This window comes from Thamnophis sirtalis, unplaced genomic scaffold (genome assembly GCF_051295495.1).
Source record: "Thamnophis sirtalis isolate CommonGarterSnake01/CBP01778 unplaced genomic scaffold, rThaSir2_p1.2 scaffold_4, whole genome shotgun sequence".
NCBI lineage: Eukaryota > Metazoa > Chordata > Lepidosauria > Squamata > Natricidae > Thamnophis > Thamnophis sirtalis.
Genome location: NW_028261384.1, coordinates 39,981,852 through 40,126,030, shown reverse-complemented (window position 1 = coordinate 40,126,030; position 144,179 = coordinate 39,981,852). Strand labels below are relative to the sequence as shown.

Sequence of the window (144,179 nt, the reverse complement as noted above, 5' to 3'; positions counted from 1 at the left end):
AAAATCATATTTGAACCAAGATTCAAAAATGAAACAACAATTTTAATTGTAATTAGACTACTTAAGGTATGTTATGCTATTCCAGAAAAACAACCTCAACTTTGTGATGCTTTAAACCAATGGTTCCCAAAGTAGGCAGTACCATCCCCTGGGGAGTGGTGGGATGACTTAGGGGAGCGCTAAGAGGCAAGGGGGTGCTAAGAGGCATGGGGGGTGGCAGAGGAGGGCTGGGGATGTTCTGTACTGTACTCCCGACTTGTCTAGCTTAGCACGCAGGCGTGGAAGGGAATGCGATGGGACCGAAAGCGAGAGTCCTTCCCTGCGCGGCATGTGTGGAGGTGGCGACTCAGTCTCACCTCACCAGGAACCGGCAACGCCACATCTTTGGGAAGGCTCGGGTCTCGCGCGCGCCTTCAACGGGTGGAAGGGCTGGGTTGTTCGATCCGCGAGACTGGCGGTTAAATCTGCTTCTCCAGCTGTGGGGGGGGGGGTCACCATGAACCCCTAAACATAGCGATGGAGTTGTCTTCCCCGCTTCTTGTTGGCTTTGCCCCTTCTCCACGGCCCGCTGTTATTTAACAAATAGGCCCGTGTGTGAACAGCTTCACAAGAGCCGAAGGTCCTGTCCCGCACGGAGACCCTCGGCTGGTCTGTCATGCTGTGTAGAAACTGAGCTGCTGCCTCCATAAAAAATTGCAGGGGAAGCTGAAATTTTGGAATGTGATTCTAAGGAAGACCATCTACTCCGCTTGAGCTACTTTCTTATGTAAATAAGGATTGAACAGCATACAAAAGAGGTTGTGGATTGTAATCCTTTCATGCTGGGGCAGGGCGTGATTTTGCAGCTACTTCATAGATGCACGTTTTTTTCTACAATATTAGTATTGTTAATAGGATTCTTTTTAAAATCATCTGGATTAATAAACAATCTTAATCTTGCCCACTTCTGGAAATACTCCAGAAAATGTGTTCTAAATTAGTAATAATTTTTGTAGCATTAGTTGGCTGGCTGATCTGAGGCACATTTTGTTCAGAATAGTTTGTGGAAATGAGATAAGTGGTTCTCAAGCATTGACACACCTATCAAAAGTAGTTTACAGTGCAGTTTAACATCATGTCCTGACTACATCCTTGTGTTTCCCCCCAAAATGAATTGTCATTGCCCTGATCTCATTCCCAGTAATGAGTGAAATATCTTGAATCATTAGTTGTACTAGCTATAAAGTGGATTTTTTCCTCCTTTCTTATTGACTTTGCTTGTCAGAAGGTCACAAAAGTAACCAACATAATCCTGGGACACTGCAACCATCATAAATATGAGTAAGTTGCCAAGTATCTAAATTTTTATCACATGGGAATGGTGCAATGGTCATGTGTGAAAAACAGTCATAACTCATTTCTTTCAGTGCCATTGTAACTTCATACTAATAGTTGTAAGATAAGGACCACCTATATTTCATAAATTGCTAGGGAAGATACAAACTTGATCTCTTCCTGCCTACATTCCAAACTCTGCTATCTCTTTGCCCTCTGAAAAGCCTTTTTCCTCCTGCTGCAGACTACAGATAATCCTCAGATTACGACTATAATTGAGTCCAAAATTTCTGTTAAGGGAAAAGTTGTTACGTGAATTTTGCCCCATTTTATTATCTTTCTTGCCACTTGTTAAATGAATCAGTGCACTTGTTACTATTGTTGTTAAGTGAATCTGGCTTCTCCATTGACTTTGCCTTGTCAGAAGGTTGCAAAAGATGATCATATGACCTCGGGGCACTGCAACCATTGTAAATACAGTATGAGTCAGTTGCTAAGCATCCAAATTTTGATCTTATGACCATGGTGATGCTACAATGGTCATAACTGTCAAAAATGGTCATAAGTCACTTTTTCAATACCTTTTCAATGATGAAGATTTTGATCATTTGCTGCTTCATACAGAAGTCCATTGGCTATCAAAAGGCAACTGTGTGATGCTTTTACAATCTTTTTGATACTGTTGTGGAGTTTTTTTGTAGACAAATGCTTTGCTCAGTGGTGAACTCAAAGAGATCAGGCATGATATTGCTTATTTATCTGAATTATTTGCAAAATTCAATGAATTTGCAATTGCAAGGAAATGAGGTCAATTTTATTAAGGCCAAATCTGTCACCTCTTACATTTATTTCAAAGTTAACTCTATTCAAGTGCAATATAGGCCGTCGCAAGCTATATCAATTTCTGAGCTTGTCTGAGCTAGAAGAGAAAGGTGGGATACAAGGTGATGATCTTCAACATTTTTTGACCTTTTGGACATGCTGCATAAAGATATGTCTGAGCGATATCAGGATCTTCTTTCGATGGAAATTCCACATTGGGTGATAAATCCATTTTCAGATACAGAGGAAAATGGGGTAGTGGAGGTACAACTCATAGTGCTGCAAAATGACATTGAGCTGAAGCCAAAGTTTAAGAAATCATACCAAGAGTTTTGGTTACAGAAAGAAATTTCTGATCGCTTTCCTGCACATGGACAGTAGTTAAGAAGCTCCTTGCTGCATTTCCAACATCATATTTGGTGGAACGTGGCTTCAGTGTGGTCATCCAACTTCTCTCCAAGCAAATAAATCAACTCCTGATTACTGAACGTGGTGATTTAAGACTCCTGCTAAGTGACTTAAAACCAGACATTGGGAAACTGGTATCACTTCATCAAGCCCATCCAACAACTATGGCAAAAAAAGTCATAAATTGATCATAATTTACTTAACCACTATATCATTTAGTGATGGAAATTCTAGTTGAACTGTGGTTGTAAATCAAGGATTACATGTATCATAATAATTTTATCACCAATTTACTGAATTGAGATAAATAGGATATAATGAATTTTCTATATGTTAGTTCTTTTTAAAGTCTTTCTGCTCACAGTAGAATACAGGTATTCCTTGACTGAAGTTAAGAATGCTGGGATTTACAATCCATGTCCAAATTTACAGCCATTGTGGTGCCATTTGTAGTCATACAACCAAAATTCTGCATTTAGAACCCACTTGCAAAAAGGACATCAACTTCTGCCACCTGCCTATCCTCTCCCCATCTGTTCTCTTTTGATCACCTTTCATCCTGGCTGTGCCACCCAGCAGACACGTGCTGTCTTCTCGTTCCTATTGCAAAGTGTGGATGGCCTGGTTGCTGGACCAGACTCTGGCTAGGCTTCATGGGGGGATGCGAGGGGAAGCCAAAAGCAGCCTCTTTGCAAAGACCTTCTGGGCACAGCATAGCAACAGTGAATAACAGAATTGAATTCACAAAAGAATCGGGTCACATATTGTCTCATTTTACAACTGCACCTATTATTGACTGAAATTCCTGTCCCTTATGGCCATAAGGACTACCTGTATATAGCATTTGCTCTAGAAAAGAAGACTAAAGCAGACATATATGAAATATTTCAGCATTAATATTTCTTTGCAGAGGACTGAACTATTTGTCCCAGTAGAGTTTACCGTGAAATATTTTGGGTGCCCATGTAAAATCTTACATTAACTTGAGGGGAGAAAGAGCTTCCATTATTATTTTATTCTGACCAAAAAGAAAAACCAGCATTAAAGACAAAAAAGCTTAATCCAAGAAATATTCCAGCTAACAGCAAATGCACAAGCTCTATCATGTTAAAAATGCTCATATGAAGCTCTGCATGTAGCTTTCTGCTAATAAGAATTCTTAGTTGTAACAACTCTAGTGATTGGTTCTACTCATCGGAATTATACTTCCAGGGAATAGAATCAATCACTTCGTACTGTAAAATTCAGGAAATAAACTCTACTTTAAAATTGTTTTGTTGCAGCTCCTGTAATCTTAAACTTGTAAACCAGCACAATATTACTGATGATGTTACTGCTTCACAAACTAAAAGCAAAACTACTCGGTTACAGTTGTATCAAAAACAGCAAATTTGAATAATCTTTTAGAAGAAGCATGTTCCCATGTAAAAGTTCAAAATGGCAATGTAAGCCTCATTAGATAGATCAGGCCAGGAAATCAATTCCATTAGAAGCCTACAACTACTTTTATTGAAATTAGGTATTATAGCAGAATCTTGTAAGTTTGATTATGCTGTACTTCCTGAACCTCCCTTTATACTTTAATGAATTAAGGAGGCATCTGTCTGAGCTATTTCTGAACGTTACCTGTCTGTTTTAGACTTCAAAAACACTCCAGTCCTTTGGGTAAAGAGGGCTCATAGCACTTCTTACATGGTCCTACTTGACTAGGATATCCTTTTGGATACGCTGAGAAGATTGGGCGCAGATGGCACAGTATGGTTCATCTCCTTTCCGTAGGATTGATTCCAATCTGTGTTAATCGAGGAGGAAAGATTCCATCCTTGGCATCTATCATGTGGGCTGCTGCAGGGTTCAGTGCTCTCTCCTCTACCTCATATAGATGTTAAAAAGGAGAGAGCACTGAAATCTACATATGAGGTATCAGTATCCTGATGATATCCTACTTTTAAGTCTCTTCCCTGGTGAATTAAGAAATCCCACGAATGTCTTAAACCATTGCTTGGGGACTGTTAGGGATTGGGTGGGAAACATCAGGTTTCAGCTGAACTCTTGACAATCAGAGAGGCTCTGGGTTTGGGGATTGAGTGATTCCAGGATTATGCTACCTTTGGTTTTCAATCAGGTTGCAATGTTCTAGTGGACGTTCTGGAATCTTCTTAGACTCATGACTTCTTGAAGAACAAGTGGTAGTTGCAGCTGGGAAGACTATTCCTGGATCAGGAGACTCTGCCCATAATGATACATTCCCTAGATAGCACCATATTGGATTACTGTAACACTTTCTACAAAGAGCCGCCCTTGAAGATATTTAGAAGCTTCAACTGATGCAGAATGCTGTGGTTTGGGCAGTTATGTATGCTTCTAGAACATCCCATGTCAAACTGGCTTTGATTGCCAGTTTGTTTTCAGGCTGAATTCAAATTTCTGGTTTTAAAGCCTTTCATGATCTGAGGGATTTCTATCTTTGCCAACTTGTGTAACATTCTCTCCTCAAAGGTTTGGTTAACGTCATTGATTTTGGTGTTCTCTAGTTTCTTAGGTCATCAGGTTTGGGATCCCAGGGAACGAGGAATATGGTCAGATGGTTACACTACTGTGAGAGAGATATTCTCTTTCTCCATACCTTGAGTTTAGATATCTTAATCAAGTAACATTATTTTTAGTCCTGATTTTTATATATTTATATGATTGTTTTTATGTATGTTGCTTCATTAGATTATTGTACTCTGCTCAGTCCCTTTAATGAGATAGGCATCCACGTAAATTTAATAAATATAAAATAAACACCAGAAGAGAGAATTGCAGGAAGGAATTTGAAAGCCCACCCCTTTGTACTTTTTATATACTTTATTGCCAAATCATAGTTCATCTTTGCGTCAGAATTATCTTACTAGGTATCCGTTGTCTTCTAGTCATTTCGAATGCGTAGTTTGTCTATTGCTATGGATTTGGGTTATTTGCTGACCTTTTTTTAGCACTGTTTTCTCATTGACTCACAGAGAGCTTTGGAGGAAGATGAAATTAAAAATTACTCATCTTACAATGAGAAAAGAGAATTAATAATGTTCTTTTCTAGTGTTCCAAATTACAGACTTTATGATTAGAAAAGCACTTCTGGATCAGAAAATGGATACCATTTTTCTATCTGGGACTAAAAAGTGCTTGTTTTCAGGAATCCATTACAACTATTCCTTTTATGTTGATATTTTCTCAGCATTGTATTTTATTTATATTCAAAGATTGCATTGATTAGAGTCATGATAAATATTTTCTAAAGATAACATTAGGCCTAGAGAGAAAGATGGTTGAAAATGATCCTTGGGAAATGAAGTTGATAATTTGTATTAATGTCATTTTCAGTTACCTTAAATACAATGCTCAGGATAATCCTTGCTTGAAACAGATGTAGCCATATGTTTCACTTGTCACAGTCATTTGAACCTTCATTTGGGCATTTCCTACTGATTTTCCTAAAGATCCTGTGATATAAAACCATACTGAAAAATTAGCACTTTTGTTTTAATGATTACAACTCTTGCAGGGCTTGGGTATGCAAACTATATGCTAAAACAGCCTATATATTTTAAGGACCAAATAAACCAAAGATAAAAACATAAATATCGTGTAATAATATATTTGGTTAGGGATCATAATTACTAAATAGATATTAGATCAGATTTTCTTCTTATTGCAAAGGGGTCCTGTGGATTATATAGGTAGAAGATGGATGATAGTTTTTCAATATTTATTTTAAAAATACTTGTGGTTTATGTGAGATTTATGCTGTGAGGAAGAGATGGAAAGCTCTCATCAACATATGAAATGAGGGCAAATCCCACTCCCTTACAGCATTAAATTACCTAGATTGGTAATGAAGCGTCTGCAAAAAAACAACCAGGCTCAGAGGATACCAAGGACCTACACAATATATATGTAGTTTTTAATAGTGATAAGTGTGAGCACTATTTTGAAGTCCTGGTACAATTGTGCTTCAATGCACATGGTTATTAAATGTTTAAAAAAATGGCAGGAGATCATTGTGAATAAAAATGGAGAAGTTAACAAATTCTGAAGTTTCCCTTCTTATGCTTTTTTTCTATTCCTTCTGCCTTTTTCATCTTTAATTTTCATGACAGAAATTTTTAGTTACTTCAGTATAGAAAATGTGATTGGTAGATTTAGATGTAAGTCCCTGTCAGTAGATTTCAAAGGCAGCATAATTAATTCCGATGTATTTGCCTAAGAGGAACTGGGGCTTCTGTTTCTCTAATAGAACTCCACTATGAAGACTGGAAATCATTTTTGAAATTGAATCAAAAGCATCTGTGTTACACCACAGTGAGAATACAAAAAAAATAAGTGTGTGCCTTGGGCATGTCTAAAGGAGCTATTTGGATTCTATCCAAATTGTACTAGCCATAATTAAGCAAACAAAAAGACTTGCATGTTCCTACTATGATGTTTTATTTTTTTTGAACATAGTAAGAAACACTGGGACCAGATTATTTAGGATGTGGTACTTATTGATAAATGCTTTGAATTGTGTTCAGAATACATAAGCAGTCAGTGCAGCTGTTTCAGAAACACAGATGATTCCATGTACAGAAAAATATAATATAACCCCATTGTTACTGTCACATTCTGGACCAGTTGAAGTTTCACACAATAGTTCAGTACTTGCTCAGTGTCACTCACATTATCCATCTAAGTGTAACCTATGATCTCTTCTCCTCCCAAGTCCTAAAACTAGAAAAAGATAATGCAGTTAAACAAATAAATCAAAACCAGTGTATTTGTTCATTGATTTATTGAGGAAAATGATCCAAAACTATGTATTTGTTGTGTGTTGCAAAAGTATGTGACCCTGCAGGAATGCAGGGAGTCCTTGATTTACAACAGTTCATTTAGTGACCATTCAAAGTTACAACAACATAGAAAACTATTGCTTTTGCACTTAACGACCGTTGCAGCATCCACATAGTCACATGATCAAAATTCAGACACTTGGCAACTGATATGACGGATACAGTGTCCTGGTATCATGTGATCACTTTTTATGACCTTCAGTGGGGAAGCCTGATTCACTTAACAACCATGTTACTAATTTAACAACAGCAGTGATTCAGTTAATTGTGGCTTGTAAACTGGGGCAAAGCTCACTTAACTATCTTGCTTAACAACGTAAATTTTGACTCAATTGTGCCTGTAAGTCAAAAATTACCTGTATCAGGTCATTTAAAGGTGAAATTAGAGACAATTAGAGAATGATTAAAGACAAAGAAAGTTTGGAATGATAGGTTAAAATCCTGATATTAATCATATGGAAATGTTTTATGGAAGGACCTGAAGCCCATAATTGAGTTGAAGCTGTTTTTCATAATACTGCTTCCCAAGAGGTCACACTGCTTATAATACTGAAAGCAAAGGTTCACATATCTTTACTATACAGAAATATAAAGCTTTGGAGCATTTTCCTCAGAAAATCAATAAACAAGCATGTTTTTAATTTATTCATTTAATTTGTTTAGTTTTAAGACTTGTGTAGAGAATAGATTATGCTTTACATAATTTTTATGCAGACATATTGATGTAAAAGGTTCACAAATTTTTAAAAACCATGATAGATTCAGTTGGTACAACAGCCTAGAACGTCAAAAGTATACCTGCATTGAGTTATGCCTGAGCAATCTGATGCGATCACTAGCCAACAGATATAAACTGCTAATTTCTTCCTTTTAATAAAGATAGTATCTTATCACAAGAATCTTGAACTCCTATAACCGTGATAGCAAACCTATGGCACACATTCCAGAGGTGGCACACAGAGCCCTCTCTGTGGGCACATCCAGCATCGCCAGCTGCTCTTCTGGTTTCCGGTGTGCACATGTGCCAGCCAGTTGGTCTTCATGAGCGCTGGAGCGCCTGAAAATAGCCCAGAAAAAAATGGTCCAAAAGGCCATTTTGGGGGCATTTTTCAGACCATTTTTGGGGCCAAAAAACAGGCATTCGCACGCTGGCCAGCTGGTTTTGGGTTTTTTGGTGCTCCGGCAAATGCGTGCACACATGTTCCGGTTTGGGCACTTGGTGCCAAAAAGGTTTGCCATCAATGTCCTATAACTTCATTTCCCTTCTGATGCTGGCAATGACATCAGGGTGCAAAAATACAGCCAGAGCAACCAAAAAATTTTTTGATCCAAATGTTTGGACTGATTTAGTCCTTCTATGGCCTGTTTTGAATACAATACAAAATAAATATCTACTGATTATAACCCACAGATTAATGAAAAGCAATTCCTAGATGAAGTCTCCTAGAAATATTACAAGAGTTTTGGAGGGAAAAAAGAAAGAAGCAAAGCAGATTTATCTGACATCCTGTGTACTAGGGCTCCCCAACTTCCGGTCCGTGGACTGGCAGCAACCCACAGCATGCCAGAGACAAAAAAAAATAAAAAAAAATTGAAGCCCCATCTGTGGGACACAGGCAGCACATGAAACCACACCCCCTCTGGTCCACAGAAAAATCTCTCCACCGAACTAGTCCCTGGTGCCCAAAAGGTTGGGGGCCACTGCTGTATACCAAATCCCAAGAAAACATGCAGAAGTTTTACAGTGACACCTTTTCAATCCTATTCACAAAGAAGGGCTTGGCTAAATTACCTCTCATAGAACAACTAATAAAATTTGCAGTGTACATTATGATTGACTATATACCTGCTGTCCTTTTAGAATTGTTATTGGGTATAGTTTTGTTTAAATATATCAACATTGGGATAATTTTTGATTTCTGTACTTAATTTGGTACAAACATTTAGGAGTGGTATAATTTCTGCTTTCGAAAAATCCTCATCACACAACTGCGTGCATAAGATCCCCCCCCCAAGTTATACATCTTTAAGACATTGTGCATTTAGAGAAGAAAGGGTTTATTGCAATTATGAATTAATATTGCAATGTATAAAATCAAGCCTAAAACATTTATATGAAACTGCTGATTAACGTAATTAAAAGTGCATTATTGTAACAAAACAACTATTGAATGTTTATCAATTACACACACACACACACAAACATGCAAAATTGATAAATTTATTAACGGAGATAGTGAAACATTGTATGAAAAATTCTTCACTTCTCAAATTACAATGATTGTAACTCATTTAGCATTAATTATTTTGGTGTCCTTAAGTTTGATCTGACTACTGGTGTCTGTATGGACAAATGCCTTCCATCTTGACTGTTCCTTGTGATGATCCACAGCTCTTTTAGGATATTTCCACTGATATAATTGATCCCATTTGTTTATCTTCTATGTTGTCTTTGTTCTTTACTTCCCTTAGTAGCTTACCAAGCATAGTTCTTTTTTGTACTCCATGCATTCACATTATGTGGCCAAAAGAATGTGAGTTTCTGCTTGCTAATAATTTTTCTCAAGGGAGCAGTCAGTCTTTTATTTCCCTCAGGACTGAAACATTGGCTGTCCTTGTTGTGTTCCTGTTCCGTGGTACTCTTAGTAACCATCTCCAAACAATAATTGAAAGTTCTGTCTCTCCTTTCTATTTCTCAATGTCCAGTTTTCATAGCCATACATGACTGCAGGAAAGACTGTTGTACAAACAATTCTGTCATAGGAGAATCTTTATGCTTTGTCATCTCATCTAAGATTGTCACATCTTCCCTTATATACAAATCTCTTATTTTACTTCAGCATATTATTTAGCTAGTTGTTGTTCTTAAACACAAGAAAACAAGTGCCTAGCCCTAAATTTCTTTATCACCAACTTAGTCCACTAAATAAGCATACTTTATACCAGTGGTCCCCAACCTTTGTGATAGCAGAGATGGGTTTCATGGAAGACAGTAATTCCACCGACCAGGTGGGTAGGATTTTGCACCTAGATTCTGCGGATGTGTAGATTAAGCTTTGCTTAGTCATGCGCCGCTTGTGCTGCCTTGTTCCTAACCTTGTCTGTGGTCTGGAGGTTGTGGAGCCCTGGTTTATACTATTTATAGAATAATATTTATCCTTCAGTTCTATGAAGAAAAAAAATGTCATACACACACACACACACACACACACACACACACACACACACACATAGAGAGAATGAATCAAACTCACAAATAATAAATCACTCAAACTATACCAGGCTGCAGATTGCAGTAGTGCTGTTTCAGAAATGCATAGTTCTTTAATGACAAAGCCTGTCTAGATAGACGGAGCCACTTTGGAGATCATATAAGCCTTTTAAATGGCAATAGACTAATGAAGCTGATCTAGAAATTAATGTGAACGTTGCAAGTACTTAACATCAAGGAGCTTTCCAGAGATTAATGAAGTTCTCTGAAGTGGTTTTTCTGCTTTAAAAATGACCATCAAGGAAAATAACACTTTATTTTCAAGCTATACATTGTATTTAAGTTAAATGAGAATTGACAGTTCCCCAGGGCTGAACCTGTAGCAGATATTTTATTTTTCCTTCTAGACTGTCTGCCATCAGCTAACTTATAGGAAGAAATTTAGACGAGAGGGAGCAGCCAAGAAAATATTATATTTTTATAAGTATAAATATAAGTAAAAATAAACATTTTTATCAGTATATTAACCCGTATTGTATAGCTGTAGTATATAAGGGATGTGATGGCTCAGTGGCTAAGATGCTGAGCTTGTTGATCAGAAAGTTCGGCAGTTTGGTGGTTCGAATCCTTAGCGCCGTGTAACGGGATGAGCTCCCGTTATTGTCCTAGCTTTTGCCAATCCAGCAGTTCGAAAGCATGTAAAAATACAAGTAACAAAATAGGGATCACTTTGGTGGAAAGGTAACAGCGTTCCGTGAGCCTTCGGTGTTTAGTCATGCCAGCCACATGACCACGGAAACGTCTTCGGACAGTGCTGGCCCTTTGGCTTTGAAACGGAGATGAGCACCGCCCCATAGAATCAGGAACAACTAACACATATGTGCAAGGGGAACCTTTACTTAGTATTATTATACTTCCCATCTTCTCTATTGGTATCATTATTATGGTTATTACTCTATTGCTTTACATGTACACAGGACTTTTGCAGGGGAGACAAATTCCCTTTGTGTCTAATCACACTTGGCCAATAAATTCTCTACTCTATTCTACTCTACCCTTCACTCTATTCTACTCTATTCTACATTATTATGATGTTGTATTGCATCTAGAAAGATGTACATAAATTTAATTGTTTTTTAGGATAGATAGATCAGAAATTCAAATAAATACTGGGTGGGTTGGTTGTTATTTTCAGAACTCTTAATATAAGCTTTTGTAAAAACTTAAGTTTCATGTAATTAATGCTAGCTAGAATTTCTTAATTTATTTTTGTCTTGAAATGTTGATGCTTTTTCATACATTTATGTAAAAGAGCAGGCTGTCCAGAAAATAGCAAGCACCTGTGCTGCTGTTGTCCTATCTCTTTAAATTCCCTCCCAGGCCAGCACTGCAACCTTGACTATAAAAGCTGTGCTCAGAGACAGCTGGTCGTGGTGTGTAGGAGACACTGAGAAGAAGGTATGTTTAAGTAAAATGGTCTGAAGCAGCTAGGAGGAGAGAATTTTCTCTAGAATATTCACTGAAATAGTAGAACTCACAAGGGGTAATACCTGGAGTTGTTGAGTAGTAATAGTGAGGAAAAATGGAGTAGTAGTGAGTAGTGATCAATAAATGTGAATAGATTTGTGTGTGTTTGTTAGAAACTTGGTTTTTGGTCTGGTTTTGTGTTTGGAGACCAGTAAATTGGATATAGTTAAAATGTGACAAATTAGGAATATTCAGCATGTATGTATGTGTATATGTGTGTCTATGTATGTATGTATGTACGTACGTACGTATGTATGTATATATATAAAGATTAGATTAATAAAGATAACTACTGATAGTACAGAATTTAGTACTGGCTATATCTTCTAAAACTTACTGAGGGTTGTTTCTTACTGAATTTTATGTAGTAGATGTAATATGTAATAGAATGTACATTTCAAAATATTTTTTCAAGGATTTTGTTTTGTTTCAAAACATTGATATCTATTATATGCAGTGTGTTCTACTTTTATGTGTATTTATGTATGACTTAAAATGCATTTATTTTTTAGATGGTGCTATATAGCATGATTACATGTTTTAGCAGGTCCTGGAAGTTACATGGTACATGAGTTTGTTTGAGTGTAGATAATTTCATTTTTGGCAAAAGCAGCTATGAGATGAGTAAAAAAACAATGATGAGAATTGTAAGATCTTGCTGTATTGTTGGAGATAAAAAGCTTTCATTATCTAGATGTGTGTTTAAAAACAGATAAGAATGTAATAGCCAATCAAAATATGAGAGACATGTAATCTTAGAAATTTAAGTGCTAATTAAATGGATGCCATTTTGGGAACTTATACGTGGCAATGACTTACAAATTATTGTTTGCAAGTTCCCAGAATCATCGAAAGTTAGTGGGCAACCATATAAACCCTTTAAATAAATAAATAAACTTTCATAAGAAGCAGTTAATTGCATATTTAAACAATATGCATGGGGAAGTTATATTAAAAGAAATGCATTTTTAGAAATCAATATTAGTACGGCAATAAAACATTATGAAAAGCAGTATCTTAGAATACAGTCCATTCTGTTGGATATTTTTAAAGAAGCTTGAGATAAGACATATTATTTTCTGTCATAATATTTTCCCCATATATTTAGAAATAACCAGTAGTGCTTTAACTTTACAAATTGTCTTAAATAACAATCTTTCTCTCCCCCCCCCAACTTCTATCACTAGGAGTCGAAAACTTCAAATCCGAAATATTCCACCACACTTGCAGTGGGAGGTAGGCATTCATCTTTAAATTTTACATTTTCAACATGTTTATAAGAGGATAAATTGGTAGTATGTCTTTTGCCTACCAATTTGTCTCTTGTTCTCTCACTTCTTTTTCTTCTAACTCTTAGCATATGCAAAATTTAACAAGAACTGTTTTTTGTTCTTGAGATGTTAATTTACAACTTTGAACCATAAAAACATCCAAATATTTATTTCAATTTTAATTTAATTTAATTTAATTTATTAGATTTATAGGCCGCCCAATCCCGGAGGACTCATTTGGACAGTTGAAATTAAATGGAGGGCAATTGGAGTTAAAATGTTTTCAGAGTTTTATAATGCAACCCTAGGTGAATGGTAACCTTCTTATTTATTCCCACTTTAGTGCTTTCCTAATCTTTAGAAACATGAACATTGTGATGGAATTCGTATAATTAGTTTTCTGTCTCTAAATATTTTCAAAGTACCGTGCTGGCTGGAGATTTTATAAAATCAGGATGGCAATTATCACAAGAATATGAGGATACTTTTCTATTTGGGCCTCTTTTTCATGCTGTAGTTCTCCCAGATATAATTTGTAAAATTTATATTCATTTGCCTAAATAATTTATTTGATAGGTTTTGGATGCTAAAGAGCTGTTGAAGTCTTTGAATATTTTTATATATCAAAAATATCTCTATTATTCCCCACTTTTCCCCATTTTTAGTGGGGCTATACAGTATAATAATAGTAGGATGATATTTTAGCTGTGTAAGTAAAAGTAAAATATTTAAAATGACTGGAGGGGAAAATAGATTTTTTCATATAATAGAGAAAATACATTGGAGCAGTTGCCATTAAAAATTCTTACAGAAAAAAAGGTAAAAGTATTGTGACATAGTGGGAAAGGAATTAAATTTTAGATGAAAGAAAATTCATAAAATAAAGTTAGTGTACATACAGTTTCATTGAATATAGGCAAGGAAGTACCCACAGGTGGTGCTTTAGCTATATTTATATGCTAAAGCTTTAATAGAGAAATGTGATTTGTTACTGACAGATTACTTTTAGAATTCATGGAATTATAAGAGATTGTGTATATACATTCCATATACAAACACACCATTTAAATAACTGATTTTAATGCTGTGAATTAAAATCTCTACTAAATCTTAGAGATTTGAAATAAATACACCATATATTATTACTTCTACATAATATAGGTTAAATATGGTGTGTTCAACAAATCAGGAATCATAAAATCACTTTGATTTGTTTACTGAACAACATTTCAACATTCCTCAGTTTGATCATGAGTACCCAATGTCAATGTTCCCTTTAATTATTTTTCAGTGCAAGCAGAAAAGTATAGTGTTTGAGCGGCACATTTTCATGCCTGAGCACCTGAATTTTTTTCACAGATGTCACCTAAGACAACAACGAAATCAGTATTATTTGAAACTCAAAGTTATGTTTATTCAAGGTACCCGCTTAATTAAGTGTTATATAATATCAGTATCACTTAACAACACTCCTGCTTAGCAACCGAAATGTTGGCTCAGAAACTGGCATTTGAAGCATGCAGTCTTAAAGCTGTCAAGTTACAAGACCCTTGCACCCCTAATCCTTTAGAAAAAAAAACCTGACAGCTTTAAGACTTGTGGACTTCAACTCCTCCAGTCATGTTGTTCTTTCGCCTCGGCGCTGCTCTGGCTACCTCCGTCTGGACCTGGCAGCTGCAGCAATGTCATCAGCCTGGATCTGCTCCATCTTTGGTTTTTTCACCAGGGGCAGGGCCGTCGCTGAAGATGCCAGTGAGCCCCCCCCACCAGAATAACTACTGCCCCCTCCTCCTCCTCCAACCAGCACCACCACATTTGCTACCGGGCGCTGTAGCTGAGGTAAAGCCACCAAAGCTCCCGCTGGTGCCCATGGAAGTGGTGGCGGTGCCTCCCCCTCTGCTTGGAGCACCTGAGCTGGGCACCGTGTTACCCCTGCCCCCTCCTCCTCTGCCATGCTTTTGAGAAGCCATGGGGCCTTTTTTCCCTGTTCCCACCCCCTTCACTGCCTTCCTACTGGCTCCCGTGATGGCACCGCCATCGGGTTCCTCCTTGCCACCTCACCTTTGCCAGCACTCAGGCGCCCTTTTCCCCTCCGCGGTCGGTTCGCACCTGCCGTCCAGCTCCTGCCCTGCAGGAAAAAAAGGCATCATGGCTCCTCAAAAGCATGGTGGAGGAGGAGGGGGCAGGGGTAATGCAGGAACCAGGTCAGGTGCTCCCAGCGGAGAGGGAGGCGCCACTGCCATATGTGGGGGCACTGGCAAGAGCTTTGGTGGCTTCACCTCAGCCACAGTGCCAGATGCAAGCAGCTAGGAGTGGCCGCCCACAAAGGAACACCCCAGGCTTGCTTTGCTGAACATGGGGCGACTGGCGGTAGTTTGAGCGGGTGTGGCCGGTGCAAACTACCATCAGTCACCCCATGCTCATCAAAACAAGTCCTGGGAGGTCCTTTGTGGGCGGGCAGTTATAGCCACCTGCAGAGGACTTCCCTGCGCTTGCTTTGCTGAACACGGGGCGACTGATGGTAGTTTGAGTGGCGCAGCTGGCACCTAGGAGGTCCCAGGAGACCGGCCGTGCCACATAAGCTCCTGCCGCCATCACTACCCCTCCACCACGCCCGTGCTAACCCTAACCAGGACAGAAAATCTGAGGCCCCTCAGCTTCCAGAGCCTGTGACATTAGAAATCACTGCGCGGCAGTTGGAAACTGCTGCGTGGTGTTTTCGTGTCACGTACGCGGCCGCGCAGCTTAGAGGGAACATTGCCCAATATCTATATTGGGCATATACAATTAGCAGGAATACTTCCTGATTCATGATGCTTTATTTCACCCGCCTGTGTCCACGGCAGCCCGCCAGCAGAGCCAGGTCTTTCGCCCGCCTCTGCTGGTGGGCTGCCGCTTTCTTTTGCCGGCCTGTGCCCGCGGCAGGCCGCCCGCACAGGCCGGCGAAAGTCACTTTCTTTTGCCCGCTTGTGTCTGCGGCAGCCTGCCAGCAGAGGTGGGTCTTTTGCCCACCTCTGCTGGTGGGCTGCCGTGGACACAGAGGCGGGCAAAAGAAAGTGGCAGCCCGCCGGCACAGGCCGTCAGGCTGTCAGAGCTCAGGCAGGCGAAAGAAAGAAAGCACTTTAGCCAGTTGGGTGTCAAGGAAGAGGAGAGAATGCTCAGGCATTCTCTCCTCTTCCCCGACATCCCACTGTCTAAAGCGCTTTCTTTCTTTCGCCCACCTGTCAGCTCAGGCAGGCGAAAGAAAGAAAGTGCTTTAGACAGTGGGATGTTGGGGGACAGGACTGCCTCACCAGCCATAAACCTCACCACACATCACTGTTATAGTCTAATTCATATATATGATGCTAGTAATCAGTATAGACAAATTTTGAGCCGAGGTGGTGCAGGGGTTAGGGTGCAGTACTGCAGGCCACTTCAGCTGACTGTTATCTGCAGTTCAGCGGTTCTAATCTCACCGGCTCAAGGTTGACTCAGCCTTCCATCCTTCTGAGGTGGGTGAAATGAGGACCCAGACTGTGGGGGCGATATGCTGACTCTGTAAACCGCTTAGAGAGGGCTGAAAGCCCTATGAAGCGGTGTATAAGTCTAACTGCTATTTTGTACAATGCTGCTTAAAGGTTCGTGAATTCTTTGGAATTTTCAATATTTTTGCATAAATGTGACCTCAAACATCTATTCTCAACATAAGTTCTGAAAGTAGATAAATAGAACACATTTAAACAAATTTGAGATGCAAATTCTAAACCGCTACTTGAGAAACTAGTCTGTGACTACAGAAGCATTTAAGTGCAATTACTGAGCAAAAAGCTAGAGATGGTGCAACTAGTTCCTGAATCCGAAGGGTGGTTTTTTAAAAATGTGGGCAGTAATTTAACAAGCATGTTAAATTACATAATAACATGCTTTTATAAACAAGCATGTTAAATTACTTGTTTATAAAATAAATGGAACATGCATAAAACATTGGTATTATTTGTTCATTCATTTTCTTTATGTAGAACTCACATGAAGAACACACAGTGGCAAAGATGCTCAAAAACTGAGGAAATCCAAAAGGGCTGTTACATTTTCATTTTCATAGAACTATATGTTTGATTTTAGTGCTCTTTCCCCCTCCCTCCCTTTCTTTCCTTCCTTCCTTCCTTCTTTCTTTCTTTCCCTCCCTCCCTCTCTCTTTCCCCCTTCTCTTCCCTCCCTCCCTCACTTCCCTCTCCTTCCCTCCCCCTTTCTCTTTCCCTCCTTCTCTATCCCTCCCCTTTAACTCTTCCTCCCTCTCTTCCCCCCTTTATTTCTCTTCCTCCCTCTCCTTCCCCTCTCTCTTCCCCTCCCCCTTCTACCTCTCTCCTCTGCGGGGGGGGGGGGGAAAGAACCCCTGAACGGGTGCTGGGAATTTGACATCTAGAGGCTAGGAGTAGCGTACCCATGCTCAGCTGGTCGACGGAATATCAAAGACCAGCTGGCCAGCAGGGAGGCAGAACATCTCAATACATGCAGCTCTGCAGGAAAAGCAACTAACATCCAGGAGGCAAGAACAAGTAGGGTTGCATTGTGGCTCCATGAAACGGGCTCCAGGAGGAGAAGGGGATCCTGTCTCCCTCATTGTGAAGCACACTACATTTCACTATGCTGTGCAAGGGGCAGGCTATGGAAGGCCTGCCTCTTGCAAATGCACCAGCACAAAAGCAGAATAATGTATTCCTTTTTTATGTAGGAACTCTAGCATTTGTCTAATTGGGGTTTCCTCCTCTTGTTATAACACAGATGTCTTTCTTGCAAACAAAAAGCTGCAGTTTTTATACTATAGGCTTTCATTCATCAGATACTAAAAGTTAAGTTATACAGTATTATTAACAGTGTTTCCCTATACTGGTGGTAACCCTGTGACATGTGTTCCAGAAGTGACATGCACCATTGCCCCAGCTCAGCTCCATCATGTTCCTCTGTGACATTTCTCGCAGTCATTTGCAGGACTAAAAATAGATATGCAAAAAGCAGCATTTTCTAGCTAGAGTAAATATTCACACAAACAAACTTTTCTGTTAAGTTGCTCATCAAGATTACTCTCTTACTACAAGCTTGGCTATAAATTATTTTATTGCCCAACAAGAGTGCATGTGAAGATTGAGAGGCAGATGAACAATTTAGGCTAAATGGGTTTGTTTTTAGAGGAAAGTTAGAGGACCTGGCTTTTTAGGAATAAAATTAAAATGTATTGCACTTGATAAAATCAAATAGGAATTGGGAGTAGTTATAAAAATGAAAGAAAGGCCTAGTAAGTAAGGAAGCTAGAATACCAATGCAAATGTTTCTCATGCTTTTCTTGGATTCATTCATGTATATTGATTTAAGATGTGAATTTATTTTTAGAATGTGAGGCGAGTATTACTAAGATTATGGTTTAAGATTTAGAATATAAATTCCTTGGTTATTTTTCATTATTTTGTTTTTGCATTCAGTCTTTAGTTATTTTGCCTTTATAGAATGCTGCTTATATTAGAAATCATTTTCACATTTACTGATGAAAAGTATGCCTATTTTTAAACTAATTGCATTCAGTTTCTCCCCTCCACAAAAGATAAAATATGAGAATCATGTTGGATTAAGCCAATATTAAACAAAGATTAGTACTAAAAGGAAGATGTATTTTGTTGGGTTATACTGATTTAAAAATAATGGCTGGATACAGGTTTAAATTTGTATCCCATTGACTTTGGGTGTTTATTCTAGACATGAATTAAGTGTTCATCTAACCAACTGTTTTCTTCCTTTGAAGGAGTGAGTTACAATACTAACCAAATGGCATGATTTTTCATTTTCTCTGCTCAAAAAACAACTTAGCTTAAAAGTATGTTTATTATATTTCATGTTTTAGTTATCGGGTTCCAGGCACCAGGAAATATGTTTTTGATGGGTTAAAAAAAAGATTGTGAGGAATAAATATATCCAACAAAATCCCATCAAGAGGTTTCCTTCTACATAAACCTCATTTGTTGCTTGATGAGACTAGGTTGCATTTGTAAAAAGGAGTGAAGTGAATTCTTATTTAAAATGAATAATGTTGCCTCAGAGGATTGTTCTTTCTCTGTCTCTCTCTGTGAAGTATTTAAGTCATAGTAAAATTGCCAGTTATTGTAAAATTTAAAAATTATTATAACTACTGATTAAGTGCTGCCTGACTTGAAAGGTTACATTCCTGAATATGCAAGGAATTTTTCAGTCTAATGAAGTTAAAAAAATAACTTGCTTGTTACTTCCCCCCTCCCCTTTTAAGCACACTAACTGAATTCAGCTTACTTTACAATAAATATTCCTCTAAAATTGTAATTAATTGTAAACTCCTCTATATTTATTTCTAAAAAATCTATTAATCTATTATTAAAAATCTATTATCTATTAAATTCTTCACCATAATAGGAACAGTTAAATTATTTTTAATATTGCATTTATTTGAGTCAACCATTTTTCTTAATAAGCATGGTTTTATTTTGATTTTGAAGAAAATTATAGTAATTAGCCTGTTTTAATATATGCTGATTTAAGTCTCAAGCCTTTTTTGCAATGAAGAAAAGTAACTATAATAACTGTAACATATTACAGTTTATTCTGACATCTTTGCAGTCCCTTTAATTTCATTTAAATCTTGAATAAGATAAAGTTTTATTCAGTATGCATTTAAAACAAAATGAAGTAAGATAAACTATTATGGATATTATCTATCTACCTATCTAATCTGTCCTCAGAAGTAACTCCATACAATTTGCTATTAACAAATTCATTTAATTCCTGGGGAATCAAATTGAATGTGGAGGTTTCACATTCAGCAATAAAGATTATCAAATTAAGAAAAATCTGTTACTAACTTTGTAAGACATAAACGTAATTGGGATTTATATATATTATGCTGGAAGTTTATTATATACATTTGTATAACTTGTGTAAAGTTTACATTGCACTTTGTTTCTCTTTATTAGGTCCTAGATGGTTTGCTGGCACAGTATGGAACTGTGGAAACGTGTGAGCAAGGTGGTGTAATATTCAAATAGTTTGTTTAAAGGAAATAATCAAAGGAAGTTTTAATTTATTTTTTCCGATACATCCTTTTTTGTTCTAGTGAATACTGACACAGAGACTGCAGTAGTAAATGTAACATACGCCAATAAGGACCAGGCCAGGCAGTAAGTCCTCATTTATTCATTTTTAGTTTTTTTCCTATCTTTAAAATTGTTTTTCTCTTATGTATTAACGTTTGATACAGTCTCTTATTTGTCATTTATTTTATATTTGCTTTTTAAAATCAAAATACTAAGGTTACACTCTTCACCCAACTGCTTATATGTAACCCTGCATGTTGAGTTTAGTTGGATTACCTTTTGAATAGGAACATATCTAGTTGCACTGGGGAATTGCACTTGTAAACTTTTATGACGGAGTAAGGTGATTTAACATCAAACAGTTCCCTGTTAATTGGTGTATTTAGTTTCTTGATGTGTCTGACCAGATGTCTTCTTGAGAAGAGTTGACCCGTGTAAGTGAAAAATGCCCAGATTGAAGATAACTATAGAAGGATTTGAGTCTAGATGAACACTCATAGAATTTCTTTTTAATAGTAAGAAAATCAAACTTTGGAAAACTTATAATGTCTTAAAGCAATTGAAAGCTGTTGGCATTTGTCGGAAACGGGTATTTCTTCTTGTTTATATAATATACACCCCCACACATTCCAATTTGACACCTATTTAATCCTGGGTTTACTTTATTATTATTATTATTATTATTATTATTATTATTATTATTATTATTATTATTATTATTATATGCAAGTCTTTTTCAGTTTCTTGTTAAATATTTCAAGACTGCAGAATTGGAAGCAATGAAATCTTCATCTGAATATTTGCTGACACTTTATTAGAATTATAAGGCCACCTAATCAAAAAAAGATTCAACGTGGCATGTAAAATTAAAAACATTGTAAAACCAAATCATGAAAGTAAATGCAGAAATGCCAATATATCAGATCGGTGTAGAAGTTAAAAAAACCCATTCATCCTTTATCAGTGTATTTGCTATTTTATGTTTGCAATGGTTTATTTAAAATTTGCTGGAATTTATATTTTAAAATCTTCTCTGCCACAGATGCACACATTAATAGAGGAAACTGGACTTCTACTAGGTAGAGCTCTTTGTGTACAATCTGGTATAAAATGGCCACAGTTCAGAATTGGCTATCACTCTAGTAGAAGCAAATTCTACAGCAGTAGGCAACAATAAAAGTTATATCTGTCTACATGCCCTGCCCTATTTTTGCAAAGTCAAAAATACTTTCTTAAAGTCATAGTGAGGAGACACTATTTTACAGTATACAGGTAGTCCTCAGCTTACAAATGTTTCTTCAGTGATCATTTGAAATTATGAATGGTACTGAACAAAGGGACTTATGACCCCTGCCTGAAGTTATGGCTGAAATAAAACACGATCACATGACTCTGGAATGCTGCAGATGGACATAAATGCAGCCATGTTGCTGAGTATCATGACTCTGGTCATGTGAACACTGTGAGGGAAAGAACTGTTGTAACTTTAGATCCAGGTCATAAGTCCCCCAAATTTCTGAATTGAAAAACTTCAGTGAGGCATGAAAATTTTTAAAGAAAACACCAAGACTGCCCAGTTACCTTTTGGAAAAAAACTCCTTTGGGACAACCACAGCCTAGATGATTGAGCATATCCATAGACAAGTGCCCTTTTTCTTAAGCACTAAGTGACTGGTTGTAAATCAAGGGCTACCTATTTGGGTGATAATTATAGAAAGGATACATTAATTTTTCAAAAAAAATGATATTGACCCAATGCTGCATCAAAGAATACCATACAATTACAAATGTAGATATGTAGAGATAGCTATATAAAGTATTTGGGTATATTTTTTTCACAGTTTTTATGTCTTGTAGTATTTTGATGTCTACATTTGTTTGGCAAATCTGGTGTCAATTCCACTACAAAATGAAAATATTAAAATGGAATTCTGTGCCACCTAGTGGCTAACTGAAATTAATAATTTAGTTCTGAAATTAATAATTTAGTTCCTTTTTTTCTGTATGATTCTCTACACATTTACACTTGGTTTTGCTCAATCATTTAGTGCTATTGACAATTTACAAAGAGCCGTTATAGAAATAAGGCTCTTAGAATTGTGTGTTGTAAGAGTTAGATGAACAATGTAGTACCAGAACAGTTTACCTGTTAAAAATTCTTTACTAGACCTTGCTTTCAGTACACATACCTCTCATAAGGGTGCAATTTTGAAGTAAGCTGCAGTTCAGATTGGGTTCTATCTTTTGTCTCTGGGAAATACTTATGTAGGTGCATGCACATGAATATGGATTAAAGCTTTAATACTGAACCACAGATATTTAATTATTTTTTTGGTAGTGTACTATGATTTTAAAGTCACACCATTATTTTAAATCCACTTTTCATGTAAGAAAGGTGAACTAGTTGTTTGGTTAGTTGGGTTTCAAATGTACCATGACTTTTTAAATGTTAACAAATTGGTCAATACTAACTGATTGATAATTTCAATTAATTTATACATTATTGTAATTAGATATTTGCCTAAATGAGTAACACTTGCCTCCAGGCTGCCAGGTGTAGTTCATGAACAGCTGCATGTAAGTAGAAAAAGGGGGAAAGACCAAATTTGCCAAGACAGTTTGCCCTTGTATTAGTCCTCTCGTTTGAAATGAGTTTGATATGAGTGAAGTATTGTTATAATACATTGCCACACTGATTCAAAAATGAGTTATGGAGGAAGCAGGAATTATTCTGTTAGGAAGACAAATGGTTTAAATAGACCCATGATAATATAAACCAGGAACTCTGTTAGAAACTCATGTTTGAGTTGAGAGATGTCGTATTGGATATTTTAATTGTATATAGGTTTTTCTAAAACTTGGTGATTTGGAGAAGGGGACAAGGGGAAAAAATCTCTTCCCGTTCCTGTTCATGCAGGATTTGTAGTTAGGATTAAAATGCAAAGGCTTTTCTTAAGAGAATGCAATAAAACCTTACCTTCAGGTTGGTTGTCTAAACAGTCATATAATATGAAGGAAAAAGCAGAAAGGAAGGTGAAAGAATGACGATTCAAATTTAGGCAACTAACTTACAGATAATTTATCTTTTAATGATCACAGCTGATTGGCAACTCTTCTTTGTTGTTGTTCCTAAGTGAAACGTGACCTTGTCCAACTTACAACATGAGTTCTGTGGTCATTAAGTAAATCACCCATAGTTGTTAAGCATGGTTACATAACCACAACTTGTGACTAACTGCTGGCTTCCCCATTGACTTGCCTTGTTGCAAGCCACCTGTGAAAGTCACAAATGGTGTGATCATATAACTGCGGGACACTTCAAAGGTCAGAAATGTGCACCAATTGCCAAGTGCCTGAATCATGACCAGGGGGAAGTTTCAACCATTGTAAGTTCAAGTACCAGTTGTAAACCTGCTTTTTAAGCTCTGTTGTAAATTCAAATAATCGTTAAACAGGATAGTCATTAACTGAGGACTACCTATATTTGGAATTTGAATTTCTTGATGGAGAATAGGATCCAGCCCAAAATCCAGTTCTTTTCCTTTTATTTATAATGTCATGAATTAGGGTCAAAGTCCTTTCCTCTTATCATGTTGCCTATCTGCCAATGATAAGCAGTTTTAAGATTCCAGCCAATCACATCTTCCTTTCTAAGGGGTTCTTTTTTGCCAACTTATGCCTATTTGTAAAGAGAAAGAAGTTAAATGTGGCTCTTCAAAAGCCAGCACTCAAAATACTTTAGAATTGGGAACACTTTCAGATGCTGGCTCCCAAAGTACGTTTTGCTTTAGAGAAATAGGAAAAAGGCAGAACTTCAGAGCAATTCTGCTTTATGTTGCTATTAATACTTCTTTTGAGTCATCTTAAGGCATTTCCCCATGAGGAAGGAAGGAGCTAGTTTTTAGGCATAAAGAAAAGGGTTAATTATGGTTTTGTGAGCCAGATGGGACAGCTTACCATTCCCAATGAAATGCTATACCATAATTGATTGGATTTCTGTTCTGCTGCTTCATCTGCAACAACTTACTTTCTTCGTAAACTTATACAGAGCAATAGAAAAGTTGAACGGATTCCAGCTTGAAAACTATTCATTAAAAGTTGCATATATTCCTGATGAAATGGCAGCCCAACCACCTCCTCAGCAGCACTCTCAAGGTAGACGTGGATTTGGGCAGAGAGGTCCTCCTAGACAAGGTTCTCCAGGTGCAGCAACAAGACAGAAACCACAGTCTGATGTTCCATTACGGATACTTGTTCCAACCCAGTTTGTAGGAGCTATTATTGGAAAAGAAGGGGCCACAATCAGAAACATCACAAAGCAGACACAGTCAAAGTAAGTCACTATATGAAGTTTTTGTTACCAATTGTTATTAATTTTTATTATTATTTAAAGCATTACATTGTTATATTTAGTATACTTATAATTTTTAATTGGAAAAGAAGACTGACTTCATATGATCTTGCTTCATGAGTATTTGGTTCAACAGAGATGGTGCTAACTGGGTTGTAGTGCTATTAAGAGTTCTTACATTTATGAATCCAGATAAACATTAGAATGTGTCACATCTCAATATATTCTCTTGCATCTATATTTCCCCAGTCTAGATATTAAGGAGTCAGGTACTCAAGAGGATGGAAAGGAAGAAAACATTTGGGTCATTCACAGCTCAGTCTTCGATCAGACATCATGTTTAGAAAGACTGTGTTATTACTGATTTGGCTACATTTGACATTTTTGCCCATTTCTGTTATTTAAATTTAATAATATTTAACTTAATTGTTTGGTAGATGTCTGTGAGATGTTTCCAATTATCAAAACTATAATCTGGCAGAATGGAATCTGAATAAAGCCAATATAGAGATGTAGTATTTTTGCATTGAAGAATGTCCAATGAAGACTTGCATTTCATTGTACTACTTGTTGAAACAAATAAAACAGCAGTCTGTTTTTTTAGCTGTATTCACAGATTACAGATATTTGTAATTTATTACTTATTTTGACATCCATTTTTGAGTGAATTTTGGGGTTGTTTGAAAGCCAGGCATAATGTCTTGTACTTCGCTGAACCGAAATATGTTAAATCACAGAGTTGTAGGTCTGAAAATGGCATTGAATTAATGTAGTAGTTCTGGTAATCAGATCTTATATAACAATAGGTGAATATGAGTTATTGTGGCTGATCTTTAAAAGGGTGAATATAATAGGTCCTTTGTAAATTACAGGGGGGAAAAAAATCCCAAAATAAAATACTGGCAAATCATTTCCATGGAACCAAGCTCAATTTCAGAAGGACTTTGTCTAAAATTTGATTGGATAAAAATATGTATAAATTACTCTCTTGGGGACTTGGTTTAATCCCTCAAAGGAAACATCTTCTGTATGCATATTCAGCATGGCAGATGCAAGCTAAATGAGGTTAAACAACAAGACCAAATGGATTGAACTGAATGTGTTATGATAATTAATGAAAATGCATTAATCTGACAGTCATCACATTTGAATTTGGTTCTATTGGTTTATTTTCAATAGACTCAGATTTTGAAAATCACAAATATTTTTACATTTCCCCCCTTCTTTTTAGGATTGATATTCATCGTAAAGAAAATGCAGGAGCTGCTGAAAAACCGATCACAATCCATTCTACTCCAGAAGGATGCTCAACTGCTTGTAAAATTATCATGGAAATAATGCAAAAGGAAGCTCAAGACACTAAATTGTGAGTAAAGGTGTTTTAGTAAGTCTGCCTGCCTGCCAGCCTGTCTCAAATATAAGTAATCCTTGAGTTATGACCACAGTTTTTATGTTTTATGTTGCTAAGTGAGAATTTGTTAAATGACTTTGGCCTATTTTGAAACTTTCCTTGACACAATTGGTAAATGAAGCACTTCAGTTGTTAAATTAGTCACACGGTGACTAATAAATTAATTAAATTAAATAAATCTGGCTTCCCCATTGACATTACTGGTCAGAAAGTCACAAAAGAGGATCACATGACCCCGGGACACTGCAACTGTCATAAATGTGAGCCACTTTCCAACTGCCTGAATTTTGATCATGTGGATGCTGAAACAATTGTTAAGTGTGAAAAAAGATTAAGTCCCTTTTTTCAGTATCTAAATCAGTAGTAGTCAACCTGGTCCCCCCCACCCACTAGTGGGCATTCCAGCTTTCATGGTGGGCAGTAGGGGTTTGCTGTAACTCTGCTTTATAAATTTTATAAAGTAAAGTTACTTCCCTACTTTATAAATACCATTACTGTGGAACCAGTAGAGGGTTAGAAAATTTTACTACTAACAGAGATACAAAAGTAGGTATTAAAAGTTTGACTACTCCTGGTCTAAATGAACTGTTGTGAGTTCATTTACTTACTAGAGCTCACTTTAGTCACTAAATGAACTGTTGTAAGTTGAGGACCACCAGTACTTAACTATGGCAAACCTATTATGTACAAACGAATATTAGGTCTTAATCCTGTCTATATATGTTGAAGAAAAGAGTTAGACAAAAGAGGGATATATTAGCTATTTCTTAAGCATATTTTACACAGTTAAAATACATCTATAGAGATATATGTAAATACTGATGTGGGAAAATGAAACCAGAATTTCAAATAAATTTCTAACATTTCAAACTAGCAATTGAAATACATATAAGCAAAGAGTGCTTCTCAATATAGCAATCGCAAATAGTATCCAAAAATAATCTTTTTTTTTCAAAGGTTTTATTTCTTTTAAAACACAAATATTTCATCGTTCGTCAATCATTAAAACATCGAAGTACATTTTTGTGTGTGTGTGTGCCCCTCCCTCCCTCCACCCCCCTACCCCCCCTCCTCCCCCCAGAACCCGTACACGGTATGGATTTTTAACAAACACAGTCTAAAATCTATTGGGGGAAAAAAAGAAATAAAGAAATTAATGACCTTAGCTTCTTCTTGCTGAACTAACTTTAAACAATTTAAATCATTTCTGATCTTAAGCATAGGCTAACTGGAATTTCTTGGTCCCGTATTTATTTTGTATATAGTCAATCCATTTTTTCCAGTCTCGTTTATATCTCTCATTTGAGTGATCTTTAAGATATGCCGATATTTTAGCCATCTCGGCTAAGTTTGTGACTTTCAATGTCCATTCTTGGATTGTAGGCAAGTCTTCCTTCTTCCAGTATTGCGCCACCAACAGTCTTGCTGCCGTTATTAGGTGCAGAATCAAGTTAGTCTCTACCACTGTAAAGTCAGTACATATACCTAGTAAAAATAACTGAGGAGTAAACTTTATCCTTCTTTTAAAGATATTTTGCATAACCCACCATATTTTTATCCAGAATGCCTTAACCTTTTGGCAGGTCCACCATATATGATAATATGTAGCATCGAGAGAACCACACCTCCAACATTTAGGCTGTACATTCGGATACATAGAAGCCAACTTTTTAGGATCTAAATGCCATCTATAGAACATCTTGTAAAAATTTTCTCTCAGATTTTGAGCTTGTGTAAATTTCACATTTCTTACCCAGATTCTTTCCCATGTATCCAACATTATTGGTTCTTCAATATTTTGAGCCCATTTATCATACAATCTTTAACTAATTCTGTTTCTGAATCCATCTGTATTAATACATTATATATCCTCTTTATATGCATTTAGCTTTGATCTCTTATTTGTTTAAACAAATTATCCTCAACTTGGATAAAACCAATTTTTTGATCTATTTTCCACCTAGCCTGTAATTGCCCATACTGGAACCATATTTTAACTGTTGTATAAATTTAACAGTAAGAATTGAAACATGGTAGAAGTGTTAGTAATAGTTGAAGTTACTGCAAATTTTAAAAAAGAAAGCAATTTTAAATGGTCTAGTTTTATTATGTCACTGACTATTTCATTGAAGATTTAAAGTCACATTGGCCTAGGAAATAACCTTGCTTTCACCAATCTTTCAGCTGTAAAATAACCACAGTATAATGCTTTCATTTTTAACTTCATGTTAATACAGTAGTAAAGGAGATAATTCATAATCAAACAGCTCATCTAGTTATTGTGGGACAGTACTAAATGCATTCTCTTTTTCCCTCAACTGTGATAAGATGGTGTCCTAGACAGATTATAATTAGTGAATATAAAAGAAGTCAGAACTTATTATTAGAGATAGGAAATAATATGAAGAACAACTGATAAAGCTTGTCCCCATAGAAACACAAGAAATCTGATTAAACGAAGAATAAATTTGCTTTGGAGTCAAAGTATGAAAAAACCCAGTCTAATTAAAATAGAAAAATTGTAGTATATTTCCAGCAGACACATGGTATTTTTAAAACTAAATCTTATTTCAAACGTGTCCCTAGATTAAAAATCAGCAATTGTGTCCTCAATGATCATATATAAAGGTAAATATACTCAAAGCTCTTTGGAAATGATAGGCTTAAAGCTTCAACTTTTATTCTTGAGGAAATTTAATTTTCCAGGATAGTTTGAGAATTTCTTGATTATATAATAAACTATATGAACTTGATCATGGAAAAATGACTCTGCTTCTTAATTTGTGATTGATAAATTATATGACCTTCATTTATACATCTGTCTGAAATGTTTACAGCACAGACGACATTCCTTTGAAGATACTGGCACATAATAATTTTGTTGGCCGACTCATTGGTAAAGAGGGACGAAATTTGAAAAAAATTGAACAGGATACTGACACTAAAATAACAATATCTCCGTAAGTATTTGGTCTTTTAAGGAAGTATGCAACAAGTCAATCTTAAAATGCTATATTTGTTAGAATTACTAACTGCCATAAGGGTTTTAAAAAAAAGTATTAACTGCATTCACAGAATTGCTAATTCCATTAGGTTATGTCTATGTGATAATATATTTTCTTTGCATAGAAATGTCATGTTACACCATAAACCTTTTATGCATATAAATGCCAATATAGATTAATATATTTCTATATATGTTTCTAAGATATGCAGTTCAATATATTACATTTGAAAAATGTTACAGAATTCCCAAGAGATATTAATGTTTCCAATGCATTGCATTCTATTGTCTCTAAATTTGAGTAGAATTTCATGACATTCTCATTTGTATATTATCAAATTTCATATTTATCAATACTACTTCTATTAATATGGAAGTTCTTTGCACTAGTTTAGAGTTCCTGAAGCTTTTAATCTTGGGTTACTTCAACTTCCATGTTCTGAGGAAGGCTCTTGTGAATTCATAGCCTCCATGGCGATCGTGGGGTTTATTGCAAGTAATTGCATCCCTTGAACACATGGCAAGGCACAGTGGAGCTGGTCTTCACTTCGGAGCAGATGAGATATTATCTGAAGATGAAGGACACTGACATCCATGTTTATTGTGGTCCGATCACTTCCTTATCAAATTACAGATGAAAAGATCAGGACTTCTGCATGGAAGTCAGGCTCTTTAGAATAGTCTACTGCAAATGGATTCAGAAGGATTCCAGAAACCACTTGGAGATTTTCCTGGTCTCTGGCAGAAAGTTCCATTGGTTACCTAAGCCAGTTTCTGTAATCTATGGCAGAAGAAAAAAATGTGCTGATGAAGTTGTTTCAGTAAGGCCTCTTCCTAGTTTCTGATACCAAGCAGTTCCTGGGTTTCCGTAGAATTGAGGAAAATGAAATGAGTGAAAAGGTATCTAGTGTGATGGTGGTAGTAAAATCAGAAGTGAATGTGATAGAGTACTGAACAGAGCTTACTTCTAAGATTTCATGGTAGTTATAAAAAGGACAAAATATTAGTAATCCTGTTGCACCTGCATATTCTTCACCCTGTTGCTTGTAATTTGGACCTTTTGAAAGAAAGTAAAACAGGCAAAACACATACAGGTTCAAAGAAGAATTTGACAATTGACTGTTATTCATACCTGCTCTTAGTTGGTTATCAGAGATAAAGATAGGTTGCTTCATTTAGCAACTATAGTTGGAACTGGCAACCCAGTCACTGTGAAACAGTTGCCAAGTGACAGACCACATCACCACATTTTGCTTTCTGTCTTGAAAATGATACACCTTAGCTTTTGTTTGCCTCCTAATTATTCTCCTGTCCTTTAGAATGATTACTCCCACAGATAATTTACAAGAAGGGAATTAAGGTTTGTATTTATATTCTTTGGAGAGAAATGGATTAGAAGAGAGTAAGCAGGCAAAAATACAGTGGAAAATGCATATCGAAATCAATCTGTCAGTAGCCTTAAATACACTTAACATACAGCATATTCAGAAAATAGCGGGGGTTGCCCAAAGAAATTGTTTGATAGCTTTTCTTTTTCAGGTGGACAAGTGGAGAATAGGAGTGGTAGTTGGTATGTGAAAGGGGGAAAAGGCCGGGCAAGCACTGAAGGGACTTTGGGGCAGGAGAGAATGAGGCAATTGAAGGTTTGCTTTTTGGCAGACAGCAGGTAGAGATAGTGCATTTGAATAGGAGAGAAACAGTGAAAGAACATGGGGGGAGGGCATCCCAAGCGCTTTATGGATGCTGAAAGATGAGCTTCACAAGAGCTCTGTGGTACAAAGTGCCTTGCTACTCTGTTCTACTTGGGAGCTGCATAGTGCCCTTAGCGAAGCCATGTCCTTCACTGCTTTCCCAAAAAGCTTGTGACATTGGGACTGAGATTGTCAGCTGCTCCTTAAGCATTAGGTTTTTCTTAGGGCAAAGAAAGGTCAGGTTTCAAACAGCTTTTTAATTTAAGCTTTGCAAAACATTTGAGCCATGGAACACCAGTTTAGATGCCCAGAAATAAGAGGGCTGAAAAAGCAACTTCAGGAGTGGTCCATATTGGTAGTTAAGGAGAAAGAAGGAAAAATAAGAAAGGAGCAAATAAGCCTGTTAGGTAAACCACATTTTAATTAAAGCATGTTGGTGGCTAGGAAAAAGGAAGGAGCTAGCAAAATTAGAGGGTGGGCTGGTGCACTGACTATGTTGAGGAAGATTAAGTGGAAAGCGGGACAAGGCCTTACAATACTAGAATTTGTCTTAGCTGAAGCGCAAAACCAAATAGTGCAAATGAACTGGCCAAATGTCTAAGCCAAAAACTCTTCATTCACAAAACGTTTTTTCAATGTCATGTGCATCTATATTTGTAATTGTTTACTATTTTAACAATTTATTGTCTCTTAAATATTTTTATTTCAGTGCTGTATGTGGTTTTTTGTTGTTGTTTTTTTTATCAGCCACAATGAAATTAACAGTAATTGGTGATATTCTCTTACATAAATCTCAGGGAAAATAACAGCTGCTGTTTTTCTTCAGTGTTAGTGAACTTTGACTCAGTTTGACTATGATTCAAATTTCATAATCACCTTTAAGGCCTTGTAATTTCTGAGTCATATTAGAATGGAGCTGATGAATGAGATTTCACCTTTATTTTCCAGATTTATATCGTTTTTTTAAGAAGTAGTCTTATTCCCTCAATGTAGCATATTTCCAGGGTCTTAGCAACCTCAGTAGAGAAGTATTTAGTACCAGTTTGAAAGACCATAATGTAGCTTTCTCAGCTATAATCCCATGTGTAGTGAAATGCCTGCAATGTTATCATAATTTCACAATATGAAACTATCAATAGGGGTATTGTATCTCTTATGCATTTTACTCATTCATGAAGAGAGATCTCATTCCACTTAAGAGTTCTGCATCTGATTTTGAAAGGATCATTCCCCATTTCGGATATGCTTACCATGCAATTAAAAGATTTTTTCTATATCAGAAAAATAATAGTTTGTGGAACAGTTTTTCTCAGTATTGGGAATAGGCAGAGAAGGAATGCTGCATTTCTTGTTTGGGTTAAGTAGAGTATTTCCCTCTGAGAAAATAGAAAGCTAGGCAACAAAAATCTACTTGAATGCCTCCAATTCAAATGTGAAAAGGATCAAGGAGGGTCAAACGCTTCTCTAGTCACTTCTCTAGTCACTCTGTTTCATTGGGTATTCATGGTTTAATTCCAAGGAAAGGAATGTCAGAGGTTGCTGGTAGCCCACAGGGAACAGTACTTTATGTTTGCCAGTAGGGATTTTTCAGATTTCCCAGTGTAATTGTGTTTCAGAGAAATGGCTGTTGCCTGAATGCATACTATGCATATGTTACTAGGGTTTATGGTATTGAGATTTCACATCGACTGTAGAGTCCTCCTTCACTTTGTTCTTAAGTTGCTTGGGGGTTGGTGTCTTGACATAGTTGCATTGGCTCATAGAATTGGAGATGGAATCTGCTTTTTTTTTTACAGATGCAAAAAGATACACTGTTTTACAAGTGTAAGTAATTTAAAAATAAAATAGTTGTTCGGAAACATCTGTTCATATTTTATGCTAAAATAACGTGCTTCTGGGTATTAACTGTCTATCTTGCTTCTGTCTTGATATTCGAAGAAGAAAAGATTGGATGCTTATATAAGTATCCAAACTATTGGGATTGGGTGGACATATATTTCGCTTTACATAATTGTTGGCTTCATTGTGTTGTGGGTCAGGAATGACATTGTACTTACCAGTGAAGAATAACTTGAGCTAAAGGTATCTGCAAACATCCATGTCTTAAGGGGTGGATGTCTGAGACATCAGTGCATCATCCTTTAGGAATACATGTACGGCCATACTGTGTTCAGATGTTTCTGAAATCATTTTCACATCGTTGTGCATAATTCTGTAGCAAGTTGTAGCAGTAGATACTGATGATACATCAGTTAAGGAGCAGTGTTTGCCAACATTTTTGAAAGAAAGGAGATCAACTTATTGGCACCGATCTCAGTTTTGGGGGCTACTGAAAATTATTAAGAGATCATCTTTCTTTATCACAGCTCCCTATGCCCCTCAGAATCCCCCCCACCCAATCTTTTGTTTTGTTCTCCATTTCTCTGCATTGTTCCTCTTATGTTTCTTTGTTGGAGTTGTCGGATAATAAAAGAAAACACTTCAGTGCAGTTTTCTTAATTTTTTTTATGGCACCCAATGGACTACAGCTCTCAAACTGGGTGGGAACTCCCTCCCACCTCCTGAGGCAGGAAATCTAGTAAGATCAGCTTTGCTTCCAAGTACATGGGAGGAGGAACTCTCCATGAAACATTCTGCAGTAAGTCCAGTATTCGGTGGTAAACTCCACAGGGATGCTGAAATGATTTAAACTATACATTTTAAAGGTCTGCATCTGGAAAGACAGGGGTGTCACAAGTTTTCTCCCCTCTTGTAAGTCCATAGCACAGAGAACTGTTGATCCTCACTTTTGTGAGGGAGGGTTTTTAAAAAAATAGAAAAGCTGTAACAGGTAGCATCATTTGAATTGGCTAGTATGTTGTAGTTAAGATACATTTTGTGTCCAGTCTGTTTTAATAATTGTTATGTGTATGTCTGTCTGTGTTTGCATGCTAGATGGAACATGATTAGGATCCATATATTTGTGAAGGAGAAAAAGTAATTTTATTCTAGTGCGTTTTATAGTCAAAAGACTCAGGTTTTGATTATTTTTTAATTGTATACATTTCTGGATTTGTTCAATTTTGCAATAAATTGCTTATATCAATAACATGAATTGAACAGTGAAGCCCTTTGTCCCTGAAACAGCTGTAATAGTACATATAGCTTAAAATGTTAAAAACTGAACAATATGGCGAGAAATTAAATATGAGGTTTTTAATACATATGAATACAACATTTTCACTGAAATAATCAGATTTAGAAGAATATGAATAGAAACAATTGTTGAACATTATCTTCTGAAGGTAGAAGTTAAAAGGGAGGCTACATCCTACTGGCTTCTTGCATACTACTATATGCTTGTCTTCTCAACCAATCCATATCTCCACAAGACTCCTAACCATATTTTGCTAAATGACCGGCAAGCTAGTTGACTATATCACTCATAAAAATGGATTGGCTGATGGTCAGGCATTCTTGAATCTGAGTTGCTAATGATACATTTAGGATTTGAATATTCTGAAGCTTTGTCTACTGTTTATCTGAAGAACTATAAGTTTAAGTTTATTTGAAGAATAATTATTTTCATTTTCAGCTTCGTATATTAGCTATTATATGCATATCTGTTCACTTCTTTTTGATGTGAAGATTGCAGGACTTGACACTATATAATCCAGAACGAACCATTACAGTTAAAGGCAGTATTGATACATGTGCCAAGGCTGAGGAGGAAATAATGAAGAAAATCAGGGAGTCATATGAAAATGATATTGCTGCTATGAATGTAAGTACATTTCTTATCAGTGTAAATTTGCTAATTTTTAAAGTATTTGTCCAAAGTATTACAGTAGAACTAAATTAGTTTCAGGGGGGAAAAGTTTATATTTTGTCCTTTCTACTGGAAAAATCCAATAAGAGAAATCAAAATAGCTACCAGCCAGCTATTCCTATTCACAGTTGGAGAGTCCAACTGATCATCTTAGAAAAGCCTTGCCTGCCTATTTCTATTTTAATGTCAAAAGTAAAATTTTATATATTCTTGATTACATTACTGAGGTAGACTTACAATCTTTGAAAATAATTTGAAAGAGGTTATTTGAAAATGTGTGCATATGAGTGCAGCTTTTCTTTAAAGGCATGTCTTTTCAGGCTAATACCTGAATCAGAAAAAAAGACATAGCTGTATGAATGGGTCACATTAATACATTGATTATGGAGAGGCGGGGTTAGCTGCCAGCACGAATGGCTGCTTGAACGGAGAGCTCCATGAAGAGCAGAAACCGATGATTTCCTGTAGGGAAATCCGAAGAGAAGGTTGGTTTGGCAGGACCATAGGATGGCAGTTCATGGACTGCGCTTAAAATTTCCTTCATAACCCCAGGCGTGGAAGAGGGCGATCTGTAAAGGCCGTCCCAGAGTGCTGATAGCAGTTCAAAGTAAGCGAGGATTTATTACAGAGAAGCTGCAGGAGTCGCAAGTGGATTATCAGATTCTTGATCTTGGTGGAAGGTATTTTTATTCCAAAACAGCTCAAGAAACTAAGGGGCTCAAAGAAGGAGTGGGGTGGTTTTTTTCCCCTTCCATCCTCCTCTTTGTAGCAGTGATAGGAATACTGGAGACAGGCTGGAGACATTTTTCTTTTCTTCTCTGAACTGTCTGAGGAGCCGAATCTAAACTTAATTAGTTAACACAACAAAGGCCAGCTGTAAATAACTCTGATAACATGGATACCTTCAGGGGGAAATGAGCTAACAATATTGAAGGCCTGAAGAAGGAAAAAAGCTTACTCATAGCACCTGTATCTTGTTAGTCTGTATCTGGTTAGCTTGTGGAAGAATGACTTCAATGACGAAATCTGGAAAAAAAAAACATTATGGTATACCTTAAGAGAAAACAAAACTTTTGGTGACTATACCCCATAGATAACAGGAGACCTATTGGAGAACATTGATGTTAATATTTGGACATTATTAAAAGAAACAATCAGAGAGAGAGAAAGAAGATTTACCGGACCAAGGGGACTCAGAATATTTATATAATCACTTAATTCAGGAGGGTCATATGTAAGATTGGACTTAAAGGTTAGGAATTAATGTTATAAGACTACTATCAAAGGAACATATTGTTATTGTCATTGGTATTGTTATTGCTATAAGATTATTATTGAGAGAGAGAGAGATTTGTGTTTTTTTATTTGTGCTGATAAATAAATAAAGGGAGACTAGTATAGATCTATTTCAAGCTATTTAGTTCTCATCAGCTAGCCATACCCTTACTGGGAATCGAGCCTGTGCTGTATTGTCTCTAAGGCAGATGTGTTAACCATTGAGCCACAGAGCTCGACTCCTTATCAGCCAGCCAGTCAGGGTGAAAGGTATCTATTTAGATTTTACAACCCCCGGTATGCCCAAATATGGGAGGAAGATCACTACTTCCATTCTCTGTCCTTCGGCTCGTCACAAGAGACCATCCAGACAGCATATATACACCCAAATTTAATTAATATGGAAAATATTGTTACATATAAAGAATTATTGAACAGACAGGGGGAGATTAAAACTAGATTAGAATTGGCATCACAAGGGGTACAAGTAGAATGGTGGTCTTATTTACAGATACAATCAAGGTTTGCACACGACAGAAAGAAGGAAGGTATTGCTAAAGATTACACAGTATTAGATAAACTTTTGATAGAGACAGAAAACAAGTTGATCAAAGTGCTGTATAGATTTTTATTGGAATATAAACTAGGGAGAACATGTCAAAGAAACTATGGTCACCTGGGTGAAAAATTTTGGTTATAATGTGGAATTGGCTAAGTGGGAAAAACTTTGGATACTTAATTAGAAACTAACATTGGCTACGGCATATAAAGAAAATCTTTATAAGATGTTCTATAGATGGCATCTGCCCCCCAGCATGGCTCTCCAAAATGTTTAAAAATCTGGCCCCAAATTGTTGGAAGTGTAAAACAAAAACACCCGGCACTTTTTATCATATGTGGTGGATGTGCAGTAAGGCCAAAATATATTGGAAAATGATTCAATCATGGTTGGAACAAATGGTGGGAGACCAAATTTTGTTTAAATCAGAAATTTTTCTCCTAGGCATAATACCAAAGTAGTTTAAGAAAAATGTACTCTATCTAATTATACATGTACTAACTGTGGTGCGCATAACTTTTGTGCAGTATTGGAAAAAAGAAAATACACCATCAGAGCTAGATATAATCAGAAAAATGTTGGCCTGTGTGGAAGCACATAGGTTCACTCTTGAACTTAAAAATAAAGGGGACTCAGAATATTTTGAAGTCTGGAACAGATTTTATGATTGGTATAAAACAAGGTGACAAGACTGGAACAAACTGTATATATTGTGATTGGACAGAAGGATAGATAATGCACTAAGTAGGCTAATAGTTAATGGCTGTGACTAATTGTGTATAATGTGAATATATGGTCACTTCGACTCTGCGGTACTGCATTGTTTTAAATGTAAAAATAATAAAAAAATATTTTTTTTAAAAAAATGCATTGATTATAATGCTTTACTGATGGTCCAGAGTAGTTTGTTAGCCACTCCAGTTGCAAGTGCATTCATTCTCTCTTGGTCATTGTGATTGAAAAGTGCTGTAAGCCATTATATTGAAAGACATAATAAGCAGAAAATTTCAGCCAAAGGTGATTTCATGATAATTTTAACGCTTTTAAGAGGACAGTTCTTATTTCTCCTTAGTGAATGTTGTAATAATCTTTCTTTGTCTATTTAATTATCTGTGAAGGCTAAACTTGTAGAACATCCAGATCTAGCCTTCCATCCTACCAAGGTGGGTAAAATGAGGACCCAAATTATTGGGGGCAATATGCTGACTCTGTAAATCGCTTAGAGAGAGTTGTAAAGCATGATAAAGCAGTATATCAAGTGCTATTGCTATTAATATGTTACATTATTTCATAGAATCAATCAACAGTTGCTTCTGACAGAATAGTGTTTATATTGTTATATAAGTTGATAAAAGATTATATTAATAGCTACATGAAATTTCACTTCATTTAAATTACATTTTGACTGGCAAGCAAGAAAGAATCCTTTATTTCAGATAATTATTTTTAATTATGTTGCTGAACTAATGATCTTCCATATTATTTCAGCTTCAAGCACATTTAATCCCAGGGCTAAATCTGAATGCCTTGGGTTTATTCCCACCTTCTTCTTCTGGGATACCACCTCCCACAGTGGGTGTTGCTCCAGCCACTGCGTCCTCTTCATATCCTCCATTTGGGGTAATTCTATCTCTTTGTACATTTTGGACAGTTGGTTGTAACTGTTCCCATTTATATATTGCATCATAGATATGTTGGTTTTTCAATTTAATGGAAATAACTTTTCAATAATATTAAAATTTTGAATTAGAATAGCACAACATGTGAAGAAAATGACAATTCACAGAATATTTAGAAAAGAGTATATATCTCAAAAGAAAGTATAACCAGCTATGTTTCAGAGAACCAGAAATGGAGAATATATATTGCACATTGAAGTTGTTTATTTAAAACAGTATGTTGAAGGCCTTTTCCTTTAATTGTGATGTGTATGTATGTGTTTGTGTGCGTGAAATCCAGCAAAGAGTTCCTGGAAAGTAGTATAAGGGGTGACATGTCATTATGGCAAGAATGTTATGGTTCATTGTATCTTGTAGAACAGGAGTTGTCAAACTCAAGGCCCGTGGGCTGGATCTGGCCCATGGGGCCGCCTTGGAAACAGCAAAGGACTGACACGCAGTGCTCTGCCAGCCAAAATGGAGCTTAGGAGGTCATCATGAGGCCCTCCTGAACTCCATTTTCAGTTGCAGGAGGCCGTCACAGCCAAAAATGGAGCTCAGGAGCCTGTTGCCACAGGCATCCCCGACACAAGTGACATAAAGTTGGCCATGCCCATCCTAGCCACACCCCCTCTCCTCCAGCTCAAACCTAACCCTGATGGGAGCCCCCAATGAAATCGAGTTTGACATCCCTATTGTAGAAGGTATTTTTGTTTGGGATTTTCAATAAACATGATTTGTGTTAAAGAAAATACAAGAAGTGTCTTATGCTGAAAAAGATGAGTTATCTAGTTCATGTGGTCATCTATAGTCTTCCCGAATCTGATTCAAGATTCATAAACTTTAGTTTCCAGAATTTTCTAGTCAGGACAGCCATTACTTAAAATGACTAACTTACTTGATCTCTGGCTGCCCTAAATGTCATGCATGAAATACCAAGCCCACATGTGATTTATTGCTTAAACCAATGCATAGGAATCTTCTCAACCAACAATCAGTAGTGGTTAATGTTAGATAATGGTTAATCACTATCAAGGGAAGTTGGACTTTGTAGTTACATAATAACTCAAAACTTTTTATTCCTTCTCCTAGTTCTGCCATTTTCTCTCCTACGGTTACAGAGGCCAGGTACTGATCTAATGTAAAGATTAAATCATTGAAGTATTTGTTAGAGACAAAAAGTGTATTTGTGACACTTTCTTTTCATTTTCATTTGTTTATATAAATTGTGTTTCAGTGAAGTATTTTTAAGGATAGTTAATTCTATTGTTAGTCTTTCAATAGTTTTTCTAAAACAGTTTTGTTGATTGCAAAGGTTGACTATTTGTTCCTCTTTGACATAAAGAAATGCAACATACGTATTAAAAAGATAATAATTAAGTGTGATGTATTTAATCTTAATAGTGGTAGAAAATTTGCAGCTGTTTATTTTAATATAGATGAACAAGTTCATCCATTTGAAAAACTTGTAAAATGATAAAACAAACATTTAAGTATACAAAAATGACTTAATTAAATTTTATAATAAAAATAAAACTAGACTTGATTATAAAGTAAAACCCTTACACCTGAATATATTTCCTTGCAAAAAGAATTACAGTTGGTTTTAAATAAACCAAATTAAGATGTTCTTTAGGTTTTCTTATATCCATTAATAATATTTGAAAAATGGGGTATATGGGCTTTTTAAAAAGGAATGTGCTAGCATTATGTAAACAATAATATTACATGCAGCAAGATCTCTTGAAAATGTTAAAATTCAATATGGAATTTGCAATCTGTATCATTGAAATTCTTAGTGGCTTTTAATTCCTTTAAAAAGTGTTCTTATAAATTACATAGAATTAATAGAGAGTTTAATGTGGCTCTGCTGCTGATCGAATTATGTGTGTGTGAGTATGTATGTATTTATGTGTTTTAATATTATTGTGTTTAGCATGTTTACTATATTTATGCCTTTTAAAAAAAACCTGTTTCTGCCCAGAGTGACATCTTGTGAAATGGACAGCCATATAAATATATTAATCAATTACAACTGTTCTGTCCTTTATAAAAATTGTATTTAAAAAACATGAAACATGTGAAAGACATTAGCAAAAACTGATAAAAATTCTCTATTGAAAAGGCTGCAGCTATTTTAAATATTTTTACTGCATATATTCTGAATTTACTGCTTACCCTTCATTTTAAACCACTGCTTTTTTGAAGTTAATGATTTGTATGTTTATCTATGTAATTATCTTTCTCCGTTATGTCTTTTATTTAAATTGTATGTTTAATTACATTTTTAAACCTCATATTTATAGGTATAATCTTGGCTTAACAGTAATTTAGCCTTGTGGTTGTTCATAGCCCGCCTGTGTTTTCTTTGCTTTTGCATTCCAGCAACAACCAGAATCTGAGACAGTTCATCTGTTCATACCAGCCTTAGCAGTGGGGGCCATTATTGGCAAGCAAGGGCAGCACATCAAGCAACTTTCTCGCTTTGCAGGTGCTTCTATTAAGGTAACATAAGTTATTTATACCACAGTCTTCTTGGCTCTTCAGAGCAAGTTTTTACAGGCCCTGTTCTGTGGCTACCTTAGACTCCATGCCTTGCATATCAAGCAGTAACTGGTACTTCCTGTTTCTAGAATGGGTATTCCTGGCTCATACAGAGACAAGATAATTACCAAGAATATTTTTAAAAGTTATTTGAGAGGTGAAATAGAAGTTGTAAAAAAAAACAACACCAAATCCTCTTGGTGGTCGAGACTTTTAGATAATTGTTCTTAGCATGAAACCTTTAGGCCATGTTTTTGAAGTGCAGCTTAATTGTTCCCACACAACTTTTAATGTTTAATTCAAAACAAGAGAAGCAAATGGTTTACAATTTGAGAGGTCCACTTGCCTAGACTTCAGTTCATTTCACAGAGTTCAAGTTCAGGCATGTCCGCTGAATAAAGAAGAGCTAGTACACCAACAACATAGCAGAAAGTTTTCAGGAGATAGAAGGTACTCTAATATTACTATTTTTCTGCACAATCAGCTAATCAAATAATTCCAGTAATTTTTAGTTACCAAAATGGTAGGTCTGATAGCAGGATGTATATATAAATAAAAATATGTTTGATTCAAATGAAAGAAGTACCTTAGAAAGACTTACTAACAGCTGTACTGTAAAAATCCGTAAACAGATTTTAAAAATAATTTTTATTAAAGAAATTTTATGAATAAAAACAATGCAGATTTTGAAAGACAAAAGTAAAGAGGAAGTATGTGAAAAAATACAAAGAAATATAAAAAAGAAAGAAAAGAAATAGCTTCTGGTCTTCTTAACAACAGTTGTAAGTAGATTTATATTTTATCCCCCCTCTCTTAACAGTACAACATAATTTCCTTTTATCCCATAGTCAGTCCTTTCTAACCAAACTTATAAATCTTTTTTTTTCTTTGTCCAGCAAAACAGTTAGTAAGGCATTTCCAATCATTAATAAATGTATTTATTGACCTTTCTCTAATCCGGTTGTTGGCAACCTACAGTTCTGGAGCCGCACATGGCACTTTCATCCCTCTGCTGCAGCTACCTGTTGCTGCAGAAGGATGAAAAATCTGTTGCCTTGTCACGGCAGTGTCCATGGCTGGAGCCTTGGTGCAGGAGTGAAGAACCCCTGTATTTGCCTTTGCACAGCAATAGGATTCTGCCTTCGTCGTGGTACATTTGCTTTGCTGACAGCAAAGCAATAGCAGTAGACTTATATACCGCTTCATAGGCCTTTCAGGCCTCTCTAAGCGGTTTACAGAGAGTCAGCATATTGCCCCCAACAATCTGGGTCCTCATTTTACCCACCTCGGAAGGATGGAAGGCTGAGTCAACCCTGAGCCGGTGAGATTTGAACCGCTGACCTGCTGATCTAGCAGTAGCCTGCAGTGCTGCATTTAACCACTGTGCCACCTTGGCTCTAAGGGAGTTAGTAGAGAATGGCAGGGGCAGATTTGCGGGGTAGGGATCATCCCCCAAGCTTGGCCTTCCTCCCCCCTCATCGGGGCCAAGAAAAAGAAGGTGGCAGCATGGGGAAACACTCCCATCCCCCTGGCCCAGCACCTTGCACAAAAGCCTGAGAGGGAGGGGAATGGCCTGGAAGAAGTGCCCCTATTGGTGAGTTGGATGATGAAGAGGCCTGGCCTCGCTCTCACAGCAGGACACTGGCACCTCCAGACATGAGCTGTTGTCTTTGAAGCTTAGCAGCGATTGCTGGGGCCATGGGGGAGGGGGGGAGCAGAGGCATCAGAGCTGCTCAACATGCCAGGCTTGGAGGAGCACAGAGAGTTGCGGGCTGAGTACCAGAGGGTGAAAAGGCGCACTCCAACATCAGCCCAACAGTGTTTCCAGCACGTGCTCCTCTGTCCTGAAGTGGAATTGAGTGAGGTGTAGGGGGAACAGAGCAGGAGGAAGGGTAGGGGGCTTCTTTGAGGAGAAGCCTGGCTGGCTTTCCTTTTAGCATGCGGCAGGGACAAGACCCAATAAAAATCCAATTTTCCCCATAAATGGTGAAAATAAAGGCCCGTCAGCCACAAACAGCACCTGCTGTTATTTTTGAGGAAGGAAGGAAGGTGAAATCAGAAGAGGGGAGAAGGAAGGAAGTTGAAATCAGGAGGAGGGAAGGATGATGTGATGATCCTCCAGCGGCTACTGCGCTACATTCCCATCATTCCTGAGTTGTGCTGTTAAAGAAATCCAGTGCCACCAGGGAGAAATCAAGTTGTGAAAGAGTGATTGAAATTCCTCACATTGAAACTAACAATAGGTCATAATGGAAGTATGGATTCTCCCTGATGCAGTTTCTTGTTATGTGTCCTATGATTTAAATTTCAGATAAATGTATTTCTCTGTTGTCCTCTTAATTCAGCAAGGTATCCCAGCGCACTGCCAGGGTTGAAGGGGAACCTGCAGAAAATGCCCCAGGAGCTAGTCTTATCTCTGTACCCATCAAGCATTCCATGTCCTGCTTTCCCTTCCCCTTCCCCATGCCCATTTGTTCTTTTATCACACTTTTCTTTCCTTTGATATAACAGATAAATGTCTTTGAACTATCTGAGAGTTAAACTTTAGCTGTACTTGAAATCTTAATTTCTTCAGAGGGGCTCAAATAGTGGAAAGGAGAGAGAGAGAGAAAGAGACAGATAGAGAAAGATAGAAAGGCGGGGCCGGGCGGGGTAAATAATTTCACATCCGATTCTCTGTCCTAATGACCAGCTGGGTAGGCATGGCTGCGGGGGGGGGGGGGTATCAAGTGATGGGATGGAAGTGAGTGATTTCAAGTTGGCCATGCCCACCCAGGTTTTGTGACTCCTGGTGTTTTCTGGAGAAAATGGATCCGAATGGTCCTTTGAGTCCTTTAAGGTTGCTGACACTTGCTCTAATCAAACAAGTCAGTTTTGACATTTCTGCTAATTCTGTCATCCTCACCAGCCATTCTTCTGTTATTTCAGAATCTTTCAATATTTGTGAATAATCTTGCAGCAGATCATATTAAAAAAGCAATCTTCCACAACTCTTTTCTAGCTATTTGTTAGTCTCAGCAAGTGGAGTTCTGACTTCAACTGAATATTTGTTTTTAAAATTCTTTGCATCGCAATATCTATTTTAACCTATTTTTTTGGATTTTTTGCAAGTCATAATAGGCATGATAAAAGTGGAGAGCACTTCTTCCAAGCCTATCAAAATGGTATCTTTTTCCATTTGAGCTTGTTAGTATAAAAATATTATTTTTGTTTGTTCATTTTTCTGATCAGGATTTCTTTAAGCACAATCACATGTGCATTATTAATCTTGAGTTTGATAGTAAAATGCTGCTGCTACTACTAGTCTTCTTTCTGACAAAGTACACAATAATACCCCTTGGTACATTTCTTAATTTTGAAAATCACATATTGATTTTATATACTTGTCATTTCTGCCTCCTTATATCATCTTCATCCCATCCCCAAAAGCTGGGATCAAAGATCAAACAATGTTTTCTCTGGTGCAGTGTTTTTCAACCACTGTGCCGTGGCACACTAGTGTGCCGTGACATAATGTAAGGTGTGCCGTGGGAAAAACACCCGCCGGGTGTTTTCAGCGGAGCTCTTCAAAACAAGACTTGTTGAATTCCGCAGGTTTTGAGGCCATTCACTTCCAAAAAAACCCACTGCTTCCCCCAATAAGCCCGCCGTTTCGGGAGCGCTGCAGATTGGTCTGCTTGACAACCCCAGCCGGGGATTCCGGGATCGCGTTCGCAGCACCACGCAAATGCCCGCTGACTTGCACCTGGCTCCTCCGGGCTTATTTCCCGGCAGAGAAATCAGGACAAGGAGATTGAATGCAAAGCAAGAGGAACGAAGCCAGCACCCCCGCTTTCCTAGCAATGTCTCCTCCTCCTCATCGTTCCCGTCACCCTCCCACAGGCAGATTTTGGCCCAGACAAGCTGACGGGGCTCTTCTCATCCCGGGAAGGGAGGAAGGGAGGAAGGGGCAAGGTTCAAGGCAAACTCGGGAAGGGGGAAATCGCAAAGCTGGAACGGGAGACCTTCCGCGATGAACACGAGCCCAAAGGGGCAACTCCGCGCACGAGCCTCGCCCTGAACCCTGAAAGGCAGAAGACCGCAGGACTCCCATGCGCTCCCCCACCTCCAGCAAAAGCAGTGCAGACGCTGCTCTTTTCCCTGCACTGCCTCGGAAAGGGAGCCCAAGCCCCGCTGCCCCAAGCGCAGTTTCTCCCGCGATCACCCACCTCTGCCGGCTCTTCCCTGTGGTGCCTCGGGGAGCAGCTTTGCTCCCCCCCGTCAAATTCACTGGACTCGCTCCTGTAGGATGGCTCCGAAGCTAAAGCACAGGCTATACTCATGCAAAACAGTTCCAAGATTTTGAATGCCCTCAATTGGTGCTCTCCCAATACTGTTCCTATACTTCAATGATGCTGTTGTTAGCTTTCAGTTTTGGAATAATGAGTGAGGAACTAGGTAATACCTACCTCATACCCTTGGATGGATGCTAGCATTCTAGGAAGTATAATCTCAAGAGAGTGGATTTTAAATTGATAAATTGATTTATACTTCACAAAAGACAATTGCAAATTGAGATAATTGTAAATTGAGAAGATATAGTCAATATAGGCACAGAGTTAAATATTTTTAACATTTTCTAATGGTGGTGTGCCTCGTGATTTTTTTCGTGAAAAAAGTGTGCCTTTGCACAAAAAAGGTTGAAAAACACTGCTCTGGTGTATTTTCCAGGATCTTCTGGAACTGCTCTTAAGTCTGAAGCAATTTTTCCCCCAAACCTGTTTAGGATTTCTATTTTACTTACTAAAATGTCTACTTTCTCATCAACTTAATATATTCTATAAATTCTTTCATATTTTTATAACTTCTATTTTCAGCCTTTTTTTCATCTTTATAAACATTTCTGTTCTATCTTCAAAAGCCAGTTCATTTTAATACTTGTTACAGATTCAGATATCTATTTCCTTATCTCTTCAAACATCTTTTCTAATATTTCTGCAGTAATTCCTTTTCTACAAATGCCTCATCAAGTCTTGCAGCTTTTCTGATGGTTGCTATTATTTTAATTATACTATAAATACTATATTTATAATATAAAAGTAAATAAGAGTATAAAGATAAAACAAAATGTCTGCTTTTTTCCTGCTTTCACCTTTTCTATACTCATAAGACTTTAATCCAATCTGTCTTTCCATAGATTTAATGACATAGTTGATCTCAGGTTATACACATTGCCTTGTTTTATAAATTCTGACTATTGTCTTTTTCCTTTGATGTTGAAGAATCAACATTCCCATGAAGGTTTGTTTGTTTCTTTAATTCCAAGTAGCACCAAAAGTACTTTTTCCAAAATATCAATCTTTCAAATTTGTGCAGTCCTGTTTATCTTTTATAACTTTCTTAGTCAAAATCTTGTTCTTTTTTGCTGTTGTTTTAAAGTCTTTTCAAAGTATTATTTCATTTTTGTTTTCTATAATTCAAAAAGTTCTGAGAGTCTTTGTCTGACTGTATTCAAAGGCTTCAATTGATTGTATTCAAAACTGAAGGTTTCATAGTTTGCTATCCCCTAAAAGGCTGTGGCTTGTGTATAGGGAAGAACACTGTTTCTTCCTTGAACTTCTGCCACTCTACTCTCAAGGAAACCTTCCATTTCCTCATGAGAAGCAGCAGTTCAGGGGGCAGGTGGATATTTTTTCTTTATCTGGAAAGACTACCAGCCATAAATCACTGCTGGCTACTGCTTGCTGCCACAACCACCTCTCTGCTTTTTGGAAACATCTAGTCTGCCATTGAATCTTACCTGGATGCCCACCCTCATGAAAAGCTTTTTAACCAATGTTTTTAGAATTAAAATAAGTGTGTTTTTTAAAAAGTGATTTCATTCCCCTTTAAAGCAACAAGATAATAAAACTTTAGCAGGATACAATGCACTTTCCACAACAGTTTTGAATGCCTAAAAAAAATACCATATTAGCTGAGATTGTGCCCCCATGGACAAAGGGCCATTGAAACTATACCTCATGTCCTGCCATATTGCATCTCCTATAAGGACTCATGGATTCAATTTATAACACCTCACATAATAAAATATTCGGGAACTACTGATCTCCCTTACATACAACTACAGTTGTCAAATCAATACAAATGTCTGTATTTTTTTTTGTTTTTAGTATTGTTGTTAATACTTTCATTTGTAGTGCTGATCAGTGACCATAATAAACATTGATTGAATGTTTTCATTAGAGCCCAGGGAACAGAGAAGGGTCTAATAATCTCTTATATATCACATTCCAGATAGCACCTCCTGAAGGACCAGATGCCAAACTGAGAATGGTGATAATTACTGGACCACCCGAGGCACAATTCAAGGTAACATTTTAAAGTTTCCAATGTTCTTTGTTTGTAGAGCAAAGATGTGCAAATAATAGGTCACCTTCTTTTACAGTCCTCAGTACCCTCTCAATTATCAACCTAACATTTGTGACAAATCACCAAGAATGTGATTTCATTTCATTTCTAGGTCATGGAAAGGAAAAGTTTCTGGCCATGAGTATGGCTCTCAACTGCTGAGAAGTTTTCCTATATTTGGGATAGAGAACAATGGGTGCCTATAACTATAGCATTTTGGATACCCAAAAAAGTTGTGCACTGCTACATTTCTGAATACAGTTTCAACATTCTGTTTGAATTAGATAATCAGACACTACTAAGCTGCTTATAAGTTCAAAAGTGCTGCACAGTAAACTAAAATTTCCATTGTGATTTTTAAAGGTATAAATGTTAAGGATAATTGGAGTACTTAATTCTGTTCAAAGATGACACCAGTGACAAAATTGCACAATTTGACTATTAAATAAAGATGATCTAAAGTCTTTAATACAATAGTAAAATACGAAGGAGTTTTCTATATTTCAAACACTTGCCTTAGGCAAACCATGGTTAGGAATTAATTAAAGTGTTGGATATGTTATGCATGAAGCAAAATGTTCCCATTTCTTCACTTATAGCCAACTTGTAGTAATATTTATTATTGGACATTCTTTTGTTGCAACATTCAAATCGGAGATTATATCTTCCAAAAAGGTGATTTAAAAAAATCTTGAGAGGCATATTCTATTCATCATTTGTTCCCTTCCCCACTGTCCCTTTAATGAGGGGTGGCAGGTGGGAGGGGAGAAGCGAGGCGTGCCTCTTACCTTTCTAGCTCCATCGCATTCCTTGCCCTTTTGCCCATTGAATCCCCTTGTAAAAAAAACCCTCATGAGTTCAACTTGTGAGGTTTTTTTTTTTACAAGGGGATTTAATGGGTGAAAGGGCGAGGAACGCGACAGAGCTGGAAAGGTAAGTGGTGCACCTTGTGGCCCTACACCACCCACCTCGCCCCAATGCTAAAGGCAGCCTTCCCGGTTCCTTTCCCCGCCGTCCCTTTAATGAGGGATGGCAGATGGAGGGGGGAGAAGCGAGGCGCAGCTCTTAACCTTTCCAGCTCCGTTACGTTCCTTGCCCCTTCGCCCATTGAATCCCCTTGTAAAAAAACCTCATGAGTTCAAATCGCAAGGTTTTTTTTACAAGGGGATTCAATGGGTGAAAGGGCGAGGAATGCAGCGGAGCTGTCAGTTTCTGGTAGCACTAGGATGCGTGCCTCCCTTCTCCCCTCCCCACCTGCCACCCCTCGCTAAAGGGACGGCAGGGAAGGGAACCAGGTAGGCTGCCTTTATCATTGGGGCGAGGTGGGCAGTGTTGGGCATGAGGCGCGCATCTTACCTTTTCAGCTCTGTCGTGTTCTTCGCCCTTTCGCCCATTGAATCCCCTTGTAAAAAAAACCTTGCAAGTTGAACTCGTGAGGTTTTTTTTACAAGGTGATTCAATGGACGAAAGGACAAGGAACTCGATGGAGTTGGAAAGGTAAGATGCACGCCTCGCTTCTCCCCTCCCCACCTGCTACCCCTTGCTAAAGGGACGGCGGGGAAGGGAACCAAGCAAACTGCCTTTACCATTGGGGTGGGCGGTATTTTTTTGCGTGAGAAGGAACAGGCGGGAGGGCGTGATCGCATTGCTGGCCTGCCGCTGCTTTTGCAGCGGGCTCTTTTTTGAGTGGGAGGGAAGGGCGGGGGCTGGAAGCACTTTGCTTCGCCTGCTGCTGTTTTTGCGGCAAGCCCTCTTTTTGCCCCTCAAGCTGTACCAGTAGGTAGTACAGTGGTAACGGCAGGGACCGGTTGCGCATGCGCTTAAATAGTTGGGGGCAGTCTTATTTTCAGGGGAGAGCTTATTATGGCACATGCTCTGAAAAGCCCGATTGGGCTTATTAGCAGGGCATGTCTTATTTTCGGGAAAACACGGTAGTATTTAGTAATATTGACTTAATTTTATTTAATTTTTTTACTTAAAAGGCCCAAGGGAGAATCTATGGGAAACTTAAGGAAGAAAATTTCTTTGGACCTAAAGAAGAAGTTAAACTTGAAGCTCATATAAAAGTGCCATCTCATGCTGCTGGTAGAGTTATTGGCAAAGGTGGCAAAACGGCAAGTATTAGAATGAAAAAAAATATTTTGCCAGATTATTTTATAAAATAAAATTTGATTTGAGGCCAAGGAACAGACTTCCTCTTCCAAAGCTAGCTAGCAAGGCTGCTTGCGTGTTTGTGAACTTATTATTTTCTAGCTTGCCATGTATTTCCTGTTCAACTTTATAGATTCTGGATGAAAATTTCAATTAAAATACCATAATAGTAGTAGTAGTCGTAGTAGTAATATAAATATTATATTGATAATGATTAATAATAATGTATTTGTGACACATTTTTAAATGTTCAGTTGACTGAGTTTCACGTTTAATGAATAAAAGAATAATAATATAAAAAGAAATAATAATACAGAAACCTATATGAAGATTAAAAAGAATCCACACCATAAATTATAATGTACAAATGTTCTCTTAAACTGCCAGATTGTTGTGGTTCTGTGGAAAAGTAGGATTGTGTGGAGTACAGGTAGTACTCAACTTACAACAATTCATTTAGTGACAGTTCAAGATTACGCCACTGAAAAATATGATGGCCGCTTTCACACTTAAGACATTTGTAGCATTCCCATGATCTTATCAAAATTCAGATGCTTGACAACTGGTTTGTATTTATGATCATTGTAGCATCCTGGGATCATGTGATCCCCTTTTGCAATCTTCTGACAAACAAAGTCAATGGGGGAAGCCATATTCACTTAACAACTGTGTTATTAATTTAACAATGGCAGTGATTCACTTAGCAAATTTGGGAAGAAAAGTTGTAAAATGGGTTAAAACTCACTTAACAAATTTCTCACTTAGCAACATAAATTCTGGGCTCTGTTGTGGTTGTAAGTTGAGAACTACCTCTATAATTATTTCAGAGGTTAATATATTTTACTGGGATATGAGAAAGAAATTCAGAAAATGTTTCTTGGTCTACACCACACATCCACCTCTCCTTTTGAACTCTCGAGGAAAACACCTATGAATGCATTGCATAGAAAGTAATGATTGCCTCTATAGTAGGTGGTCCCATAAGCAGTCTGAACAAAAGCAATATAGGCATTCAGAAATAATAGTAATCAACTTCAATTGTAGCCAGAAGCAAACTGGTAGGTAGTGCAGTTCCTATAATACTGGTGTAGCAATATTCTGCCTATCTACAAACTGCTGCAATTGTACAGTGATTGTTAGAAATTACAATAGCACTGAGTGAGTAGTGATTACAACTGGTCCTTGAAGTTCCAGGTATCCCAGCAACCCTGTAGATTATGATCTGGGCACTTGACAATTGTCTCCCACTTAAAAGAAAAAATGCATTATCCCATGTCACGTGATTGTGATTTGCAATTTTTCCTGCTGGCATTCTGCAAACAGAATCAAGAGGAAAGCTAGCAGAGAAGGTCATAAATTGCTTGGATAAGCCCCTCTCATCTGCACATCCATCCCAAGTCGCATTTCCACTTCTACCTGGCCACTTGAACACCCTCTCTCTCTGGGCAGCAGTCATTGCAAACCTGCTACAGCTGCACTTACACCATGCCTACCTGGCCATTTCCTTGCTTTCTCTCACCCAGCAGCCACCATTCCAAGCTCCACTATGCTGATGCCACTCTGCCACACCTTCTCTGCCACTCATAAAATCTCTCTCACCCCGCAGCAGCTAGCACAAGCTCTTCTGCACTCTCATCATGTCTTTCCAACCACATCCACATACTCCGTTGCCTCCTCTTTCTCACCTAGCAGGAGCCACTTTCCTTCCTGCTTGCAAGCCATCTCGGACTTCAAACTTCCTGATGGCTTTTGCACTGACTTTGGTTGTTGGAAGCTGGGAGGAAGTTGTGAGGAGTGTTTACTTCACAATGGCAACAAAGACTGTAAGGATTGCTGTTGCTAAGCAGAGACATGTGATGTCATGCTTCATGACCACAATTGTCAGATCTGGCCCAGCTTGGTCCTTTAGGAAAGAAACATTCTCGACTCCATTTATAGCAAAAAGATTACTTTTACTAAAAGCCAAGTGATTAAATTAAGCAAAGCCAGAACGTGAGTTTGCGCAGGAAGATTCCCTAGTTAACTTTCCCTTTTTCATCCCGCCCCCACCCTCCCTTATCTTCCATTCACATTCCAAGATGCTTTGGTTACTGCCCCTGCAACAGATTGATAGATGGGGAGGTGTTAGATTCCATTCCCAGGTCCATGGCCTTGAGATGTCTTTGGATGTATGAAGATTGCTTTTGGTTTCCCCATCTCCCTTTCTGTTTTCCTTTCGTCCCATAGCTTATAACAGGTTGGTATAATTATTGACCAAAATTTTGGAATTAATGACCAAAATTCTGGTCTCAATTGCCGCTGTAATCAAGGGGCTGCCTGTAATCCCCTACTGCAGCAGCTGATAAAGTACCGTAGGTTGAAGTAATCCCAACTTCAAAATAATAAAGAAGTGAATGGCTGTGACTAAAGCTTCCTGCTCTGAAAAGAGCTACTACAGGAATACCAGCCAAAGTTCCACGTACTGAAGGAGGGACAGTCCAGAAAGACCACATAAGTTACAGACGACCTCCTTCATATGGAATGTGGCCCCATCCAGAATGAGTGTAAAGTCATTTTTGGGATCTTCAGATGGACTAGGCCAGGGGTGTCAAACTGGCGGCCCATGGGCCGGATCTATCATGCACAGGCCACACCTACCCAGCTCCTCGAATGGGAAAAACTGTGAATGGTCACGTGACAGCAACATGATGCCGTGAATTTAACACCCATGGACTAGGCAGATCTTCTCTGTTGCTATCTCTATTTGTGAACATCCTATACTGTAGTGGGATTTAATAAGCTTGTTCCCTTCTGACAATTCATAAAAGTGTTACAACAACACAATTGTTTTTACTTGATTTTTCATTCTTCTGGGAACCATTTATGGAATTTCAGTGATGGTATTATTCTGGTTTGTTTGTATGGTTCTTTTACTTTATTGTATGCTATCCAGAACGGACTCCAGAGGATGGTAGAGGACAGAAAGGCCTTGTCCATTGGGCTATGATGGGTCGGACACGACTTCCCAACTAACAACAACAAAATACTATCCAGAGTTTATATTGACTCACCTTTCTTGCAAACCTTTTTACTTAACATATTTTTACATATATTTTCTTGACTACACCCACATGTAGGTTTCAGTTACAAGATTTGAAAACCAATACAATAATTTATTTATTTTTTTAAATAGGTAAATGAGCTTCAGAATTTAACAAGTGCAGAAGTTGTTGTTCCTCGTGATCAGACACCAGATGAAAATGATCAGGTGGTTGTGAAAATTACTGGTCATTTCTATGCATGCCAGGTTGGTGGAAGTTTCTGTCTGAAATAGAATTCTTGGATTTTTTCATTGTTTAATAATTGCAATCTCAAAGGCACATAGCATTTCCCACTGAATTTATCTGTTACAGGTAGTTCTTGACTTACAACCGCAATTGGGACCAGAATTTTGATCACTAAGTGATACAGTCATTATCCAAGTCATTACATCACTGGCCCCATATGACTGCACTCTAAAGTGCCCAAATTGCAATTACATGACTGGGGATCAATAATGCAATGGTTATAAGGATGGCTCATCATTTTTCCAAAGTCATGATAACTTCAAATTTTGGTTAAATAAATGGTCGTAAATTGAGGATTACCTATATACTAATCTTTGTATCTCCTTTTGAAGTACCTTTGAGAAAAGAGGTTTTATTTTAAGTTTTTTAAAGTAGTCACTTGTGTGTAAATGCCAATGGCTTACTATTTGGGTTATTTTAAATCACAAAAATCTTTCTTACTCTCCCATTTTGTCTAGCACAGCTCACTTTGGCAATGTGGTGTTTTTAACTTGTCCCAAAAATGGGTTAAAGAATTGTAAACACAGATGTACAATGGGTTGTGCACTTAAAATTTACACAGTTCCAAACATATTTGAGAAATGGGATAGCAGTTAGAGGAAAAAGGCATTAAATTTTCTAATGACAATTCCTCTCTGTCACATAGCTTGCCCAACGAAAAATTCAGGAAATACTGGCTCAGGTAAGAAGACAACAACAACAACAACAGAAAACAGCACCAAGTGGACAGCCTCAGCAGAGACGAAAATAAAGGTTTAGTAAAAGACCCTTCAGAGACAGATGCCAAACCAAAGAGAGAGAGAGAGACAGAGAGAAGACAGAGGAGAGAGAGAGAGAGAGACTAAATTGTAATGGACAGGTTATGGGCACCTGTTGGAATGATATACAAAAGTTTCACCAAGCCAGTTTGTTTCAGGACCAGGCGCAGTTGGCATACTGTCTCTTGAGAATGTATTCTTTAGGCGCTCTTTATTTTTGAAACCCAGCTTTAAACTAAGGAACCCTTTCACTTCCCTTTTGTTCTATTCTCACAGTTTAACATAAACTTGCTAGTTTTCTTTCATGGTTCTTACTATTCCCCAGCAATATTAGACATTGATTTAATGAAGCTTTCTCTTTCGAGTTCATTGATATAAAAAAGTAAAGGCATTGCTATTCTATTCCACTTGTAAAAGAAGCAAAGATAAGGAGAAGGTTTGATTTGGGGATGGGACTGGAGTTTAGACAAGGGCATTAACAAAGAGGTTAAGTGTTATTCCCAACGTTAACTAAGTGGCTTTTTTTAAAAAACCCCTTTGGCTGCATTTATACACAATACTGCCATGTATAAACTAAGAGGTTTCAGTGATGTTGGCCAAGCATAAAAAGACAAATATGCATTTTACTAAACTACCTCAGGCATTTAATACCTCAAATAAGAAATTATTCCTTTTTTGCTTTTTTTTTTTTTTTTTTTTTTGCTTTTTTTGTATTTTGTATACTTTATAAAGCTAATAGTTTTTGAGCATTTTATTTTTTTAAAAAATGATAAATTTGATCAGCCAACAAGGTAGGAGTGCTACAAAATTTATTGAGATGGAACAAATGTTGTGAGTGACTTCTGTTGGCTGACAGGAGTGAGATGGAAAAAAATTAGTTTCAGATTATATATGAGGGTGTCAACACAATCATTTTTTGGGGGGTGGGTAGGGAATCCATGAATGTTCTGATTAACCTAAACAAATGCCAATATACTCATTGCAGCAATGCCATTATTTTTCTGTTAAGATGGGATGAAAAAAATTGATGGTACGTTATTGGGAACAGAACAAGGAAGTGATGGCAAGAGGCTGGGACTTCTGGGTAAATGCTAGGAAGTCTGTTAGAACTGGACATTTTTTTTCTTGTATTACTTGATTGAATGCATGAACCCTTTGTGCCTTTGACCATCACTCTCTGCCTACTAATACTAAAATATTTGCAGCCTATTTGTATGTTCTGTATCAAAGAGCAAGCTTCATCTTGAGTTTGGTAATGTGCTTGATCAGTTAGCAGTTTGGAGGCATGGGTTCTCTGCTTTCCAGCAATTGCTTCGTACTCTTTTCAGTTATTGTATTGGGTGTTGGGTGAGGGAGGTGAGATCAACATTGTTTGATGATCCCATTTAAAGGTAATGAAAGGCTAAGTTTACATATCCTCTATTAAAGGCCACACTAAGCCACTTCGAAGGGTTTTTTTAAAAATAAAAATAAATTCATACAACCTCAAGCTTGGCTTACAAACAAGATACAGCAGCATTTATGCACATTCTGCAACAACCACAAACTAAAAACGAACTAAAAAGCAGGGATCACAGAAAAATTATATTTTTTTTCTTTAATTTCAGAATGTAATTTGAATTGTGATTGTGGTAATATGCATTCAAGTTTCTACACAAACTTCAGTCTACCTCAGTTTAACAATGTGGCAACAAATGGTGCATAAAGACTGCTGTGTGTGTGCATGCCTCCCTGGGTGCACGAGCCATGCTATTACCTCGGACCCTTTTGTTTGTAATGTTTCTGTTCATGAGAAGATTGGGACTGCTATGCTGCACTGTTTGGAGGGGCACAATTAGCAAAAACAGTTTGTTTCACCATTTTGTTGATCTACCTCTTAGATTGATAAGAAAATAGAGGCATTTCTACATAGAATAGATCATTTGCCCAAAGATTATGGTTATACAGATTAGATAATTTTTTGGGGGGTGGGGAAGTTTCTCTTATTTTACTGCATTTTTCTTTACTAATTGGCTTAAAAATACAAGTATATGTAGTAGTTTAGCAGAAAAAAAGAAAAACTAGTTTCTTGGGGGCTTGGAAGGGGGAACAATACTTTACCTAAACTTTAGGATATTTTTTTTCTTATAATGAACTTTTACAATTACTGAAGTAAGAAGATGGACATAATGTTTTTTAAAAATCTGAGTTCAATATTATTAATTTTGGCAAAGATTGATGATTGTTTTCCTTAATAGCTTTATTTTACAAAATAAGTGCTACTTTACATCTGCTGACATAAATATTGTCATTTTTCTTTAAATTTGTAGATTTTAGTGTGATAAAATCATGTCTTTTAGTTTCAGTTGAGATATGACAATATGAAGTATTTCATATAGCTAGGAAGTGAAATTTTAAATGATTTCAGTGTTCAATAAAGTATTGATCATTTCTTCTCTGTAATGTGCCCCCTATGCAGCTTCACTTGCCAGATGCCTCTGAATGGAATAAAGAGTTTAACTCCTACTATCAGATAAATGTGTCTTTGTTTTATTTGGTAAGAGAAAGAGGTTAAAGAAACTGAAAGAATGGAGGAGATCTTAAAAGCTTATGTCCATTTTTAAAAAAATGTATTGATTGATTCATGGGGCTGAAATGGAAATCCTTGCCAGAACAGAATAATTAACACGGCAGTTCACACTGGTAGTTCAGATATATTGCATATTTAGTCTTATTTATAAGCTGCCCAGAGAAGAAGCTGTACTAACACTATGATTCTAAATACATACAACTGCACGATTCTGAAGTTTGCTTCATCAATAATAGAATGAACTGAAACTGATAATGTCATAAGTGAACTCAAATTACTCAATATTCATATTGTAAAATTGTGGTATCAATTTGCCTTCATGCCCAAAGACTTAATTTGGAAAATTTTAATACTGATATGAGTTCTCTTACACTTTCCTATCATTAGAGGAGACTGGCAGGCTGCTTTGTGTGCACCTGTGAGCATAACTCTTATCAAACACGTAAATAGTATTGAAGTTTTGTTGAGTAAACCTTGTGGGTTTAATAGCTTGCAGTGATAATAAAACAGAATTTGAGCAATTTGTTCGATCTGCTTAAGTCAGAGTGTCAAATTTGATTTCATTGAGGACCGCATTAGGGTTGTGTTTGACCTCAAGGGGCCAGGGGGTGGTCATGGCCAGCTCGATGTCACTTGTGTTGAGGGTGCTTGTGGCCGGAGCACTCTGCCAGCAAAAAACAGGCTACTGAGCTCTATTTTCAGCTGCAACTGCATTCTGCAACTCTGCCAGTGAAAAAGAAAGCCGTCCACGGCCCTCCTGAGGTCTCTTTTCTCTGACAGAGGCATCATGGCCCGTCCTTTGTTGCCACGACAGCCTTGCTGGCTAGATCTAAGCACCCCCGGGCCTTGCGTTTGACCCCCCCCTGGCTTAAGCAGTTGGTTGTAAAATTAGCCTGAGGTGGTTCTTTTTTCTTTCTAGAATGAAAAGAGAAAAGATTCTAACAATTTTTAATTCAGTCGAGTATTATCAAAATAGGGTTTTATTTCTCTTCAATTCTTCTTTATTCCATCACACAAATTTTGAGACTTTAATAAACCTGTTTTGTATATCCAGTAAAGGATCCTTTTCCCCAAATTATTCTCTTGGTCTGTCATTTGTAGTTCCATATTTTATATTTCCTTTTTCAGATAAAATGTGTTACATTTCTTTCATTCCTACGTTGCCATAGTTTAGGCATAGTTTATTCATAGAAGCAGACATCACTACTGACAGTTTATATTGTAATTACTAAATTCTGATTCTGATCATTTTTCAAAAATACTTAATAATTTGACTATTTTGTAAGTTACAGCATTGATTAACATTAAGTCTTTTTTCTTCTCCCTACCTGGCTAGAAGGTAGCTTCATTTGATTTAGTATATTTGTCTGCTTTTATTTCAATCATAAACCAGCATAAAAGATATTTCTCCCCCCCAAAAACACAAATAAGTACAATATAGTATCAATGGGATAAATTATTGGCATAGAATTAAAAAATACTAGAGAAAAAAAATATAGTAAAAATGTCATAAGTAGTTAAGATAACTGATTATAAATACATAAACATACTAATTATAATTTAAAAGGCTAATTTGTAAGGTCTCAATAGCTGTTTTAACTAGGATTTGATTGGGATTATTTCAACTATAATCCAACCAACTAGAAACAATATAAAACAGACATTTCTTATTTAACGACTGCCTTATTTAGTGACCATTCACAATTGTGACCAGTTATGATAAGCAGTGAAACAAAGGAATGAAAAAGTAAGATTATAAGCACACTTGCAGTTTCAATTAGCAACGTTTTGCTGAGTTGCCAGTCCGAATTGTTGCTAAAGGACTACTTTTTTTAGAAAGAAAGAAAAAAATGAGAGATACCGAGTATGGTAACTTCGGGTTCAAGAGTCATTTGCATACAATCATAGCTTGGATTCTGAACTGGGGAACATTGTCTGAAACCCTCATGCTTTGGTCTCCTAGCAGCAGATAGAATAATCAGTCTCTGTCTCATGAGTATTGTTTTATGAAGGGGAAAATACATCTACCTTGGAGGGCTCTTTAAAATGGTAGCATAACCACAAGTCCCAAAGCCCTATTCACAAGGACAGAATTACTTAGGTATTGCAACAGAGTCTTCCCTCCAAAATGGTGGGAGGGCATTACAATAGGTGAATGTAAGAGCTCTTCTAATGTTTTTTAGGAGTGATACTAATGGGTAAATGCACTATTTTTTCTGCATTGAGTGAAATAATAAATGGTAGCATGTGGATGAGATTGCTTTCCAGGCAATAATTGCCCCCCACCCACCCCCTGCGGAAAGTGCTTTGGCCTGAACAAATCTCCTTGGAAATCCATACATGAGGGAAACCGCACAATTCTTTATGACAACATTAAACTCTTTCTACAAGGAAGTCTGAAATTTGTCTTGAAGAGTTAATTTAAAAAAAAAGGGGGGGGGGAGGCAGCCAGATACATTTGATTAAAGATTAACTTGATCCAGGAGCTAAAGAGCTACTTTGTATAATTTAAATTGGGGTTATTCCTGCTTCAGCCTAAAAGATTGGGTTAGAAACACAATAAAAACCAAAAACAAGTTCCTTAAGAAGCTTGACTGAAAAACTTCGAATGGTTTTAAATTGTATGCACACATTTGAAAGTCATAAAATGGTTGTGATATTATTTTGAAATCAGAACACTTTTAGTCAGGGTATATAATTACTTTCTATGCAAACACAACACCAGCCCAAACAAAACCGGATGGTAAATATATCTCTGACCTCTTGGTGATTGAATTTGGGGCCTCCATAAGCCAGTGGCAAGAAAAACAATTCCTAAATATCAAGGGCTTGAATTTGTTCGACATTATCCCTAAAGGTACTCTTCATTCCATCCGTCCAAGATTGTTGGGGGCAATATGCTGACTTTATAAACCACTTAAGGACAGTGAAGCAGTATAGAAGTCCTATTGCTATCTTATTTGTTGTGATGGTGCTGAACCAGGGAGACTTACAATACGCCCACTTATATTACATAATGTAAGAGTAACCCAATAGTCTACCAGTTAGGTTTGGATGGAGATTTTCTAATTAAAATCCTGTTGCCATGGCATTGATGCAAAAATTATAATGAAAGGAGGTGGAATACAACTTTGCTTTACACCTTGCAAATAATTATTCTATTGCATGAACACAGCCTATGAATTAATGCAGAGGATTTTCTGCTGCTTAGTATATGAACGTTGCCAACAGCCACAAAAGATTAAGCTTTTTTAGTGTGGGTTGATTGGACAGTTGCATGCAAATGAAAGGTCCGAAACATTCACTCCAGGGAAAGGTCTAAAAATAATTTCCTATCAGATTAGGTTTCATATAATTGAATTATAATTTCATATAATTCAAAATTTAGGGTCAATTTAAATGCTTCTTTATATTACAGAACAACAGTTGGAAGGGACTTGGAAGTCATTTAGTCTAACCCCCTACCCAGGCTAGAAAAATTACACCATTTCAGACAAATGGTTCTCCAATTTCTTAAAAACTTCCAGGATTGGAGCATGCACTTCTGAGGCAAGTTGTTCCACTGATTATTTGTTCTGTCAGGAAATTTTACCTTAGTTCTAGGTTGCCTCTCTCCTTGATTAGTTTCCATCTATTGCTTCTTGTCCTGCCTTCAGGTGCTTTGGAGAATAGCTTGACTCCCCTCTTCTTTGTGGCAGGCCCTTAGATATTAGAAATCTGCTATCATGTCACCCCTAGTCCTTTTCATTAAACTAGATATAGCCATTTGTTGTAACCATTCTTCATGTTTTAGCCTCCAATATTCTAATCATCCTTGTTGCTTTTTTCTGTACTCTTTCCAGAGACACATATTTTTATAGTATGGGGAGCAAAACTGGATGAAGTATTCCAAGTGTGTTCTTACCTAGGTATTATAAAGTGGAATTAAGACTTCACATGATTTTGATTCTATCCGTTAATGCAGCCTAGCACTGCATTGGTTTTTTTGGCAGCTGCAGCACACTGCTGCCTCATTTGTAAGTGACTGTTCACTAGAACTCCAAAATCCCTCTCATGGTTACTACTATTGAGCCAGGTACCACCTATACTATACCTGTGCCTTTGGTTTTTCTTGCATAAATTAAGAACATAAACATTTTCTGATAGCTCTTCAAAGAATTCTGCTGAAGCCCTATTTGATATTTGAATAGGAAAAAGAGGAAGGTGATTTTAAAACTCTTCTAAGTGCAATTTTCAACTTGATGGAATGGTATCCTATGGTCAACTGGGTTTAGAAAAAATAGAGATAATTTAGAAATCAACATCAATTTGCGTAAAATCTAGGTGATATTAATGCTATGGCAGCAGTTTACCCTCTACTCTCACTTCATCTTGCACCAAACTTTGCAAATGTTTTCTAGATGCTCTGAATACACTTACTTATATTGGAACTTACCAGATTTTATGGGGGTAACTAACAACAGACATTAGAAAGAATACACCAAAATAAAGTTGAGATTAATTTTAAAAATATTTCAAAACATCTTTATTTAACTTAACTGATGACATAAATAGCAAACCAATCAATGTCAAAACAAGCCCCTATTCAAAAGACCTAAATGTCAATAGGAATTATTTCAAATAACTATTATCCACATGTTTAAAGCTTTTGCCTTTGCAACAAGAGCCAGTGTCTTTTCCACAGGGCATTACTGACTTCCCATTGACAAGTTCTATACAGGTAGTCTTCTAATTAATGACCACAACTGAGCCTGAAACTTCTGTTGCTAAGCAAAACATTAAGCAAATTGCCCCCACTTTATGATCTTTTTTGTCACAGCTGTTAAATGAATCCATTCAAATTAGTAACATAGTTGATAAATGAATCTGATTCCCAACTGACTTTGCTTGTCAGAAGACTGCAAAAGATGATCACATGGTCCTGGGACAGTGCAACCAGCAAACAGGAACCAATTGCCACACATTCAAATTGTGTTCATGTCACCCTGGGGATGCTGCAACAGTTATTCTAATCACTTTTTAAAGTGCCATTGCAACTTTGAATGGTCACAAAATAAATGGTGGTAAGTTGAGGACTACCTGTACTTATCAATACTACCTAATGCTGACACTTGTTAGTTGCAGGTTGATGTGCTCCATTTCGCCTTTTTCTTCCCAAGAATTGGCTCAGTAACTCAGTTGACCAAAGTTCTTTCCGATCCTTAGATGTGAGGTTAAATCACTCCTGTTTAGAATCTAGCCCAAACATAAAGTCATCAGGTAAAGATTCTGGAATCATCTGTGTCAACTGATCATCATGAGAGCGGAGCGTCCACAGCTTTTCCAATTCGTAGATTTCTCGTGTCTCTGGCAACATGAAATGGACTACAATGTTGCCTGCAAGATGATGGAACAGCACAACTTTAATAAGATTAATAAGACTTTAATAAGATTTGTATGCCGCCCACTCCCTTGGGACAGTAAGTAAAGAATGAGATTAGTAAAGTCTTCTGACTCACCTCAGGTTAAATGCCTTCCATAAAGTGGCATTCCATGTAAGAAGGAATAGCAAGCACCAGAGTTTCTATGTGTTGGTTATATTAAATTATTGTATTTTTCGGAGCATAAGACACACCTTTTTACTCCAAAAAAAGAGGGTGAAAATCTGGGTGCATCTTATACTCCGAATGTAGCCACCTGAATCATCTGAAAACGAGGCAGGCGAAGTGGGCGCTGCAGAGATTGTGATGGCTGGAAAGGAGAGAGGTTTCGCTTTCGGAACTTCTGCTCGGCTGGGCTCCTAGGAGGGGCTTAGGCGGTGGCAAGTGGCTACTCACATTGCTGAGGAGTGAAGTCATTGTGGCCATTGTCTCCCCTGAGCTCCCCACTGAATCTCTGAGGCACCTTTTGCTTGCAGGAGGAGGAGGGCAAAGGTGGAGTATACCAAAGCCTCTGAGTAACTGGGAAAGAAAGCGGCGCTTGGAACCTGCCGAAAACTGCCACCCGGAAAGCACACCTTTCTTTCCCAGTCACTGAGAGGCTTTGATTTAAGGAGGCACTGCTTTAAGTTGCCCTCCTCCTGCAGACAAAAGGTGCCTCAAAAATGCTAGATTTCTCAGAATGCTAGATTGGGAAGTTAAAAACCTGAAATGGGGTACAATCAAGCTTGATTCAAAGGCTTTGACTCCTGAGATCAGTGCGCTGCCATCCAAAATGCTGCTACCACGATCTCTGCAGCATCCGCTTTACATACCCCTTCTCGGGCAGTTCCAGGCAGCAGAGATCGTGGTAATAGCATTTCCGGGTGGCAGCACACCGATCTCAGCCAAAACCTTTGAATCAAACTTGTGTCCCATTCTAGGTTTTTAACTTCCCAATATAGCGTTCTCCATCCCCAACCCCAAATCTCTCTGGATCTGCTTATTGCTATTGCGCCCAGCTACCGTATCTCTTTGCTGCATGACACATCCGGGTGAATTGGGGGGAGCGGGGTGGATGAAGGGAAGAGAAACAATCTCAACACAAAGGATTTTCTCAAGATTTTCTCTTCACTTTCTCTCCGGGAAAAGCTATTGGCATCATTGGGATCTTGGCTAGAGGAAGACGTTCAGGATGGAAAGGAAACTTTGCAGGAGTGCCAGGTCAGGAGTCTCCCTGCAGTCTGGGACCTGTTTTTGCCTTGAGACTAAGGAAGCAGGGTTGCCAAGAGGGCTGTAAACAAGCCTGGTTGTTCAAGGAGGCAGCCTTGCCAGATTGTTTCCTTTGTGCTTCCCTTTTGCTGCTCAGGTGCCATTTCAGCAGCCCCCATATAGCTTTCCTTCCTCTGAAGAAGCAAACCAACTGTCGCTCCTTGGGCCAAGCGGCTCCGTGTCGCTGGTCAGAGGGAACAAAATAAAGTGCAGAGAGATATGTTTAGTCCTGCCCTGCCATGGGAGGGGTAGAGAAAAGTAGGTTTGAGATTGATAAAAGCCTTACCCTTTAGGAAGATTGAGCCCCCATGTGTCACTTTTTGTCCCCCCCCCTGAAAAAAACAGAGTGCAGAGCGCTCCTGGGGGCCGGGGAGGGCAAAACCTTTTTTTAAAAAAATTACCTCTTCAAAATCTTGGTGCATCTTATCGAAAAATAAGGTAGGTTTCAAGATCTTAAAAAGTCAGACCATATTAAAACAAATAGCCCTTGATTTACAACCACAATTGGGACTGGGACTTCCTATCACTAAGCAATGCACTTGTTAGGTAAAGCATCACATAATTTAGCAATTAAAGTTCTTGCAGTACCAATTGCAGTTGTTAGGTCAGGACAAGACCACCTTTGGAGGAGAACCTCATGCTGCTTCTGCCCTGCCATGCTCCACCTACCTAGTTCTCCCCATCTGTCCTTTTGAATTGTTCCCCCTTGAACTGTGCCAGCAATCACTCAGAATCCAATCTTCCCTCCTTAGGGAAGACTATGGAGAGAATGGTCATGTGGCCACTGAAGAGAACCTTGGATGAAGCAGATTATCTAGCATCTTTTCAGTCATGATTCAGGTCAGGGTTTGGAGCTGAAATGGCATTAATAATATTCATGGATGATCTAAGTTTGGAGAGTGATGGTGGTAGTGTATCCATCTTGACTCTTCTTGACCTCACAGTGACATATATCAGCGTATCATCACTGGGCTGGCTACAGGAGTTGGGGGTGGTTTTCCTGTACGGTGCTTGGAGAGTCCAAGCATGGGTTAAATTATATCTAACTGCCCTGGACTGAATTGAAAGATCTTTAGCCACGCATCCTCTTCCAGCTTCTCAGATTTTTCAATTTAGTTCTAGCTCAATGGACACATTTTCAGTGGTTCCAGAATATCAACAAAAATTTAACCTTAACTTGGACTTTCCAACCAAATTTTTTTTTTCCATCCTGCAAGAAAATAAGGTCTGTTTTAAAGTTCCTTTTGTTTCCCTGGCTTCTGCTTGTTGCCAGCGCTTGTTCCAGGCTTCTCTGGGCATGTGCGGCTTATCCGACATGCTGGCCGCCGCGAGCCGGCTTGGGAGCCACCACATTCGCTCTTTGTATTGGCACAGCGGTCAGTGGCAAGGGGGCCCAGCCACTTGCGCTAGATTGTGGTGTTTAGCGCAATGGTCAGTGGTATGAAGACCCAGCTGTTCACGCCATTGCCATTCATTAGTAACTGAAGCATTGGGCGCAACGGTCAGTGGTGCAAGAATCCAGCCGTTCACGCCATCGCTCTTATTGATTTGAATTTGGCACCGCTTTTCTCCAGCAGTAGTCATCGTGGTGGCCATTTTGAGTGAGGAAAAAACTTCCAGTGGCCATTTTGTTTGCAATTTTGCTGCATTTTTCCCTGCACTTCGGAATGAGCTTTGGAGAGTGGTAGCAGTGTGACTTCTCTGTCCGAAAATCCAGTGGCCAGTCCCCCCCCCACTGTGACAATTGCTCAACAACGAGGTGTTGATCCTTACCTTAGGCCTCCCTCCAGCTGTTACACCTACAGGCACTGGGAGGCTTGGATCTCATGCCAGAGATTCCCTCGTGGAGGCGCCCTTAATACTCATCTCAGCCAGCAAGCTTTCCACTTCTGAACCAGCAGCTGCAGGTACCACAACTGTGTTCTAGGTGGTGAGTGGTGTCCAGACTACAACTGCTCACAACACAATGGCAGACAACTCCCATCAGGAGACAACTCAGCCAGGGTCCTCTAGCAGCAGGAGCATTACCAGGCAGGCTAGCAAAGCAGCCTCAGAGGCCCTCAGCAGACAGAGCCAGGCCGGGGGGGGGGGGGGGGAGATCAAAGTTCCAAGATCAAGTTGCCCCCAGAAGCCAGAGCACCAGAGAAACAACCTGAACAAGCCCAGCAACAACCGGTGGCTAGTTCTCCAATTCCTGCAGTGGAATTACCAGAGGCCACAGCTCCTACTAATCAGGACCCACCACGGTCGGATAGTGAGGACGAGGGCCAGAAATTTTCATCAAATGACTACTCTGAGTCAGCTAACTCCACTAGACCATCCATGGGAGATAATGCTGTTTTATTGCTCCTTAGAAGCAGAGGATTCCCTTCAGTTTTATCACTGGCTCCACATCCTCTGCCCTGTTGGACCGCTAAGCGTAGGCGGCCTGTAGACGCCCAAGGGCCAGCCTTCCCAGAAATGCAGGATGTTATAGCCAAGGCCATATCCCAGGGCACTGCAGAGGGTCAAGCGACGTTGCAGGGCCAGGCCTTCCTCTAAGACCATTCTTTCAGAAGCTCCCCATGGATCCGCCTCTCCCCATTCCTCGCTGGACAGCGAGGATTCAGCTGTAGATGAGGAAATCCTTCCAGAGCAGGAGTTCTCTTGGGACAAGGGAGCGGCGATCGGAATCGCTTTTCATTTCCTTTCAACCTGCTACCATGGGGCGCAAAGTCACATCTGCCACCATCGGCCGATGGTTGCGTGCCTGCATCGCCCTTGCTCCAGTCTACCAGGTACCACGACGTATCACAGCCCACTCTACACAGCCCACAGCAGTCTGGCTGACCCAAGTGCCCATAGAAGAGATCTGCAGAGGCTACGTGGGCTTCACCATCCCAGTTTGTTTGAGCTTACAAATTCGACAAGTTTGCATCAGCGGAAGCAGCCTTTGGGAGACGAATCCTTCAGTGCATTCATACTGCTGGAGATCATTGAATCAGGTTCTTCCCACCCTAGTGGCATTTAGCTTGGGTATGTCCCATGCTTGGACTCTCCAAGCAGCGTACAGGAAAATGACCATTGGCTTACCTGAAGGGTTCTTTTCTGTACGCTGCGAGGAGAGTCCAACCCTGCCCTAGGGTCTCTGTCACAGCTTCCATGTGTATACATTACATTACTTGATGTAGATTTGTGACTTTATTACCAGACTTGACTTATACAATCTATGTTGACTTGAACTAAGAACAGACTCAATGGAACCACATTTGAACAGTGTTACAGGTCCACACATTCATCAAAAAATCTGAGGAGCCGGAAGAGGAGGGGTGGCTAAAGATCTTTCAATTCAGTCCAGGGCAGTCAGACAGAATTTAACCCATGCTTGGACTCTCCTTGCAGCGTACAGAAAAGGACCCTTCAGATAAGCCAATGGTCATTCTCCTTTCCCCAGGGTCAGTTTCAGTCAGTGTTGATAAGTAGGAGATCAAGGCTACCTATTTGTGGGGTGCTTTGGGACTCAGTTCTCTCTCCTCTCTTATTTAATATTTATATGAGGGCAGTGGGAAAGGTGGTTTGGGTGAGATACCATCAATATGCAGGCTTATATCTTATTCCATGCCCCTTGAATGATGCTGTGCTGTGTCTAAAGGAGGTGTGGGTCTAAATGAGGAGAACCCTAGCAAAATCGAGTGGTTGTGGGTATTTGGATCTTCCGCAAACAAGGTTTTTCCATCTTTAGTTCTGGATGAGAATGGCCCTACCCCAGAGAGATCCCGTAAGCAATCTGAAGGTGGTCCTAGCCTCACAGCTCATTGAAGAGCAGATAGCAGCTGTGACTAGGAAAGCCTAACATTCAGGTAGAGTTCCAGTTACACCCATTCCTTGACCAGGAATTCATGATCTTCTAAGCTCCTCTTTAGATTACTGTAATGGGCTCTACATGGGGCTGCCCTTGAAGAACATTTAGAAACTTCAACTGGGCAAAATACAGTTGCACAGGTAATAAATAGTGTTGGCTATACAGCACATGTAACACCACTATTCTATGAGTTGCACTGGCTGCAAGTGTATTTCCGGATGCAATACAGGGAGCTGGTCGTCACCTTGAAATCCCTACATGGCTTGGGACTGGGTTACCTGAGGAGCTGTATTTTTCCAAGAGTTTTACCCATTCAATTGATCCAACAGATTTGGCATTCTGCACACCCCATCAGCCAAAGAATGTCAACTGGTGGGAACCAGAAGAAGGGCTTTTTCTGCTGTAGCCCGTCTTCTGGAATATTTTGCACTCAGAGATTAGCATGGCATCAATTCTATTGGCTTTTGCAAAGCTTTGAAAACTTGGCTATGTACCTGGGCCTGTGGCTCAGAATGGATTAAGGACCTGTTGCTTGGCTTTACTGTTACCTGAGTAATCATCATTTTAAATACAAACATTGTTAAACAATTACTTTAAAATAATTACTGTATTTTTCACTCCACAAGACGCACCTAGGTTTAGAGGAGGAAAATAAGCAAAAAATTTGGAGCAGCAGTGTAGTGAGGGGAGGAGGCGGAGCTTGAGAGGACTACAGATAGGTGTCTTCTCAGGTGCCAGCTCTCTATTTATTCCTGCACTGCGGAAAAGAGACAGAAGAGGAGGGGTTCAGCAATGTAAAAGGACCTTGCCGCCATGGCCCAGCTGTTATTCACCAAAGGACTGCAAAGGATGTTTGGGGGGAAAATGTGTCTTAAATATGAAAAATATGGTACATTCCTTTCATTATTTTATAACTGCATGCATCTAGAATTGATTTGGGCAGCTATAGGAATGAATGAATGAATAAAATCACTTGTGCACTCTACTTTACCAATAATAAATTATTTACCAAAATCAATGCATAGCCAGTCATCAGTCTCTTTTCCTTCTATCACAACATGAGGATCAGAATCGTTCTTCAAATGCTTGTACTGGAAGACAAATAAAAATGTGTATTAATTTCCTATGAATATCTGTGCACACATTAAAAACTAACAGAATTCATTTAAACCACTGGGACTTCTGGTGAGCTTGTTACACAGCAGGCTGCAGGAATGCAGGCTGTATGTGATAATTTTATTTTATAAATATTGGATGTGAGACTTTCTTAATTGAAGCAAACAACATCAGTATCAGCTGCGGTTTGACCATGATAAGTTATGTTTACAGCAGAAGTGCTGTATGCTGATAAAGAATATAAAACAAAACTGGAACTCCCAAATGTTTTATCTCATAAAACTAATTTTAGGTCTCCCAACTATAATACAGGCAGCCAGTTAATGAAGTTGAGAGTACTTACTGTGGGTAGATAGAAGAATGCTTGAGAACATAAAAGAGTAGCAAGGCTATTACTATTATTATTATTATCCTTACAAGTGGCTATGGTTGATTAGGATTGAGCCAGAACTGGAATAGTAGATTACAAATAGGGGCCAAGATCACAGATTTTTTTTCCCTTCAAGACCTTCATCTGACTCTTTAGACAATGGCTTAAATACCCCAACTGAAGGTCCTATGACAGCGGTATCAAATGTATGGTCGGATCCGGCCGTCCTGGAAAATGTAAGAGGCCAACCCATGTCGCTTTGTCCCGGTCTATCCAATGCAAAAAGAAATCATGGAGCCAGCATGGTTTTGGCCTGGTCCACCCAATGTGAAGAGCAAACATCTGGCCAGTGTGGTTCGGCCCAGCCTACCCAGTGCAAAAAAGAAACATGCCAGCAATTTGGGGCGTCAAGCTGGCTACGTCCACAGTCAGCCATGTCTCCCTCCTCCCCCACCTAAGGTCAACCACAGCTCTGATGCAGCCCACAATGAAATTGAGTTTCACACCCCTGCCCTATGATAAAATCACGACTAGTCCTTTGGGCTTCACTGCATGCTTACAATAGCTGAAACTGGAGTAAACCAAGCCAGAAAATTTGCCCTTATAAATTAACAAATTCATGTACGGACAATAAATGACACTCCTTCAGAGTGGGACTGGTCAGTGTTGGTAGGTAGTGAGACTGAGGATCTAAACGACTCTCCAACTTCAAGCTTAACAATTGAAAATTCTAATGAATCATTATTATTAGGTTTGCTAATATGCTACTAAACCAACATTTAGCAAACAAAAACAGGATCTAAATAAACTAGCTACACTTGGGCTCAGGACATCACCACAATGAGATCCTTTTTAGCAGAATATAAAGACCTCCTACAAACATTTAAACTGTTCAATTTATCATACTTTTATATCTCTTATTAAGAAATAGACCCCATTAATTCAATAAATATTCTAATCCAGTGAGGATAATCCAACTTCTTTAACAAGTGTCACATCCTAGCAGGATGTGCTAAGATTTTTACTTTTTTAGAACTTTCAAGTCAGTACTGACTCCTAGCAACTGACTGGATAAATTCCTGCAGTTCCTTCATGACAAGATTTGGGAAATGATTTGCCATTAACCTCCTTCCCAGAGCTGAGAATGTGTTTCTAGCCTAAAGTAACAACTGCCTTTATGCCTAAAATGGAACTACAACTCACAGTCTCGCAGTTTCTAGCTGGTGGCGAAACCACTGCACTAAACTGACTCTAGAATTTTTACCTCCATATTTTTTAGGTTTAGGTTTTATTAAACATTTATAGGCCGCCCTTTTCCCTGAGGGGACTCAGGGCGGCTTACAATAATAAGGGAGGGGAGTGCAGAACAAAACACAAAAAGAAAATGTGAGTAAAAATAATTAACGGTAAAAACACAACATTCATTCAACATTCGGAAGGGGCGAGAGTAAAGTCTTATCCCCAGGCCTGACGGGATAGCCAGATCTTGAGGGCTGTGCGGAAGGCCTGGACGGTGGTGAGGGTGCGGATCTCCACGGGGAGATTGTTCCATAGCGTCGGAGCTGCAACTGAGAAGGCTCTCCTCCGCGTAGTCGCCAGTTGGCACTGACTGGCGGATGGAATTCGGAGGAGGCCTACTCTATGCGATCTGATGGGACGGAGGGAGGTAATTGGCAGAAGGCGGTCTCTCAAATAGCCAGATCCACTACCATGGAGCGCTTTATGAATGGTAAGTAGGACCTTGAAGTGCACCCGGAGACCAACAGGTAGCCAGCGCAGCTCACGAAGGATCGGTGTTATGTGGGCGAACCGTGGTGCGCCCACAATCACTCGCGCGGCTGCGTTCTGGACTAGCTGTAGTCGCCGGATGCTCTTCAAGGGCAGCCCCATGTAGAGCACATTGCAGTATTCCAGCCTAGAGATCACAAGGGCTCGAGTGACTGTTGTGAGGGCCTCCCGGTTCAGGTAGGGCTGCAACTGGCGCACCTGGGCAAATGCCCCCCTGGTCACAGCTGACAAGTGATGGTCGAAACTCAGCTGTGGGTCCAGGAGGACTCCCAAGTTGCGGACCCTGTCTGAGGGGTATAAATTTTGACCCCCCAGCCTGAGTGATGGAACGTCGGCCAAATTGTTGGGAGGAAAACACAACAGCCACTCGGTCTTGTCCGGGTTGAGTACCAGTTTGTTAGCTCTCATCCAGTCTTTAACAGCCTCAAGACCCCGGTTCATCACGTCCACCGCTTCATTGAGTTGGCACGGGGCGGACAGATACAACTGTGTATCGTCCGCGTATTGGTGGTATTTTATCCCGTGCCTCCGAATGATCTCGCCCAGCGGTTTCATGTATATGTTAAATAGTAGGGGGTATAAGACCGAACCCTGCGGCACCCCATAAGTTAGGGGCCTCGGGGACGATCTCTGCCCCCCCACCAACACCGACTGCGACCTGTCCGAGAGGTAGGAGGAGAACCACTGCAGAACAGTGCCGCCCACCCCAACCTCCCGCAGTCATCGCAGAAGGATACCATGGTCGATGGTATCGAAAGCCGCTGAGAGGTCAAGGAGAACCAGGATGGACGCATGGCCTCCATCTCTGGCTCTCCAGAGATCATCAGTCAATGCGACCAAAGCGGTTTCTGTGCTGTAACCGGGCCTGAAGCCGGACTGGAAGGGGTCAAGGTAGTTAGCTTCCTCCAAGGTATGCTGAAGCTGGAAGGCCACCACCTTCTCAACAACCTTCCCCATGAAGGGGAGGTTGGAGACTGGACGGTAGTTATTAAGAACGGCTGGATCCAAGGACGGTTTCTTCAGGAGGGGTCTCACCACCGCCGCCTTGAGTGCGGTGGGGAAGTGCCCCTCCCGAAGAGAGGCGGTAACAACCGCCTGGATCCAGCCCCGTGTCACCTCACTGCTGTTGGCAACCAGCCAGGAGGGACACGGGTCCAGTATGCAGGTGGAGGCACTCACAGCTCGCATAGCCTTGTCCACATCCCCGGAGGCAACATCCTGAAACTCAACCCAGAGATGGTCTGCCAAGTCATTCCCTTGTGTCTCGGCTGGATCTGCGGGAGTGGAGTCCAGGTCTGACCGAAACCGAGCAACTTTGTCCGCCAAGAACTGAACATACTCCTCAGCCCTACCTTGTAAGGGGTCCCCCGTCTCCCTCCTATTTAGGAGGGAGCGGGTTATCCTAAACAGGGCGGCTGGGCGGGACTCGGCGGACGCTACCAATGTGTGTTCTTTTAGCTGTTCTTAATGCCTGGATGTATTCCTTGGTGCATGCTGTCAAAAGTGCCCGGTTCGGTTCGGACCTATCGGATCTCCACTGGTGCTCTAGGCGTCTCCTCCGGCGCTTTATCTCCCGGAGCTCCTCGGTGAACCAAGGAGGCCTCCGGGAGGCGCTGACCCGGAGGGGCCATAGTGGCGCAATCCGGTCCAGAGACTCTGACGCTCTGACTATTGTCATTTAACTCCCTGAAAGGATGCATTTCAGTTGCAATGTATTATAAAAAGATTGACTGAATGCTGGCCATAATTTTCTAGCCCTAGATAAAGCTCCTAACCCAAATCAATGGGACTTCTTAATTATGAATACTCCAGGGCTCACTAATGACAATTTTTCTATTCAAAGTTTGGTTTAATCTGAATATAATAATATATTAGCAAAATATTCAAACTTGTCTCTGAATTAAATATTTTTAGCATGTGGAGTTCACCACAATTATCACTATATTTCTGCATTTCTTAAAACTTGCTGATCTTGGTATTAGTTAATTAGGTGAAATATGTTACCAATAAATATGAAATATATTTTAAAATTCAGCAAATAAGATTCACCACCACACAATAATATACACTAAAGTTACATTAGGAAGATATCTTAATTCAAGCATGTCCAACTTTTAGCTCACCTGGGCCACACTGACTGAAGAGGAATTAATTGTCTTAGGCCACACATAAGATATAAAATTAATCTATATAAATATCAAATTTCCTTTGGGAGGGTTCTTGTGGGGCTGCACTGCTAGCTGTCCAGGGCTGCATATGGCTCATGACTTGGTCACACCACTCTTAAATCATGAGGCAAAGTACAGGTTGGTTTATTCCACAAAAAGATCTTGCTATTGTAGGAATGCAGTAAAAAATCAGAAGTTTCTATAAATATGAAACTTATATTTGCTGGGAAAAAAATTCTGCATTATGCTTAATATTTATATACATTCACATAACAGGCTTTATTTCCCAAGCAATCAAAGCTAATCCTTCTTTAGTTGCAGCTTAGAAATACTATCTGCTTTGCTATAGTCAGCACTCAAGTTGCAGTATCTACCCCTCTCCAACTCTTAACTGGCTATCCAATGGTAGCTTGTAAAAATTCTTCCATATCTGTAAAAGAAAAAAAAAATGCCATACTGTTTTCAACAAGTATTGTGCCATCGCATGAAGATGTCTTGCAGAAGATCCACTGCAAATTATAAAATAGCTGCTGTATTTTATTTCTGGAGGCAAATTGATAACACAAATATCTTTGGCATTTTCTTGTTTCATAAGTGATACCATATCATCAAGGCTGAATACAGAAGAAACAGGATCTGAAAGAGACAATGCTTAAAGTGTAAATTATGCAGAAATAGCTTTAAAAAAGATCTTGAACTACGTAAAACAAATGAACAGGTAGAACAAATAGTTCTTGACACCTCCCCTTTCTCCAGTAGCTTTTGTTACACCTAGGATGAACATCCAATTTTCTAAAAACCGCAAAGCCTTAAGAAGGGGGGGGGCATATACAATCATAATTTGTTGTCATCCAGTATTGGCATGAGTTGAATCTATGTAAAGTAGATTCCTACATTTCTACCGCTCCTGTTTCCACTTAATGATTGGCAGCACCGTTATCTATGTTGTTATTTAAGCCATTTTAAGCCACGTTATTTCCTACAGGTACACATAAGGTATTCTCTGGGCTGATCATCATGACTTATAAGGGTCCTTCGGTTTAGCTAGAAGTCAGGAATTTAGTCTGCAACACCATCACCACCGTGCAAAATCGCCATCTCCACTGATTTACATCCACCCGAGCCGCGTGGAGAAAATAAATTGCCAAATCGTCAGCAATCTGCATCTATCGGAGGCTACTAAAGCCTTGCCACTAAACGGGACGCAAGGTCGACTTGGCTGCGATATTTCTCAGCTCCATCGATACCTGAACTGATGCTCGATTCCTGCCCATCTCTATCCACTTCTTGCAAGTTTTGAAGCTCCGCTCCGGCGCCTTCTTCTCTACCCCACAGCTCAGATGTCTCTACAGTGCTAAACGTTCGTAATTCTACCCGGGACATCCGCGAGAGAAAGAAGGAAGGCCCTGAGGTTTCTCGGGTCACGGCATCAACCCGTCCTTGGCCACTTTTGAGGCTTCCAGTCGCAGCAACCCTTCCCTGAGGCTTCAGAGTCTGCAACAGCCGCAGAAAGAGGCTGCCCCTCCACATGGTGCTTGGCGATTCCCCGGGAAAAATCCCGAGGGGGCAACAGAATGTTCGAACATCCAACGTTCCAAAAAGAAGGGGGGGGGGTCTACAACAGGAAACTCTCTCTCCTCACTGATTGGAGGGTGTAAATTCAACATATTTTAGGGATTGGCTGCCTTTCTCACGTGACAGGCAGGACAGCTAGCGCAGGCGCTGTTTGGTAAGCAACGCCAGGATGTAAAGGGTTTAGGAGTATTTTATTAAATGCAGAGGTACCTGGATTTCAGGACAATCTCTTTCCTGCCATCTTTTGGTCATCTTTGTATTTGCACCTATTACAACCTTCGTTCTACGAAGTGGTGAATTTGTTCCCGGGATCCAGCTTTTATGTTATCGGCTCTGATTATATTTGATTGGAGTGTCACATGTTTCAGAGATGAAGGTGAAACTACAGTTTAAGATGGATGCTTGGATAAGTGCATCAGCTGCTTCCAAGTGCTAAACAACATTTAAAAATTTAAATTAATATTTTGGAATTCTGTAGGATAGGAGATGCCTTCACATTTTCAATAGTGATCTCTGTTAATCCATACAAATAAGGATTGCACATTGGCACTTGTAAAGCATTTATTTAGACACAGCTTTTTAATTTTTTTTTGAAGTTCACTCATTTTCAAGAGTTATGTTTATTTACAAATGTACAAAATAAATGTAGCACAACATGTGCATCCCAAGCCATTTATTATCTTCCAGACCAGTGGTGAGTGCTGGCTAATTCCTTTCAACCCAAAGGGTGGGGTGTTAAAGTCTGGGATTGTCAGTGAAGAGGGCTTGGCTTTTGGGATGGGCAGGACCAAATCTTCCTGCATGCTCATTCACTTACATATGTGGAGAAATGGCACAACCAATATCAGTTAGCAGACTTAATAAATGTGCATTATTCTCTGCATGTAACTAATCTCCGCCATAAGGAAAAATTCCTTTGCTTCGGCTTTATGCATGTTGTATTGGTATTGGTATTTATTCGATTTGTAAGCCGCCCTATTCCCCGAAGGGACTCAGGGCGGCTGAACAAAAAACAAGGGAAGGGGAACAAATACAGAAAAGTAAGACAAACAGGACAGTGATACAACAATTTAAAAAGCACAGCAAGCACAGCAAATTCGAGTGGGGGGGGGGAACTCAACCCCAGGCTTGCTGGGACAGCCAGGTCTTAACGGCTGTCCGGAAGGCCTGAAGGGTGGCGAGGGTCCGAATCTCCACGGGGAGCTCGTTCCAAAGGGCTGGAGCAGCCACAGAGAAGGCCCTCCTCCGGGTGGTCGACAGCCGGCATTGGCCGGCAGATGGAATTCGGAGGAGGCCTAATCTGTAGGATCTAATGGGTCTATGGGAGGTAATTGGCAGGAGTTCTATATTCTATATCATAAAATGCAAGGTAACGTGCCTCATCCTGAACATAGCTGAAATCAAAATAAAATATATCTTGCTTCCTGAGTCAGAATTGGGACTCTAAAGCACTCTGCTTATTGAAACATCCATATTATCTGCAGCAAGAGACAGATCAGAAATATGAGTGCCATTTTTCATGCCAAACAGATAATTTAAACATAGTTCTCGATTTAATGACCACAATTGAAGCCAACATTTTTGCTGCTAAGTGCGTTTTGCCCCATTTTACAACATTTCTTTCCAAAATTGTTAAGTGAATCATTTCGGTTGTTAAATCAGTAACACAGTTGTTAAGTGAATCTGGCTTCCCACTGACTTTCCTTGTCAAAAGGTTACACAGGGCATCACACGACCCCAAGGCACTGCAACCATTATACATATTGAGTCAGTTGGCAAGCATCTGAATTTTTATCACATGGCCATGGGGATGTTGCAACAGTTGTAAGTGTGAAAACGGTCACAAGTCACTTTTTTTCTGAGCCATTGTAATTTTGAATAGTCACTAAACGAACTGTTGTAAGTTGAGGACTACCTGTATCATGCTTTCTAATGCTACTATAAACTGGGATAGCAAGTGTTCTTTGTGCTAGGATTCACCTGAGTAAAAATGTTTTCCTTAGGCACTTGTTTGATGAGATCTGTGACCCCAATCACTGGGTTTAGTAAATGTCTTGGGTTTTTTGTTTTTTTAGACTTATATATCGCTTCATAGGGCTTTCAGCCCTCTCTAAGTGGTTTACAGAGTCAGCATATTGCCCCCCCAAAACAATCTGGGTCCTCATTTTACCCACCTCGGAAGGATGGAAGGCTGAGTCAACCCTGGGCCAGTGAGATTTGAACAGCTGAACTGCAGAACTGCAGTCAGCTGAAGTAGCCTGCAGTGCTGCATTTAACCACTGCACCACCTCGGCTCTGCCGAGGTCTTAACCTGATGTTCAAGCCAGATCATAAAATAGTGCAGGACAACATCATGCTAAGATAATACTGTATTCTTCTGAGGAAAGAGTTGGGAGTGTATGTGTCTAGCGTAGCCACAGATGGATTAGATAGATAGTATGGAAGAATTTAAGCAATTTCAATATTAATATTGAACAATATTAATAAATGTTTTAGCATGAAAGGGTTCAATCTGCTTCAGAAAATATTTAATAGCAAGTAATCAATCATATTTTTAATTCCTCATTGCTTGAAAATAAATATATTATATTTTCTTTGTTTTTCAGGTCTTTCTGTGAAGAATTACAGAACCTGTCTTTGTGTCCTCCTTTAAAACAGTTGGCAGAGGAGCTGAATCATTTCTTTGCTTGCTTTGAAGTGGAGACATCAGAGACAGCTAAAATATAGCCACCAGCCCATTGTAGTGCCCTCCTCATTGTGGAGGAACAGGAGGTGAGGAGCATTCTGAGAGCTGTGTTCCCTAGAAAGGCTGCAGGTGCTTACGGTATCTCTGGCCAAGTGCTTAAACACTCTGCTGATCAGTTGGCGGGAGTCTTTACCAGAATCTTCAATCGGTCTTTATCCCAGTCTTGTTTGAAGGCTTCCACCATTGTTCCGCTGCCAAAGAAGTTTCCTGTCAGTAATCGTAATGATTAGAGACCAGTGGCACTCACTCCTACCATCATGAAGTGCTTTGAGAAATGGGTCTGCCAGCACATCATTTCTGGTGTTCCCCATACATTTGATAAACATCAATTTGCATACAAAATAAACAGAGGATGCTATAGCTATCACTCTTCACAGTGCTCTAACTCATTTGGAATAGGAGGGGGCTATGTGAGGATGCTTTTTGTACACAATATTGTGCATTTAACACAATACTTCCACATAGACTAGTGTCTCAATTTATGGATTTTGGACTTTCTTATTCAATCTGCTTTTGGATTAAGGATTTCCTGTCTGGCCCCTCTCAAATGGCCAGATTAGGTAATCATATCTCTTCAGTTCTCATTCTTAACACTGCAGGGTTTCGTGTTGTGTCCCTTACTCTATACTCTTTATGTGCATGACTGTATTCCCACTCGCGCTAGTAATACTATTACTAAATTTGCAGATGATGCAACAGTGGTGGGACTCATCTCCGGGGGGGGGGGGAGTCTACCTATCAAGATGAGTGGATTTTGTGTGTGGAGACAATAACTTGATCCTGAACACCAATAAGACCAAGGAGCTTATAGTGGACTATAAAAAGAATAGATCAGACATCCAGCCCTTGATTATCAGTGAAGACAGAGTGGAGCAAGTGGCCAGTTTTCAGTTTTGGGGTGTTATCATAAAAGAGGACCTGACCTGAGGAACTTGCATTGCAGCACTGGTCAAAGGGGCCCAGCAGAGATTATACTACGTGAGACTTCTCAGGAAACAACAACTGAATGAAAAACTGCTGTTGACCTTCTACCACTGCACCATAGAGAATATTTTAACTTACTGCACCTGTATATGGTTTGTTAATTGCACATTGGCAGATAGGACAGCACTCCAGTGTAAACGTCATTGCTCCCGCTGCCCTAAGAAAGTTCAAAACATTCTTAAAGATCCATCTCATCCTGAGCACCCTTTTTTTGAAATATTACCATCTGGCAGACAGTACAGGATAATAAAAACAAGGACAAATATACTGAGAAGCAGCTTCTATGCCGTGGCAGTAACAATATTAAATTCTACTCATTATGCAATATTATCATAATATCGGATTTTCAATTCAATTGTACAGAATGTGAAGGATGTGTGTTTGTGTTTTATTTTTATAATGTGCACTGAAGATGGCATTTAATTTCATTGTATGAGGTGCAATGGCAATATAGTAAACTAAAATTTACTAATTTTAAAATTTGTTAACTTGAAGCTGAGTATACAGGATGAACGAAAATTGGATTGAAGCATGATCCTAGCATGCTGGCACAGAAAAAAAATTCCTCTAAATTCAGTAGAATTCACTGCAAGCTTAAATTGCTTAGTAAAAGAAAAACACTCAACCAAGCAGACATTTATTGAACTTCAGGAGTAAATTTTATTTATTTATGTATTGATTCCCAATGACAAATTTCTGCAATAATCCAATATACTGAATATAGTACCCAATATAATGTACCCATTATAATGTATGTGTTGTATGTGTTTGGGTAGATATACGTTGTCTCCTGAAGAGCAGGAAACAGAACTTTTAATTCCACATTTTTAATGTGGGCAGGTGTGCTCACAGGAAAAAAAAAGGAAAATAAATGTTACCTTATCTTATAAATGGTTCATTAACTGATACATTATAGCATATCCAAGATAAGTCAACTAATATTACATTATGTTCTGATATTTTATAATTTCAAGTGTATTGAACAATAGCTTTTATTTTGTATGTAATGCAAGTATGCCATCTTTCCTCCCTTTTTAAGAGCATTCCTACAGTGAATTGCAGTTCAGTGTAAAGCTTGAAATTTTAACATGCAATTTTAAAATGTTAACTTGAAGAATTAGACAATTCCCGGCTTGCTTTTCAGCAGAGGGTCTCTCTCATTGCCTCTTGGGAAAAGAACAGCCTTGACATTATTGAAGTAAACGCTTAGTCCTTCGCTGGATTTTCCTTCACCTGTTTTTCTTTCAATAGGTTTATATTCTTTATATCTCCTGAAAAGAATGTGAAGATCAAGTTATTAAAAGGTTTTCCTGTTATATGAACAAAACTCAATAATTCCTAGATTGCATTATTCTTTTCTGTAAATTGTTATTGCACATTTATATTTGTGAAAAAAAATCAGTGGGGAAAAGCTTTTAATACAGCTCTAGACAACAGTTGCTGAGAATATATATTAGAGTGAAAGAAGACACCAAAAAAAGAAAACTACCTATTTTGTGCTTATAGAAATGTATTGCATCACTAACGAAATATACTACAGTACCGCGTTTCCCCGAAAATATCCTGAAATAAGTGCTTGGCCTTATTTTCAGGGAAGTCTGTATTATTTTTGAGGTGCAGGAAGCAGTGAGCGTGGCCATCTCATGGTTGCTGCTGTGTTGCAATATTTTTGGGGAGGGCTTATTTTGGGGAGGGCTTATTTTAGTGCATGCACTCAAAAGCCCACTAGGGCTTATTATCTGGAGAGGTCTTATTTTTGGGGAAACAGGATAGTAAGTAAACGTTTTCAGAGTTCTTCCATAAAGAAAAAAAATATATATTGTGCCATTGCAAGATATATTCTTTATCTGAAACCTTTTAAAAATCAGGGACAATGGGATATTGCAGTTACAGAGTCAAACTTATAGGCAGCAACTGTGGTTCGAATTGTCATTCACTCCTGACACTGAGAGATCTGTGGGGTCATTAGTATTCTCTGAACTTGGTTGTTTTTCTTGCAAACATTTTATTTCCCAACTAAGAAACATCATCACGACTACATTTTTTTTTGTATCTTGTTTTTGTCTTGTTTGTTTTTTGTATCTCCTCCTTCCCCATTTGTTTGTTAGCTGCCCTGAATCCCTCGGGAATAGGGCAGCATACAAGTATAATAAACATACAAACATACATACATACATGGGAGTGGAGTTTGCTCTCTGTTAGCTCTATATATACAAGTGGCTTACCCTGTTAGTATTGGTAGGAATGTTCTTAATAGTTTCTTGATTAGACTGTTGTTTACTACTTGTAAAGAACAAGAGAGGAAATCTCACCTCCTTTTAGTTGTGATGATATTACCTAGTTGGGTAATGAAATGTCTGCAAGAAAACAACTGAACTCAGAAAGCACTAAGGGCCACACAGTTCAACTCTGAACTAGAAACATTTTCTTCTATTAAGGGATAGCTATGATTTTTGGATTATTATTTTCCACTCCTCAATAGCACACCCAAGTAGAGTTGCTCAACCCGTTACAGAAAAGAAGATAGAGAAGCTTTGACCTTATTCCCAACAATCTTAAATATATTGTATCATCCATCCAGTAATATTTGGGAGCTTCTATGAATAATTTAAAAAGCAACATGAAGAAAACAGAATATAAATATAAAAAATAACATGAGGAAGGTGATGGGTTGGGGTGTTTTATATCTGAGGAGTAAGTCGGACAGAGAAGGAAAGCTACTGGATTTTTGCTTTTTTCTATGGGTAAATAGAACTCACCTTCTGTTACAAATTTTTACATCAGTATTATTTGAGTTTGAAAAATTTATAAATCACTAAACCAATGGTCTGATTCATGTTAATGACTCTACCAAGCCACTTACTTGTAAAGGAAGAAAATCAGTAAACTACCAAGCACCACCAAGAAACCACCTGTAACCAGAATTCCTTCTGCTGTTCTTGAAAAGGATGCTTCATCTTAAAGAATAAATTAAAGAAAACAGAATAAAGGGAACTTAATCAGTGAATAATATATTCTTATAATGCTCTAGCTCAGTGATGGTTAACCTTTTTGGCATCAAGTGCCAAATCTGGTGTGCATGCATGCTGGAGCACCGGAACTCAGAAGAGAGCAGCTGGCTGGTGCGCATGTCCATGGCCAGCAGCAGTTACTGCTGAACCCAGAAACTAACTCCATAAAAGGTTTCATTCAGAGGTGGGATGCTCCCAGTTTGGCCCAGATCGGCCGAATTAGTAATGGCGGCAGGAGACATGCGCAAACATCATGCATGAGCACACAGAGGAACGCGCCTGAACCGGTAGTATCAAAATTGGTAACCCACCACTGGTTTCATTAATTAAGGAATGTTATTGTTTTAAATGGAAATGGAAATCTTGAGTGAATGGAAGGACCTCTATGCAGGCACACATGCACGGACACACACATTTCTTCTAAAAATAATACAACAGTAAGTGTAGGAATGCAAGCAAAAATAGATTTAATGGAAAAGATATGAACAAGAAAATAGTAAATTGGTATTAAATTAGGTAGGGGGCTTTTAGTTTACCATGCAAGAGCCAAGTGGTCTCATCCATGTAACACCACATGTACAGGACCAGCTGTCCAGCGAGCATATGTGCAATGGAACCTGGAAGAGCAGCTGGTGACAGCGCACGTGCCGACAGAGAGGGCTCTATGAGCCACCTCTGTATGCGTGGCATAGGTTTGTCATCATGGCTCTACATGTTCTACATTGCTTGATACTGCAATCTCATTGGGTTCACCATGCCTGTCTCCTAATTAAAACTAATACCTTTATTGTTTTTAATATTTTAAAATTATTTTTGTTTTGGAGGGAGGATGTCATTTTGTTATATTTTTTTGTAACATCATTGTTACTCAGTCACATGAGATGATGGTATATACATTTACCAAATAAATAAATATTATAAAATGCAAAGAAAAATAAATTGTTCCCCAAACTTATTTCAGTTTCATTACTTCCATTTATTTAGATCTTTCTTTCTATACTTCACTGAGTTTGAAAGGTAAGCAACACTGCTTCTCACACAGCACATACAGTAATAATTGAGTCTCTTTCATTCTACACTTCTTTAAATGCAGACATTTGGGAAAGTGTGGCACTAGTAGAATCATTATTCAGATTTGGGCTGATAGAGTTAGGAAGGACCAAGAACTTCAGATGAAAAAGTTTGCTATGCATATTTATCATAAGAAGTACACTTTTCTTTATCTCAGGCACTCTAAACTTATATATTAGTGTAATGTTAGAATATGGAAAGGTTCTACCTTTTTACAAGCATCTGTTAATCTGTCAAACATGCAGTATCCCTTAGAGTTGAAAATTTAACAACTCTGAGAAATAACCATGCCAACTTCTGGAAAAAAAAGGTAGCATTTACCTCCATTGATGGAGATCACAGTACTTGTGAGTGCTAGACTTGTTGCATCAGCCAGTGTGATGTTGACACAATAGGTTCCAGATTCATTGAAGGCTCTTCTTATGGTTAGGAAACATATATCGGCAACATCAACGGGGTGACATGACTCACTCTGTAAAATCGTACATGTGGGATCAGCAATTAATGTACAGGCATCTGTAGGTAGACTAGGTAGGGGGAAGAGACAAAAAGAGATAAGGTAGTTAACCAGTTTGGATTGTGTAGAACTAATTAACTAATTGATGACATGTAACTTTTTTCATAACATGCCCAAAATAGTTCGGATCAATTTATTCTTTTTTAAGCATAGCATATATGTATTTAAAACAATTCAGTTTCAGTTCAAACAACAAAGATGACTAAACAGAAGTAAAATATTGCAATGATGTTATGATCATTATTATTCACGAGGATAACTCTTTTAAACCTTCTAAAAATATTAATGCTGCAATGAATCTGTTTATAAATCCTTGTACACAGTTTACTGAATGTATTACAAAGAAAGCCAGATCAACTGCAAAAGACAATATAGGGGGGTTTTCCATGTGGCAGCCTTTAGAATCTTCTCTGCATCTTGTAAACTGAATCTTACAAACTGCCTAGAAATAATAAATCCAGTTTAAAAGAACATCTCCTGGATTTCATCCTCTTTGCTCTTGAGCAGAATTAACATGGCTCCTGAATGGTGGATTCAATTGTCTCCACCCCAATGGCAGTTGTTTGAGGTAGGACACGTCAGGAAATAGATCAGGTCAGGCATTACAAGAATGCTACTTTATTGTTCTAAGATATAATAACAGAATATTGAAAACCTGAGAGAGTTGTCCTTTCTTACACCAAAGATAATCATGGAAACTTATTCTAAGTATTCTAAGAAACTTATTCTAAGTTTCTTTCTCTTGCTTTCTTTTTTGCCAGGATGAATAGGAGTTTCATCTCCTATAAATGCATAATGTTTCAAGATTAACTCCATATTCCTCTACATCTAGTAATATCCCTGGATGTTGGACTGCAGCTCTCTTGTTTCTCAGTCTTTGTGTGCAGCAAAACACCAACACAGTGAACCACAATAGGACAATTCAGTTATACTGGTATTCCTGAGTCTTCTATATAGAGCTCTTTCAGTATATAGAGCTCTTGCAGAAGAATTATTTAACTGTATAGTATAAAATGCCAGGGTATGTAGGAATATTTGGAAAAGCATACCTCCCTTGACAGGTTACTACGAAATCAACCACGGAACCTCCAACTTGAGTAGCTGTCATCTGGACACTTGTCATTTGGACAATATTTACCTCAAGGATCCCATCTGTCAAAAATAAGCCAATGATAACATACCAATATTTTTTATTTTTTAAGGTGCAAAATTTGATAATAAGGAAAAGAAATATTTTTTCTAAATCGTAAGTACAAGAGAATTATAGTTTCTTGTTAACAATAGTTTCTGATTTGCTGATGTCAGCAAAAAAAAAATTTTTTTTTGGTCATCATATTTGTGTTCTTGCTTCTGTCATCCAGAAAAGTTCTTTTTTTATTTTTTTGTTGACATGTAATAATTACAGAGAGAGGTTCAGGCATTTGACATTTTAAAGCATCTCAGATCATTAGATGTTTAAATTCCAGCTCTAAAGAATTATATGAATAATCCATAATTCATAACCAAGAGAGTAAAAAGATAGGTCTGAAGCAATGGGTAGTTTTTATTGTTGCAAAAGATCATAGTGTCTGATTCTTATTAAAAAAAAACAACCCAGCAACAGAATTACTCCCTGTCTTCCACACCATCACATAATAAGTTAGAAATTGGAAACTTTAAAAAAGTTTATTAGGATCATTTTCAATACTAAAACTAAATCCTTGGATTGAGCTTTTTCAATACTGTATATATGTATTGTATATGTCTGACTTGCAAAAATGGAGTAGAATTTGATAATTTTGTTCACTATATGGTACTTCTGCTAAGGATATGTACATTGTTATATTAAGAATGTTACTTTAAGATTAAGACTTGTCTTTCTTTTAAATTAAATGTTTTTTTTTAAATTCAGTGGTATATTCGTCATATTTTGAAAATGACTCTTAATTTGAACTTGCTGTATCAATCCAGGGACTGTACTTTTCCTGAACAAGGTGACCAAACCGAACATGGCAACAATAATACTGAAATTTGGTTTAAAATAATGTATATGGTGATACCTAGGCAAAGCGACAAGAACATTCCTAGCAAACACAAATATTACTGATGAGCTATTTAGTTAAATATTCCACAAAGGATAATTGGTAGAGTAGGGTCTTTTCTATTAATGGAAGAACTCTAGTGGGCAATGGAAGAAATCCCACCTGTACAAAGAAATCTCTTTTTGTTCATGGATGGAAGTCTTTATCCATAACACTATTGGTAATATGATTTTCAAAGCAAACAAAATAATATTATTTTAAGTCTTCATTTCAAAATGGATTCTACAAAGCTTTCAGATATTCTGTCCTTTGTTTACAGAAAAATTCTACCATAGCGGAAACCCCAAAGCCATTTTAATTATGTACTGAACACTTCACACACTATCTATGAAAATGATATTCTTTGCTTACTGATGTAGATGCATACCTACAATGGTAAGTGTTGCTTTGTAAGTTCCATATCGAGTGATACTGCACCTTTCAACAGGAGGTTGTCCTGTAGGCATCTCGGTTACGTTAGCGGAGGTGGGGGTTGTATTAGAAGGCAACTGCGTAGTGAATGCTAAAAAAAAGAAAGAAAAATTGTGGAGTTTTTAGATTTGCATCATAGAGCAAAAATAGTTTTTGTACCCTCTGTTTATACCAAGATAAAATGAGTATTACATTTATTTGATCGTCTTATTTTCATACAGAGACTTACATCCATATATATAACCATACATGGTACTAATAAAGGAGAATATTTGTAGCTCAAGACTGACCTGAGGGGTCCTTGATGCTATCTGAGCTTAGTTAGTTAGTTAGTTGTCAAACATGTAAAAGATAATATGCATAAGTATAAACATAAATACGAACACAGTAAGTGGGTACGAATAAATGGAGACAGTAGGCACACTGGTGTGCTTATGCACACCCCTTACAGACATCTTAGGAATGAGGTAAGGTCAACAGTAGACAGATTAAAATTATGGAGGCTTGGGGATGTAACAACAGAGTCAGGTAGAGCATTCCAGGCATTGACCACTCTGTTGCTGAAGTCGTATTTTCTGCAATCAAGTTTGGAGCGGTTTACCTTGAGTTTGTATCTATTGTTTGCTTGTGTATTATTGTGGTTGAAATTGAAGTAGTCATTGACAGGTAGCACATTGTAGCGGATAATTTTGTGCATTTAGATCAGACCATAGGCAGCATAGTTCTAGGTTCTCCAAGCCCAAAATTTCAAGCCTGGTGGAATACAGTATTCTGTTGTGAGCAGAGGAGTGGCGTCCTTTTCTTATGAAATATCTCTGGACTCTCCCAATTGTATTAATATCTGATATACAGTGTGGATTCCAGGCAGATGAGCTGTATTCGAGAATTGGTCTAGCAAAGATTTTGTGTGCCCTAGTATGCAGTACAATATTACTGGAAAAGAAGCTGTGCAAGATTAGGTTGACAACTCTTAATACCTTTTTGGCAATGCTGTTACAGTGAGCTCTGGCACTTAGATCGTTTGTCATGACTACTCCAAGGTCCTTGACATAGTGAAGGTCGTCTATGAGGTCATATCCACCCAGCTGGTATTTGGTGTTGATTTTTTTTAGCCAAAGTGTAAGACAGATAATTTGTGGTTGAGATTTGGAGTTGCCAATTGTTTGACCATTCTGACACATAGTCAAGGTTGCTTTGTAATAGCATTGTTGGTGGTGTTGAATAGTTTTACATCATCAGTGAAGAGACACAACTGCTTATAATAGGATCACAAAAATCATTTATGTAAAATATAAAGAATGTAGGTCCCAAAATGCTACCTTGGGGAACACCACTGTGCAGGGTTTGATGAGGCGTTCGCTATTTTGACTACTTGTTGTCTATTTGACAAGAATGTTTCATTAACCAAACTAGTTAACATCCTCAATGCTAATGACTATCACTGGTGAAGTTACCTAGTTCGGGTGATGAAACATCTGCAAGAAAACAAGCAAGCTAGAGAGCACCAAGGATCCCTCATATACCATACACCTGTTCTCAGGAAGCAGAGCTAAGTTATTTTCTCACTATGAGGAAAATCATTCCATTTATTAACAAATACAGTAGTTCCCTTTGGAATAAAAATTCCTACTGTTGGCTCTTGCCTTTAAAGTCCCTTGATTTTGGCATTATGTATCTGTTTTTTCCTGTTCTTTTGGAAATTTACTGGTACTCATTACAAATTTAATGCAAGCAACAGAAGAGGAAAGCTTCTTTACTTACTTGTTTATCTGTTTGTTTGTTTATTTATTATTTGTATATTTGTTATATTGTATGGCATCTATCAAACACAGTGATTCTAAGCGGCTCACAGTAACCAATAAAAACAATATAAAAATAAACCACACTCTTTCCACCAACATGCCAGAACTCTCCCAACTGTTAACATCCCGAAACAATTTCATCCTAGACCAGTGCTTGGGAGAAGAACCAGTCTTCAAAACCTTTTGGAAGACTAAAAGAATAAAGTCCTCCCAAATCTCAGGGAGAGGTTCTTCCAAAGAGATGGTGCACATATGAAAAAAGTTCAATTCAAGGATCCATTGGATGATATCATCCACAGGAGCAGAATCCAACCACCCTGTCCAAACTAGTAAGATGAGCAGATGCCCTCAGAGAGAAGCAGTCCTGCAAATAACAGTACAAGTAGTCCTCAACTTACAACCACAATTGAGTCCTAAATTTCTGTTGTTGAGCAAGACAGTTGTTAAGTCCCATTTGTCCCACCTTATGATCTTTCTTACCATAATTGTTAAGTAAATTCCTACAGTTGTTAAGTTAGTAACACTGTTGTAAAGTTAATTGACTTTGCTTGTCAGAAAATTGCAAAAGATGGGAAGAAGGCGGGGCTTAGCAGTGAGAAGATGGAGTTTCAGGCCATTCCTGAAATTCCCCTATTCCGGAGGGAATGGACGGGTCGTTTTCAATCCTAGCTGTCCTGAAGAGACAGTGAAGGTTTGGGGAGATCCAGTGACCTCAGAGACGTTCGCAGGTCTCGGGGGGGGCTCGGAATTCAACCCCTTTTGCCAACCCTTTTTGGATTAGCTGCATGTTAACCGAAACTGCAGGTAGCCCCTAAGAATGGTAGAAGTGATTTCATCTGGTAAGCTGATTTTATTACTCAAAGAGAGACGGTCCGCACTAAAATCTAAGCTAATTGAAACCAAAGAACAGAAGAATCTAGCGGCGAATTGTTTTTTTTAATGGATTTATGGCTGGTGGTTACCCTATTGCTTAGATGTTTCAAAGATCTACTTTAATACTTTCTCTGACCCTCTTTAAGTGGGCTGCAAACTAACTTACTATAAATTGGCCTTTTACGATCGGACACTTTTATTGCTTAACTGTGTTGGTCTAAGATCAGATAAGATCGCACAGCTCCCAGCGTGTTTTTACTTGCAGATATTTTAGACTGCGTCAACATGGTGTTGATACATACTCCGAAAAGTTCGTTTCAGATGTTTTTTTCTGCATTTCAAAAACTGTTTGATTCATATGAAAGATTTGGGAAAAAATTGGACCATTTGATATTAAAATTTGAAGGAAAAAGTGAGAATGTCGAATGTTTGAATGCTCCTGAAATACAAATGAAGAAGGTGAGAAATGAAGCCTCTCAACTTGCTGACATGCAGGGCGTCTGGGTTATTTCGGAGGGACAAAGAGATGCAGCCTTACAGAAGATTTATTTTAAAAGACAGAATGCAGAAGGAATCAGAAGCATTAAAGAATCTACACTTTATGAAACATCATTTGCAGAATTTTTAATTCCACCCTTGAGAATTAAAAACAAATTGAAAAGTTTAATAAGCCTGGGACAACGTTATTATTTCATCAGAGGCATCCTGAGTAAAAAGGTGCGAAGATATCCCTGTTTGGACTTGCTTATAAAAACATTTGGTAAATCTGTTCCACGAATGCCATTAGGACTGAGAAGGTTTTGTTATTGGAGAGACATAGGCTGATAGATGGAAGAATACAATTTGAAACTAGCTAAATCTAACTACTCTTATTTGTAATAGATATAGCTGAATAATAATTGATATTGATAGTAATGTATATAATGTGGAGTTGATATGATAAATAATAATTGGATATGAGAAGGGAAGGTTGGAAATATTTTTAGACCATATACAAAGGTTATTAATCACAATAATTGTTACTATTAAAAATAAAATAAAATATATACAGTTAAATGTTAACTAATATGGGGAAAATGTTACGATACACGATATAATTACTTAAAAAAGGGAGAATGATAATAAACTACATTGCATGAAAGATGGAATTTTTGGTATTAAATATTATGGATGTTCAGCTAAAACAGGATATGAGGATTTGATGTTAATAGAGGATTTTACAACAAGTAAATGAAATGCTAGCATGTGGTTATGGACTAAATCTTTGGCATAGTTAAGGATGAAGGATGTTTAAATAACTGTAGTCAACTAAAAGTGGAGGTATAATGATGTCAATATGGTAAACATATGAGTTAAGATATTTGAATCAATATGAATTATGATATGAATTAATTATAATATGAATTAATGGAAGAGATGCACCAAAACATGTTGTAACCAGCTGATATACTTATTTTATATATATATACACCTGTGTTACCTCTTTTTTTTTTTTTTTTGGCTTTTCTTTTTTGTTTTGTTTTTTTTTCTTTTTCTTCGATTTTTTCTTTCCCCACTGGTGTGGGAATGTATTGATTAAGAAACAAAAATTATTATTACCATTATCTCTTTTTTTTAAATAATAATTATAGTCAAATGAAAATGGATATATGATGATGGTGACATGTATGAATATTTGAGTTAAAATGCTCGAGCTAACATGAAAATGGATATATGATGATGGTGACATGTATGAATATTTGAGTTAAAATGCTCGAGCTAACATGAACTATGTTTCTTGACTGTGGAAGAGATGTGTAAAAGTCTATTTGTAACCAACTGATACACTTTTTATAGCATGTAAAGAAGGATGTTGTATTTGTTTTAAATCAAAAATTAAAAAAAAACTTTATTAAAAAAAAAAAAGAAAATAGCAAAAGATAATTGTATGATCAGAATAGAGCCAGAAGAGACTTTGAAAATCTTCTGATCTTCTGTTCAAGCAGAAAACTCTACACTATTTCAGCAAAGTGATTCTCCACTCTCTTCTTTAAAACTTGCAGTCATGAAGCACCCAGAACTTTTGATGGCAAGCTTTCCACTAGTTAATTGTCCTCACCGTTCAGAGGTTTATAAAACAGTTGCCAAGCATCTGAATTGTGATCATGTAACAATGGGGATGCTGCAATGATTGTAAGTGTGAAAAACAGTCATAAGCCACTTTTTTCAGTGCTTTTGTTACTTCAAATAGTTACTAAACAAATAGTTGTAAATTGAAGACAACATGTATTGTCAATTCCATTTTATTCAAGCTTACTTGAGGATCGTTTTTTTTCCTTGATCATTCTTCCTTCATATTCAGTAATGGCCAGAAGAGCAATGGGATTTTCCAGTAAGCAGAGAATAACAATCTGATCATCATAGGCTCAAATTTAAAATTACCTCCTAAAGCAAAGCCCAGATTTCTTATTCTGGGTATAAGATCACAGCACAGAATGATGAAGTAAGCATAGACATTAAGAAATCAATCAATCAATCAATCAAATATTTATAATTGCTAATTTGCAAATTACAGTATAGCGAGGTGGAGGACAGGAGATGAATTAACTCCTATAAAAAGCAATTAGTGGCTGGATTAATATATTAGCCATCAAATTAAGTATTAGCTTTGCACTATATTATATCGCATATAATGTTTCTGGCTGTGGTGGCGAGTTTATATAACAAACTATGTCAAAACAAAACAGTGTATGTTAGATCTCATTTTCTTTCATGAGCCAGACCAATGTGTCTCCATGAGCAAATATGAAGGGTGGATACCATAATTGTCATACACACTTACCTGGAAATGTAGATAAAGGAGAAACTGTCACTGGTCCACAAGGTACAGGTATAATAGCTTGAACAGATAAGTCAGCACTGAAATTTCCCAGAAGTGTGTATGTATGTGTTGAAATAGAATTGTTGGAAACAAATGACCCACTACCATCTCCAAAATTCCAGTGATAAGAAATAGCAGAATGGTTCAAATAGTGGCTGGGATCATGAATCCGAACATCAAACATAATGGGGATATCCTTGATGAAGATAAAGTCTGAAATATTGCGATTGTTCTTCTGTGATATATTCACATAGAAGGGGATTTGATCTGCATGTCAAGAATATCCAAAAAAAAGATGAAATTGTAGCTTTACACACAATAGATAACACTAAACTCATGCAGTAGCTCTTACTAGAGAAGTAATGATGTATCCAAGGACTGGGGTCTCATTTGCTTGCCTAATGTGTTACATAAACCTTTCCCATCTCTCTACCCTTACACATAACATTTCAAGTGTTTTTTTTTTGTTTTAAAAATCTAAAAAACCTGATAAAAAGCAGGAAGGAAGGTTGTGTAGAGAGCATTGGCTCTCTGATTGTGTAGACTTCTGCTAAGAATTCTGGAAGCTAAAATCAGCCCATAAGTAACATAAATAGTCCACACTTGATTAATTATAACTTAACATTGGGGACTCACCAGTTACAACATAAATAGCATTTGATGTGGTTACAGGTACAAATGAGCGATAACCTCTTCTGTAAACGGCCAACTCCATCATTTGTTTACCAACAGTGATATTTGTTGTGTTGATTGATATCATAACTGATGAACCTCCTTTTATTTGATAATATTGTCCTAAAAAAAGTAAAACATAAAAAAGAAGGCAGTACTATGGGGTTTTTTTGGGTGGGGGTTCTATATAATTGCTCTTTGTAAAAGAAAGAAATACTCTGTTTCCCTGAAAATAAGATCTCCCCGGATAATAAGGTCAATCAGGCTTTTGAGCGCATGTGCTAAAATACCCTTCCCCAATAAACCCTCCCCAAAAATATTGCAACACAACAGCAGTCATGAGGTGACTGTGCTCGTTGCCTCCTGCACTTCAAAAATAATAAGACCTCCTCATAAATAAGGCCAAGCACTTATTTTTTTTGGGGGGGGTCAAAAGAAAATATGACCCTGTCTTATTTTCGGGGAAACACGGTATCTTACTCTATTAAAAGGGAAAATGAATAAATATAATGCTTCCGAATAAATTGCATGTTTGTCAGGCCTTCTTATAAAGAACCCAAAAGTTTGTACATGAGTCTGTCATTTTATGTCTAGTATCATAATTGTGCTCCTTTTCCATGTCTTGTACATTTGCACAAACCACTTGGCAACTCATAGCAAGAGTAAATGTTTCAACTAAACTAGGCTAACTCTGATTTGCAGTAACTCTTTTCTAGATTAACGAACTATTTATACACTTATATCCATACTCTTATATCTTTTACAGTTATATGGATAGTAGCAATAGCAATAGCAGTAGACTTATATACCGCTTCATAGGGCTTTCAGTCCTCTCTAAGCGGTTTACAGAGAGTCAGCATATTGCCCCCAACAATCTGGGTCCTCATTTTACCCACCTCGGAAGGATGGAAGGCTGAGTCAACCCTGAGCCGGTGAGATTTGAACCGCTGAACTGCTGATCTAGCAGTAGCCTGCAGTGCTGCATTTAACCACTGCGCCACCTCGGCTCTTGGATAGTGCCATTATGTGGTTCACCACTAGATAATATAGGTTTTTTTTAAAAAAAAAAATCCCTGTCATGCCTGAGCATATCAGGTATATGCCATTCTATTTTATTCTCATTGGGGAGTCGATCTGAAGTTCTCCAGCTGGACAGATGTGGGGGATGTGAGCACTGAAGAGTCTCACATGAACCCTGTCTGACAAACTGTCTCCAAGATCTGTTTTTTTATCAGAACCCCCCCCCTGGGGGGGGTGAAGAAGGGGCAGTGTCTCATTAGACCCAGAGGGAGTGCAACAGATCCCTCATAGGTCAGAGATTTGCCCTCTAAATTGGAGCCAGGGCAGCAGCATGGGAACATGCTGGCTCCAGTCCCAAGCAGCTGAACAAGAGCGTGCAAAGGTGAGATGAAAGCCTGATAAGATCTATTAACCCACAGTTATAAATCAGAATTTGGAAGAGACAAAAAACCTTTTAGAGGTATATCTTTATACGAATACCCCCCCCCCCCCATAACAAGCTCTTTTTTGGACGCAGTGCAAGATGGATTCAAATTTCCCACTATCCTCATAATGCTGTTACATACTTTTACAACATTAAGCATCCCTATTTTATCTCATGATTTTAACTATATATTATTAGGCATATTTCCACCTTTCCCCTCCATTTTTTCCCCTCCTCTAATTACTTTACCAACTAATGTTTTTCTTGTTTGTAACCGGCATAATCATTTCACCTTTCATTATTAATACATATCAGCTAACCTACTATCTTTATTCACCTTAATTAGTTTACTTTTGATTCTTTTTTGCTTTCAATCCTTTCTATACCATAAACACATATTACATTTCAGTGTTACAGTTAATTAAAGTTCACAATGGCATATGCTTTACAAACATTTTCCACCTTTCAATCTTAAATCCCAATGGCTGAACTTCTCCTTTATCTCTGTGCTATTTATATATCTTTTCTTCCTAATATTTTAAATTGCTTTTTGCTGTACTATTCATCGTGCCCTCTTCAGGATTTCCTTTTGTTTCCTCAGTCTAGTTTCTCTTTTCCTTTTCTTATTATATTTTCCTGTTAATAAACTCTTTTCTTTCTTTTATCCTGCTGCCTGTCTGCTCCATTCTTTTCTTTTCTTTTCTTTTTTATTGCGACATGCTCTTCCCTTTTCTTTGTGCCCCTATTAAGTCCAATAAGATCCTTTATCTGCTTATTATTTCCCTGACTCTCTTTTGCTTTTTCTGTCTTTGGGTTTTCATTTTCAATTCTTTCCATAATATCCAAGCTATCATCCTTTCTCAACCCAAATGATTCACGCATATTTGTCAACATTTCATATATTTCTTTAAGATCCCACCCCTCCATAGTGCCTGACTTTTAATTTGCTATTTTCCTTCTTCAGGTCCTTTCCCAATTCTTTACATTTCAAACCTCCCCCTTCAAACAAAAAAGGAAGAGGGTTTCATTTATTTTACTTTATTGTAAAATAAAGTAGTTAAACTGCTTGTGCTCAATTCAATTCCCTTCAAAATCAGCTCTTTCCTTTTCTTTTGTTCTTCAGAATGACTTCTTTCTGGTAGAAATGTAAATGCAAATGTAGCCTTTAACTCCAGGAAGACACAAAATGCAAATTATAACAAAGGAGTAGGAGAGGGAGGGTGTTTCTTATTTAGATTTTAAATAGTGTTGAAATCATGTTGAAAGCAATTCTCTTGGCTTTTGTTGTTAAACTCTGACTGCCCACTCCTTCAGTTCCCAATTTCGTCTCTGCCTGGTAATGGTTGTTTTCTGGTAAGTGCCTCCACTTCTTTCCCCCCCCCAATCAGATAGCTTAAGTTTTAAATGTAAACTTTAATCTTTAATCTTTAACTCCACGGGAGCACAGAATACAAGTTGTAGCAGAGAAGCAGGAGGGGGATATTCTTCTTCAGTTTTAAATTGAGTTGTTGTTGTTTCTCCCCCTCCCTCAGCTCTTTTGTAACGTTTCTGTGGGGTTTGAGGTTTATCAGTTATCAATTACCTGCTATTAATCCAAAATCTTTCCAGGTTTCAAGTTCAACTAGAGAGAAAGGTTTTTTTCTGTATTAATAAAATATTCAGTCCTTCTTTTAATTCCACCTCCTAAGCTGGATTCCATACTCTTTGGGCTGTAAATGTTTTAAACCACCATCTTTTTCCTTTCTCTTTGTTTTGCTATGCAGTTCCCAATTCCTCCATTTATGCTAGTTTACATTTGAAGTCTCTCCGAATCACAACTCCACTTTTATTCTATTGATGGGTTTTTAAATCTTCTCACCCAATCTTGTCACTTTGTCCAGCTGTCACTCCTGTTCTCCTGCTTAGCCTGGTTGCCTCCAATTTTATGACAGACATTTTGTCATGTCTGCTTCCCCCATTGCCTGGTCATAAAGCTAATCTCTGGCTTTCTAGGAACCAGTTTCTTCCCTCTTGGCCGTTCGAGATGCCACTCTTTTGTCACCTTCACTTGAAGAAGGATCTGGTCTAAAAGACCCCCAGACAATGGTTTGTCAGCCTGGATTCCACGGGTCCCTCAGGAGCCGTTTCCCAGTCTGTCTCGTTGCGGCGCTAACCAGAAGTCCGGAAAAGGCAAAGAACCTTGAGAGCATAAATAATATTGATGGACAGATCGGGATTTTTGAAAAGAAAGAAAGGGAAAAATGGAGGGTTGAATCACTAGCCCCATAGAGAGCCATTTGCTTGAAATAATTTGGACAGAAAGGAGAAAAAAGAGAAGTGACAAACCCCCTTAAGCACAAACTCTAAATTTGATTTTGAACTTGAAAAGTTTGTGTTTTTAAAGGAGTCTAGGAGCATGAAGATTTGCTTCGTCTGAGTGTATTTTAACTAACATATCTTAAGCAACTCCAATTAATGAGAACTGGAATGCAACAAGGGAGAAAGATCAAGAAAAAAGCACCATCTCCTTACTAACAACTGATAACGTAATCTTGCGTGTGTGGGAAATTTTAATTATCCAACTGCCATAAATCAGAACTTGGAAAAGCAGGAGGGAAGAAAAACATACTGGAATTTAGCTGTATGCAAGTTTGTTCCAATTAATATATTTTGAGCAATTATAACCAATGAGAAGCAGAAAGTACCACGGAAAAAATAATAACAAAATCAAGAACTGGGGAAATACGAAGTCTTTTTGGAGTTGCTAACTAACTGAATATGATAATGGAAAGATAATTAAATAAAGGTTAAAACATATGGAATATGGACAAATATGAAACTGATATGGGGAAATTATAAAGCAGATGTTTGTGATTCACTTTTATATATGATAATTAAACTGAGTTGCTAATTGATTGAATATGACACTAGAAGGACAATTAATCATGGGTTAAATATATGAAACATGGACATAAATAGAAGTGAGATGTGTACCGCTTGTTATTCTATATAGTAGATTAAGGGAATTGTAATGAATATTGAACAATAAGGATTGCCATTTATAGACAATTAAGGGTAATCTAAACCAAGATATGGAAAAGGAGAGGGAACATAAAATATACATAAAATATTAAAAAATGGGAAACTATTTTATTCTCACTGGAAAGAGACAAAAAATGTCCAACTGATTCATACATTTTCTAAGCTTTTTCTAAAATCAACAAGAATTAAGAAACAGAAAACAAAGCTATAAATTAAAAGTGAGCACATAACATCATTCAACCCAGAGTTCTCATTTGAGCAAATGAACAAATGAACAGGATCAAATTATCCTGTACTTTGGACACATCATGCAATCACTCAGTTCTCTGGAAAAGGCTGTAATTCTGGGAAAGGTAGAATGAAGGAGAAGAGGATGACCAGCAGAAAGATGGATAAAGTCAGTAACAAAGGTAATGAGTATATTATTGGGAGACATAAAAGAACAGATTGCCCTTTAGAATATCCACGCATGTGGTTGCTAGGAGTCAGTTTAGTGGCACATAATCAATCAAAGTACTTCATAAATAGAAGGTTCCACATTTAATTGCTAATGAAATGGATTTCAAATAATAAGTCTGGGAAATATTTCTTTCTGGACCAAAATATATACAAGAGATAGGCAGCTTAATGGCTCCATTCAACTCCAGCCAGAATACTTCAGTGTTCAGGGATAATAAAAACAAATCCAATACCTTTGGAGATCTGATTTTTCTTTAACACATTTGTCATTCTCCCACTTGGTGGTCTCATTTGCCTCCATTTTTTCAACATTTAGAAGGAGCAGGTAAGAAGTGTCTCATCGGCTAGCATTTACTTATTTAAAAATTTAGATGCCCATATATGTATCATTTAAAGACTTGTTCTCCCTCCCTCCCATTAGTTTCCTAGTATGTTGTCAGAAGTGGTAGTCAAAAAAAGAAAGAACAAATACACTACATAAAATAAAAACACTTTTATAAATGAGGAAACACAAAGTATTTATTTCTGACAGAAAAGCCCTTGAAGATATGTGAAGTTATAACATAAATGCTAATTTAAATCAGTGGTGGGCTGCAGGTGGTATGCCCCGGTGTAGGCGTACCGGGGCCAGCCCGGAGTACCAGATACCGTTCCGGTATGGTACTCCGGAGGGCCTAGCCACGCTCCTTACCTGTGTTTAAATGCACAGGACACTGCCGGGCCCGTTCCAAATGTACCGGTTGGAACGGAATTTGAAACCCACCATTGATTTAAACCTACCGTATTTTCACAACTATAAGCCGCACTGAAAATCCTAAAATTTGATCCAAAACCGGCAGTGCGGCTTATAACCCGGTGCGCTTTATATGTGGAAAAAGATCTCCCAGCTGCTTTCGGGGCTTCCTGGAGCGCCAAGAACCTTCGCGCTTTCTCCACACTCTCCTCGGCTCCTCACAACTGCAATAGACGTCCAGAAGCGGCAGGGGCTATCGAGTTGGAAATCCAATCCCCATTAGCCCCAAAAGCCGCTTCTGGACATCTATTGCAGTCGCGAGGAGCGGAGGAGAGTGCGAAGGTTCTTGGCGCTCCAGGAAGCCCCTAAAGCAGCTGGGGGAGGCGCGCAGTTTGGTTTCTCCTCCCTGGATGTCGCAGCAGCAGCCCCAAGCGCACCGATCTCTGTGTTTTTCGCATCGGGGCATGCTCTTGCAGCACACCCCGATGCGAAAAACACTGAGATCGGTGAGTTTGGGGCTGCTACTGCGACATCCAGGGAGGAGAAACCAAACCACGCACCTCCCCCAGCTGCTTTAGGGGCTTCCTGGAGCGCCAAGAACCTTCGCGCTCTCCTCCGCTCCTCGCGACTGCAATAGATGTCCAGAAGCGGCTTTTGGGGCTAATGGGGATTGGATTTCCAGCTCGATAGCCCCTGCCACTTCTGGACGTCTATTGCAGTTGTGAGGAGCCGAGGAGAATGTGGAGAAGAGCGTGAAGGTTCTTGGCGCTCCAGGAAGCCCCTAAAGCAGCTGGGGGAGGCACGTGGTTTGGTTTCTCCTCCCTGGATGTCGCAGTAGCAGCCCCAAACTCACCGATCTCAGTGTTTTTCGCATCGGGGTGTGCTGCAAGAGCATGCCCCGATGCGAAAAACACTGAGATCGGTGCGCTTGGGGCTGCTGCTGCGACATCCAGGGAGGAGAAACCAAACCGCGCACCTCCCCCAGCTGCTTTAGGGGCTTCCTGGAGCGCCAAGAACCTTCGCGCTCTCCTCGCGACTGCAGCAGATGTCCAGAAGCGTCGGGAAACGTGCGGCTTATAACCCGGTGCGCTTTATATGTGGAAAAAGTTTGAAAAATTAACGTTAATTGATACTGCGGCTTATAATCCGGTGCGGCTTTTGGTCGTGAAAATACGGTACATGATTTAGTAGCTGAGTATTTGTAGAGAGTTTAAAATACTTTTTAAAAAAATCAATATAATTACAATTCACTTCAGAAAAGTTCTTCAGGGCTATTGCCTTTTTATCATTCTGCATCAATTGTACAATTTACTATGAGAAAAATATTAAGAATGATTTACTATGAGATGTGAACATACCCTAACTCAGCTTGAAATGCTGCAAAATATGTCCATTTCCCAAAACCTAACTGTCAATAAACAGCTTTTCTATTTTCAAAACAGCTCTGAAGCAATGACTTTCTCAGAGAGCTCAGTTTTTGCTCATATATTCCCTAATAATAAGGATCAGAGATGGTAGGGATAGTGGAAATTTTGAATAGAGAATTGGTAAACACCACCACTGACTGCCCCTCCCCCCCCGCATTCATTCTCTGCCTCCCAAGTCCCAGCTGATCGGGAGGAAATGGGGATTTTACAGTAACCTTCCCCTGGAGTGGGGTGGGAATGGAGATTTTACAGGATCCTTCCCCTGCCACACCCACTAAGCCACACCCACCAAGCCATGTCATGCCAACCAAGCTATGCCCACAGAATAGGTAGTAAAAAAAATGAATCCAACCATTAATAAGGACACTTGCAATAATTTTGGATAGAGCTGTATAAAATAAAATAAAAATAAAATCTATAAGTACATTTTAAAGACTAACCAAGTGTGTGAAATATAAAGATGTAATTTCTTCTCCTCCATCCATGGTGATAAGGAAAAGATTTTCCGTCTGGGAAAACATTATAGCTGTTGTTATGTGTACAATTTACCCAGCTACAGTCATCAATCCACTGGGTCCAATTATAAACATATTCATCAGAAAGAACTGAAGAATCTAAAAACAAAAAGGAAAAAATAGGTGGGATGGGAGAGAAGCAAAACAATTTTTAAAGCATTTTCTTCAGACTGGTGTCTTTCATATATTGGAATTTAATTCCTTCATTTCAATAGAATGTGGAAAACTTCAGATTGAAAAATAAGGATCAGGTTTATCAAAGCTGCAGTCCTAAACATAGTTATTAAGAACTTCTTGGACTAATACAGATTGCCTTAAGTAGAAAAACAAATTGGATGCAATTTCAATCATATTAATAAAGTCATATGGTATCTGTAGTATCTAAAGCTAGCTAAATTACCTGGCCCCCTGAAACAGAAAAATCCCATCTTGCACCTTCTCTGACAGTAAAATAACCCAATAATAACAACAGCAATAAAACCATTACTTACTATTTAGGCACATTCGATCATATATTATATTGCTGTCATTATCTTCCTTCTGACATCTGGGAAATTTTAGTTTTGCAATAAATGTCACATTAGATCCTATAAGAGCTGGGCTATCAGAGGTCAAACTAGCTACTACTCTTCCCCCTGAAAAGCAAAAGATAAAATAAACCTATTACATTACAATTCTCCTTTTCCTTCACAGAGCACCAGAAAACTGTGGTGCACCAAATTCCCCATTACATCTCCCACTGCCATTTTATTTTGAATACAATTTTATGAATTATGGAATCAGTTTGCTGTTGCAATATGCTAGAAACCAGGAGACTGAGAGATGTTCTCCTGCCTTAGGACAAAGCCAGATGGGTGACCTTGGCTAATCACTCTCCCTTAGCCTTGAGAAGGAAGCAATATCAATTCTGAAATCCTGCCAAGAAAATTGTAGGGACTTGTCCACGAAGTCATTGAAGTCAAAAGTGCTGACTCAAAAAGTGAGATATCAATATGCATACATGTACATAGCTAAATATTATATAGACAGCCCTCAACTTGAGATCACACTTGAGCCCAAATGTACCTTGGCAAGTGAAAAAAATTATTATGTGAGTTTTATCCCATTTTACAGCTTTTCTCACCAAATTTCTTGCTATATTTGTTAAGTGAAACAAACAGTTGTTAAATCAGTAACATGGTTATTAAGTGAATCTGGTTTCCCCATTGACTTTACTTGTCAGAAGGTTGCAAAAGGGAATCACATGATCCTGGGACACTGCAACCATCATAAATGTGAGTCAGTTGACAAGCATCCAAATGTAAATCATGTGACCATGTGGATGCTGCAACAATCATAAGTGCGTAAAATGGTCATGGCACTTTTTTCAGTGCTTTTGCAACTTTGAATAGTCACTAAGCGGACTATTGTAAGTTTAGGACTACCTGTACTACATCTTTCCAAAATGTTTCATGATTCTTAGAGAGTTCTTGTAGCATGTACTAGTCTTTTCACTTTCTAAATTTAATTTTAATAAGTTATATCAAATATAGTATGAAAAATTCTGTTTGTATAAATTGAAATATTCCATGCAAATAGCATAATCATATTATGCAATACTTTCTGAGGCTAGCTAGACAACAAAACCACCCATGCATAAGATGGGGATGTCTGCTGGGATATTCAAAAAGTTTTCCAAATGCAACACACACACACACACACACACACACACACACAAATTATAGATGTGTGTGTGTGTGTGTGTGTAATTTTGTGTTAATAAAGTGGATTTAAAAATGTTTTTCCCCCTTCTTATATAATGATTGAATAATTTTTGAAGCTTGCAAAATATTATTGGAAGTGAATTTTAAAGTATGTATGTTAAGAGGAAATTTAAAATATATATTAGAACTAAAGCATTGGAAATGTTTTTAAAGAAAACTTTAGTGTTTTAAAATGATGTAAAAAGATTTTTTCCATTTAAGTTTAAAGAATCTGATAGAATATAGTAAATGCTGTTAATATAAATGATGATAATCTGTAAAGATTACTAAGTGAAAACAGAAATATATATTATTTCCCATAGCAAGGGAGGGAAATCAGAGATGGTTAAATTGACTGATTTATCCAAAGAAGAGAATATATCTAATGTTGGTTCTATTTAGAAATCGCTTCTGGATTTTGTGCCTGTGATGGGAAAAAATTTTTTTTTGGAATTCGGTTTTGGTAACTAGATAGATTTGTTGTTATATAAAGGGCTAGTATATATTGCTCTGAAAAAAGTAAAAAGCTGACATTGTAATGTTATTAAATTCTACTGCACTAAAGAGCATCAGAAGTCAACATCTTGTTTTCTTCTTCCACCTTCTATCCCACATTTTCTCTTCTTCTCTTTTTTCTAGTTTTCCATTATTTTTATTTACCTTTTACTTTGTATTCTGATAAACCAATAAAATTTGTATATTCCTCAAATATATTAACTAATTTGGGGGATGAGGAATGAAGAAGTGGAATGGAAGATTCTACTGAAGTGTTTAGCTGGATAGATGGCTGGCTGACATTATAAATATACATTTTCCATTTTGGTTCTCTCCAAATTATTTTTTAAAGAATATTTCAATGACACTCCCAAAGGCAAACTATTTATTGAATAATAGAAAAAGCAAGGAATACGCTAATTTTCTAATCTACATTGATTCCTACATCCCAGTTAAACTTCAATGGAGGCATTGTGAGAGAATTGTCCTCGGGACTTTCTTCAAAATAGACCCATGGAAATTCTGGGAGATGGCAGAATGACAGTGAATCTTCAACAGTGGAGAATAATCCCAGCATCCTCTATTGCCTCGGGCAAATGTATCAAGTCAGATTGGCATCAAGTCTTGCTTAGTTCTCTTTCTTTGATAAACCATACTGCACGTCAGGCACTCAGCCAAGTACCCAACAATTAATGTTTGAAACCTAATTGAAAAATAAATCAATAGAAAATTATTCTTTTCATAATTTAAAACGCCTGATTTATAATCTCATATCAGAGATGTATGTATGTATGTATGTCAGTAGGAGGATCAAAAAAGTAAAAATGATGACTGTGATCATGAGACTGTAGCATCATCTCTTGTTTATTACTGTCCCAGTGTAAAAGGGATGAGCCTCCAATCATGTGGTCTTGGCGTGCGTGAGTTTTTGGATTCCTCTGTCGAGGCCATTTCAATAGAAAATGTACAAACTAAATTCAAATTTGGAAAGAATTGTTATTGGCATTAAAAAGAACTTTAAATTAGGATTAATCTTCTTCCTTGAGATTTTATTCAAGTGAATCTTGGTTCAGGCTAACATGAATTTAGGACTTAGGGTTAGTGCTGTCTTAAGCTCCTGATGCAAACTGATGCAAAAGAGTTAGTATTGGTAGCAGATGCATGATATTAGAAAAAGTTTTTACTAAAAAAAGCTGCACTATTGCCAGGATTTTGGGAGGGAGGGTTTATCCCAGTTTAAAATACTGATTTCAATTATTAAAATTCTAAAGTATTTTGGGCCATAACCATATGACAGTCAGACCATTGCTGCATTGCTGTAAATGGGAAAGATCTCTTCATTAATGCTCTCCTTTTACTTACTTATTTACTTATTGATTACATTTATATCAAGGGTGGGCTCTGGCTGCTGCTACTATCAGTTTGCTCAGGGACGTGCTGCATGCATGCACTTGATGCGTAGTACTAAAAAATGCTTCTGCGCATGCACAGAAGCAAAAAACAAGATGGCACCATCTATGGCGCCACTGAGAAAACCAGTTCGGGGGTGTGGCAGGCCAAGTTACTAGCTACTCGCCCAAATTGGTCAGAACCGGTAGGAACCCACCTCTGATTTATATGCCTCTATCTTATTATCCAGTGACTCTGGGCAGCTTACGATGTCATATACAACAATGTAAAAGATTAGAAGACTAAAAGATTTATTTGTCCAACTGTTCAACATGGAAAAGTAATGTTTCTTCTCTGTTGATTGTAAATTAAAAAATGTATTTTTAAACTCAAGGGTTACATTTAAATAGCTTGTGACATAGGAAAATTCTAAATCTAACCTTAAGCATAAACTTTACTCTAAAATTACCCTCAAGTTCAAAGTATTTTAACTAGAAATCTCAAACAAGCTACATCCTAGCCTTAGATCCATGTTAATGCCAATATTCTAAACCATACACATAAAAACTGTGGTGGGATCACTTACCTTCCCTACCGGTTCGCAAATGTAAGACACGTGCCACATCTGCACCACCTTCTGCACATGCACAGAAAGTCACACATTACCTCATGGTGGGTGAGTGGAGCCTACTGCAGCTCCCACTACTCGTTCGCCCAAACTGGAGCAAATTGGATGAATACCACCTTTGCATAAAAACCATATCACAACTCACCCTGCCACACCTTCGCCACGTGCATACACAGAACTGTCTCCTTCTGTCTACACACAGGTAAGCATTTGCGCTAGACTATCCTCCCCTCCTTACTGACCAGCATCTTCCAAAGCTGTTGTCATTGCAACCCCCTCCCCTTGGAGCTCCAAGCGGGTGGTGGGGTGGTGGGGCACTGGGGTGAGCCCTCAGCACTTTTTACACTGGCGGGAAAAAACGCTGAGGAGGATCCTTGCTTACCTTTAATCTGTTCAGCTGGCCGAGAAAGTGGCAGGCAAGCGGCCAGGACCGTCCAGCATGGGCGGGCAGTAAGGGAAGCAAGCCCCGGGCCAGCATCCCTGCCTCCTTCCTCTGAGAGCCAGCTTGGGATATGGCCAGCCTCCCCCACCGCTGTGCTCTTTCCTCACCATCCATGCGGAGCTTCTGCCAATGGGGCACCTCCCATTTCACCCCCGTGCATGCCCCTCTCCACTGGCTGCAACCTGACCCCTGCCTGATCAGCTGGGTGGCTGTCCGGGAAAGTGGCAGGTGAGTGGGCAGGCGGCTAGGGTCGGCCTGGCCTCCAACACTCCATCTGGCATGGGCAGCTGCAGCAAGCAGTAAAGGAAGCAAGCCCTGGGCCAGCATCTTTCCTCCGAGAGCTGGCTTGGGGGATGGCCAGCCTCCCCCACAGCTGCACCCTTCCCTCATTGTTCATGCAGAGTCTCTGCCAGCGGGGCATCTTCCTGCTGGATGCAGCCCAGCCCCACCTGGTCAGCTGGGCAGGTGCGGCTGGGACTGTCGTGCGTATCCTTCCCTCACTCAACTGCTATTGCCGGGAGGCCCCCAGGGTAAGTGAGGGAAGGAGAGGGGCCAGAGAAAGAAAGGAGGTGCATAATAAAGCAGCCCCCACTACCAAGGGCAAAGGGGCGTGCCTTCGCCCTCTGCTATCACGTGCCTTCTTTCTTTCTCCAGCCCCTCTTCTTCTCTTGCTTGCCCTGGTGTCACCCTGGTGATAGCAGCCAAGCAAGGGAAGGATAAGGCAGCCCCCACAGCCAAGGACAAAGGGGAGCGCCCCTCCAGGCATCCTTTTGTCTCTGCTTAACCCTCATCATCGTTTCTTTGGCTGTTTTGACTATGCAACGGGGGGGGGGGAGAGCAGGAGGAAAGCAGCAGGAGGTGGGTGGGCAAAGTGAGAAAGGGGGGGGAGAAAAACTCACTCGCAAGCATGCTGTCTTCACCCCTGCAGGTGGCGCTTTGCTGCACCTGCCCCAATGAGTGAAGGAGGGGCTGACCACAAACTGCCCATCTGTGTTCAAACCAGCCCGCCTCCTCTCTCCCTGCACAGGCTCTCTGGAGGGGGAGGGAAGGTCTCTCCCAAGACTGGTTTCTTTCGTTCCCTCCTGCAGCACCAGTCCGTAGGGGGAGGGCACGGAGCATTTGGTGGCTATGAAGAAAGTGAGGCAGAAATCTTCACTGGTTTTGTGGGCGTGGCTAAGTGGGGGCATGACTAAGTGAGGGGCATGTGACTGAGTCGGCATGGGCATGAGTGATATTGTTGGCCATGCCCACTCAGTCACATGTCCCCCACCTAGCCACGCTCACTGAACTGAAAATTTTTTGAAATGTTGATACGTCCGTTGAAGTATCATAGACTAATTCTAAAAGAAGCACTAAGTATAAAAAGTAGCCCTAAGCAAATAAAGCATAATATTAACATAGGCCTAACAAACTCAAGAAAATCTAATGTTAAAACTGTCTAATTCCATTAATAAATTTTAATCCAAAGCCTGTAGTTTCCAAATTGTGTGTTGGGGCACTCCATCAGCTACTGAAAGATAATATTTTGTAAAAATGTTTTTTGTGATATTTACAAAGCTCAATTTTGCAACATCCATCTGTGACATTATATCTTTTTAACAGTAAAGCTGCCATGAATTGAGAAAGTTTAGGATCCTGTACCAAATTAAAATCAGTTGTATCACAAAATAATTTTCATTCTATTATCATTCATCAAGGTATAATTACTTACAAGTCTCAAGAAGTCTAATCAATTCCAATAGATATTTTAAATCCTAAACTTAATACATAAATTCAAAAGAATGCTCCAGTCTAATTGTAATACTAATGATATGGCAGAACTTTCGTTACTCCAAATATTTGGCTAATGATGGTGCCAAGTCATGTGTGCAGTATGAGAGAAGACAAGTTTGATAATATTGACTAAAGATACCCTTAACTTGTGTAAAAATAGCTAAACAAAAAATCCTTATATTATAAAAAAACAGCCATATATTTTCACAAACAAAAAAATTCATTATTCTACAGAAAACAAAATTATTACTCTTGCCAAGCTCCACTTACACTGTATCATCCATATTATTCTACAGTTGCATTCACTTCAGGCTGATTGCCTTCCCCCACTCATCTTTATCCTATCATGAAAATAGAATTACCTTTCCAGCAGTTTTTCCATCTGGAGTCTCCTTTCTCCCAGATAGGATAAAGCTTATCATTCCAGTTATTACGATCAGAATACCAATGATCCAGCCTGTGGTTGTGCTTGTTATGAGAATATGCTGTTCTATGAGTCATCACATCTCTAAATACTACACAGAGAAATTCAAAACATCAACAAAGTTAAGAATTTTATTTGTTTTCCACACGAACAGAAGGTTTATGTGCCCATATTTCATGCTAATGGATCCTCATTCAGAAAACTGTAAAAATAGCTTTTTTCAGGAGTTATGCAATTCTGCCTTTGGATGGGAGATGCCAAAACTAACCTTCTGGTCCAACCTGCTTTACCCCTGATCACACTATATTGAGGGCAATATGGAATCCACAAATATGGTTACATTGTGCCAATCCCTTCTTCACAGAATTTTAGCACTCCTATAAACTCACTTTATTTAATTATGTATACTGATAAAAGGTAACGGTAAAGGTTCCCCTCGCACATATGTGCTAGTCAGCGCTGTCCGAAGACGTCTCTGTGGCCATGTGGCTAGCAAGACTAAACAATGAAGGCGCACGGAATGCTGTTACCTTCCCACTAAAGGTGGATCCTATTTTTCTACTTGCATTTTCCCATTTTTCCTTTCAAACTGCTGGGTTGACAGAAGCTGGGACAAGTAACGGAAACTTACTCTGTTACATGGCACTAGGGATTCGAATCGCTGAACTGCGACCTTTCTGATTGACAAGCTCAGTGTATTCGCCACTGAGCCACCATGTCGAAAGTACACCAATACAACTGCACTAATTTGAAAATATATCCTATATCTGTGTGTACTGATGAAAGTCTGTTCACTCTCCGTAATCACATTATATATAGTGTTTTGAAGGTTGTTTAAAGCATTTCCCATTTTGACCAATAGACCAATAGTGCCACAGAAGATTATTTTCTTCATTTTAATTGTCATTATTATTCAAAATATTTGAATTAATATTTTAAAACACAATTATTACTTTGTGCCATTATATGAGGGTTGATTAAAAAGTAATGCTTCCAATTTCACCAACAGAAGGCAAGACGAATGCACTAGAAGATTGGATATGTTTAACATTTGTTCTTTCACTTTAGTCAATGGGAAGACAGAGTGAAAAAAGTTTGCACTTCTGTGCTTGAATGCTTTAAGCAACATTCTGCAATTGAAGTTTTGATGCCTGGAGGAGACCCTGCAAATGCAGATTAGGGTGATTACTGCCTTTGATATAAATACTCTGTGTCAATTTTATGAGTCACTCACACATAAAGTGGGTGAGTTGGGGATAATTGTTTTGTGTACTTAAGAACAAAATATATAATTTATAACTGCAAGTAAAGTGTTTCACTTTAGACAAATGCTGATGAACTGATTAAAGAAAAATAACATCATTCCAATAAAAACTGCAATTAAGTTTGGCACTTAGCAAGAGCATGTGGGTCACATTATTGATGTTTTTTAATATCAGAAGTTTTTGCAACACAAGTTCCTTACATGCTGATGGCAGAGAATGAAGCTTCAAGAGTTTAAATTTGCCAGCAATTTTCATACTATGAAAGAAGGGGAGGGTTTTCTTCACAGCCTCATGATAGCTAACCAAGCATGGGCTCATCATAATGATCTAAAAAGATTATCATAAAGTTTCAACTGGGGGGGGGAACAAACCTATGCCTCAGCAGGAATCTCAGCAACTTTAAGAGTGTGAAAATCCAACTTCCAAAATTCCCCAGTGTGCAAGCAATCTCCTCCCCAAAATCTTATAGAATAATAAGAGTTCTAACCTTTTGCACCTTGTAATGAGATTGTTGTCTTATATTATTCATTGATAAATAATTTTAAAAAATTAAAAACCTTGAAATATGGGATGTTTCATAAAATGGTTTTGTTTAAGCCTCAATAAAAAGAAAACTACACTTTTTTCGTGTTATAAAAGTGCTGCAATAAAATAAAAACTCGTGTCAGATTCTTTCCAGATGAAGAAAGACTTAATTCATTCAACATGTCAAAATTTAGGTTATGTTGATGCATATCAGAATTTTCCGAGACTTATTTTATTCAAAATATTTTCCATGCACCCATGTCCTGCATTCACCTTTTGCACAACCTTCTCTAAGAATGGGAGGTTGGAAACTGGATAAAAATTAGGCAGATAGGTGGAATCCAGTGATGGTTTTTAAGGAGGAAGTGAACCTGGGTTTGCTTAAAAAGCATCCGGAAATGTCCCCTCCTCTAGTGATATATTAATCACATCTGAACCCACCATCCTCAAGCTTTCACCATCCAGGATGAACAAGGATCTAACTAAGAAGTAGTGGCACTGACAGCATCAAGGGTCCTGTCCACTTAATCAGGCCAAGTGAATCAAATTGTTCCTAAATAACACGGCAAGACTTCTCCTGTGGCATCTCACATGGACTATCTCCATGCATGGGGTCCAACTGGGAATGAATCTGAGTGACTTCGTCCATCAGATGCTGAACAAACTCTTCTTCCTGCCCCTGAAAAAGATAGCCTGAGCCCCCATGACCTAGGAGGGAATGGGCAACCCAAAACAGAGCCTCTGGGCAGCACTCTGACAATGCGATAAGAGCAGAGAAATACTGGTGTTTCACCACTCTTACTGCACAATGTAGGTCTTAATAGTGGCTCTAAGTCGTGCCCATCAGAGTCATCCCTTGTCTTCCTCCAGCGATGTTCTAGGCATCTCTAGGTCCTTTTCAGAACTTGTAGCTCCTCCGTAAACCAAGGGGAGGGTTGGAAGCAATAAGTTAAGAGAGGCCGCATGTGCACAATCCTGTCCAAAACCATTGCTGCCGCCACAGTTTTAGCAGGCTCATGCAGCCATACCCCCAAATATGTCTCAGTTCCTATCAAGGTCCATGAGTTACTGGGGTCAAACCATCCAAATGGGTCCAGCCTCCTTTTGGTGGGGGCACCATTACAGGATATGACCATGACAAGGGGACTAGTCTTAAACCCCCTCCTCACCAGGTCATTTTGCCATTGCTCCGACAAAAAAAATCAAATCTGGCATGTGACCATTGTCCCAAGTCAGCCAGAAAATCTGAGATGGCTGCCATGGTGGCCATGGATTCCTGGACTGCTTCTGAGGTTGCACTCAGCTTGAAGTCACCCAGAAACATAAGTTTGGGGAACTCCACCACCAGCCCTGAGATGGTCTCCAACAGTTCAGACAAGAAGTTTCCTGCACAGCAAAGAGGCTGGTATATTGCTAATATGTCTGAACTGTCAGAAGGCCGGAACATACCACCTCTATTAAGCATTGGGGGCATTTTCTCCTGTAACGGCTTATGTTCACTTGGTCGTATATGCATCATATCTCATCCAAAAGAAGGTGAGTCAAAATGGTTGCAGGTGGAGTTGACTTCTCCTGTGAACTTATCAGCTGTCCAGATAAGTTACTATTAAAGAAAGAAGGAGGTGGGCTTCTGTGTTATGTCAAGTTGTGCTTCCTGGGAAAAGCATGTGAAATCAGCGATCTGGATGTGTCCTCAGATAATTGCTGCAGCTCACTATCAACCTTAGCTATAATACCTAAAATGCCTACTTCTGGATTTGGCAGGACAACTAGGTCTTGATTATATTCCCTTAGGAATGAAAATAGAAGTTGACTGAGAATAGCTCAAGTGTGCAGATGGCCACTTGGAAAAAGTCAGAAAATTAAAATGTTCTTTCTTCATATAATCTGGACAAGATTTTAGCTGTTGGAGATTAATACTGTGAATTAGAAGCACAAAGTTTCTATAATTATTTATAGGGTTCCTTGAGTGCATTCAGCCCATATATTTCTGGGCCAGACCATGGCTCATGTTTATGAGGAACAGTGATTTGAGAATTAATTTGAAGAAGGGAGCCAAAATATATGGCCTCAGATATATCCTTAAGAGGGTAAAATATGTCACATGATAATGCAAAAACAATGCCCCCATTACTTATAATATGAGTTAATAACTCCTTTTGGGGGGAGAAATTGGAAGTAAAGAAGAGATCCAAGAGTATGATTAACCCTTCCCCTTGAAGTTTTTCCACTTCTTAAGTAATTTCTTAAACAATAGAATTCAGAATGCTTGTCTTCCCAAAAAGTATTTCAGAGATGTAAGGTTTCAAACTGTAGCTTTTGTGTCATTTTGCATCTTAAAATTTCCCTGTCTCAAAATGACCTGGCTTTGAAAATATTTGACCATTATTGCTTGTATTGTGTAAAGAATTAAGAAGTATTTTAATTTCTAAATGTGGTGTATGGTAGTGAAAGTATGGTATTTCACTGACACACTGCCAGGAAAAGAGATAGCCATACTGTTTGAGAGAGGGTCAGTCCTTGCAAGAGATAATAGTCATCCCAAGACAAACATGCTCTTTCTGAGTGATAATTTGCCATATACACATTCTTGGTCAGAGGTGTTTAATATGTCAGCAGCTGGTACAATTACATATTCAGTTATTGTGAAGTGTCAGGATGCATAGAGAATGTAGCTTTGCAGCCCATGCACACAGGTATGTTGTAATGTAGGGTTCATTTTGCTTCTCTTTCTTATTCCTCATTGAAAATACCTAACATAGAACACAATCCTGACTATGAATAATCCAGGAATAAACAAAATATAAACATAAATCTGTTTTCCACATAGGACTTTAATATAAAAGCTAAAGGATGCTGAGAAGAAATTGTTTTTGACCATTTGTTCTAACATGAATCTTGTAATCCTTACAGGTTTCTGATGAAATGTCCCTCCTGATCTTAATAAGATCTTCTTCTACATAAACATGTGTGTAGAATTACAGACCATCTTGTGGTGCAGTACAGTACAAACAGAACAAAATTTTCACACTTGTTTTTCTTTATATTTGGGAAATCTCTACTTTCTTAAGCAGAATCCCTCATCCCCAAATTTCACTTGATTCCTAGAAAGTGCTTTTAGAAGTATAAATTAAAGGAAAATATGCCATCATTTCTATATCTGATTCCCCCACCCAGAATTTGCAATTCTACAGCCAGTTTTCATATGGAGGAGGAGAAATGGAAAAAGCAAGGAACTCACGTTTGGAAGCTGTAGCACTCAGAACATGTTCACCAACAAACAGGCATCCAAGGAGAAAGAATAGGCAAGTCCACTTCATCCTGAATAGATAGACAAAAGACAACCACACTACAGGACTTGTACAACCTGACTTGATGTTCCTCTCAACTCTTCAAAGTAAGACTGGGATAACAATTCCCTCCTCTCTTCCTCTCTTTGGTTAAATTAAGATCTTGGGGCTCATCATGTGATGGGCCTGGATTAAGAAGAGATGCATGATTTTGTTTTTTCTCCCTCCCTTCTTCCCCCTCCCTGCAGCTCATGTGCTTATGAGTCATTCCTCTCACTTTTAATATTCACTGGGATTTTTATGCAGCTCTGTTTTACCTTTCATGCATTTCTAGTGCACTTTCGCGTCTTTAACAGAGTAGCCATAATCATGTAGTCTGCTAATATTTTAATTCTTACAGTGATTCAAAGATGGGCAGGTTCTACATCTTCCAGGAATGGTGTCTGGAGTAGCTGAGAATTACAAGTGCTTCCAAGAGTTCTATAACAGTAAAATTAGGACCATCAAGATGGGGTTACATACTCCAGGACTAAATGCAATTCAAGCACACTACGGTATATATTAGTCCTATAACACAGGAACACAACGTTGGCCCTAGTTTTTTCAATTTGTACAAACTTCCTTAAGGCAAGCAGGACATGAATTAAGCATTTGTAGTGGACAAAAGATTTGACAGGGGAAAATGTGTGCCTTAAAACTGAAAGTTTCACTCAAAATTTTGAAAATTGAATCTGATTTTTTTGGAATGCAGCTACTAAGCCATGCAAAAGCAGGTCCTTAAACAAAGTTACACACCTTTGCCCTTGAGCATCAGTTATCAAAGTGTGGTCTGAGGATCTTTTGGGGTCCCTGCCCTTTCAGAGATCTGTAAAGTCTAATAAATGAATATTTTAAAATTTCTCATCATTATTTTCTAATATAATAAATACTGACAAATATAACACACATAAACCAAAATTCTTTGGAGTCTTCAACTATTTTTAAGAATGTAAAGGATTCTTCAAACAAAATGTTTTGAGAATTGCTACCCAAGAGAAACATACCATTGGAATGTTGATGTTGATTTTATTTATATGCCGCCCTTTTCCCCGAAGGGGACTCAGGACGGCTCACAACTCAACCAGGGAAGGGGGATACAAACAAGAATTTAAAACGACATAAAAAACAATGCATGATTAAAACACAACAGTCATACCAATTCGAGATGGGGGCAACAGTTCTTTAGCCCCAGGCCTGTCGGAACAGCCAGGTTTTAAGGGCTTTGCGGAAGGCCTGGAGGATGATGAGGGTTCGAATCTCCAGGGGAGTTCATTCCAGAGGGTCAGAGCAGCCACAGAGAAGGCTCTCCTCCGAGTAGTCGCCAGTCGACACTGGCCGGCAGATGGAATTCGGAGGAGGCCTAATCTGTGCGATCTAATCGGTGGAGGTAATTGGCAGCAGGCGGTCTCTCAAGTACCCAGGTCCAATACCATGAAGGGCTTTATGAATATGAATTGGTCTTTGTGTTCTGCCCATGCCTTCATGTGTGCCTTCTCTTTTTGTGTCTCACCTACTTTTTTAGAAACAGATGTTATTTTCATTTCATGAGATCTGTGGGTAGATTCTACACAAAAATGCTGCAAGGTCTAATAAAGTTTAAAAGCTTAAGTAGATCATTCCGTTTCCCTACAGTACCCAGCCAAATGCCATATTAGATTCAAGATCACAAATCATGACACAAAATTGTGAGACACCACTTTAACTAATTCTAACTAATTTAATCTGCTAACTCCAATCTATTGAACATTGTCATGATGCTTAAAAAACCATTCTCTGACAGGAAACACTCTTAAATGCTCAGTAGGACTCCCTTTAGTGTTGTATTAGAAATCATCATTAGCTAGTGGCATAAATTCGAGAGGGACATATATTCACTAAAAATTGTAAAAAAAAAGTGTATACCACTGTATACAGTGGTATACAGTATATACCACTGTATATGGTCAGCTGTTTCCTATGCTCTCCCATACATAAAGCATACTTTCTTCAGAAGTTTAGATGGCATTCACATGATTGCCAAGTGACTTACTCTTTTACCCTGGGAATCATCCAGTTTATTGTCTGTAGGTGTGCTGAATTACAACTCCCATCAGCTGACAGCTGGCACAGGCAAAGCCTGCTGGGAAAATTCTGAGAGTCTAATTTATCAGAGTTTTATTAGATTGAAGAAGGCTAAAAGTTATGGCTCTTTCTTCACTGTCTTTGAATGCTATTTGTCACATGGCACACACTACTAGCTTAACTATTAAATACAATAGGCCCCCTCTTTCAATTGGAGAAGGGAAAGGAAATTGGCTCCTTTTATAAACTCAACAACAACAAAAAATGACATGTGGGAGCAAAACGTGATAGCTTGACAGAGTTAAATTTGATTAGCAAAAGTTTTCTTCTACCCAATCTCTGAAAATAACCCTGAAATAAGGTATTTATCCCTCTAAATAAAACAAGTCAATCTTGTGTCACCTACTTTGTTATCAAATGATTTGTTTTGTCATGTCCAGACGGGTCCTCTGTAACTTGTGTCTTCTCCAGATATTCCCAATAGGCATCAGGCTTCATGCTGGATAACACATCTAGTATGTCACCACACAAATTATTAGGTTGCATAAATCTTATTAAGATGTTTTGAAAGATAGCTGAAAAACAGTTGATGCTGGACTTTTTACAAGATTCTTAGAGGTTTGGCGATAATATAGTATATGACTCCCCAGTGTTGGTGTTAAAAAAAGTATTCATGCAATCATGTAGTTTAATATTTCTATATTTCTGTCCCAAGCACATTTAACTGCAAAATCATAGCAACGCTTCATTGTAATTAGTAGCCAAACTTCAGTCACAAGTTTGCAGGATCCAATCTGGGTTGATCACGGGACCAGAGATTTTGTCTTCAGAGCTTTCAGATTCATGATGTACTCTCATCTACAAGGAATTGGGAACCTCAGGGTATTTATATGGTGCCTGTTGTATGTACATTTTTAGATGCAGATTGGGGTATTGAGGGCTGGCTATTAAATCGTTTCCTTGTGCAGCCAAGCTCTTGCCTTTATCAAGTAATTGATAAAGTGGGATAAATCAGCATTCCTGTTGATTGATGAGCATCCAATTTCCCAGGGTTCAGTCACTTCCATGGTTGTTTTTCTGCCTGCTCGTCCCACAATCTTAGTATCTGCAAAATTGAATGTATGTTGTTGTTTATTACAATATGAGGCTACCAAGAAAGGCTATGATCAGAGGATGTATTCATCAGGAATTATATGACCAACAAGCAATCAGAGAAAGATGGCAGGAACATGCAGAACAACTTTACACAAATGAAAAAACAAGGCAAGCTGCAAGAAGAGAAGCTGACCTACCAGAAATGGAACTAGATCTCCTGGAGGAGGAAGCATTCAACCAGTTGCCAAACTGCAAAGTCTGAGAAGTTGATGGAATTCCTGCAGAGCTGCTAAGTCCACTGCCAACAAAAACACTGAAAGTGCTTTGCCAAAGGTCGCAAAAAGTGATCACATGACCCTGGGACACTTCAACTTATCAAAAATACATGCCTGTTGTCAAACAGCCAAATCTTGATCACTGACCGGGGATGCTGCAATAGTTGGTCACTAAACAAATGCTTGCAAGTTGAGAACTATCTGTATGTGGTAAAAACAGATATTTTAATAGAAGAAATATTAATACTGTGGATGAGAATTTAAAGCCAGAAGCAGATGAATAATGTATAAAATAAAGCAATATTCACAGCCTATTCTACAGCTTTAAAAAGCTTTTTTATATTAAAATACAAATTTAAATGTATCTATTGTGGAAATGAATACTTTCTAAAATTCTGGAAAGTAGATACAACAAAAATAGACAAAAGTAGGAAAATATTATTTCATTAAATTTGTTAGGAAAAACAGCAGCAATGCTTCTTATTATTAGTTAAAATGTTCAGTGTGAATAAACAGCATCTATTAAAATCAAATTAAAAGCAAAATAAGAATAATAAAAGGAAAAATAGTTTAAAAGGGGACAGAAGTTATGACAAGTACCAAATAGACAAATTTGCTAATAAAATTGAATTCCATTTCAAACCGTATTAAATAATGAAATTTTTCCTGCACTTTTTGTCCAAATTGTCCAAAGTTACTAGACAATTCAGCCACTATTATTAGATTTATACTGAGTAGAACACAAAAGTATTACAATCTGAAAATTACAAATTAAATTTGTTACTTGCTCCTGCCTGGACTCTTCTCAAATCCTGAAAATAAAATTGACCGCATTGTCCAAAATTCCAAGGCAACTTAGCCTAGAGGGAAATTCTGGGAATTGTAGTCTCAAACATGTATGGAGACACAGCTCTTTGCCATATTTCAGTATTTATGTTTTGGCCTAGAAGATATCCCACCTTCTGGGCAGAGTTGAGATATATGACTCAATTACATAATGTTTAAAACTCCTACAAGGGCAAACTGGAGAAAACCCAAGAAGAGTAGAAAAGAAGGTAGCAAAATAAAAAGGTTGTGAATGATGGAAGTTTCCATTCTCTCCCCCCATCTTCTTGTAATATTGTCTTCCTCTTGTCTTTTATTAAATATGGATAACAAAACTGAACAATGAAATAATATTTTAGTCTCAAATAAGGTGTGAGAGTAAATTATATAACTATAAAATGTATAACCATCATTAATGTATTGTTTGTAGTTATGCACTGACAAAGAAACATTCATTTAGATAATGACTGTAAAAAAACTAATGGGCTGCACATTTCTGTTTATCACTTGAGATATATTAAAGCATCATGGTTTCTTTTGAGTGTTTTTAAAATAGTCAAGCTTCAAATCCCCCAGATTAGAATTGCAAATGGCTTTTGTTCATTTTTTTTGCTTTCACAAATGTAAATCCATTTTTTTTGCCTAATCTTGTGATTATACAATAAATTCTTGACATTTGATATTGTCTGACACTGTACCTAGCTTTAACCCTAAAATCATATGAGAGGGGAGGATGAGGTAGCCAAAATAAGCAGATGTAATCAATTGGTTTTGCAATTCACAAACAGACAGAAGCTTTTTAGGGGCAAATTTATAAGAGTCCTATAAATTTTCAATAAAATACTCACCTTATCTGGTGCCTTCCAAATAAATTGGGATTAAAACACTCTAACTTTCTGGCAAGTATTGCCCATACAGATCGAGAAATTAGTTATTTGATTTACCAAGCTAGTGTTAACTTTAATGAATGAGCTTTTTAGTACCCTATTTGGGAGTGTTAATTAGATAAATTTAAATCATTTTGGTTTCATGTATGAAATAATGGAAAGGAGGGAAGGAAATTTCTTTTCACAAGTCCTTTCTCTGTCATTTTTTCCTGCTATATTACATATCATTTTACAGCTTCACACAAGTCTCAAAAAGCCAATTTTTGTTAAGATTATGTTAAAAAGTTCAGTTCTGTCCCTACCTCCTCCGAAGTTCCAGTGTACTAAATAGAACTTAATCTTATGTTTTCAATTGCAACCAACTGTAATTGATTGATCAAACACTTGAGAGGGAAGGCCTTGTTTGCTGTTCTGATTAAAGAAAACAGAAGATTAACCTATTCATTATTCTACATTTAAAAATAGTTATTAAAGAAAAATATCTTTTGGCTCATTATTTACACTTAACAAAATCCTCCCCCACACTTTTCCTTTTGTAAGAGGGAATATATTTATAGAAGGAAGAGGCTCACATGTTGGCAGAAAGAATTATTTTATCTTAAGTAATGCGTTTTATAGAACTAATGGGATTAACTTTTCAAAGCATTGAAAGTGAAAAAAATTGTTTGCTACTTTCTCTTAAAAAGCCCTGATTTAATGCTTCTTCAGATACAAAGGCATTTTTTGTATGTGTGTTTCAAGGCAAAAATTGCCATAGTCATTTCCCACTTTTTGAGAAAATGCTGTCAATAGATACCAACTGAACAATTTGTTTAATACAATTCTGAGGAAGTTTGAGAATCTACAGATAAGCTGTAGCACCCTTTATACAGGCAGTCCTTGACGGACGACTGAGCCAAATTTTCCATAACTAAGCGAGACAATTGCTAAGAGTGTTTTGTCCCATTTTACAACTTTTCTTGTAACAGTTGTTAAGTGAATCACTGTACTTGTTTTGTTAATAACAGTTGTAAAATGAATCTGGCTTCCCCAAGACTTTGCTTGTCAGAGTCACAAATAGTGATCATATGTCTGTGGGATATTGCAATCATCATAAGGCAGTTGCCAAGTATCTGAATTTTGATCATGTGCCATAAGGATTCTGCAATGGTCATAAGTTTGAAAAAAAAAAGTCCCTTTTTCCAGTGCCATTGTAATGGTCATTAAATTAATGACTGTAAATTAAGGACACTCTGTATTCTATATACCTTGCCTTTAAAAAATATTTTCAAAAGGAAGATCTACTTTTATATATTGGAGTGTCTGTTTTAGATCACTCAGCTTTATAGAGAAAAAACAAGCTATCCTATGATAGCTATCCCTTGAAAGCCACACCATTTATTAATTACATGGTCATGGTTGTTCACCATTATCATAATTTTCATCTTATAGATTCGTGCAAAGTTTCAGAACAGGCCAATAAGTATTATTTATAACTTTTTTTTTCTAGTTAGAGAAGGGCAAGATTCAATCAAATGGACCTCTAAGCATAAAAATGCTCTGTAAATTGTTTTAAATGCTATGTAATCCTTGATATGCAACCATGTCTGAAGTTACAAAAGCACTGAAAAAGCTACTTTAATTAAAGCAGTCTGTTGCAACTTAAACTCTTGAAACCAAAAATAAAATGAAAGTTTTATAGATCTTATTTTTGGAAGATTAAATGGGAAATATAAAGGTTTCCCTGTCAATCATATCCGACTCTACGACAGGGCGATCAAACGTGCAGGCCGCGGACTGGATGCATCACACACTGGCCACTCCCATGCCATTTAGCAGAGGAAAAAGTAACAATATGTCACATGATAGCATCATGACGTTGCGAGTTTGACATCCCTGCTCTAGGATATGATGATCATCTTTGTTTCTTGGTCATGGGAGCCAGCATTGTCCAAAGAAAATTTCTCTGATCATGTGGCCAGCATGACTTACGGTGCCCAGAATGCTCATATCTTCCCACTGAAGTGGTACATGTTAAGCTACTTGCATTTGTATGCTTTCTAACTGCCAGGTGGGCAAGTTAGGGCAGGAATGGAAGCTCACCCCATTGTGTGTATCTCAGATCTTGAACCTGGACTGCTGCGTCTCCAGCTGACAAGCTCAATGTCTTTAACCGTTGAGCTTGTCAGCAGCTCTCCCCATAACTAGCAGTTTTATTCAATAAATATAATTGTAAAATATTGATAGTGGACTATTTATTATAATGAACAATTTAACCAAATTGTTTGGCCCTTTACATTTACCATCTATATTCTGTTCCTGTATAGCCTCTACAAAATTGATCACAATGCCATCCATTATAGTGTTTTGGATGTTTGTGCCCTCTCACTGTGGAACAAGAGCTGTTGAGGACTATACATTCAAAATTGCTTTCCTTACATATTGTAGTCTGTCCTTCAAAATGTATAGTTTATATTATATAAGAAAACAATTTATTTTGTGTTTTCATCACTGTGAGGGGAAATCTAATTTTTAAAAAGATAACTTTATGTCATTGCAACCTATAGGTACAGTATCTAAATTAAGATAATTAAGATCGGTTTTCAGTCTGCCAAATTGCTCTTAACGCTATGTCTTTTTCTCATCTGTCTTTTTGAAAACCAATTTCTACTCTGTAATCAGAAGTAATCTAATTACCTTGAGCATATGACAGAGCACATGCTGGGACTATGTTTCATGTGATCTAGAATAAAAATTCATAAATTATTTATAGAAATGTGACTAGCTTGCTGACAGGAAAACAGTGTATTAAACAATAAAAATGCCTATTCATGCTGTCGCAATATTTTAGCAGCAATTTTAAAGATTTAAAGTGATTAACTTTGTAGAACTGCTTCCCAAATTTCTTGCCTTCTAGTTGAGTTTTACCAGGTAGACCAGATAAAAGACATGACTAAATAAGCTGGTTCGTTATTGTAAAGCTATTATTAATAGAATCTTGCAATTCTGGAAGTACAATTCTCCTGCCATCACTCTGCATTCACACAGAGAACTTTAGCTGCTGTGGTGACATAGTAGTTAGAATGTACTATTGCAGGTTAATTCAGCCCACAGCAGTTCAATTCTGATCGGCTGACTCAATCTTCCATCAAGATTGGTAAAATGAGGACCCAGATTGTTGGGGGCAAAATGCTGACCATGTAAACCTCTCAGAGGGGGCTGTAAAGCACTGTGGGGAACAGTATACAAATCTAAGTGCTATTGCTAACTTCTGAGCCTCTTGCTCCAAACACTATAAATTGAAGGCTGTGCTGTCTCTTATTTGACCCTTTCCTAGATAGCATCTCTTTGCCCATCTCCCAGGGTCTTTCCCACATGCCATTACTTTGAGTTAGACAACAAGCTCTCTGAGCCAGGTAACATATTGTAAAATGTAACTTAACAAGTCTCTTGGAGACTTGTGCTGTAGAACAATAAATCACTCCCTAGTTGACAGTTTCAATATCTGATATACAGTATCCTAAAACATGTAGGATTAGCATGGAACATGCTGGAAGGAGGCAATGGCAAACCACTTCTGAAAATCCTTGCCAAAAAAAAAAAAGACTTGTCCAGGCAGTATCTGAGAATTGGACACAATTGAAAGGAAGAAAAAAAAGGTAATTTTAAATACTGTTCAAAACAATGACATATAAACCACAGTATTCTTAGTTTATGTATACTGCAGGTTGTACTCGTATTGCACTACTTTGCTGAGATGGTATCCCTTAATTTTAATACCATAACAACAACATATGTAACATAGTAAGCTAAGTGAGTTGAGTGAGATTGGCCATGAGATAGTCACTGTAAACTGACAGTAAGTCCATTAGAAATTTGCCTGCATTTTCCTGAACAAAGCCAACACCTTAGCCCATGATGGTGAACCTATGGCATGCATGCCACAGGTGGCACGCAGCGCCCTCTCTGTGGGTACACGGGCCATCACTGCAGTTCATCTCTGCCTTGCATGTGTGTGTGCCTTCTGGCAGCCAGCTAATTGTCGGGTCTCTGCCGTGCATGCATGGTGTACAGAGTGGGCATGTGTGCATGCATTGGCAAGGGGTGTGCCCAGGGGGGGCGCACACACATGCGTGGGGTGCATGCAGGAGAGACATGGGCATGGCACATGCATGCATGAAGGGGCATGGCATATGCACGCATGCACATTGCATTTTGGGGGTTCAGGTGCACGCCCCCTGTTTTGGGTGCTCGGTCTAGAAAGCCATAATAGAAAACATTAAGTGTTTTGTAATTTTAAAGGAATCACATGGAAATAGAAAAAGGACAACAGCATATAATCACTTTCCACCTTTTGCCCTATTTTTAGCAAGTCAAGGCATTCTATTTATACTGAAGGGAGTAGCTATTTAGATACTCCCCAATCTTTTAGGGTGCGAAGCGCTTCACTAGCTCTGAACTTTCCTTTCATAGGACATTCTAGTATGCAACCAGATGTATGCAAATAGTATGAAGGACACCAGGACACATTTGAACGGTAGTGATTTTATTTTTCTTTCTTTGCATTGAATAGAGCTGCCTTACTAATCCTCTGCAAATTTATCATTTATACTCATATAGCTATATCACAAAGAATAGTAATAAGCCTGAGTAATATTATACAATCTAGGCAGCACAAAAAAGGTTTTCCATGTGGAAAAAATCCAGGTGTTCCAATTCCATCTGATGTTGTAGCCACATCAGATGTACCATTAAATGAAAAGAAACCTGCTAATAAATCTGGCAGATTATTAAAGGCAACTGCACAGGTAGCAGCCAAAGAAAATACAGTACTTTGGACATTAGTAAGGCTTATTACTAAATTTATATTCAGAGTTCTAATGTTTGAATAATGAATGTTAAATAACTATTATTTTCAACATAATATTTGTTTTCAAACTAAACATTTCAATTTTTCTATTAGTCAGAATATTCATTAGTAGAAATAAATCCAATAATTCTGAAGCATTGATGGTGACCCATAAAGAAAATTAAACTTAGTCCAAAGATTTGGTCATAGTATATATGTTAACAAATGTAAAAAAAAGGAGCATATGTAGCCATGTGCTACATATTAAGAAATTCCATGGGTGGCGGTCTTAATGGGACTTTCCCCAAAATGAATTTTATACCTTTGAACTGTCTTAGTTCTTCTGTAGACAGTCGAAGCTGTGAAGTAAATAATTCTTCTGAAGAGCCAAAAGTTGGAATTGCTGGGGATGATTCTGCAATATTACTGGCAAGAGATGGTGCTGGTTCTCCAAAGAGTGTATATGTAGAACTGAAAGCAGGAGGTGCAATTGCTTTTCCAAATCCTGATGCAGGTGTGGTGTCTGGTAAAAAATTTGCAGAAGGGGGTGTTCCAAATCCAGAAAATGTAGGTATTCCATCCGTTGTTGTAGCCATATTAAATGAAAAGGAACTTGCTGAAGAATCTGGCATATTATTAAAGCCAATTGTAGGAGGAGCAGCTGAAGGAAGTGCAGCACCTTGGATATCAGTGAAGCTTCCAGCAGCAGGTTCAGGAGATTTGAACGAAAAGGCCTGAGCAGTATTCCATGCATCAGTAGGAAAGCCTGCAATTATAGCATATAGAAAAAGTTGTAAGAATAGTTGCAATATTAAGAAAAAGAAAACTGCACTAAAGGGGAATCTAAGATACTGTATTTTTCAAAGTATAAGATGTATCAAGGTTTTAAAGAGGCAATTTTTTAAAAAAAGGTTTTCCACTCTGCAGAACTCCAAAAAATGGCCCGTTTTTTGCGAAAATGCCCCCACTTTTTTTAAAAAAGGGCATTAATAGCCTTTAGGAGGCTTGCAGAGTTTTCCTGTGGTGTGGGGACCCCCCAAAATGAGCAAAAAACAGCCAATTTTTCGCTCAATTCTACCCTTCCCAACCCCCAGGAGCTCTTTGAAAGCCTCCTATGGGCTCTGCACAGCCATTTTGGTGAAGGGGTGGGGTTTGGGGAGGCAAAAAATACTGTATTCAGTGTATAAAATGCACCCAGATTTTCAGCCTCTTTTTTGAGGGGAAAAAGTGCATCTTATACTCCGAAAAATACAGTAATCAAAATGAAGTATGCAGTAAAATGGATCAGCCAAAACAAATCCCTTACTTGATGTTCTAGAAGGTGGCATCTGCTGTTGTCCAAACCCAAATGGAGGATATTGGTGACTAGACACATTCTTCAATTCCTTTAAAACAAACATAAATTATATATTTCTCATATTGTTTTACGGCTTCAGATTAAGTATTTTGAAATTCATATTGGTATGTTTAATGATTGTTCAGTTATGATAGACGCCAAAAAGTTACAACTTACTCTTAAATTTATGATGGCTGCATTTCCCCAGGTCATGTGACCACTTTTTTTAGCTACTTGGCAACCAGATCCTATTTATAACTGATTGCAGCTTCCAACTGTCATGTGACTGCAATTTATAAGTGTTTTGCTTGTTTCTGGCAAAAACCATTCATTTGGGAGGATGTATTCACTTAGCTACCATGTGCTGACTCTCTTAATGACAATGATTTTCAACTAAAATTCTGGGCTCAATTGTGGTTACTGAGAACTAGTTATATTAAAATGATTTTATTATCAATTTTTATTATCCGTATTTTCCTACTTAAATTGTTTCAATTTATTAGTCATAGACCAGAGACCAGAAGAAATAAAAACACACAGTAAATATACAATTAAAAAGTCTAGAATAACAGATAAAATCTATGATAAAATTGCCAATTGCACATGGTCTACTATACTAAAATTGCAATCCATAAATTGTGAGGCCCATAGTCAGTTTAATATTAAAAGGGAAAGGAATAAGCGCAAAGGGTTTGCCACACTGTTGTAAAATCTTATTTCACTTTTATTTACTTTAGCAGCAAGTTGCATTTTTTTCCTGGCCTCCTTTCTAGATAGGAAAGCTGAATAAGACCTCAGGCATCTACCCCCTGGCTGAAGGTGAGGCAACACTTCACATTCAAGAAACTGGAAATCTAGTCCAATTTCTACACCTCTGGAGTAACATTTATATAGAGGGAATGTGATGTTCAAGCCTTCATTTACTGATATACCTTTGCCTAAAAGTCCAGGGAGGCTTATCTTACCTGATTGTTCTTTGTAGTAGTTCGGAATAAAAACTCAGACAAGCATTTATCTGTCTTGGATATAACTTGTACAGATTTGCAGCAGAAAAAAACTTGGTAGATTCCATCTGACTATTTATTATATTTCTATGCCACTAGTTATGTTTCAATATAATTCTCCAAATGCCTTTAAGTAAAATAAATGCTGAAAAAATAATCTAAAATTTTGCCTACAATTTAAAATGTGTTTGTAAAGGCTGCCAATTAAACTCAGTTATCTGAACAGCAAGTTACAGTAAACTCAATCCCTCTTATCACTGAAGCTTTCCTCTGTTAGTTCCAAGTATTATTAAGCTAACAATGCCCATAGTTATTACTGGTTTGAAAATCAGGACCAAAAATATGAAAACATTTTTTAAAAATAAATACTTTCCAGTTGTACTCACCATTGCCGTTTTAGTAGAGGGAGTTGCATTCTTCAATTCATGCAATCTACATTTCCACTGATTAACTAGCTGCTGGACTGAATTGATCTGAAAAGAGGAAGAAAGATTATTCACTACTGCTTCACATTTCAAATAATTTTCTAAAAAGTGCTTCAGCCTTCTACATTAAACAATATAGACACTTACATAAACTTGTGTGTTATTGTTTGCTTTACAGTTATAATACACAAGACGCAACTCTTCTGGCAGAAAGTCAGAGAAACCTGTAAGGATAACAATCAAAGACCAGAAAGGGAAATATTTTATCCCCATAATGCAAGGCTAGAAACTATACATGTAGATACAATTTGTGGTTAAGAAAGATTCATTGGCAAAATAATTCATTAGCAAATTAAAATACATTCATTTTGTCTCTTAAGCCCCTGTACAACCAAGTCAAAAATTTTGCCCCGTCTTCCAGCAAGTGACCCCTATTGCCATTCACAACACTTGCTGCCTTCTGGTGTTGATTTTAAGTGTGGTCAATAATTGCAAACTCTGGATCTGAAATGCCTACTTGAGATCTGGATATCACACATATGGCTGTCTCCTAAATCTGATCCCATATTAGAATAAAGGTACCTTGTCTAAATTATTTTGGACTGGTTTTTAAATACATCTTATAGTGACAATTTCTATAGTCACCAGACAATTGTAATTTGAAGGAAAATAAATTATTGACCTCATATGCTTTCCATTTTCTCCTATGAACAGCTCCCAAGGTATCTAGCTCCAATTGAGTGTAAGAGTCTGGCCACAAAGTGTGTGTTTGTGTGGGCACCATCCAGAAATAGAGACATTTGCAGAGGAGAATCAGGAGACATGGAGATGTAGATCTTTAAGATTTAAAATATTCTCCATTGCAAACAGAACTGTTCTGTTTCAAATACATTTAAGGCCTTTTAAAAGTTGGTCAAGGAATTTTGCTATGCGGGGTCCAGGAGACACTTTTCTGCTGTGCTTCTTACCATCTGGAACATCTGGAACTCACTGAAGGGAGATCCACTCCCCATTCTCTCAGCCTTCCAACAAGGCCTTAGAACCTGGCCAGTTAGCCCGGGGCCTGGATGTGGGTGTTCCTTTCTGTAGTGGTTATTGGATTAAATAGAATTTAATCCATCTCCACCACATTGTATATTCCTGCCATCTAGCCAATTCTTAATTTAATGTTATACTTACTGTTTTAATATTTAATAATATCTTTTTTATTATGTAAGCCACCCATAATTGCCTTATTGCAAGATGGGCAGCAAATAAATTTAATAAATAAAAATAAGTGTAAATATCCCACTTAATCCATAGTGCCTTAGCTACACAAATATGTGCAATGTCTCATCCAATGAGACCTGACAATAGAGTAATTTGTACCTGAAATATTAGGTTTTTCTTTCATTGGTGAATAGGAGGAAAACATCCATTGTCCAGAGGATTCCCAAATCTCCATGTCTTTCATTATTATTTCACTGAATAAATGATAATGGAAAGTTGTAACCCATACTAAACTGATGTAAAATCAAACCAAGCTAATCTTAAGGTTTCACTGTTTTTAAACACGGAGACAAATCAAGACTTACTGAGCATAGCAAAAAGCATAGATAATTTTATGAAACACTTAACCACAATCCTTTTTCTTGCCCAATGCAAACAATAGGACCTGTCTAAAATTAGTTAGACAACTGATAGTAAGTTGTGACGGGAGTGCCGCTCTACTATCACAAAACCCTACCAGTAGGAAAGTGCCATTGTCCCAAGGGTCTCTAGGTATACCTATAAAATGTCTACAAGTCAGTTTGCATATTCGGTATGCAATTATAATACTCAGTTCAATGAACTGTATAAACAACCATGGCAAAGAACTGAAGACATTGAGTTTAGGATTGTTGTTTTTACAGAATATTTAAATCTCACAGTAATTAAAGGAAAAATGCCACTTACTTAAGTTTTTCTTCTTCAGGTGGAGTATCATTATTCACATGTTCATTTGAATCTAAGGCAGCAAATCTATTCTGAGAAAAATTTGAGGATCTGGGATCATTGTTGCTTTTCCACTTAGATGATTTTGAGTAATTAAATGCCTGCAAGCTAACAGAATAATGTTGCTGTCCACCCCGTGCTCCTCTTCTGCTGGGGCCTGAATGAAAGAGAGCACAGTGTATCAAACATTTATCTTCTTTGCAGTAAAAAATAATTTAATCTATATCACAGAATTAAGTAACAGAAATGGGCTTAGAAAGACGGGTACAAATCCAAAATCTATAGAAAATAACTCAAATGTAGATTCCTAGACAACATCATCCATAATATTACAAGTTTTGTACTCTTCATCATACTTATTTTACATTAAAAATTAAGATATTTCTATCCCACCAGATTGCTTCACAACTGTGATCATCTTTATTCCTGTAATGTGACCCTTCTTTTGTCTGTATCCCTTTAAGGAGATCTATCAGCCTCCTACACTGTTCTCTTCTTGCCTCTTTCGCATTCCAGTCTATCTGACCTTCTGTTTTTTCATGTTAATTTGGTGTAAGATCTGATAAGAGGCCTAGTTTCTGCAGCCAGGATGCATGTCAATTCCTGCATAATCTGAGCTCTGTGAGAGGCAAGCTCCATTCTCCTTTTACACCCCCTTTTTAGCCAAAACCTTTTTTGTGGAGTGTTTATTGAACTCCCTTAGTTTAAGCTACATCTACACATATGGTTAGATATCTCAACTTTGGGGTATTCCAATTATACTTTTGACATGGGCTCTTTTATATATATCCAAGTCAGGGGATTCCAGTACACAGCACTCAAAGGCTAGTATTCACTGCTCCACTCTTTCCCTCTTGCTCCTCCAAATACTACTGATAAAGGGCAGTATTTCCATCTGCTTAGAAGCTGCTTTAGGTACACACACACCTCCCCCACACCATACCCAGCTGCATCTCTGCTCAGTTTTTATAACTAACAATTGCTGTGCTAGCTTGGGAGACTTCTTAAAGAGGCAGGACAATAGCAGCACAGGTGCTAGCCATTTGGTAGGCAGTCTGACCTTGGATCTTTATCTGTACTGGCCTTTAAAATTCTGAGAATCTGCAGAGACCATATTGAGCCAGTGTTTCAACAGCTGATGAAGAGCAGTCTGTATAAACTATCATTTACACTGAATGGAAACAAACAGCCTTTAATTGTTTAATTTCTATGGGTGTCCAAAAGCTCAACAAACTTTAATAGCATCTCAGTATTTTTGGAACCAGGTGATTTTTTTCAAAAATTGCAAATTACAGTTGCTCTGGCAGCTGAAGTGGAAAAATCCTAAATGAGCAGGATATTCAGGCGGGATGAATTTAGTTCTACTTAAAGCAGATCCCACTGAAATCCATAGAAGACTAACACATTTATTTCATGATGAGTAGGATAACTTCAAACACATTGCCTGAATAGTAACTATTACAGAAAGAGGCTGCGTTGCCCATTAACACTGTTTTTGTAACGCACTTTGTTTTAATCTTATTTAATGAATTTCAATATTTTTTGAAGTTCGTTTTAACTTTGTTAACTGCTATAGGATTCTTTCGCAAGGAGAGCGGTAAATAAATTAGACCAAGCATCCTAATTTAAAAAAAAAATACTGTCAAGTTTGGTTTCAACTTGTCACTGTAAAAGAGTCTGGGGTGGGGGTTCAGAACAAAATACAAGCAAACTAAGTTAAAAACCAACACTCTGTCAGTCAAAGGCGGACCTTTCTCTCCCGAGCAAGTCCATTATGCAGCCACGTTCCCCGCGGGAAGAAACCCTAGAAATCTCAAGCGGCAACCCTTAAGAGAACCCAAATTCCCTTCGTACCTGAGTTTTGGCCAAAGGCCTGGCTGGCTCTGCCACCGCGTGGATGCTCATACCAGCATCTATCACCGAAACGGCAGTTGCCCTGCAAGAAGTAAGAGCAAACCCAACCAGAATTGTGAGCCATGGGAAAGCAACGTCTCACCACCGCCAGTACAAGTTTCCCGCTTTGCTTCCACTACCGTATCCGCTCCGCAAGATTCTATCTAGGGCTACGCAGCATTAATAGTACGGCTTCGCTGTGCCTGGGCACGCAGCAATTAGGGCGCCTAGTGATGACGTAAAGACGACAAGTCTACTTTTGGCGGAAGTAAGTGAACTGGCAGTTTGCCCTTCAACATCTTAAAAAGTAATTGTTTTTTTTAAATCTGATTTTAGATTTCTCGTTACGATTAATTAAAAAAAGGCACCCAAATATATGGTGGTAAGAATTTAATGTGCCTCTGAAGGCGGAATTCAACAAGTATAGCTACAGCAGGAAGTCTCCGTATTGTGCCACTAATATCAGTCCCAGTTTATTTTATATTTTGAAATTAGAAGGCTTGGGGAAATGGGGAAGAAAAACATATATTTCACACAACATGCTCAATCATAAGCTGGCCAAATTTTTTAATGTGATTTGTTGAGCAAACCTAGCAACCAAATACATGGTAGTTGGTTACAAGGGTTATGATATAGAAATAGTTGCATATATTTAATTGAATTTGGAAGTTACAAATAAAGGAAGAGCAATAATTTGTATTGAACGTTGGGTGCAATAAAATGTTTTTGTTATTGTAGAAACATTGTAAGTCTGAAGTAGTGCACTCTTGGATTGATTTGTGTTCATCCTTTTGAGTAACAAAATTGAAAGACTGGTCTGTTTTACTCCATGTGGTCATGTTTTAACGGTTTTTTATTGAGTTGTTTACTATAAATGTTTCCCTTTTTGTTACTGTTTCTTATTTCATTTTTTTTTAATTGCACTACTAATTCCTTTTTCTTACCAAAGCAATGACATTTAAAAATTAGTTCAATATAAAACAAAATCATGGTGGTGTTTTTGTATTTTATTATCTTTATGATTTTTGTCCCCATTTATGTTCCTTGGATGCTCCAAATGATACATGCTAGTATAGTAGATATGTAGTAGTAGATTTTGGGAGCTATGTTTTCTATGAAGGCATTCTGTAAAATGTCTATTTCATCAAAATTATTGAAGCATTAGGGTCTTATTTTCTAAACAGACACTGTAAAATTATAATTATGTCCTAACAAACAGCTGAAGATACCTTCCTCCTCTATTTTCTCCATAACAACCTTGTGAGGTAGGTTGGGATGAGAAAGTAACTGGCCCCAAATCATCCAGCCAGCTTTAAGCTAAGGCTGACTTGAACTGACAATCTTCTGCTTTTTAGCTGGTGCTTTAACAGTTTAACCACTTGATAGTTGGCTCTCCCAATGCCACTTTTATTTTCAGGAATGTTTTTAGATTCAAATAAAAATACTAAGCAATTATAGTTCTATAAATCCCCTCATTTTGAACTGTAAAGCAAGAATGTGGCAGAGTTTCACATATGAGGAAAATAGTAATTGTGGAAGATGGTGCTGTGGGAAGCCCCTCCCCCAAGAGTGAAATATTTTGGGAAATCTTAAAAAGTCAGGATAGAATATTTCTCCTAAGGAAGAAATGGAAAAAAACCTTAAGAGAGGTAGAAGCCAGTCCCAGTTTCCCTACCCCAAGCAGAAACTGAGGCCGGTTTATAGAAATGCAGATTTGGTAATCCATTCAGAAAGACTGGGTCAGGCAGAAACTTCAGATAAGCAGTTCAATAAGCAACACAATCAAGCGAAGGTTAACAAAATTAGCTCAAAACACCTATAGCCAGCCATGACCCCATAGGATTCCACAAGTTATAAAATCCACCCACTCTAAACTCTATTTTGTCAACTGTCCCAGAATCATATGTGGTTGGTGATTCTGCTTCATCAATGAATTGAACCTTTCTTTCCAATCAGCCTCCATCCTATTTCCAGTGCTTTTCTCCCAGCTTGGAAATGGACCTGGATATTTCTTTCAATAGTGCTTTACGATTTGCAGGAGGGGACTGATACTCACCATTTTTTATTTAGTGTTTTGTCAGGAATATTATTTCTGGTTGCTGCTTCAACTTTTTCAATCTGTATTCTGTGAAACTAATACAATACTATGCTGTGATTTTTGAAATCAAATATTAAAATAATTTGGCATAGGTTATCTTTGAATTTATGGTTTGTCTTTTGGAGTAAAAAACTCTTCAAAATAGTAGAGTAATTCCCCTGTAGGAAGTTATCACCCAGCCCTCTCCCAGAAAAATGAAATATCCTAGGAAATATTGAAAAGGCAGAATATTTCTCTGGATGTGAAAAGAAAGAAACATGTTTTAAAAGACAGAATAGCTGCCTGTAGCTTCCTGCCCATTTCCATTTTGTCAATGGGCCATTAAGAAAGCCAAGCTAGTCCACTTTACATAATAAAGACTCCACTTCAGCTGCAGGGGATGGGATTAAGGAACTTTACCCAACTCACCACATGGCATCTGAGAACTCAACCATACTTGGATTCAAAACACAGCCTAGAGAGTTGCCACTGCATGGTCCCATGGGAGTCTGACAACCAATCAGAATACATTGCTTACACAGGAACAAGGAACAGAGAGGTGGGACTGAACAGGTTATAAAAAGCCTAGCAAGCCCCTCCCTCAGCCCTTCTTCTCCACCAACACTGAAGCAGGTGATCACCTTTTCTGTTCAGGGCTCAAGCCATGTGGTCCTGTCCAACAATAAACCATCTTTCCAAGCAGTCTCCATGTCTCCAGTGTCTTTTTCCACACTTGGAGCCGAACCCAGAAAGACAGTTGTTTCATCACACACACACCCCAAAAAATTATTCCGTCCTTTTTAGTAAAGTTTTTTTATCTTCTACAAAAATGTTTTGTGACTGGCCATATCCTTCAGCCACATACTTTGGTGCAAGAATCTAATAATTCACTTATCATACTAAGACATAATGTAATTTGCTTTGTTTTGGCTTAGCCTATTTATGAACCTAATGATTAGTGAAACCCATTTTTGTAGTATATATGAGATTATTTTACTTTAAAGCAGTGATGGCGAACCTATGACACGCGTGTCAGTGCTGACACGCGTAGCCATTTGGGGTGACACGCACAGGATTTCATGCGATTCATCCTCGGCTCCTGCACGGCCGCCGAGGATGAAAGAATCTGTGCTGGAGGAACGGGGGGGGGGACGTGTGATCTCCCCCACCCACACTCACTTACTGTATCACCGCCGCCCCTTTCTGAGCGCAGGGGCTGCTGGTAAGGCGTGCGTGCCATGCGCACACACGTCATCAGCGTGGCGAGGGAGGACCCGCAGGAGAGGAGTGCGGGAACAGTGCGCGCCTCTCTCCAGTCAGGCCGGCACAGAGAGTCTTATGTTTTTGTCGAAGTGACACACAACGCGAGTTATGCTCGATTTTTTGCCGATTTTTGACACACCACGCCAAAAAGGTTGCCCATCACTGCTTTAAAGTATGGCAGGTGGGTACTTTATGAAAGTAAACATGTAAAGTTGTTTTATTTTCCAAGTATGGAAAGTGGCTCCCCAAGATTAAGGATCACATGCAGGATGAAGAGTTTCCTACATTATAATCTTGCCAAAATAATCTCCATAGTGCATCCTGCATGTGATCCCAAAACCACAAATCAGTGCTATAGATGTTGGAATCTGTTCATCTCACAAACTGGTACTCAGTACCCTTAGAAAAATCTCTACCCAAAACAGTGGATTCAACCATTAACATTTTTGTCAAATCTTGTACTATTTAACAATTTTCTATGTGTATGGGACACAGTTAAGAAAAGGATTATAATTTCTATTGCTGCAACAGAATATGAATCAATAGTACATGATGTTACCTCTTTTTTACTTTGCTTTACTGCCTGACACCAGGGTGATTTCTGGATGGCTCATAGTACAATAAACAAAAACAAAAAAATAGAGCCAGACTAGAAAAGAAAAAGATGGTAAATTCATTAGCCCATAGCACCAACATCTGGTGGAATTGGGAAACTTCAGCCATCTTTGGTTAAGGCCAGAAGAAACAGCCAGATCTTTAAGCTCTCTAAAATATCTTTGGGGTATTATGTAATGGGTAGCAATTGCTTGGATCATTGATAGGATAAACAGTAAATAAAAACAACACATTTTAGGAACAAATATTTAATAAAATTAACTGACCACAAAAGCCTCACTGAGGTATTTGCTTCACTTTCAAAATTCTGATACATAACAGAATTATTCAATATACAAGATTTTTTTAATAGATGGCCAGTACACAAAAACAAGAATTTTTTTTGCACATAATGTTCATAAACAATGAACATTACAATAAGTGAGAATTCACAATGAAACAGATCTATCACATTCTGCCTAAACAAATAACAAGGAGAAATGTAAACCTCTGGAAAACTTGCATTCGTTTACATTAATTTTATAAATGTCCCTGTTTCATAAAGGAACCTTATTTGTTAATGAGGTGGATTAAGTTTCTTACTGCATTCTCATTGCTTACAATATTTTTTTAATTTTTGAACAATCTATTAATTGGAAAAATGCACTTCAGTTTGTTTAAAAAATTGTTTTTAAATTCATCTTAAAGGAGTTGTTAGAAAATTAAATTTGTATCCCTCTTTGCAAGTATACAGAGCTGTTTAAAGTACTAAGTTCCGATTTTCATGACAAAAAGCCAATACTAAAAAGATACGTATAGATATACCATGTTCAATATAGAACATTTCAATCTAGAAGAAATCAGTCTCTCTCTCTTTCTCTATTAACTGCAAAAAATGTTAAAAAATAGGCAGTATGTTTATACCCAAGTTTTATAAGTGCTATCATTCAACTTTCTCATATGCAAGTTTATAAATGAGTACTTTTAAAGTACATATATAGTTTTGAAACCTTATTGCAATCTTATTGAGATGTAAGAAATTATTATGGATTTTTGAAAGCTTGAAGGAAGGAAATCAGATCAAAACTATGCAGATTTTAAGTAGCATAGATTTCAATTTATACACAAAAGACAAAAATAAAATTGATTGCAGTTCAGGACAAAACTTTAAAACAGAATTTGCAAAAAACATTTATGAAATTTTCCACTGTAATATCCCTATCTACATCCACTTGCAAATAAAATAAATTTACCATATTATTTTGTTTATACTTGTAATATTTCAGAAAGTAAATGCACTTACCAAAATCACCAGCTCCTAGATGCATATTTAAAAGAATATAATGGATCTGCACTCAAGAGAATAAAGCTTTGTACAGATTTAAGACTGTCTGTTTGGGAAATTATTGCCTCTTCCTCCACATATCACTTTGGTTATGTGATACAAGCATTTAAAGAGATAGAATGCTCATGTACAATAACAATACTTTGTTACTGCAATAAGTTAAGTACAAAGAGAAGATTAATAGTATTGGAATTAACTATTTCAATTTTTGGAAACAAAACTACAGAACTTGAATTCTGTGATGAGATGGTATCCTGACCACTAGTTTGAACAACATATAGCTTAATACTTTGTTTCGGGAGTTTTCTACTTGAAGAATGTCAGTGCTTTTAATGAAAAATGAAGATTAATGTAGAGATTATTTTTGAAATGATTTGCAATGCACATTATACAGTTGTTTTTTGAAAATATATGGGCATCTTCAGAAATTTTCATTTCTCTTCACCTCTCATTTGGAGAAACTGAAATAGTTCCAATGCATAGCGGGGGCACTAAAGAACAGTATTCAAATGAGAAAACTCAATGAAAATAATAATGAAAATCACATTCCAATTTTTTCCCAGATACAAGTAAAAGAGAGAACAAAACGAATAACAATTTCTTTCAGGAGTAGTTTTTGATAATCCTAAAGTTTTTAAGTTTCTAATGTCTCCTCATTTGCTCCACAAGTGTCAACTACACAAATTAAACAGCTGGTCACTGGAAAAGCACGAACTTTAGCATTTGCTGTCCATTTATCAGTTTCTGTGTTATATTCAAGGATGTGCCCCAAGCGACCCACACCCTGAAATCCAGCTAGAACATAAATTGTGGAACCGACAGCAGCACATTTTACAGTTACACCTTTCCATGACATTGGGGAAACCATCTTCCATTCATTCAGTTTAATATCATAATACTCGACACTGTCCAAGCCACCTTTATAAGGAAGAAAGAAAATAATTATTAAGCCAATATAACTTTGTCATTACCATTTTAGGATTAAAACTTTTTCCCCAAGAAATTTAAAATATTTTACCAATATAATAAATTATAAGTTAATTGAGTGGTTTAAAGAAACATTTAGTCTACTACAGAAATAGGTAAAAATATATAGAGGTCTTAGAGATGAAAAGTAACTTTCAAACTATATAAAATTGATGTAAAATTATTGTGAAATATTTAAAACCCTGAATATATCTTCAGGGCTTAATAGAATTTACTTCTAATACATGGGAGTATATAATCTAAAAATCTTAAATGTTTAATATTGTAAAGGAACCTCATTTAGAAATTCTATTTAAAATTAAGAAAATATTGGAATATTGATTTATGCCTGAGCTATCCATCATGAATATAAAATTTCCATAAGTAGTGAGGATGTAATAAAATGGAATCATAAAGCCACAAAAATATTATCATTCTTATTTCCAGATAAATCGGTATGGAACTGCAACATAAAAGACTATTAATATATAAACAGGATATATTGGGAATATAAAGTTATATTTAGAAAATGAGTATCCAGACCTGCAAATTAATGAATATGTATTATATTGATATGAAAGATTAGGAATATTAAAATTAAAACTATATTTTGTTAATTTGTTAGGAATATTATGAGAATATTTATAAGGAAATATCACTATTGTGTAACCAGTATCTGTGTTTTATTTATATGACATTTAACTTATCATTAATATGAAAAAAAACCTCCCGTATAAAGGGCATTTGATAGTTCCCATTTATGGAGAATCAGGATAGGATAATTTTAGGGAACTACTTTCGATTGCGTTTAAGCCCTCTGGTGCTGAACAATATTCTATCATTTACACCAATCTGCTTGAAATACTGTAACAGCCCTTTAAAGCCCATACTACAAGCATCAAGATGGTTGATGTCTTTATCTTTCAGAACTTAAGGTTTTATTTATTTTAATACTGCAACAGTCCATATATCCTCATGGCAGTTAGGTAGAACAAATTATTAATACATACCTAAGCTATTTTGCCCCCCTACAGCAAATATTTTATCTTTGACAACAACGAGACCGTGATTTTTTCGGGCTTCAAGCATTGGACATAGCTCAGTCCACCTGCAAATATTTAAAATGCACAATTTCATACCATATTTTCCTTTACATTAAATGTGATTAAGACTTAACGAGAAATGTTATAATTAGCTATTAGGTCTCTTATTTCAACAAAGCCCAGGAGATGAGTTGCAGCTCCACTTAAAATGGAGTGAGGTTCTTGGATGGCTCTTTTGCATTTTCCTCCCCATATAAGAATAAAGTAGTTTAAATGTTTTGAAGTGTGAGTATGCAACTTAGAAATCAAACTTTTCTACCATTTCACAATGTGAAGAAACCCATTCCTGATACAAGTTTTTGACAAGGAATAAAGGCAGTACTTACGTTTCCTTTGCTGGATCATAAACTTCGCAGGAGCTCAAGACTCTTCCAGAAACGTTGTTCCCTAAACTTCCTCCGCATACATAAATCAGGCCGCTTGCTTCTACCATCCCATGACTACATCGCTGAGTCAGCATACTGGGCTTTGTGTGCCAACTTTCTGTTCTTGTATCATAGCATTCAAATAAATATAAAGCAGAATTTCCTTTAAACAACAATGAAAAAGTTATTTAGACAATGAGACTGTCTGCTTATTAAGGTAATATTCTTAGTAGGCAAATAACAGAGACAATAAATTCTCAATAATGGCCTAGATTTTGACACACTATTTCCAGGGAATCCTAACTTGACATCTCCTCAATTTCTCAACACCAAATCAGATTACTTATATTGAGGACAACATTTGATTAATGGAAGAAAAAAAGCTTTAATTGCAATTCTCAGTAGAAGCACAGAGAAAACAAATGAGAAATAGTGGTTTGTGTGTCCCCTTTAATGTGAACAAAATCTAAGACTCTTTTTGCCATGCTAGGAGGGAGGAAACTTGAGATATACATGCTCTTGAGTCTCTTGAGTGACTCAAGAGGCATAGAAAATGGTTCTCCAATGGAAAGGCCAGTGGAAAAATGGCTCCAATTACATGCTACTCCTACAGCAGAAGTCCAGGAAAAAGATAAAACAGATTATTTGACAGCCTCCAACATAATGCTTCTGGGTCATGGCTAATATTGTGATTATACTGGGCATGTGTCTTGTGACCAATACAGGCTTGAGTAATGAGAAATGAGTAATGAGAAAAGAATTTAAATCCAAAGGAAAATATTTTTGGTTTTGTATTTGGATAGATAAAAGAAATCTATACAAGTATGCACATGTACAAGAAAAAAAATTCTAAAAATATAATCAGGAAAATCATCAAAAGGCTTTGCAAAAAAAAAGTTGCATTTCCCATGTTTATCAGCACATTAATGAAACTAATAATAGTGCTATTAAATCCAATGAGCTAAGGGCCAGTACGTTAAGTGAAAATTATTCCCATATAAATATATATGTATGTATACTGTATATATAGAAACTAATCCAAGTTTGTAAAACCTTAGTTTAATTATTACATGTAGAATTACTGTGCTATCATGTAGATTCAAAATTGGCATAGTAGTGTATACTGTATTCTACTTATTTTGAAAGAAATATTTTGCAACAATACAGTACCAAATGTAGCTTTTCTTTTAATGTTCCCACAGCCATGTCTGTAAATGTGTCTTACCTACTTCTGAACCACCGGATGTGTAAATTTTGCCCTGTGCTGCACATGCTGCAAGGCTGTCACGAGGAGTTGGAGGACCCAGTTTGGAATACCAGCTGTCTTTAACAACATTATAGCAATCCATTCGTTTTATAGGGAAAAGCTGGGAACCACCCAAAATATAAACTACATTATCCCAGAAAACACAAGCTGCATCCCTCCGCTTTTCAAAGGGACATCGGATATCTGTCCAGCTGTAATCCTGTATAGAAATAAATCAAAGTCATATAGAATATTTTCAACTATGTGCTTAAAAAAAAGTCTTCAGTTTTGAGATCATTAATATTTTATTTTTATTCCATTTTCTGTCAAGAGTTTGAGGGGTAACATGAATATTTCTGTTCATGTTATCCTCAAAAATGATATAGTAAGGTGAGAAACCACAATGGAGCCTGGAATTTTCAATTTTAACATCATGGATGTTAAATAAATCATGTGAACTATGTCAGACCCATGTCCCTAACAATAACATATATTTAAAAAGTGTTGAATTGTTGTAGCAACCTATGCCAAAATAGAACTGTACTTTAGAAACTGTAATCTCCCAGTATAACATCCTTTAGGAGTCCAATCTGTCCTAATCTACTTTAGGAAAAACAAACTTTTTTTGTTTTGTGCAATATCAAACATGTAAACAAAAGAGATTATATTAATAGAAAATACTTGCAATTTAAGTACATCCCTCAGCTTTTCTCTCTTTTTGGTGCATAAATTAGGCTCTACTTGACATAAAAATAAAATAACCGTAACATAAAGCCACAAAATGCGATGATGCATTAAGTAAAGACATACCTTTATATAGTACATCTAATCCATACAAACAATGGAAGATCAGAATTACCTTCGGGCTAAAATACCGACAAGACTGCGGCTGTGATCCTCCAAACAAGGCGATACGGTACTCGTGCTTTTTTCTTCTTGGACGAGTTCCATCCACCAATTCTTCTCTGTCTTCTGGAGAAAGGAGATGGTATCTCATTCCACCTAATTATTTTTTTAAAAAAAGGAGAGGGATCTGATTTTGTGCAGTTCAAAGTTACATCTTTATTTCCAACATAAGGCAGCATAATAAGTATTATGTACACCTTCATCAAGTAAAAGAGTGCATCAGTTTCTTACCTCTGTAGAGCACTTATTTCCTCACCCTTGCTTGTTGACACAAATAATTAAACAAAAGTTTTAATTTATGCAGAGCTCTCAGAAAGCAAAGCCATAACAGTTTTCTTTCTTTCCAGTCATTCTGCTAAAGCTGAAGTTTCATTACTATCCAATTACTACTATATAGAGAGCACCAAAGTACCAGACCAACTTATCTTCAAAGGAAAGGAGGGAGGGGAATTGACTGCATTAGGGAATATTGCCAAACAGATGGATCTAACCCTTGTATTTGGACATTCTATGGAGAGAATTTCACAAGGAAAACACTCATGACAAAAAAAAGAAACTAAGGATTAAGGCAGCATTTTGGATTGTCTAATCCCATGTAGTTCAAGAAGATAAATTCAAATTGTGCCTAAAAATAAACTGAAAGACAGTGAAGAATTTTAACACTGCTGATATAGATTTACCATAGTGAATCAACAATCTAGCCTCTTTGATCTAAATCAGTTGAGTCCTGAAATATTTAAAGGCAGATCAACATATAATTCATTGAATTTCTCTAACCTGTACTATAACTAGCTAAACTGTTTCAAGAATGCACAATTAGCATTCTAAAATGTGTAATATGCTTTGTGTAGCTGAACAAAACAGCAAGCTCCATTAAGTAGAATCTAAAAGGAACTATCAAAAGCATTCACAGCCATGACTGTACTTGCTTTATGATTAGAATTTGTCAGTGTACTGCAAATCATCCTTGACCAAAGCAGGTGTGGGGCTTCTTAAAAGAGGTTTTTAGAATCCAAAGAGAGTGTCCTGTGAAATGACAGATTTCCCTGAAAGAAGGACTAAAGTTTGAGAGCATTGTTCTTGGAAGGGGGGAGCTAGAATGTAAAAGACACTTGGTTTCTTACCTACCCACCCTGAAGATAAAATTAGCTCTTTTCCAAGAATTTTCATAGGTTATGTGGTGAAATAAGCAGTTCATAAAGGAAATCAGTATTAGACTGTTGAGAAAACATCTTGATGATAAACTTACTTATAACCATTTTGAGACACTCTGGGTTGTCCTGTATAAGTGGCTCTGCCTGTACAGTTTTACTAAGGAAATTCTTTGAAATTAAAGGAAACCTGACTTTAGCAAGGATATCAACCATGTAGGGCTGACGGTTTGGCTCATCATACTTTAACCAGCGGACAGCAGCATCATAAACCTGGAAATTAGGAAAAAGAAATTTAATTAGACACATATATCAGTACATAGTAGTCTATTTTAGAAATGGAAAAGAAAATATTATTTAAAATAAACTCTAACGCGCCCCTTCAAATTCCAAACTTAACTTTGGATATTTAGCAGAAGAAGATACTATTACCTGAGACATTTTTTCTTCTATCACCACTTGTCAATCTTAACTGACGAGTTCTTTTTTTCATTCAAAATTGGTAAAGAAACTTGGAAAACAAATGTTGATATTAATAATAGCTGTTCTACATTAACTGCTAACATTAAGAATGTCATGTCCTTATGGAACTTTACAACTGTGCATCAACTAGACCTGAAGAAAGAACTAAATGCGGAAAGTAGAGGCCAAAGTGGTCCCAATAGTGGTAGAAGTACTTGCAGCTGTGACTCCTAAGCTGGAAGTGTGGCTCCAACAGATCCCAGGAATGACATCAGAGCTCTTTGTCCAGAAGAATGCAGTTCTAGGAATTGCTAAGATACTGTGCAGGCTTCTGGTAGAAGACCTGAGATTGAGGAAGACATGAGGTTTTTAAAAAGGTGTTTTTTTAAAAAAATTACCTGATCTTCAGCTTTTACAGTCAGAGTATCTTGATTGAGGAGATGTGTCACACGTTTAACATCTAGTTGCTGAAACTCGTCGGTCTTGTACACCTCTGTGAAGTGCTGATAAATATAATCATCTGCAGTGGCCTTCAGTTCTGGGCAGTCAAGGCACTCTGCTAATACACTTATACCTAATGCAAGATGGAAAAAAGTGCTAGATTTATGAGATATTACCGTATTTATCGGCGTATAACACGCACCGGCGTATAACACGCATCCCCCATTTTAACACAAAAATTTGAGTAAAATTTTTTTTCATTAAAAATAAATGACTTGGAAGCTCGGAACTTAATGTTGGATTAAAATTTATAACATTAGAACATGAATTATAACATTAACTCCTCTTAAAAGGCAAATATGAAATGAAAAAACACCTCTTTGAGCAAAAAGTTATTTCCATTTTCTTCCTTATATAATATTTTCTGTTTCAACATAAAGTGCCTTCCTTCCTTCCCTCCCTCCCATCCCTTTCTTTATGTTTTCTTCATGCTTTCTTTTCTTTTTCCTCTGCTCTTTTTAAATCCCCCCCCCTTCTTCTCCTCCTCTACATTTAGGTTGGATTAGTTTGTACAACGGTCATCAAACTTCTGAAGTAAAAATAAATAAATAAATCATATTTAAGAAGAAGAAGAAAAAGGAAGACGTTTTTAGTTAAGTCAAACGTTTTAATAAAAGTTTCATCTTTTAAGATTTGTCCAACACATCCAATTGTAACCTTAACAGTAAAGAATATCACCCCAGCTGCTAAAGGTTCAACCAGTCTGAGAACCATTGAAAAGACAACAGTGCAAAATCCAAAAGACACAACTTCCTCACCGCCATTGCTTTGGTACCAAATCTTTGAGGAAGGGGCTCCAGAAAGAAGGAGGAGGAGGAGGAGGAGGAGGGAACCAAAGAGAGGCTTTTACCGAGTCTGCGCCCCACAGCCAGGACCGTCCTTGCGCCTCCAGCCGCGTTTCTTCCCCGCAAAGCCCTTCGGGCAACCCGAGAGTTCCGCTTGACGCCAGAAGGGCTTTGCAGGAAGAAACGCGGCGTTTCTTCCTGCAAAGCCCTTCTGGCGTCAAGCGGAACTCTCGGGTTGCCCGAAGGGCTTTGCAGGAAGAAACGCGGCTTGAGGGGCGCAAGGACGGTCCTGGCTGTGGGGCGCAGACTCGGTAAAAGCAATCTTTAGTTCCCTCCTCCTCCCCCTCCTTCCACAGTATGAGTGACGCTGCCGCCAGGCTGAGAGCTGCCGCTGAAACAAGTTTGGGAAGGTCCTTTGCGGGCGGCCAGTTCTAGCCGCCTGCAAAGGACTCCCCCACGTTTGCTTTGAAAGAAACCTCTGCGCGGGAGTTAGAAACCTCTGCGCGGGGGTTTCTTGCCATGTGCGCGGCCGCGCGGCCGCGCACCTTAGAGGGAACAGTGGACCCGGCGTATAACGCGCAGTATCGGCGTATAACATGCAGGCAGGGTTTAAGCTTCCAATTTTAGTTTTAAAACTGCGTGTTATACGCCGATAAATACGGTATATAAAATACACATCTTATTGTGCCTTTGAGTCCTTTATGCTTCTTGGCAACTGCCTGGACAAGTTCCTGCAGTTTTCTGGACAAGATTGTGTAAGCGATTTGCCAATGCCGGATTCCTAGGCTAAGAGGAAACGACTGTCCCAAAATCACCCAGCTGGTTTTCTACTAGAACTCAGTCTCCCAATTTCTAATTTTTAACCACACTAAATAGATTCTCAAAAACAAAAAGCAGTTAAAAGCCTCAATGTTTTAAAATATGCACATTATTTTTAAATCTTAACAAAATTATATATTAGTTATAAAAAAAATGTTTTCAAAATATAATACACAGTGAACAAAGTTCTTCATTCTAAACTTTGGAAATCTTGTAATATCTTTAATAGAAGGGAGATGCCTTACCAAGACAATTTGTAGCATCCACTTGCTCTTTTAAAAATTCTACGCACATTTTTTTCACAGGTTCAATTTGATATTGATTTGCTGCATCCAATAATGATTGGACATTGTTGCTGTTCACAGAAATTCTGGAAAAAAAATATCAGTGTTTACACAAGTAAACATTTTAACAAATATACATATAAAACCTGACACATATATATTAAATTCTATAAATAGCATTTAAAAAAGCATCCTTGAGAAGATTTTCTTAACCTTAACAATTAAAAATATGCAGAGAAATACAACTATAAGATTTGCTTATAAAATTAATGTGAATATTTCTTTCAATATTTATAATAACATTCTGTATTATATATACCTATATACTAATATTTGGTACATAAATGCCCAATGTAATCACATAAACAAAATTTTCCAGATCTGTATTTTTAGGTGACTAGCAATAATGAATATTGTGATATACTTACCGTGCAGTGTAAGCAAACTCCACCAGCTGTTCAATTATATCTGGCTCAGCATCCTTTAATTCAACTTCAAATGACTTGGATTCAATCATATTTGCTATAATTAGATAATATCAAGAGTTTTTTTCAAAAAAAACTTGCAGAACTATTACTCACAAACACTATTTAGCAGTAACCCACATCTATTACATTTACAGCTATCAAGAATTATGGATCAGTAGACTAAATAGCAGTATTGTATCAAGCCAGACCCATAATCCTTATCCTGATTAAACTTGTTTTGGGGCAGGAGGGGATGCTGGTCACAAGTAAGAAGGGATGCATCAAAGTTCACTCTCCCTTTCTCAGCATAGTACATTTATGAGAACATTGTGTACTATAATAGCTTAGCAACAGTAGAAAAGCTGAGGAGACTGAGCTGAGTAAAGCAGTCCTTACCAGTAGGACAACTACTCATCCCCAAACAGCATTCTGTTTCAAAGTAAACGTTCTGACAGTCTTCCAGAAGCACAACTGAATCAGTGGCAATGGCACAATGGTTATTTGCATTTGATCACCTATTTGTGGCCAATTTAGAAATAGCTGGTGACCCAGCCACATGTAGGATGGAATGTTAGGCTATATCCTGAAGAACTATTTTCATATTCTTCTCACAAAACATGCTGTCATGGAGGAGACATTACTTTTTCCAACTATCTATTGATAATTTTCTATGGATAGTTTTTATCTATAGAAAAATAAAGTAATGTATGAAGGCAGTAATGCCATAGTTTAATTAGGACTATGGGAATTACAGTAACAAGACTTGTTCAATACTGCTAATTAAAATGTTCTTCCCTTTTTTTTTTTTTGCAAATCTAGGGATAATAAATTGATAATTTAAAGAGACTATTAAAAGCTGAACTGGAAATAAAACCTTACTGGTAAACATTAAATGAAAAAAATGACTGGCAGAAGCAAGTACAACACGATGAGCCGGAATCCTCCTTTCCTGGACTATCAATATAACGTCACATAGCGTTTTCTAAAATAGAACAAAAAAAAAGCATAAAGTTATGATACAGAAATAGATTTCTTATATACAAAGAAACTGGTAGAAATGTTCATTTTCTTCACTAAGCCTTATCTTGCTGCCTGGCGAATTCTGGAAGTTGAACTCCACAATATGAAAGTTGCTCAGATGGAACTCTATTTACTACCTGCAGGATAGTATCAGAGCACATTGTATTTTCTTCTTCCAGTGTACCTTAGCTAGCAAGTTAACATAATTAATAGTAGAGTACCAAATGGAACAGACTGGGTTATAGAACCACACCCTAACAATTCTTCTAGAATATCAGAATGAAAAAGAATCCTATAATTACACTAATGTAAGATATTGAGCGATAAACCAAGATGCTCCTAGTTCAAATCCCACCAATGAACCGGCAGCTTTATGCCGGCAGCACCAGGCACCCCGCCCTCGCTTGCCATACGGAAGAACCCTAGCCGAGACTTGGAAAAATAACAAAAGAATGCCAAGTCAATCCCTTCAAAACGGGGCCCTTTTCTTAGAGACATTCCACACTAGGAAGGCAGTGCGCTAGAGTCTTGAATTGCCATAGCTTTGGTCCCTCGGTTTCTAGTAGGGGATCCCACCCGTAGTCCCCACCCCAGCGCCGGGTTTTTGCTGGACCCCGCAAAGCGACAGGCTCCGCCAAGGGTTCTTTACGGGAGGCCCAGAGTTCACCCACCTCACCTCCGCCCGTCCTGCTTTCTCCACTTACTTGCTTTCTCATGTTATTCATGACCGCCATGAAACTGGCCAACAATTTGGCTTCCTCTCGAGCAGCCAGCTTCTTCTCCGTTTTCTTCTTGATGTTTTTATCTGGCACGGATGCCGCCATACTCTGCTCCCTCCTCGTTCCCACCTTCCGCCTGTTCTACTTGCTTTCGAGGAAAAGAGGACTTCCTCACACCGACGCGGGTTCACACAAGACGAAAATGCAGGACCCGGCGCGAAGCAATGATAGCTTCCTCAGCCTACGAGAGAAGCAACCGAACTAAGGCTCTACCGCACTGACCATCAGCGGACAGCGCAACCACGTAAAGCCGCACCCCCAGCTGCTTTCCACCTTCTTTTTTATGACAGCTCGGCCCAATCAGGAGGCAGATCGCGAATGTCTCTGCTATCCCTTACAGCCAATCTCGCCGCAAACGAGGATTTGGAGGGGTCGGAAAGAGGAGGGATGTAAACAAAGAATGAGCCAGGGCATGTCGTCATCACGTCCTACTAATTTTTGAGATTTTTTTTGTAAGGGGAAAAAAAAGAGGTGGATGATGGGTAGCGAATGTGTGTAAGGAAAGTCAACACATCTGAGCTTAGTGAATCGAGGTTAAATATTCCTTTTTAGTAAAGACGCGCGCAATCCGATTTGCTTTCAGTAACCACATACATACATACATACATACATACATACATACATGCATGCATGCATGCATAACATGCATACACACACACACACATACATACAGATTTTAGCCAGCTCAGTATTACATATTTACCTCTTCTGCTTTTCTGTTAAGAGTTTCAGATAGCGATGGTCTCCAGATTCTTTGGAGACATCAAAGAAAAACTGAAGAAAAGGAAAAATAAAATAGTATCTTAGGAAGAAAAGCAAATATTTAAAGCACGTATTAGGTAAATTATTAATACAATTAATAATATTTATGTACGGTTTTCCAGAGTTGGCTTTAATTATCAGTTGCAGCATTTCCTACTCTTAGTATCACTTGGTCAATTAACAATATGCTTTAATATTCCAGTGTTTTGCACTGAGAGATCTGGCAGGTAAAACTCAGAAACTGATTTGTATACTTGAGAAAAAGTCAACAATAAACAGAATTCAAGATACCATCACTACACCTCTATTTCAGTGTTATTCTTGTTTCCAAAGCTGGCTTGTTGATTTAGAAAGCAGACATATATAGACTGTTTCCTAGTTTCCTGGGACATTACAAAATGGGGTTTTTGTGTTGTTGTTGTTTGGTAAAACTAACCATTTGACAGTTTTCACTAGATATTGGAATTTCTATTATTTTCAATGTTCCAACACATCAATAAAGAGAAAGG

At 38.0% G+C, this 144,179-nt stretch overlaps 5 protein-coding genes across 11 annotated transcripts in view; 1 reads left to right on the top strand and 4 right to left on the bottom strand.

Moving 5' to 3' along the window:
- IGF2BP3 (insulin like growth factor 2 mRNA binding protein 3) overlaps positions 1-56,986 on the top strand; it is a 72,058-nt gene extending 15,072 nt beyond the window's left edge. Inside the window, exons 3-16 of one of the 2 annotated variants that reach the window (XM_014054932.2) lie at positions 13,338-13,386; positions 20,396-20,447; positions 20,536-20,599; positions 24,564-24,848; positions 26,098-26,232; positions 29,115-29,237; positions 34,600-34,735; positions 38,103-38,234; positions 39,365-39,400; positions 40,658-40,777; positions 47,090-47,164; positions 49,186-49,317; positions 52,527-52,640; positions 53,327-56,986. In XM_014054932.2, the coding sequence (XP_013910407.1) occupies positions 13,338-13,386; positions 20,396-20,447; positions 20,536-20,599; positions 24,564-24,848; positions 26,098-26,232; positions 29,115-29,237; positions 34,600-34,735; positions 38,103-38,234; positions 39,365-39,400; positions 40,658-40,777; positions 47,090-47,164; positions 49,186-49,317; positions 52,527-52,640; positions 53,327-53,431 (1,558 nt within the window). In that variant the 3' untranslated portion in view covers positions 53,432-56,986. The remainder of the gene's footprint in view (positions 1-13,337; positions 13,387-20,395; positions 20,448-20,535; positions 20,600-24,563; positions 24,849-26,097; positions 26,233-29,114; positions 29,238-34,599; positions 34,736-38,102; positions 38,235-39,364; positions 39,401-40,657; positions 40,778-47,089; positions 47,165-49,185; positions 49,318-52,526; positions 52,641-53,326) is intronic. The other variant, XM_014054940.2, reaches the window with a different exon arrangement.
- Positions 56,987-60,508: 3,522 nt separating this feature from the next.
- On the bottom strand, positions 60,509-73,565 carry MALSU1 (mitochondrial assembly of ribosomal large subunit 1). The gene is made up of 4 exons (XM_014054963.2): positions 73,206-73,565; positions 72,416-72,594; positions 67,526-67,607; positions 60,509-61,383 (listed from the first exon to the last, which is right to left on the bottom strand). Exons 1-4 carry the CDS (start codon positions 73,486-73,488, stop codon positions 61,226-61,228), a joined length of 702 nt encoding a protein of 233 aa, XP_013910438.2. The 5' UTR covers positions 73,489-73,565; the 3' UTR covers positions 60,509-61,225.
- A 4,376-nt stretch (positions 73,566-77,941) lies between these two features.
- GPNMB (glycoprotein nmb) lies at positions 77,942-113,743 on the bottom strand. Of its 4 annotated transcripts, XM_087712785.1 has the most exons (14): positions 113,526-113,743; positions 112,640-112,745; positions 110,532-110,613; positions 110,085-110,164; positions 104,992-105,144; positions 98,652-98,795; positions 98,086-98,259; positions 90,526-90,684; positions 89,851-90,156; positions 84,311-84,445; positions 82,912-83,014; positions 81,667-81,872; positions 80,127-80,220; positions 77,942-78,534 (listed from the first exon to the last, which is right to left on the bottom strand). In XM_087712785.1, exons 4-14 carry the CDS (start codon positions 110,161-110,163, stop codon positions 78,381-78,383), a joined length of 1,707 nt encoding a protein of 568 aa, XP_087568911.1. In that variant the 5' UTR covers position 110,164; positions 110,532-110,613; positions 112,640-112,745; positions 113,526-113,743; the 3' UTR covers positions 77,942-78,380. The 4 variants fall into 4 exon arrangements, with proteins under 4 accessions (XP_087568911.1, XP_013910482.2, XP_013910490.2 ...); XM_014055007.2 differs by lacking the exon at positions 112,640-112,745; XM_014055015.2 differs by lacking the exons at positions 110,532-110,613; positions 112,640-112,745.
- A 6,080-nt stretch (positions 113,744-119,823) lies between these two features.
- Positions 119,824-126,985, bottom strand: NUP42 (nucleoporin 42). The gene is made up of 7 exons (XM_014055027.2): positions 126,737-126,985; positions 124,844-125,039; positions 124,277-124,371; positions 123,056-123,132; positions 122,870-122,956; positions 121,450-121,528; positions 119,824-120,909 (listed from the first exon to the last, which is right to left on the bottom strand). Exons 1-7 carry the CDS (start codon positions 126,858-126,860, stop codon positions 120,401-120,403), a joined length of 1,167 nt encoding a protein of 388 aa, XP_013910502.2. The 5' UTR covers positions 126,861-126,985; the 3' UTR covers positions 119,824-120,400.
- A 3,977-nt stretch (positions 126,986-130,962) lies between these two features.
- KLHL7 (kelch like family member 7) lies at positions 130,963-143,510 on the bottom strand. 3 transcript variants are annotated; one of them, XM_087712784.1, is made up of 12 exons: positions 142,834-143,510; positions 142,189-142,266; positions 141,989-142,091; positions 141,071-141,164; positions 140,604-140,728; positions 138,652-138,827; positions 137,890-138,064; positions 136,594-136,736; positions 135,714-135,954; positions 134,450-134,651; positions 134,031-134,128; positions 130,963-132,972 (listed from the first exon to the last, which is right to left on the bottom strand). In XM_087712784.1, exons 1-12 carry the CDS (start codon positions 142,951-142,953, stop codon positions 132,689-132,691), a joined length of 1,839 nt encoding a protein of 612 aa, XP_087568910.1. In that variant the 5' UTR covers positions 142,954-143,510; the 3' UTR covers positions 130,963-132,688. The 3 variants fall into 3 exon arrangements, with proteins under 3 accessions (XP_087568910.1, XP_013910515.1, XP_087568909.1); XM_014055040.2 differs by lacking the exon at positions 142,189-142,266 and having other exon boundaries at positions 142,834-143,508; XM_087712783.1 differs by lacking the exons at positions 138,652-138,827; positions 140,604-140,728; positions 141,071-141,164; ... (1 more) ...; positions 142,189-142,266; positions 142,834-143,510 and adding an exon at positions 138,224-138,564.
- Positions 143,511-144,179: the final 669 nt, after the last annotated feature.

Coding starts and splice junctions, on each gene's coding strand:
- MALSU1 (XM_014054963.2), bottom strand. CDS start 73,488: ATGTGGAGGGGCAGCCTCTTTCTGCGGCTGTTGCAGACTCTGAAGCCT. Junction 67,608..72,415: donor CACAATACTTGTTGAAAACA/GTATGGCATTTT, acceptor TTTGTCTTCCAG/TACAAGCATTTGAAGAACGA. Junction 61,384..67,525: donor CTGGCTATGCATTGATTTTG/GTAAATAATTTA, acceptor ATCATCTTGCAG/GCAACATTGTAGTCCATTTC.
- GPNMB (XM_087712785.1), bottom strand. CDS start 110,163: ATGAAGTGGACTTGCCTATTCTTTCTCCTTGGATGCCTGTTTGTTGGT. Junction 81,873..82,911: donor GTAGTAACCTGTCAAGGGAG/GTATGCTTTTCC, acceptor CCCCCTACCTAG/TCTACCTACAGATGCCTGTA. Junction 80,221..81,666: donor TGTGATCTCCATCAATGGAG/GTAAATGCTACC, acceptor TTATTCTTTAAG/ATGAAGCATCCTTTTCAAGA.
- NUP42 (XM_014055027.2), bottom strand. CDS start 126,860: ATGGCTCACAATTCTGGTTGGGTTTGCTCTTACTTCTTGCAGGGCAAC. Junction 124,372..124,843: donor CCTGAAGAAGAAAAACTTAA/GTAAGTGGCATT, acceptor TCATTTATTCAG/TGAAATAATAATGAAAGACA. Junction 121,529..122,869: donor CCTCTACTAAAACGGCAATG/GTGAGTACAACT, acceptor TTTGTTTTAAAG/GAATTGAAGAATGTGTCTAG.
- KLHL7 (XM_087712784.1), bottom strand. CDS start 142,953: ATGGCGGCATCCGTGCCAGATAAAAACATCAAGAAGAAAACGGAGAAG. Junction 140,729..141,070: donor GAGTTTGCTTACACTGCACG/GTAAGTATATCA, acceptor TTTTTTTTCCAG/AATTTCTGTGAACAGCAACA. Junction 136,737..137,889: donor GTGTCTCAAAATGGTTATAA/GTAAGTTTATCA, acceptor AAAAATAATTAG/GTGGAATGAGATACCATCTC.